The following is a 106383-nucleotide window of genomic DNA, read 5'->3' as shown; positions in this document are numbered from 1 at the left end:
GAGACAAGACCCCCCATTAGGGGGCTTGGAAAGATGACCACATGGTGGGCGTATATGGAGGAGAGCAAGGCACACGGGACCGAGGACCAACTGCTGATACGTAGGTTCAGTGGATCCTAGAGTGCGTGTGGGGGGAGATCAGGGCCAGGGCCAGGTCCCTAAGGCCTTGGAGGCTGTGTGAAGGAGGGAGACTTCAGGGAGCAGCGGGAAGGCATGGTGTAGTGTTAAGCCAGGGAGAGATGTGTGCAAATATCGGCTTTAGAAAGCTGCTTCCTCTAGAGGATCAGGAACCCCACAGACATGGCTGGTGGGAGGGTGGATGGCTGGAGCCCTCTGGACACGAATCTGTCACTGTTCAGTGGTACTAAGTTTATGCATGCTGTCACCTGGCAATTCCACTCGTGAGCACACACCTTGGAGCTCGTCCCACAGGTCCGTAAAAGAGACGTGTGAGGAAGTCTCCTGCAGCATTATTTGTAGTGCCCGGGAGAGGAGGCAGCCTGGGCATCCCTGGTCGGGGAGGGAATGGGCACCGTGGAGCCCGTGCAGCAGTTAGAGGCCGAGGGGGTACGTGGTGCAACACGTGGGACCTAAAACCTCCTGCTGAGGAGGAAAGTACCTAAAAAAATGCATGCACAAAAGAAGTCACATTTTGCAAGAACACTTACAAACTGAAAATACACATTAAAACACACAGTGGTGGGAGGGAGTAAGGAGGGCTCTGGGACATAAAGGGGAATAAATGATAAAAGGGAGGGGAAGAACACTCACTCTGTGGTGGAAGGAAAGCAGGGGGAGGGCAGTGAACAAGGACACAGGGAGGCTTGGCTGGAGGCTTGGGGGAAGGACAGCAGGGTAGGATGGAGAGGGAGACCGGACCTTCAGGAGATGGGAGAAGAGGAATTTTCAGAACCTGGTGGTTGACAGGATGGAGAAGGGGGGAGGGAGAGTGAGGTGCTGAGGTGGTGCCTGCATTTCTGGGCCGATGACTGGGTCCAGGGTGTCCCCCACTGGGTGGTCTCTCGGGACCAGAAGCAGGTTCAGGGGGAGAGGAATTCAGGCTGGATGTGGTGAGCTTGAGGGGCTTGGCATCACAGTGGTAGAGACATCTGCTGGGTGGCTGGCCGCACAGTGGGAGGCTCGGCAGAGGGACTTGGAATGGAAACAGGTTTGGGATTCCTCGCAGACAGGGCTGAGGTGAGATTCCCTGGGCGAGGGTGTAGAGTACATCTAAGCTCCTGCTTGGATGAGGAACCCATGAAGTTGACCACACAATCATCTGCCAATAAATGATAGGCAAAGACCATCAGGGCCTACGAGGGAGCAGGAAATGGGGGTGGTCCATGTGCATAACCTTTTCCGTTGCCAAGAATGTTCATGAGCATGGCCTGCTTGGAGGCTCACAGCAGCCATATGGAGTTATGGAGAAGGCAGGCTGGCTTTACTGCCTGTGTTCTACAGGTGAGGACAGGGCTTGACGATGAGCGGGCCTTGTCCAAGGTCATGCAAGAGGATCAATAGAAGTGTGGGTCCCAAAGGTCTCCCAACTCCCATGTCGAAGCCCTTTCCACCCAAAGACACTGCTGCTTTCATTGGCCAGAACCTAGGTCTGGGCTGGTCTTGACAATCGACAGCTGCCACATTCTGGGTCCGTGTGGCTTTGAAGCGTAACAGAGGCTGACAGTGTCAGTAATTGGCCAAGGCCCCCAAGTAGTCTTGAGTGGGAAGGGCCCAAGAGCACTCAGCAAGTCACTTCCCTCACTTCCTGAGCCTCCCCCATCATCGCCTGTAGAATGAATTCTTGCCTCACAGGGTTTTTTTTTTTTTTTTTTTAAGATTTTATTTATTTGACAGAGACACAGCGAAAGAGGGAACACAAGCAGGGGGAGTGGGAGAGGGAGAAGCAGGCTTCTTGCGGAGCAGGGAGCCCGATGCGGGGCTCGATCCCAGGACCTGGAATCATGACCTGAGCCAAAGGCAGACGCTTAATGACTGAGCCACCCAGGCACCCCGCCTCACAGAGTTTTATAGGAATCAAAACATGGAAGCCAAAGGATTTGTAGGCTCTGTACCCAAGAAGGGAAAAGACAATGAAGAGGAGAGTAAGAATGGGAACCATTAGGGAGCAGGCTGGAGGAGGAAGTGTGGAAAAGGAGGCTCAGATTTGGAGGAGAGGAGGCCCTTGGACCAGGTGTTCTGCTGGGCATGGGTGGGCTAGAAGGGGAAAGACACAGGTGTGGTCCTGGAAGGCTCACGGCCCTCTGTACGTCATCCTTAGCCCTGCTGTATCTCTCACCCTGGGATCAGATCATGACCAAGCCTGCCAGTTCCACTGCTTGGCCTCCCATCTCTTCTCTTCCCTGGTCTCTCATCAGCAGCCTTGTCAATCTCTTAATCCAGCCTCCCCCCCATCAATCCTTCACCTGGCAACCCAGGCCTTCCTAAGACAAATTTGCCCTTAGGTCTATCACTGGCTCACTATCCTCTGCAAGATAATGGGCTACAAGATAAAGGCCTGACTGCCCTCTGGCCCCCATTCACCTTGCTGGCCTTTCCTCCTGACTTTTATGGTACCCAGCATGCCAGGCTCTTGCACACCACCATGCCTCTCTGCACAGGGACTCTGACAGCTGCCTAAAATGCTCAACTCCCTTCCAGCCTCCAACCATCTGGGGAGACCTTCCTCATCTCTGCTCTCAGCTCTGCAGAGAACTTGGGTCTGTGAAATCTTGCTGACTCCCCGAGGTAACACCCACCCTTCTGTGCCTCCACTGTGCAGACTTGTGGAAGTGCTTTAGATTGGCCTGCTGCCTATCTGCCTATCTGCCTAGCCTTCTAGACCAGGCTGTGGGCTCCCTGAGCCTATAGCACCCATGGCTGCGGGAGGGCGCACCCGTCCTGGAGATCTTGTTTCCATTTCAGCTGGGGTGGATAGGGAGGTGGTTAACCTCAGAAATAGGCATGGCTGATCACATAGCCCCTTTTCTTGAAACTCTTCAGAAGGTACCACTGCACTCTTAGGAAGACCCAAGTCTTCAGAATCACTACCCATCATCCCTCCTACCTCACCTCCTCACCCTCCTTCTCATTTTGTTCCAGCCACCCCCACCCCCAGCTCCCCTCCCTGGGGCTGGGCACTGCCAGTCCCCTCCCTAAAGAATGCTCCTCCCCAGACAGGCCCTGGCCACTCTGGGATTCCTCCTTTGCTTGAATGCATGTATACCCAGTTTAAACTGCACCCCCACCCCCTCATTAGGGACGCCTGGGTGGCTCAGTCAGTTGGGTCTCAAACTCTTGATTTCGGTTCAGGTCATGACCTCAGGATCGTGAGTTGAGCCCGCATCTATCTCCCTGCTTAGCGCGGAGTCGGTTTGGGATTCTGCCTCTCCCTCTGCCCCTCCCCCTGCACACATGCGCACTCTCTCTCTCTCTCTCTCTCTCTCTCAAATAAAAAATCTTAAAAAAATAAAATAAAAACTTTTCCCCGATAGCTTTTTCTAGCACCTGACAACCTCTTACATCTTATTTGTTTACTGTCTGTCTTTCCCCACTATCTTATCAACTCCTGGAGAGCGGGGTTTACCCAGCGACCATAATAGACCTGAACACACAAAGAACTTAGGAAACATATATTGAATGGCTGAACAAATGAGCGAATGAGGGGCGCCTGGGTGGTTCAGTGGGTTAGACGTCTGCCTTCCGCTCAGGTCATGATCCCAGGGTCCTGGGATCGAGCCCCACATCGGGCTCCCCGCTCAGCGGGAAGCCTGCTTCTCCCTCTCCCACTCCTCCTGTTTGTGTTCCCTCTCTCGCTGTGTCTCTGTCAAATAAATAAAATCTTTAAAAACACACACACACAAATGAACTAAGTGATAGTGGGCACTGTGGGGCGCCGGGTTTATCCACCACCCCAAACACTCGGGGGCGGGGCGGGGCGGGGCGGGGCGGGGCGGTGGCCCGTTGAGGGGAGGGCGGGGCGGGGGCGGTGCTGGCCGGGGAGGGGCGGAGCCGGCGGCCGGGCCCCAGGAGGGCGGAACCCGAGGCTCGAGGGCGGGCGCGGCCCGGAGGACTGAGGGAAAGGCACCCGCGCTGCCGGAAGTGGGCGCGCGGTTCTCGCCACCCTGACCGTGGCGGGAGAGCTGAGGAGTCGCCATGGAGCTACTTGACCCGGACGCCGCCGGCGAAGATGCCATGGACTCGTTCCTAGAAAAGTTCCAGAGCCAGCCTTACCGTGGCGGCTTCCACGAGGACCAGTGGGAGGAGGTGGGCGGCCCGGGGCCCCGCACGTGTGTGGGGGCGTCGTCCCGACGCCTGGGGCGGGCGGGCGCCTCCCGCACCCCCGGTCCCCCCGGCCCTGCCAGCGGAAAGGTGGTTTCCACCTGGGACTGTTAGAAAATGGGACTCGGGGTTTTGAGGGCAGTCTTCAGCTGCCAGTACATTTAGGAGTCTAGGTTTTGGAGTCAGACAGACCTGAGACTCCACCATTTGCTGGCTCAGTTACTTAACTTCTCTGAGCCCGTGTCCTCATTTGTAAAATTTCCCTAACTAGAGCCACAGTCTCGTAGCATTGCGGCGAAAATGAAGGGATATGGTGGGTGAAGTGCCGGGAACATAAGAGCGTTCCATTAATGGTGATTCCCACCGCCCTTGGAAGAGTGTGAGCACCGAAAGAATCGTTAGAGACCCTTGCCCTGCGCTCTCATCTTACACTTGGGAAACTGAGGCCTGGATAGGGAGAGAGATAGCTAACCATGACTTGCAAATCATGATGAGAGAGAAAACTTTGATACAGAGATGTGGAATTGGATCTACCCTGTGGAAAATCTTATTCCTATAGTTCATTCTTCTCTTCATCTCCAGGAATTTGAAAAGGTCCCCCTATTTATGAAGAAAGCGCCATCTGAAATTGATCCCAATGAGAATCCTGACTTGGCTTGCCTTCAGTCAATTATTTTTGATGAAGAGCGATCTCCAGAAGGTATCTTACATGAGTCTAATATTTGTTTTGTGTCTCCATTGAATTGAGGTAAAGAGCGAGTCAGAAAGTTTCTGATAACAAGAAGTAGTTAGCCTGGGCTAACTCGTCACTATTTATTCCACATATACAACCCCCCCCCCCCCGCCCGCCCATACCTACTAAATGCTAGGCTTTGGGGATAAAGGGATGAGTAAGATTGCCCTCAAAGGTCTCATGCTCCATTTAAAAAAAAAATCTCATGCTCCAGTGGATAGCCAGATTGTCCCTTGTGTATGTGGTAAGTGCCAACATGTGGCTATGTACTAGGTGCGGCGGGAACACTGAAGTGGGGGAGGTAGGAATGGGCTCACAATGGATTGGAAATCTGAACTGATTCTTAACAATTTTGTAAGCTCTTACTAAGGTGAGGAGAGGGGAATTTGCATTCCAGGGAATAAAATATAAGCAAAAACAGAAGTATAATTTCCCTCTATTTCTTCAGTAATTAAAAAAAAAGTCCTTCAAGAGGTAGGATAAATATACTTTTTTTCTTTATGCATCTTTTTTTGGTAAGGATCCAATCTACCTTGTAAGATATTTGAAATTGATTGTAGCATTAAGTACACATGACTTTGCTTCTCCATGTTGATACCCAGTTTTACAGGATTAATTTTGGAGTTTCCTTTATTGGTTTCTTTTTATTTGGTTTATCATATGTAACATTATTGTATGATTTAGAATCTATTTTTAATGAGACTTTAAAAAAATAGGAAATAGTGATTATTTATTCTCTTCTTTGCAGAACAGGCCAAGACCTATAAGGATGAGGGCAATGATTACTTTAAAGAAAAAGACTATAAAAAAGCTGTGATTTCGTACACTGAAGGATTAAAGAAGAAATGCACAGACCCTGATTTGAATGCTGTCCTTTATACCAACCGGGCAGCAGCACAGTACTATCTAGGTAATTTATTCTATTATTTAGTGCTTTCTAAAGAATTAACTTATGATAAAAGCCATTATGATGGCTAGTGCAGAGTTTGAGAGTGTCAGAGGAAGAGCTGCTTATCCCAGAAAGCTAGGCTAGTTTACTCTAATTGAATACTGATCTTCCAGGTAGACTGGCTGAAAAGGGAAACCAGATAGATTGTATAATTCTTACTCTCTGAACCAAATGCCACATACCTTAATACATGAATTGGTATGATCTGAGATTTTTTTTTAGCCCAAATGCTTTTCTCTTAAAAAAAAAATGTGTTTTTGGTTTTGGTTTTTGGCCTTTTACCCTCTTCTGAAGGATGCTAGAAGGATTCAAGCAAAGAGATGTTTGTGTGAGAGAAACTATCTTAAAGGGAGAATTTTTCAAAGAGTATTCTGTGGGACCTGAAGTGAAAAATATTCTTTGGAAAGTGCTGCTGCTTTGTTGGAGATTGCAGTGCATAGTATGTTAAAGATGCTGAGATGACCTGCAGCAAAGAACTTTACCCTTTGATTCTTAAGTTTTGTAAGCCCCCTTTTCAAGTAACACTAACTAACATGCAGGACTCTTCTGCACACGTGACTTTGGGAAACACTCATTATTAAGGAGACCTGGGGCCTCTGAGGGGCTGGTAGAGAATAAGACTTGCAGTCTAGCTGGGATGAGTCTGCTGGGACTCATCACCATTTGAGCAGAGTTTCTCCCCAACCATAGTCTGCTCCAACGGTTGTCTCCTTTTGCATGTTTCATTATAAAATTCTAAATAGTAAGAGTGGTATAGAACTTTAGAGATTATTTGGGCCAACCAACCCCTTCATTTTACATAGGCCCAGAGAGGGTCCCTCTGATAAGTGCGAGAACTTGGACTAGAAACCCATTCTTCTAACTTCTGGAGGAATACATTTTCTTCAGCAGATGAACTCGAGTTCTTGTTCTGTGCTAGGCAGTGGTGTCGCAGAGATGAGTAAGATCTGGCCTTTTCCAGAAGGAGTTTCGTTCATTTCTTTATTCAATCAGTAAATATATATAATATATTAAAATATATATATATAATATATGTATATATTAAAAATATATATATAATATATGTATATATTAAAATATATATATATAATATATATATATATAAAGCATTTATTGTGTGCTAGGCATTGCACTGTGAGCAACAGCTACATAGTTCCTTTCTTTGGGGAACTTAAAGACTGTAGGGCTAATCAGACCAGAAGAAGCACCTTGCGAGAAGAAAACCGTGTGTGTGATGCCAGAGGAGCGGAGGCATAATCATCACAGCCATTCCTTAAATGAGATGGCACCGGTACAGCTCACAGAGCACTTTCACATTTGTTATCCCTCTTGACCTCACAGCACCTATGTAAGGTAGGTGAGGTTAACAGCTTTATCCCTAGTCAGCAGAGTACACAACTGAAGTAAAGTACAGTAAATTTAGTAAAATGAACTGTGTAATGGTGCACAGTGCTAGGATTAGTATGCAGAATCAGGTTTGATTCCAAGTGCACTAAATGGAAAAAACCTTTACCCACACTTCCAGAAGGTACCCGGTGCTGTCAGTTCCTTAGTCCTGGGTACTTTTAGGTTATGCAGTACAACTTGACAGCTTTGGGGCTTTCCCTCTGCTGGCTTAGAATTCAGTTTTCTTAGGCCTGATTAGTCATTTAACCATTGTCCCTTTGTTTTCGAGCTTTAAAATGTGTTCTGTGTTCTTACTCTTGTCTCTGTGGGTTTATGGCATTTTGCGGGGAAGGGGGAGAGTAGTGGAGGTTTAGTTAAATCCTTACGTTCAGTCTACCACCCTTAACCAGAAGTCTTTGGATCTCTTTTATATACATTTTTTTCCATAGTTAATATCATGCTGTTCTTCCAGTTTTGTATTCAGTTCTTTTCACTTAATTTTATAACATAAATAATTTCACCTGTCAAGATATTTTTGAATACTATTTTAATAGCTACATAAAGTTGCATCATTTGGACATACCAGTGTTTACACAGTTGGCTTTACTGTTCTGCTGTTATTGAGTATACAGCTGCTTTTAGGTTTTTTAAAATAATGCAGTAATGAACACAGTTAGTGATAAAGTTTTCCTACGAATTCTGATTATTCTTAAGGCTGAAGCCAGATTTGGCAAACTATGGCTCACAGGCCACATCTGGATTCCTGGCCTCCTGTGAGCTAAAAATGCCTTTTATATTTTTAAAGGATTGTAAAACAAAGAAGAATGTGTAACAGACCATATGTGGCCTGTAAAGCCTAAAATATTTACTATATGGCCCTTTACAGAAAAATTTAGCTGACCTCTGCACTAGATTTTTAGAAGTGAAAATAATAAGTAAATACCAAACTGTTAAGTAATATTTACAGTATAAACTAGAAAGTGAAAATCTACCTCATGCCCTTCTAGTTTGGATAACAGTGTGTTTGATTGCACACTTTTTTTTTTTTTTAAAGATTTTATTTATTTAAGAGAGTGAGTACAAGTTGGGGGGAGGGGCAGAGGGAGAGGGAGAAGCAGACTCCCCGCTCAGCAGGGAGCCGGACGTGGGCTCGATCCCAGGACCCTGAGCAGAAGGCAGACGCTTCACTGACTGAGCCACCCAGATGCCCCTACGCACCTTTTTTTTTTACAAATATATATGTGTGTGTACATATGTCTGTATATTTAGATTGGTTTGTTTTACAAAAAATATTGATATTTTACACATTGACATTATACACCTAGAACCACCAGTTAAAACACAGGCATCCTGTCACACCTTTTACGTGCACATGTATCTCACCCTTTTTAATGGTTGCATAGTATTTAGTCGTGTGGATTTACCATAGTTCATTTAATCATTACTACATTGAGGATATTTAGGGTATCACCAGTGTTTCACAACTCACAGTTAAAACTAATGCTGCAGTTGACATGCTTTCACATTTATCCTTACATATTTGTCCAGGTATTTTTAAGGATAAGTTGTTAGAAGAATATTGTTGGGTCAGAGTATACGCACAAGTGCATGCTAATTTGCTCTCTGATTTACCCTTAAGAGTGCCCTTTTCCCATGTCTTCACCCATCCTGGATATTACCTGTTTTTAATTTTTACCAGTTCCATGTTAATTTTAATTTCTTCAGTCAGTGGTGATGTTGAGCATCTTTTCATGGGCTTGCTAGCCATTTATAGTTGTTCTGTGGGCTTCTAGTGTTACAAATATTTCTAAGACTTGATGAGCACAACTATTATTTTTTTCTAAAAACTATTGCTCTGATTTATATTTCTCTAAGACTATACAAGAATGTCTATGTCTCTACACATGAAATTTTGCAAATATTCTGATCTCAGTCTTGTTTTCTCTTTTACTAAACGGTGCCTGTTAGGCAATTTTCGTTCTGCTCTCAATGATGTGACAGCTGCCAGAAAGCTAAAACCCTGCCACCTCAAAGCAATAGTAAGAGGTAAGTATTGTAGAACTACGGTATGGTTGTCCTTATGGAAAAGTTGGCACTCACTGCACCAAAAGTTGAGGCATTTTAAGTTTCGATATTAAGGTGCTAACATACTAATGAAGTCACCTTATTTTTGCAATCTTGATATTAAGTTCCTGGTCCTTATCAATAGCAACATGCCATTTTTAAAAGAATTTCCCAGAGAATAATATAACCCTTTATATTCTAAGAATTTGTAGAGAAATTGAAACTCCTCATTTTAAATTAGCAATAAAATTAATTAAAATAAAGCAGTTCCAAAAGCCACATTCTAATTTTTTTTTCCAAATTAGCTAATTGAAAGGCGAGATCTTCAAATGCCATGTTAATTAAAAGATAAGTTATGGGACCTTTGCTGATAACTCTGATGCTGAGATGTTCCCAGATTATATTTTCTTTTGTGGTCTGACCTTTCTATGTAATAATAGTGCTTATATTACTTTTATACTTTACCTTTTCTTTGAGAAGCTTAGAGGTGCTTTGTAAACTTTAATTTATTCATCACATATTAATCTTCCTTATAGCCCCACGATCGACTGCTTTATCATAAGCCAAATGCTTTACCAAAGTTATGCATCTTTAGGTATGCATAGTTAGGGGTTTGTATAGGTAGATCCACGTCCCTCAGCTGTAGGGAACGAAGGTACTGTTCAAAGATTGGCAAGTAAAGTCAGTGTAGTCCTGTGGAATTGGGACAAGCTGGCGTCTATAAATCTTGAATTGTCAGTTTTACCTCAGCATGTGACCTTGGCAAGATACCCACTCTGAGTGTCAGTTTGCTCATCTCTGGAAGATGAGGTTGGATTCTGTTGACATCTAAGCCCTTACAGTTCTGATATTTGGAAATTCTGTGGAAAGTCTAAAGAGGCTAACTGGAGAAGAATAAACATGGTGAGAGGAGAGGCAGCTTAACCTGGAAGCCATTAGGAACAATTTTAGGAGAGACCTAATGTCTTTGGTCTTGCCACTGCTTTGATGAATGGCTGAGGTCAGTTCTGTTTTCTGTCTCTATTAAATATCTGAGATGGACTTTATTCTGATTTGCAGATGAGGAACCTGAAGCTTGGAGATGATCAGTATTTTATCTAATGCCTAGTTGGTAAACAATAGCGCCAGATTTCCAGCCCAGATCTGTCTGACTCTAAACCCTGTGCTCTTTGCCATTAAGTTGTAGCCTTCCCTACTTTAAAAGCCCTTAATGTCAGGGAGGCTTACAGGGGTTTTAAGCTGAATGGGCCCTAGAGATCTTTCTGCTCTAAGATACAAAAAATATTCTTCCTTGTCTGGGGAATGCAGTAGAAGGGGCTTTAATCATCTGTTGTCTCTTTAGAATGCTGGCTGGTAGCTGGTGGAGGTTGGGGATAGGTGTGGGGGGGTGGTTCCTGCTCAAGGAGAGCTCTTCCCATGCATATTGTCCACGTATTCTAAGGGTTCTGGGTTCTACAGGTGCCTTATGCCATCTGGAACTGAAAAACTTTGCTGAGGCTGTGAACTGGTGTGATGAAGGGTTGCAGATCGATGCCAGAGAGAAGAAGCTTCTGGAAATGAGGGCTAAAGCAGACAAGCTGAAGGTTGGCAAAATCATTAGCCAGTTGGCATTTATTACTTAGCACTAATTAATTAGTATTTCCCAGATTGTGTCTTTTGGGTCATTGTCAACTTTTTCTTCTTTAAAAACAAAACCCAAAACTATTCCCTACCTTTGGAACTCTGGAGGACACAAACAAATAAAGACATAAATAAATAGTTATAATGTGACAGAGGCAAGCAAGAATATATAGTATATATAGTATCTGCCGATAGCAGAGAAGGTTTGTCGAAAGAGGTGATGTCTGATCTCTTGAAGACTGAGCAAGAGTTTACTCCACTGGAGGGTGGGGGTGAGGAGTGCAGAACATTCCAGAAAGGAGAAAGCATAACCATCGGCAAGTCCTTGATATTTCTGAAACTCAGTCCCCTTTTTGAAAATAGTGTACGTAATACATGCCTCAAAGGTTTTTATGAGGATTAAATGAGAAAGTGTGTGTGTATGTTAGCACATTTCTTGACTTACAGTAAGGAGTTGATAAATTTGTGGCTATTGTGATTTGAATAAATAAGAAATGGCACAAGACTGCCATAATGTAGTCTGCACACTATGTAAATCTCTTGAAAGAGAGCAGAGGAAATGACGGAAACATTTAAACAGGGGCGCCTGGGTGGCTCAGTCGGTTAAGTGTCCGACTCTTGATTTCGGCTTGGGTAGTAATCTCAGGGTCCTGGGATCGAGCCCTGCGTTGGGCTCCCCACTCAGCAGGGAGTCTGCTTGTCTCCTCCCTCTGCCCCTGTTCATGCGTGCACACGCCACGCTCTCTCTCAAATAAATCTTTAAAAAGAACATTTAAACAAATCCTTAAGTTTCTACAATATTGTGTAACTCCCAGCTTTAAGACATCTATAACTTGCTGATGAAATGCACATAATAACAACTGATGATAATAACAGAATACCATCACTACCAAAAATAATGTCCAGCATTTAGCATTTACTGTGTGTATCTTCCAGGTGCTATTTAAAATTTTTTACTTTTATGAATTCATTTAAACCACACAACAACCCTATAAGGTAGGAACTATTCTAATTCACCTCTCAGTAGTGAGGTAGACTAAAGCACAGAGAGATCAGGAAGCTGCCTGAGTCACATAGCTGTGGTGAAGATGGGTGTCAGAATCAGGCAGTCTGGCTCTAGAATCCTATGCAGTACTGCCTTACATGTCTGTTCAGTACAAAGCCAGAACTAGACTTCAGTCTGATTCCTGGTCTAGGTCTGTCTTCATTACTTACACTACGGAAGGGGAATTTTCAGTGCTATGGGAGCCTGTAGCTCCCATGCAAAGGGGTAGGTTTTAGAGGTCATTCTGGTTATATAAAATGGTAGAAAAAGTAGATAATCTGGTGACTCACAAGGCTCGGTAACAGAATTCTGAGCCTAGGTGACTGGGTATGGGCCAGAATTTCTAAAAGTGGTGTATATAGGAGAGAATGTCTAAAGGGCTACTGCGGAAGGACATAGCCAAGTTAATCCACGGAAAAACCCTTAGTGGACCTAAATGAAAGCTTTCAGATCCTATAGCACAGGCGCAGTTTTTTTTTGTTGTTGTTGTTTTGTTTGTTTGTTTTTGCAGATATCTTTTTTAAAATTTAAATTCAGTTAATTAACATATAATGTATTATTGGTTTCAGAGGTAGACGTCAGTGATTCATCAGTATTATAGGATACCCAGTGCTCATTACATCACATACCCTCCTTAATGTCCATCACCCAGTTACCCCATCCTACTACCCTTCTCCCCTCCAGCAACCCTCAGTTTGTTTACTATGATGAAGAGTCTCTTACGGTTTGTCTCCCTCTCTGATTTTGTCTTTATTTTTTCCTCTCTTCCCTTATGATCCTCTGTTTTGTTTCTTAAATTCCACATATGAGTGAAATCATATGATAATTGTCTTTCTCTGATTGACTTATTTCACTTAGCATAATACCCGCTAGTTCCATCCACGTTGTTGCAAGTGGCAAGAATTCGGTTTTTTTGATGGTTGAGTAGTATTCCATTGTGTATATGCCACATCTTTTTTTTTTTTTAAGATTTATTTATTTATTTGTCAGAGAGTGAGCAAATGAGCGAGTGTGCGCATGTGCGCAAGAGCACAAGCGGGGGAGCGGCAGGCAGAGGGAGAAACAGGCCCCCGCCCGATGCAGGACCCAATCCCAGGACCCTGGGATCATGACCTGAGCTGAAAGCAGACGCTTAACTGACTGAGCCACCCAGGCGTCCCCATATACCACATTGTCTTTGTCCATTCATCTGTCGTTGGGTGTCTGGGCTCTTTCCACAGTTTGGCTATTGTGGACATTGCTGCTATAAACACTGGGGTGCATGTGCCCCTTCAGATCATTACATTGGTATCTTTGTGGTAAACACCTAGGAGTGCAGTTGCTGGGTCGTAGAGTAGCTCTATTTTCAACTTTTTGAGGAACCTCCATACTGTTTTCCAGAGTGGCTGCACCAGCTTGCATTCCCACCAACAGTGTAGGAGGGTTCCCCTTTCTCTGCATCCTTGCCAACATCTGTCGTTTCCTGACTTGTTAATTTTAGCCATTCTGACTGGTGTGAGGTGGTATCTCATTGTGGTTTTGATTTATATTTCCCTGATACAGATGCACAGTTAAAGATTTCAGGGCCCCAAAGCCTGACACTGGGTATGGGTGACATTGCTTGCTGAGTGTCAGTTTATCCTATATCTGAGTATAAATTGACTCTGGATTCCTACGTGCTTGGCTTATGTAAACAATGTATCTTATATGCCTATATTAAAATCAGAACAGCCATCAAGGCAATGAATATTACCAGAAATAAAGCATGGCTGTGTTAAATGATATAAGGGTCAGCTAATCAAGAAGATTTAACAATTCTAAATATGCACGTATCTAATAACAGAACCTCAAAATATAAGAAGCAAAAAAATTGAGGGAGACAAATCTACAAATAGGTGTAGATGTCAACATCCCTGTCTCTCAGTAAGAGAGATAGAACAAGTAGATAAATCAGTAAAGAGAAGTGATGTCAGCAAAAATGGCCAAATAAAGACCTAAAATTCTTTACTTCATAAAGTCTATGGAAAACTGGCAAAAATGGTCAGAGTCACTAACTTTTTTCAGAGCTCTGAAATGAGCCAAAGGCTTGCAGCAATCTGGGGAGTGTTTATTCAAGAAAAATGGCTGCACCTGCATAAGCACAGCAAGCTTTGTGACATTTTAACTTTCCCTATTCCCATCTCCTCCCTCCCTGGTACCACAGTACCCTTGAAAGAATCATGGTGAAAATGAGCAGCCCAGCACCACCAGAGGAGGCAGATTGGATTAGAGCTCGTTCAAAGCCCCATTCCCAGGGAATTGCCATTATTGGACCATCTGGGTGGTCTCCTAGAAGACCCCACTCATAAGGCGGATTTTATTTGACTCATCTTGGAGCTATCCCAGTATGAAAAGCTTTTGGCGGGGGGCTGGGAAGGAGGGATGTGTAAAACAATTAGAAGCAGTTATTTAAGATTGCAGCTGCCTGAGATAGTGAACAACAGGGCAAACAGTAGGCTTAGAAGAATATTTAAAAGGAAAAGCTGGGGAATGAGATTCTTCAGGGGCTTTGAAAAGCTCCAACATATTCTAGGAGATCTGCAAGGTCACTTGTGTGTCCAGGGCTATGCATGTGCTCAGGAAGGATCTAAGAAGGCCTAAGCTCTGACCTCTGGCTGACTTGCAGTCTCTGTAAAAGTAGTAAGTGAAGGCTGAGGCTGAATTGTAAACTGTTTGGGTGAGTGTTGAAGGTGTGTCACAATATGCACGAGAGAGCCCCTCAGCTAAGAGTGGGACACTTTTTGGCTTCAGGCATTCAGGGAAATCTGTCCAATCATTAAGGACTTTAGTGGTCACATAAAACCAAATACAGGCTTTACAGAATTAGTTCAGGAAAGTACCTAAACAGTAACAACAGCAGTATCAAACACTGGAGAGGAAAGAGAGAGAATTCAATTTCCAGAGTTACCACATTGTATTATTTTAAATGTCTGGTTTTCAATACAAAATTACAAGACATGCAAAGAAATAAGAAAATATGGCCCATATACAGGAAAAAAAATCAATAGAAAATGTCCTGGAGGAAGCCCAGACATGAGACTTAAAAAGCAAAGACTTTAAACCACACTTTGAAATATGTTCTAGGAAGAAAGCAATGTCTTAACAACTAAAAAAAAATATGAGAACAATGTCTTACCAAATAGAGACTATCAATAAATTGTGAAAAAGAATCAAATAGAAATTCTGTAGTTGGAAAGTATAATAATTGAAAAGTTCATGTAAGGGCTCAAGAGCAGAACTGTGAAGATAGATCCATTGTGATTACCCAGTGTGAGGAACAGAAAGAATAATAAAGAAACATTAAGAGAGGGGTGTCTGGGTGGCTCAGTCAGTTGGGCATCTGACTCTTGATTTCAGCTCAGGTTAAGATCTCAGGGTCATGGGATTGAGCCCCATGTCAGGTTCTGCACTCAGAGGGGAGTCTGCTTGATATTCTCTTCCTCTCTCTCTCTCTCTACCCCTCCCCCCACACCCATGTTCTCTTCTTCTCTCTCTTTAAAATAAATAAATCTTTTTAAAAAAGAAAAGAAACACGAAGAGAGACTGAGGAACCTGTGGGATGCCATCAAGTATATCATCATAGACATGGGAGTCCCAGGAGAGGAGAAGGAAAAAGGGACAAAAGAATATATGAAGATTTAATAGCTGAAAACTTCCCAGATTTGATTTAAAAAAAAGTAATCTACCCTTCCAAGAAACTTAAACTCCACGTAGGATATACTTGAAGAAATCTACACCCAGACACATCATAATCAAACTCTTGAAAGTCAAACATGAGAATGTTAAAAGCATCAAGAGAGAAGAGACTCTTCACATACAAGACATCCTCAATGAAAGTAACAACTGAGGGATGCCTGGGTGGTTCAGTTGGTTGAGCATCCAAATTTTGACTTTGGCTCAGGACATGAACTTACGGTTGTGAGATCAAGCCCTGCGTAGGGCTCTGTGTTGGGCGTGGAGCCTGCTTAAGATTCTCTCTGGCCCTCTCCCTCTGCCCCCTCCCCCAAAAGTAACAGCTGATTTCTCATCAGAAGCCATGGGAGCCAAAGGGCCATGGGTTGACATTCAGAGTGCTGAAAGAAAGATTGTCAGCTAAGAATTCTATATACCGCAAACCTATCCTTCAAAAATGGAGAAGAAAAGGAAAACTCTTTAGGTGCAAATGATATGATCTTGTATATAGAAAATCCTAAGGAATTCACTAAAAAAAAACTATTAGAACTAATAGATTAGTAAGCTGGTATGATACATTAATGTACAAAACCCAGTTGTATTCTATAGACTTTTGGTAAATATTCCAAATATGAAAACAATTCCATTTACAATAGCATCAAAAAGAATAACATACTTAGGAATAAATTTAACAGAAGTAGCATAAAACTTATAATCTGAAATACAAACATTGTTGAAAGAAATTAAATCTAAAAAAATGGAAGACCTCCATGGATCAGATCTTAATATTGTTAAGATGAGAATGCTCCCCAAATTGGTGTATAGATTCAGCTCAGTCTGCATCCAATTTCCAATTGGCTGCTCTGCAGAATATTGACCAACTGATTCTAATATTCATACATAAATTTAAGGGACTCAGAATAGCCAAAACAATCCTAAAAAAAAAAAAAAAAATTAGAGGACTCACACTTCCCAATTTCAAATTTTACTACAAAGCTATAGTAATCAAGACATTGTGGTACTGGCAGAAGGGGATAGACTTACAGATCAGTGTAATAGAATTGAGAGCTCAGAAATAAACCCTCATATTTATAGACAGTTGATTTTCAACAAGGGTACCATTCAGTGGGGAAGGAATAGTCTTTTCCATATCTGCATGAAAAGCATGAATTTGGACCCCTACCTCATATTATATACAAAATGGATCGAAGAACAAAGTATAAAACTCTTCAAAGAAAATGTTGGCATTAATTTTCATGACCTTGGATTAGGCATGGTTTCTTAGATATGACACAAAAAGCACAAGAAACAAAAAAGATAAACTGGACTTCATCAAAAGTAAAAACTTGTGCATCAAAGGCTGCCATTGAGAAAGTGAAAAGACAACCCACAGGGTGGGAGAGTATTTATAAATCATATATCTGTTAAGGGACCTTTATCTAGAATATATAAAGAACTCTTAACATCTCAATAATTAAAAGCGCCATTTTTTAGATGGGCAAAGGAGGTGAACAGACGTTTCTCCAAAGAGGATACATAAATGGCCAAAAAGCACATGAAAGATGCTTAACATTCTTAGTCATTAGGGAAATGTAAATCAAAACCACAGTGAAATACTATTTCACGTTAGGATGGTTATAATTTTTTTTAAAGGAAAATAACAAATGTTGAGAAGGATGTGGAGAAACGGAAACCTTCACATGTTGCTGGTGAGAATGTAAAATGACAGCCACTATAGAGAACAGTTTGACAGGGATGCCTGGGTGGCTTGGTCAGTTATGCGTCTGCCTTCTGCTCAGGACATGATCCCAGGGGCCTGGAATTGCGCCCCACATCGGGCTCCTTGCTCCACAGGGAGTCTGCTTGTCCCTCTGCCCCTCCCCCTGCTCGTGCTCCCTCTCGCTCTCTCTCAATAAATAAATAAAATCCTTAAAAAAAACCCAACATTTTGACAGTTCCTCAAAAAATTAACTACAAAATTAACATAAGAACCAGCACTTCCACTCCTAAGTATATACCCAAAGAAATTGAAACAGTATTAAAATAAATACTTGTACAGGAGCGTTCATAGCAACACGGTTCATAATGGCCAAAAAGTAGAAACAATCTCAATGTCCATCAACTGATGATAAATAAAATGTGGTATGTTCATACAATGGAATATTATTCAGCCATAAAGGAGAATGAAGTATGATATACACTGCAATGTAGGTGAACCTCAAAAACACTATGTTAAGTGAAAGAAGCCAGATTTATAAAAGATCACATATTGTATGACTCTCTATATATCAAACATCCAAAATAGGCAAATCTATAGAGACAGAAAGCAGATTACTGGTTGCCAGGGGTTGGGGACAGCGGGAAGTGCAGAGGTGTTTACCTAAGAGAAATGAAAACATGCTCATAAAAAGACTTGTATAATAGTCACAGCCTGTTTTATTCATAGTAATCCAGAAACAGCTCTTGTGTCCAACAACAGGTAAGAGATAAGTAAAGTGTGATACTCATGCAATGGGATATTACTTGGTATAAAAAGAAACCTATCAGTGATGGGATAGGAGGGAGACTGACTACAAAGGGGCATGAGGGAACTTTCTAGGGGATAGAAATGCCCATCTTGATTGAAGTATTGGGTACTTAAGGTATACCCTTGTTTAAACTCATTGAACTATACACTTAAAATCTGTACATTATACCTCAACAAAGTTGATGTTTTTGTTTTTTTTTTAAAGGGCAGCAGACTCCACAGCTCAGGGCTCCTCTGACCTGGCGGTCATTCTACTTTATGTGGCTGCCAAGGCCCCAAACTTCATATGAGACTTCATAATCCACATCACTCACATGTATAGTGTGAATCAGAGTAAAAACAATAGGGGACAGAGTCTGTGTCGTCCTTAATCATTCTCTAATGTGGACCAGACACTGTGGTTTGATGTAGCTCAACTGTAAAGGCAGAATTGGACATAGATTTTAGTGGTGTCCATGGGGTGGAGTACTCTGGATAGTGTAATCAAACAGCAGAAGGGAGTTTTATAGCTCTTTTGGCAGACTGGATTGGAGAAGGAATGGACAAGAGTTATCAGCCATTGTCTTCCTGAATGGGTAGACTTTGTTCACGAGAAATAAAAGATCTGTGTTAGCCTTTGTGGGGAGGATAAGGGATGGTTGGTACTATATTTTAGATCAGAGGTCAGCAAACTGACCCCCAGGCCAAATCTAGCCTGTGGCCTGTTTTTATACATTCTGTGAATTAAAGATGTTTTTCACATTTTTAAAGAGTTATAAACAACAAAAGTAGATAATTTGTGACAGAGAGCATACATGGTCTGCAAAACCTAAAATATTAACCTCTGGCCCTTTACAGAAAAAGTTTGCTGACCTCTGTTAATCTACGATTCTGAGGGTAAGAGCAGAATCAACTGGTTTGGGGCAGATTTGCAAGAAAAGGAAATCTAAATTATATTTCTGCCAGATTAAGTAGACTGATGATGTTTTTCTGTCATGGATTATAATTGGGCAAAGGGCAGAGCCTCTGATAAGTTCTTGCCCTGGGTTTTTCCAGTATTTCCTATACTCCAGCCATCCCAGAGAAGTTGAAATACCCCATAGATCCTGATGTCAGTCCCTCTACCTAGAATGCCCTTTCTCCTTCCTCTGGTGGAATGTTCCATGTCCATCTAAACCCACCTCAGTGGGGCAGAATCCATCACTCCTGTATTTTATAGCACTGGCTTCACATTGGCAGGGTAACACATAACGGACATTTCATTGTTTGTCCCCCTTAGTAGACTGTGAGCTCCGTGGGTATGGGAACTATACATTTTTAAATTTCTGCTGCCACCAGTCCTGGCACCAGACGTGCACTCTTAAAATATTAATTGAACTGAATCAGGCCACTGGTATTGCTTGACACAGGAACCTGGGTTGGACAGATACTGGAGATAGTAAGCAGCAGGCTGGGGTGACAGAAGAGGAAACAAGCCCCCTAGAGCTGATGGGTCTGAATTTCATTTTTAGAGAACTGAGCAGAGGGATATCAGGAAAGCAAAGTTGAAAGAAAAGAAGGAGCAGAATCAGAACGAGGCTTTACTCCAGGCCATCAAGGTGAGTTCTCAGACCTCAGGCCCATATGGTCTTGCTAATCCTCAAGCTTGTTGGGAAACTGTCTTGGGATGCTTTACCTGAATGAATTTGTTCATTTTCTCTTTGCTTTGGTGAAGCAGTGTGCTAAAGGGGCTCTGGAGTCCAGACCCCCTGAGTTCAGTCAGCTTTCCTGCTTGTGTACATATGTTGATCTCAGGTAAGCTACACTGGATAGTTGCTGTGGGTTGAGCATTATTTAATCTTCACAGTGGCCTTCTGAGGTAGATCTTCTAGCTACTGATTTGCTAGATGGTGATGTGGTCTCAGGGAGGTGAAGAAACCTCACACAGCTAATGTGTATCAGAGCCAGGTCCTTGCTCTTAGCTACTGCATCCTGAAAAAATCTGAATTTTTAGGATGTTGCTCCTTTAACAACAACAAAAATTCGACCCTGTCCTTTCTTCCCTGCATTTTAAATGGATGTAGTCTGAGCCAATTCTTATTTTTTTACCTGGATACTGAATACCCAGCAAGTCACCTGTGGAGCTTTGGCTTGCTTGGTCTTCACAAGGGAAATGACACCTGCCATGAGATTGTGGAGTAGGTTCTTGGTTTCATTCTTTGTTGAGTTAAATTATGCACCATTTAAGTTACTTGTTGACTTTGAGAACTTCACACTACTAAGATGCACTCCACTAGTCCCTCCCCATAACAAGCAATCTGTTAACAGGAGTGGGACGGAATACTCCAGATTCTCTTGCTAATCCTCATTCACAGTGAGAGATTTAGTCACATTCTAAAATGTAGAGTATTGGAATGCCCATTCGCATACAGATCTGATTTTGGCTCTCTCCTTTAGTTTGACCCTGCATCTCAAGCTTCATTGTACATAAGAATTACTCTAATAGTCGTATACACAGAACCATATTTTACCGATGGTTTAAAGCAGGAGCCAGTGGATCTGTAGCCAGTGGATCACAGCCCTGCCTATTTGTTTATGTTACTTACGGCTATTTTCACACTATGGTGGCAGAGTCAAGTAGTTAATTTCAGCAGAGACCATTTGGCTCACAAAGCCTAAAATATTTCTGTCTGACTCTTTAAGGAAAAGTTTGCCAGCCCCTGATTTAGCATTGTCAAATCAAAAGTGATTTTGATTGCATGTAACTTTCCCCTCGTGTGCTAGCCTCCACACACATACATAAAGAGACAACTCTTCTGTTCAGACCTTTGATTTATCTTTATTTCCATGAGACAGACAAGATTAGGTCAATGTGCATTATTTTCAGTATTCCATGTCCTAGCTAAACCAGCACACTTGCCATTTTCGTATATGCTACACTCTTGATCTTTTCTGTGCCTTTGCATATTCTGTTCCTTGGTGGTGAATGCCTTTCCATCCTCCCCCCGACCCTTCCAACTTCTCTGCCTTTCATAGTCATTGCTCAGGGCCCAGTATTCCCCAGTCATCTCCAGTCCCCAGGCTGAATTAATTATCGATGGTCTGCACTTCTGCAACTCCACTTCTTACCTTATGTTGTACTTATTTCCATAGTTGTTTGCCCACTAGACCATGAGCGGGGTCTTGAGGGCAGGAACCATGTCTAGCTTTTTTCTGTGATACAGGGTCCAGCATGTGTTAGAATCCTGGTGAAGGTGAGTTATCCAGAATCCTGGTGAAGGTGAGTTATCCCTGCTGTGCTAGGCCTCAGGGGTAATGAAGATGAATTGTGTAGAGCTGGCCTCAGGGAGCTCACAGTATGGTGGTTTCCCTGCTGTTGAAATGGGCTTGCATCCTTCCACACAATAAGGTTTGTGTGTATTTCTGTTTTTAATCCAGGCTAGGAACATCAGGCTAGTCTCTGAAGCTGCTGGTTGGGATGAAGATTCAGACTCAGAAGGTCTAGGTGAGCTTTTCCTGGATGGGCTCAGCTCGGAGAACCCCTATGGAGCCAGGCTGAATGTAGACGAGCAGGGCAGGTTAAGCTGGCCCGTGCTCTTTCTGTACCCGGAGCACGCCCAGTCGGACTTCATCGCTACTTTTCACGAGGACTCCAGGTACTTACTTGCCCAAGAGCCCTCTGTTCTTGCTGGCATGCTCTTTCCTTGCTGTCTCAGCAGAGGGACAAGTGGATTTTTGGTTGAGGAGGGAAGAGAATAGAGGGTTAACAGTCTGGTTTGGCATAACCTTTCTATCCTGGAGCTGATTTCTCCTTTTACTAACTATAACTAGCTTTGCAATGACAGACACAAGTCTCACCATCATCCTGACTGGGCTAGTAAGTAGAGCACCACAGTATTGTTTGTCAAGCACTGACACATATCTCTGGTGAGATACGAAGTCATTCTAGGTAGTATATGCATAGTAACTGAAGTGTGTATTAGAAAAAATATAACTAGCAATTTTAACGTGATTTCATAGGGTTAATGCTTAGAATGTGGCTAAATGTAAGGAATGTTAAGCCTGAGTCAGTTTAAAGAAAATTACTATGTCATAACAGGACAAGTAATACACATCCATTTTGGCTTAAGTCAGATGGTTTTGGCTCAAAATGGCTTAGGCCTGCATTTCATGTTTTGTACATTTTTGATAGCTCTCTGAATGGGTGTCCAGGGACTGTGATGTAGGAAAATAGATCATGAGTTATTGATACCTAGAAAGTACATGTTATATCCTTAGGTTTATTGATCATCTAATGGTGATGTTTGGTGAAACGCCCTCTTGGGACTTAGAGCGGAAATACTGCCCTGATAATTTAGAGGTAAGAGATGTTTTACCTTGTTCCTGGATGAGATATTTTTTGCAGGGGGGTGAGGGGAGCAAGTTTTTACTGCCTTAAAAAAAAAAAAAATTGTGGGCACCTGGGTGGCTCAGATGGTTAAGCGTCTGTCTCCAGCTCAGGTCATGATCCCAGGGTCCTGGGATTGAGTCCTGCATCGGGCTCCCTGCTTCTTGGGAGCCTGCTTCTCCCTCTGCCTCTCTCTCTCATGAATAAATAAATAAAATCTTGAGGAAAAAAAAAAAATTGTGTCGGGGCATCTGGGTGGCTTAGTGGGTTAAGTGTCTGCCTTTGGCTCAGGTCATGATCCCAGGGTCCTGGGATAAGGCCCCATGTTGGGCTCCCTGCTCAGCGGGAAGTCTGCTTTTCCATCTCCCTCTCCCCCTGCTTGTGCTTGTGCTCTTGTTCTGTCAAATAAATAAAATCTTTAAAAAATTCAAAAAAAATTTTGTCAAATGATACAGAACATAAAATTTACTATTTGAACCATTTTTAAGTTCCTGCTTCCATAGCATTAAGTACATTCACATGCTTGTACAACCATTCCCACCATCCGTGTCCACTTCATCATCCCGAACTGAAACTCTGCACCCATGGAACAGTAACTTCATTCTCCCCTCCCTCCAGCCCCTGGCAACCACCATTCCACTTGCTCTATGAATGAGCCTACTCTAGGAACCTCATATAAGTGGAACCATATACTGCTTGTCCTTTTGTATCTGGCTTATTTTACTTAGCTTGATGTCTTCAAGTTTCATCCATATTGTAGCCTGTGTCAGAATTTCTTTCCTTTTTAAGGCTGAATAATATTCCATTGTTCCATTGTTGGGACCTTTTTTTTTCTTTTTTTAAATCACATCTTACAGTACAAAGACTTTCTCTTCTACTAACCATTTGAGAGTAAGATGCCAACTGATGCCCCATTGCCCCTGAATACTTCAGTGTCAGTTTCCTACAAACAAGGATATTTTCCTTCATAATCTCACCCATCAAAATTAGGAAATTAGCTTTGAGGAAAAAAAAAAAAAAGGAAATTAGCTTTGATATACTAGTACCATCTAATACTCAGACACCCTGTATCAGCTGTCCCCATGCAAGGACACCCTTCTCACCTGCATGGGCTCTGACACCTCATCTTGCACAGCCATCCTACCAGGTAACCCTTCTCACCTGGCTTAGGCTGGCCAGCTCCCAGCAAGACTGCCCGCCACTGACTGGGCTCTGCACCCCTCCCTGCCAGCCTCACCCTGCACGGGCTTGGACACCTGCACAGGGCCATCATCCTTCTCCTCCTCCTCGGGCCCTTCCCCTGCTTTGAGCCACCATAGCTTGCTTCCCCCACATCGAAGGGGTCTAGGACTGAATTGCTAGGGAAGGGAAGACTCGTGGGTCTGGGCTTGAATCTTGGCTCCTCTGTTTGCTACGTGGGTGTCATTGGTGAGTTATTTCCCTTCTCTGAGCCTTCGTTCTATCTTTGGAAAATGGAGCCCATAATACCTTTCTTAGTATCGCGCGAGGACTGAGTGCTTTATATTCCACAACTCTATAAAGGAGTCATTCAACTAATTACAGTTGCCATCTCTTTAGCTTTTCCCTAGACTCAGCCTCAACGTGCCTAGTGCTGCTGAGACCTTGTATTTGTGTCTGATTCCTGCTCCTCTATTATTCTTGCAGGTCTACTTTGAGGATGAAGACGGGACAGAACTCTACCGGGTGCCTCTCAAGAGCACCCTGCTGCAGGTGCTGCAGCACCCCCGGTGAGCCGCCTTCATGAGGCTGAGCAGACCAGGGAAGGTGCCCAGGCGCCATCCCGGGGATACAGCCAGGGTTTCATTGCACTGCTGATGGATTGCCTTGTACTGCCCTCCCTTCTGCCCTGACACAAAACTGACATGGTAACCATGGAGCCTGGCCCAGGTCATTGGCCAAACAGGCTTCAGTATGACCCAGCCTGTTGTGCTGCAGCCAGGACACCCTCAGACTGGGAGAAGTGAATGGGGCTGGTCTGAGAAGGGACAAGCTGCCTGACTGTGGGACCTGAAAACAGCAGGGTTGGCACTCCTGTTCCTCTTTGTGCCTGTGTCCCCTGATTTTGTTACATGGAAAGAACATCGGTATGTGAAGTCAGACGCCATCATTTACCGGCTGTGTGACTGTAAGCACATACGGCCTCCCTGGGGAGGTTTCCTCATCTTTCGGGTAGGAGTACTAATTCTTGCCTACATTGTTCTCCGGTGTTTGAGAGCCGGTGAGAGAGCAGGAGTCAAAGTGCTTTTGTAAACTGTAAAGGGCAGTCTTGTTGTAAGAGTGCATCTTTGTTAGTAGCTATGGCAGCCAGCTGGATGCGGCTTTTGTCTCTCTGTTCAGCTTTGGGGTGTTCCTGGACCATAAAGGAATCCCCTCAGTGGATTTGTAAGTTGACTCTTGGACTGTTTTCCTCTAAGCTTTGAGCAAAGCAAATGCTCTTGCGTTTAGGCTAAAGGAGCCCGATGTATTGGGCATGAGGGTGGTTGGGCATGGTAGGAAAGAGGCTGGAGAGCTGGGCTAGGGCCATTCAGGAAAGCCTTGAATGCCCTGCTCAGGAGCATACTTTATCCTGATAGTGGTATATGGAGCCACAGAGAATGTGTAGGTAAAATTTACAGAGTAGTATATAGATTTTATGTGTACTAGTTGATGGTGATGCATGAGGTGAGGGGTGGATTGGCAAAGAGATTTCAGAGGCAGACTGGATGGGAATTGGTGATGTGGTGACTGACCTGGTAGGAAGTCCAGCTGGTCTCTTGATGCTTCTACTTTGGCTTGTCAGGCAGGAGGTGAAGATTTCTTCAGATATGAATGATGACTTCTCTTAGCAGGGTTTTTTTCCTGGCACTAAATCTCCCTTCTAGTTTCTAGACAATTTTTTCCATTATTTAGCAAATTATTACCATAATTCTTTAAAGGCCTGAGGTCCACTCTCCCCATCTCCAAAAAATGGGGGAGAAATCTAAACAAAGTAGATCTGTGGAGGAAAGCCAATTTCATGCTTCTCAGAAAATGTAAATGCTATTAGAAATGTTTACTTCTTAAATGAATGGCATAGGTAAGAGGCTACTCAGGACAGGATTCTGGCAACTTCAGACCCTGAACTGAGTGGAGCTAAGATACAGCCCCCACCCCGCCTCGGTCCAGATCCAGGCACATTGGGTAATGCTAACACTCTTCAGTCTGGGAGGCCAAAGCCTTGCCCACCTCTCCGACCTGTCCCACTCCACTTGCTTTATGCCCCAACAACAGCAAATGCTCTGGTGCCCTGCACTTCCTCGCTTTTGCTCCCCCGTGCCTCATCACTACCCCTATTCTAAATTAAAGTCAAGATGGGCAAGGCATCTTCCAGGAAGCTTTTCTTGATTCCCCTTTCCTAGAGAGGGAATCATGCCCTTTGGACTAACGCTGTACCTCACAAATGCTTCTACAGTTGTTTTTGCTGTCATTAATTGATTACTTATCTCCCTCCCCTCAGGACTTGAAAGCAGGGATGATGGGTTTTGTTTTTAGCACAGGGCCCAAGTTACCCTGGGCATGCACTGTTGAATGAAGGAATGAATGCATGAAAGCAAGCAAGCATGTTCTTATAGTTTGATTTCATGTTTAGCCACAGGCATACATGATGCTAGAGGACTGGCCCAAGTGTTCTGGCTAGGTTGTAGCGGGGAGAGGATCATGCGAATTTGCCAGATATGTAAACCACCAAAAAAATAAATGTGCTAAACTTGCATTTTAATGTTGACTCACATCCAAAGGTTCACCTTGAATGTGGTTGGGGAGGTGCATGGATGATTAAGATTACAATTCAGTTAACCCCTTCTTCTGTTGTGTTCACTGCAGGTACTTTGTAAAAGCCCTGACACCAGCATTTTTGGTCTGTGTAGGATCCTCTGCTTTTTGTAGGAATTACCTCCAAGGGAGAAAAGTGCACCAGGTGAAGTAACCAAGCCAGGCGGAGCCAGGGCCCCTGGATCTCCTCCCTCATTCGCCTCTGCCTGGAATCCAGCACATTTGAATCAGCTGAGCCCTACACTTTATTTCTGCCACCCTGGGGACAGTGACGGGGGGAGAGCTGCTGACTTCCCTGAACTACATTCTCTCTGGTCAAAGTGCCAAGCTCCAGCTTGTCTCCACTCTATTCTGTTGATACACAACTCTGTACCTTGGTCATGACATCCTTGGACTCACTGTGAGCTGTGTTACCACCAGCCTCTATCCCTGAAGGGACCATCTTACAGTCACCATAGCAGCTGACCCGAGGAAGTCCTGGCCTGTGGACACAGACTCAGGATCCAGTTGGCTGGACCTTTATGATGTTAGAGGCCTCAGAGAAGCTACCCCTCAAACCACGTGTACACACAAACCACACAAATAATTTTAAGGCATTCAGGCTGAGGGACTCCAGCCTCCAGGTTCTCGTGAGCCGAGAGGCTTGCTCTTTGGGGATACTGTTGTTCTTGGAGTGAGATGAGGTCACGAAAGCTGGCTCCTGTTTTTGCACCTGTAAAGACCTATAAACCGGGATCCTGCAAAACCCCTAGAAAGTTTACCAGTTTTCCTGATCTGTGTAATAGGGCAAACTGACAGACTTGGATGGTGGACTCTTGAGTTCCTCTCCAGTTTTCACATTTTAGGATTTTGTGCCTTTTAAACATCTTTTGGCAGTTGAGTCATTGTCATAGGTTGTATTTTTGTGTACAGCTGTTCGCTCCCTCTTTCCTAGAGGGTGTAGCCACGGGATTGCTTGCAGTATCCGCCCCATCCCACGGGGGAGGCAAAGGGACGGGAGTGGGCTCGTCCAGACGGGAGGCCGGAGAGCATTGCGTGGTGCGTTCATGCTTCCCAGCTAGCGGCTGTTCCATCAGCCTGGGTGCCAGAATGGTAAGACATGGAGCAGAGCTGAAGGAGCTGACTGCAGCCGTTGATTGTAACGTGAATGAGAAATAAATGAGATTTGGGGGTTGTTACTGTAGCAAAGCTAAGTAATACATCATTAAACTGAAACCAGCTGCTGTCCTTAAGATGGACTAATTTGAGGTTTTGTGCCGTGTGCTTTACTGTCTTTGAAGGGCAGTTTGCTGTGGAATATTGACAACCACGCAGCTCTCCTTCCAGGTGTGGGTCCCTGCATGTGGCTTGTGGCCTGGAAGCTGAAGTCCCGCCTCCACCCTCGCCTGGCTTAGGCCAGACCGAGGCCATTGGCTCTCCCAGCTAGAGACTGGCTGTTTGGCTGTCTTTGTAAGAACCTGGCACTCTGTGTACGAGGCCGAGCAGTTGGCCAGCGCAGCAGCCTCACTGTCCTAGGGCAGAGTGGGTCCCGGTGTGCCACCTCACTCATCTGTGAAGCAGACGGCTTACTCAGCTCTTTCCTGGACACCCCTGAGAAACCAAGTTCTGAGACCTTCATCCCCACCACCCAGTCCTTCCTTTGGGCTCCTGGCTGGGCCCTGCCCCTCTATCTGGCTAGGGGGAGCAGAAGTAGAAAGGGGAGGAGTGACTTAGCATGGCAGACTGCAGACCACAGCTGGGACCCTGGTAGCTGCTGACTTGCCGTGCCTGTGAGGACGGACTGCTCGGGGCCTCCCTCTCAGTGAGTCACCACACCTACCTGATAGGCTTGTCCATCGCACCTCTGTGCAGATCAGCAGCATCAGACCAACAAGTCTCAACAGGGGTGACTTGCACCCCAGGGCACACCTGTCAATGTCTAGAGACATTTTTGGTTGTCACAACTTGGTGGGATGCTACTGGCATCTATGGGTAGAGGCCAGGGATGCTGTTAAATATCCTCGAGTGCACAGGACAGCCCCCACAACACGGCATCGTCTGACAAACTGTCAGTAATGCTGAGTTTGAGAAACACTGCACAAAAACTTCCAGAAGGAAAGCTCTCAATGGGCAGAGGCCAGATGGGGATTTGTCTTAGTGCCCAGGCCTGACACACAGTGACTGCGACACCTAGGGAGCTGTGTGTGTGCGCTGATGAGTGGATGGATGAATGAACGAATGAATGAAAAAATAAACCAGAGTTCTGTTCCAAGGACCCATCTGCACACACACAAGCATGAGCAATGGCATTCCCGGGCTCAAGCCCATGTGCCTGCCTTGCACCCTCTCCAAGAAGACTTCTGGCCTCCCTGGCCCATGGGCCCTGCCTTCTCTGACCTCCGCCATCCTCTGGTCTCTAGGGGAGTGGTAGAGCGCAAACTGAGGAGCCGGCCATGGAGGCTAGGACTAGAAATAAAGCCACAACAAGCAAGTCCTCACCCCTGCTGGGAGCCCTCAGCGGCTCCCCCTTCCCTCATCAACATGCTTGGTGTGGCACTCAAGGCCCTTTAGGGTCTAGTCCCTAACCACCCCTGCAGCTTCCTCTCTCCAACCTTAGCCCAGCCATCCCAAACATGGTTCAGCTATGGGGCAGCAGGGTGCAGTGGCCTGAGTCTCAGTCTGGAGCCAGGGTACCTGCCTTCCAATTCCAGCCCTGCAACTCATTAGCTGATGGCCTCAGGCCCTGTGCCTCAGTTTCCTCATGTGCAACACAAAGCATAATAGCACCTCCCTCACACAGGTGCTGTGAGGACTGTATGAATTAATCTATGTGACGCCCATGGAACAGCTTGCCTCAAACTAAGTGCTCACTCTAGGACAATTATTTTTTTATTCTCCAATCATGCCATGCTCTTAGCTTTGGACCTTTGCACATTCTGCTCCCTCTGCCCGGAGCATTCTTACTCTCACTTGCACCCTTGCCTCCACCCCCAACTCTTCCTCCCTTTCCTGTTTAACATCTAGTCCTTAACCAGGCATGGCTGCCTCCTCCAGGAAGCCTTCCTGGCCCCCTATCCCACATGTCCCATGGCACCTGTACCATTACCACACTTGCCACACTGCATTTTAATTGTCTGCTTACTGGATGGTTCCTCCCACTTCTTTGTAAACTGAATCAGGGACCCTGACCTGTGCACATTTGTACTGCCAGCACCTAGCCCAGCACCTGCTCAGCACATAGTAGATACACAAATAATTACTAACCGATGGCCCAGAGGAAGGGGTGGTGAATTCTAAACAGATTATGGGTGGAAGCCACCACCCATGATGGATATGGGCCATGAAGTTGGGAGAGGGACCTGGGAAGGGTGGTGAGTGTGGGTTGGAAGGACCCCAAAGCAAAGGCAAGGAGCATGTTCCAGGGGGCGTGCATAAGTGGCCTGGCTCGCTAGTAACAGGTGCCATCTACTGAGCCCTGAGGAGGCGCCAGACCGTGTTCTCGGTGCTTTATGCGGACTGGCTCGCTCACTCCGCCTGACACTTCGAGCAGGCTAGTAGTTTACAGTACCATTTTACTGACAAGGAAAGAGGTACAGAGAGGCTAAGTAACTTGCCCAAAGTTAGCTAGCTAGTGAAAAGCAGAGCCAGGATTTCAATTCATGACTCCCCTAAGCCCTTCAAGAGATACCTGCAACAACAAGACTGGGCCTCTGCCTTTGAAGAGTTGGCATGAGACCCAGCGGCCCTTGCCTGTTCACTCCAATGCTGTGGTCAAGTCTTGGCATTCAATGTCATGCAATGTCCCCAAACTGCCTGAGCAGAAGAGTCTAGCCTGCAGAGCCAGACTGCCAGAGCCCGCAGCGGACTCCCCACAGCACTCGACAACCTGCCAGTAGGGCTCCTGTCAGCCCACGAGCTTTCTGGGTGAGCCTGGGTGACAAGTTCTTCCCTTGCAAATGGCGTGTCCTCAGTCACCATTAACCAGTAAGTGCTTCCTCCTCACTCTCCTAGCCCTACAGTTTTATTTAGCCAAGAGCAATTAGGCTTTAACCATGGAAGCTCATTAGCAGCCTTCAGAGCGGTGGGCTTAACAGGAGTGATGTCGACATCATCCCTGCACCAAAGTGGTATCTGAATAGGGGGACCCTAAAGATGCCACCCCGTTCTGCTGGTCCACATGCAACCCCCGCCCACGACATGCAAAGGGCTAACTGGCCTAGTGTAAGGGCAGCTGCCACTTACCCTGCTGTGAGCCACTGTTGTCCCTGGTGCACTGAGGGAGCGCAGGAAGCGCGAGGAAGCATCTCGCACAAGGTCAGATAGCTATCAAGTGGCCTAGGCAGTCTGACTCCACAGTGTCTAGTGTGGGTCACTTTGATGTAAATCATTACTTTAAGTGCAGCATCTTGAGTTTTTTCAAGTTTTAAGTTTGCAATAACATCATAAAAAGTTTACCATTTTCCACATTATAAAACTTTTCCTAACTCTAAAACAAAACCTTACATGCCCTTGGATGCATAGTAATCCATTCTAAAAAGCATTCTGGCATCTTGGTGTAGAAATGGATGGTGGGAACTCTGTGAAGTTCCCTGGCACTCAAATAGTTATGCAAACGACAATTTCAACAGATTTCTGCAAGTCTTTACTGATAGCCCAGCAGGTGTTTCTTCCATTAAAACACAGAATATTAATGGAGCCCTTGATTTACATTCTAGGCTTGATTTACACAATGGTTTTGTTATGCACCAGCTTTTGTGCCCAAGTATTAATGCTGCTAAATATTTCCCGGCCAGTTCCTTCTAGATCTCCCCAAGGAATGAGCAATGATAATACATCCTATGTCTGTTATTTTGCCAGCATCCCCATTTCATCAATTTATGGCAAGAGGTAACATTGGCAAATTCGGACAGGAGAGAGTAAGGTACACGGTCTGAGTATCTGTCTTTCCTCTAAGGCGATGGAGCCATTCCATGGGTGTCACTTAATTCTTGCCCGTGGCACTCCCCAGGAAGGTTATAAAGCATCACATCAAGAAAACTAGATCCAGCTCTTGAGATACGTTACCAGCAGATCCTAAGTCATCTGGTGTGAAGGAAGTGTTTCCTGACAGCATGGGGTTAAGTATTTCACGTAAGCGAGCTTAGGCAACCCCCTGGGAGGTGCACTGCCATGAGCACATCTTACAGATGAAGAAGCGGAGACGCATGAAGGGCAAGTAATTTGTCTAAGGTCACATCCCTGGTAAGTGGTGAATCTAGGAGTATGTCTCTTCCAGGTTCTGGTCTTTCCACCAGAGCGTACTGCCCCTGGCTTCTTAGAAGACATGCTGGCTTAGTAATCAGGGCACCTGGGTTTCCGTTCAGCTTGCCCTTGAGCCAGTCATGGTACTCCCTGTATTTGTCTCCCTTGGAAAATAAAGGACAGTACCTGTTTCACACCTACAAGGCTTTTGTAGTTCAGAGGCTGATTTAGCCAGACTTCTCAAGATCGACTGGAGGTAGCCTGATTTAGGGGACACAGCTCTTGGCCTGCAATCAGGTGTTCTGCCAGTCAGATGGTGTGTGGCAGGTTAATTCCCACCCCAGGCTTGCGTCCCATCTGTGAAAGGAGGGATGGACAGGCGGGCCCCAAGGCCTCCTGTTCTAAACTTCCATGATTCTGTATCGTCCTCAAACTTTTCTGTAACTCGAACATTTATGAAGAGTTTAAAGTTAATTGGTTCTCTATTCCTGAAATCTGGTTTTAAAAAGTGCTTACATTAGGCTAGCCCTCCAACTTCCATAAATCAGCTTATGGAGCACAGATTTAAAATTAAAAAAAGGTGAGTGGGAGGTACAGGCTTCCAGTTATGGAACGAATAGGACACAGGGATAAAAGGTACAGCACGGGGAATATAGTCAATGGCACTGTAATAGTGTATGGTGACAGATGGCGGCTTCACTTGTGGTGAGCACAGCGTCAAGTACAGTCACTGAGTCACTGTATTGTACACCTGAAATGAATGTAACCCTGTGTGTCAACTACACTTCAGTTAAGAATTAAATTTTTTAAAATATTAAGACACAAATTTGCACAAATTCTAAGTGCTCATCTATTTGGGGCTAACTCGATTAGATAGACATAAATAATTCAGTTTTGTTTACCGAAATCACTTCTGTCTAGGCAGAGGGCATGCAGTTGTAATGGGAATGGCACAGGTGTTGGTCAATACTCGGATTCTAGTTCTGACACTGTGCATCCTCAAGTTGCTGAATGGAGCTTCAGGATCCTCATCCGTAAAAGAAGAACAGCACCCATCTTGCACAGTTTAAGGTATGAAAATGATATATAAAAGTGCCTCACAGCACAGTGGTATGTGGCAGGCCCTCAACAAATAAATGAGCAGACCATTAAAAGCAGAGAGCGCACATCATCTGATAATGTACAGAGCAAATTACTCAAAGAAACACTCAGCTACAAAGCCGCTCAGGGACGGCCACTGCCTGGAAGTACGCTGGGAACCATGAATCAACTCTGCACATTAGAATCATCTACGGAGCTTTAAAATGCACGATGCCCAGGCCACACCCCAGGCCCTAACCAGAACTGGGTGGGACCAAAGTGCAGCCAAGGGGAAGGTCCCCTGACTTACAATCCAGCCTTTCTAGGTTTGATGTCAGAATGTGCATCTCCTGGCCCAAATGCTGGGCCCAGAGCGCCAGCGGTAGGTCTGGGGGCCATCAGGGCTTGCCACATACATTAACTAGGAAACCTGATGGTGCGTGCTTGGGCAGTAACTGCGGGAGCAGTAACACCCTGCTGGGAAGCAACTGGCTAAGACAAGAAGTGCAGTATGCTGGGGTGGCTCAAGTCTGATCCTGGTTTCCCACAGAATTCAGGCAGACACCTTGGTATGTGCCCCCTGGCGTGGCTCTAGGACCCAGCTCTGCTCCCAGGACAAGCTCACTGTGACACCGGAAGCCTGCTATCCCTCACATCTGGGGGAGGAAATGGTTTCAAACATACTCCCAGCCACCAAAGGTAGGGTTTTTTTGTTCGAGTAGAGTGTAGAAATAGTAGAAAAAGGAAGGACAGAAGAGTCTCAGGTAGGAAGCCGCTCACAGTGAAAACGGCAGGCCTTACCACCGTTCATGAACAGGCAAGGCTCGTCCTGGTAGCCTGACTTTATTCAATGAGCAGAACAGGATCTCGGCGCTCAGCCGCCTCAATAGGGCCACATCTCTGGAGGTGGTGTTTTGGGCGATTAGCTAATTCTATCAACTTTCTATGTAGCTTAGACTATGGAGGATCAGAGGAACCAATTCTGCCTGTCATGAACCTCTTGTGGAACCCGCCGGCGACAGCTGTAAGGACTTTACAGATCTAGTTCCATTTTCTCATGTCACAGATGGGGAATTTGAGGCCCCAGCAGAAGGGACTTGTCCAAGTGGAGCAGGGCTGGTGGGCCTGCTCTTCAGACCAAAATGCAGCAAGAGGCCAGGGGTCAGACTGCTGGAGCTGGGAGGGCCTTGGCCACCGGCCACTCCCACCCTCTACATGGGAAACTCGAGAGAAGGGAAGTGACTCACCCGAGGGCCAAGAGGAGCAGCTCTTTCTTGCCCCCTGCCTCCTCACAGAAGCTCCACACTGGAATGGAAGAGGAATGGTATGTGGCAGCAAGGTCAGGCCAGAGAATGGAATCACCGACTTGAAATACAAATAGTCTAAACAAAGGACTGGATAAAAGTCAGTTTCCCTAACACGCTCCCACCTTCCATGAGCTGCCTTGTTTCTGGAGAGACCGGCCCTGGAAGGGAGTGTAGGAGAAGGCAGCATTAGAATGAACACCAAGGCTGCAGGATGGGGTGGGAGTGGCTCGGGGCTTTCAGACCACCCGCACTTGGCTCAGAAATTCCGTGACTCCCTCTCTGGTGAGGAAGAGCACCTCACCGGTGTTCTGGCTCCAAACTTCAAAATGTGCTGGGTCCTCCAGGGCCCTCTTGCCCGCGATGATCACAAAGGGGTAGCCAAGCTTGTTGGCGTCTTTTAGTCTGTTTCCAATGGTCCGATGGGTCCTGTCGTCGAGCAGGACCTCCCCGCGGAGCTGCGGCAGGGCCTCCGTGATGAGGTCGTACAGGTGGTCCATGAGCTCAGCGGCCGCCTCCTCCTTACTGCCCTTCTTCGGGGGGATGAGGCACAGCTGGTAAGGCGCCAGGAGGCCGGGCCAGCGAATGCAGTCCTCTGTGGACAGCACTTCAATGGCAGCGGCCAGTATCCGCGTCACGCCCAGGCCGTAGCAGCCCATCTCAGCCAGGCACGGCCTGCCCTGGGCATCAGTGAACTGGGCATTGAAAATGGAGGAGTACTTGGTGCCCAGGTAAAACGTGTGCCCCACCTCGATGCCTCTGGCCTCGGTCAGTGGGCCCCGGCAGGCCGGGCAGTCAGTCTGTGGCCAGCGCAGTGTCTCCATGTTGGCCGAGAAGCCGCAGCTGGGACAGACAGCAAACCGGTCCTCCCCGATGTCGGCCGGCAGCTGGAACTCGTGAGACGCGGTGCCCCCGATGCTGCCCACGTCCGCCTGGACCCTGACGCACCGCAGCCCCAGCCTGCGGAACAGGCTGCCGTAGGCCTCGCACACCAGGCCGTAGGTGTGCCGGGCGGCCTCCGGGGAGGAGTCGAAGCTGTACATGTCCTTCATGTAAAACTCCCGGCCGCGGAGAAGACCAAAGCGGGGCCTGGGCTCATCCCGAAACTTCCTTGTCACCTGGTACAGCAGGAATGGGAGCTGCTTGTAGGACACTGTCTTCTGGGAGGCGACCAGGGCTGTGACGGCTTCCTCGTGAGTGGGTCCCAAGCAGTATTCCTTGCCGTGTCTGTCTCTAAGTCTTAGCAGCTCCTTGCCCATGAGGTCCCACCGGTTGGTGGCTCGCCAGAGCTCCCCTGGGCTGAGGCTGGGCATGTTGACCTTCTGCCCCCCGATGGCCCGCATCTCCTGGTCTATCACCCGCTCGAGCTTCTCCATGGCTCGCACGGTGTAAGGCAGGAGGTGGTAACAGCCGGGGCTTGCTGGGTGGATCAGGCCCACCTGCAGCATCAACCGCTGGCTCTTACAGGTCAGGTCGCCAGATGTGCCCTCGAGAGAGAGCACCTGGTCTTCCCGAAGGTTCTGGGGCTGGAACATGCGAGACAGCACCAAGCGCTTCCCTCTCTCGGGGTCACAGTGGTAAAACCTGTGAGGACCGGACCCAGAGAGCTGGTGGCTGCAGGTGGCCAGGACGGGCAGTGCTCTGCATCTTGACAGCAGGCCTTCCATGACACCCGGCCCAGAGAAGCACTTGTGCCTGGAGAGAGACGAGCCGGGCAGAGATAAGCGTTAACGGTGTCCACGCAGCCAGCTCAGTCTGGTCTCCAACACACACTTCTAAGGCAGCCACCGACTTTGCAGATGCAAACCCTTTCATTTCTAATTTTCTAGCAGATTCAAGTCCTACCTTTCGTTTAAAAAAAAAAAATCAATATTTTCCCATTAATAAAATGTTAACAGCATACTGTGGAGACACCACTGCATGGGATCGCACAGGCTCTAGACTCAGGCAACTGGATTCCTGGAGCGCTTCTTGCTGACTGCACCCTGTGTAGCTCGGGACGCATGACTTAACCCCTCTGTGCTCAGTTTCTTCATCTGCTAAATGGTAATACAACAGGACCTACCTTGTAGGTTTATTGTGGGGATTTAGAAGAGTTATAAAAAGTTAATAGAACAGTACCTGACACATTCTATGAGTACAATCAATGTTTGCTATTGTTACTACAGAAAACTGGGAAAAACAAACAAATTGCTGCTGGCCTCATCAATAGCCCTTTCCCTGTTCCAACTGTGCCATGCTCACTCTAAAACACACTGTGCCCCTTGCATACCAGCACCTACTTATCCTCCCGGCCTCGGGATCACCATCCTGTCCTCTAGGATGCCTTCCTTGTCCCACGCCCCCGCCCAGAAGGCCAGCTTCTCCCACAGCAGCTCCTACTGATCACCGATCACTCTCAGAGTGACTGCTCAGGTAGCTGCCTGTCTTCCCCCCAGGCACGCAGCTCTGTGCGGCCAAGGACCATATCTAACTTGCTTGCCACTCAGCACAGAGCAGGGCTTTACTAGACAGTCTACTGAATGAGCACATGTGTTTCTCTATGATTTTACAAAACATTCACATTCCCGATGGCAGTACAACATTCCATTAAGCATATCAGAAATGATTCTCCTATTACGAAGAGTTGTCATTTTCTCCGTTATATACAATCTACAATGAACAGAAGGCTTTTGTTTGTTTGTGGTACATTTGGGAGAGATTCTCAGGAATGGAATTACTGAGTCAACACATACGAACTCTTTTAAGGTTCCTGATTTATATTGCCAAGTTCAGTGAGCGCCTCTACCCTTCAGCATCTCCCATGAAGCAGAGCTGCCCTGCAGTATGCTGAAAATGGGCTGCTGCCTCCTCTCAGTTCTGGAGCCTGGAACCCTTGGGCGGCCCCGTCCAGCTCCCAATGGCCTCAAGTCCTCCAGCTGGTCCCCTACCACCTCAGGAAGCCTCATCCATTTCCCCCGTGCACAGTACAAATATTACCATCTCCTACATGGCCTGTGGCCTGAGACAGGTTGGAGCGCACTACCACAGAGCCCTGATGGGACTGAGTGGAAAAGTGTGGGCCCCGGAGGTAAGTACACATGGTTCACATCTGGCTCACTCACTTACTTCAGGTCCCACCTCAGGCCAGGGGCTCATACCAGAAACTCCTTCCTCCTTGACTCCTCCTAAAGCAAACGAGTCTGTCTCTGACCTTCCTCTCAAGTCCACCCCCTCCTTCCTGGCTCTTACTGCCTCTATTCTGGGTTAGCGCCTCAAAAATGCTTGATCCATTACAGTAGCCCAGTGGTTGTGAAACTTAAGTGAGCATCAGAATCACGTGGATGGCTTGTTAAAACACTGATTGTGGGGACTCAGCCCCAGAGTTTGATTCAGTAGGCCTGGGGAGTGGGCAGAGAAACTGTAGTTCTAACAAGTTTCCAGGTGATGCTGATACTGTTGGTCTAGGGACCACACTGGGAGAAGCACTCCACGTGGGCAGTAACCGGGTCTGTCTTATTCCAAGTTGCATCTGTAGCATCCGCATGGGGCCTGCCCACAGTGGACACTCAATAAATGTCCATCAATGACTGAACTGAATGACTCTTGAACCCCGTCTGTCCTGTCTCCAGATTACAGCTAAAAAGACAGTTGATCCAATCACTCCCCTGCTTATAACCCATGACTGGCTCCCCATCCTAATTTTCTTGGGATGGTACTGCCATAGGAAGCCTCTTCATATTTTGATCCTAACACAGCTCTTCCAGCTTTTTATCCTACCACTCCCCTAACATGCCGCAAACTGCTCATCATTCCTGGAAGAGGCTGGCTGCACCCCATCAACTGCAACATTCAAGGCTCCTTATTGCAAGAAGCTTCTCCAACCCCTCCAAACAGAGATAATTACACTTCCTTCTCTGTGCCGCCACTGCACACACCTCTTTATAGTTTACGGCTCTGGAATAATTTTCAAAAATATTTCTGAGAAACTGCTGTGCCAGGCACTGGGAGTGAGCAATGCTTCATGTCCTATTCCTCCATTAAACGAGGAGTTCATGATGCTTTCTACATTGTCAGATTTCAGGGCCTAGCACAATGCCTAATATTTAGGCTATTAATAATGTTTGCTGATCAGGTATATTAGTGAATGAAAAGCAAAGTGAAGGGGTGCAATGCGACAATTATCTGGATAGTTTAAATAAAAGACGTGAGCCCTCTGCCCTCACCCCCAATGCGTCCCTGTTCTCAGACCCCTCAGCTTACACAGAAGGGAGAATAATTACTATTATCCCAAATTCTCAAGGTTATCTACAGACAATACCTCAAAAACAGTATAGGAAGTAACGAGTCCTGCACCTCAGACTCTGGCAAAAAGCTTGAGTCATTCAACAAATTTTTACAGAGCAGCTACTCAGGTCCTTGGGGCACAGGCCTCTTTTAAGGTTAACTCACAATGGCCCTGCAATCCAATCAGGAAAGCTGTGCGTAAAGCGCTGCCAACAGCGCCTGATACACAGTAAGCGCTAGTGTTTGCTATCATTATGCCCAACTCACAGACGAGGTAAACTCAGGGATGTGCGGTCACCGGACCAGCGACACTGCAGATGAGCACAGGGCACACGTGGAATGCTAGGTCCTCGCCTCCAGTTTCCACGGTTTCCGTCTCGGACCGTGCTGCACCAAACAGCAACGGAACTCCGGACCTAGTTCTACGAACCGGCTCGGCCTTCACTGGCTGCGTGACCCTGGTCAAGTGACTTCGGTCTCCAGGCCCGTCTCCCCACACGTAAAATGGGAAGGTTGGCCGGGCCACCAGACGCTCCCAGAGGGTCTCTCCAGGGCCGGCACTTCCGGGAACACCGTGACACTCACAAGACCCGAGGTCCACGGGGAGGAAGGTCTGCCCTCATGCTACAACAGACGAAACACATTAACCCAGAGTTCAGTGACTGCGACCCCGCCCCAAACCAAGGACGGCACGCACGTGGAAACACAGCCACCAAGGTCCTACGTCTCCGCGCCTAGAACCGACACAGAGCCCGAGCCCTCTCTTCCCCGCGCCGCCCCCGCCCAATCCTCGCTGTCACCCACGCTCACCAACTGAAGTGCCAGTCAACGGCGCCCGCGCGTCCGCCCCGCCGGCCCAACGCGCCTGCGCCAGGGCGTGCCCGCCCCAAGCCCCGCCTCCTGACTTTCTTGCCAATCACAAAGCCGCTCTCACGGAGACTGCCCCCCCCCCCCCACCACTCTAGACTCCTGTGAGAGGTTTTCCGGAAGTTTAGCTGAGGAGAAAGAGCCCGGCTCTACTCCACGACCATAGATTGGCTTGGACTGCGAAGAGTAAATTACCGTTCCGGAAGTGCCCTCTAGGATTTAGGGAGGTGTAACTCTATGATAAAAGCCTGGGGTTCCCTCCCTCTGCCAGGGGCCTCCGCACTCTCGAAATGGAAAGGCTGGCTGCGGTGTAACCAAGGCAACAGTGGGCCTTTCCGTTTGGAATCTACCCTAGGATTTTACAGGCTTTCAATTTAAATACATTAAAAATTTTTAAACAGAAAAAAATACCTTCATTACAAAGTCCAAGACAGTGTTTAAGACACTAAATCAAACTTTAATTCACAAAATATTTTTTTGAGCAGCTATCATGTATCAACCACTTGGAGAAACTGGGAATAGTGAACAAAACAAACAAAATTCCCTGCATTCAAGGTGGCTTACATTCTAGTGAAAAGAGTCAATAAATCAATACGGTGAAATTTGGAAGGGGAGCAGGAACTCAGTAACCAAAGGTAGTATTTTTATGCAATTAATTAAAATTATTGTAAAAAAATCCATGGTAAACAAAATACCAAACTTCTAAATAAAGACAGGATCCATCAGTATCCATCCATAGAGAAAAAAAATAACTATGAAAAATGAATGGGTTGGAGGCAGAGTGGTTGCAATTCAGGATGATCAGGGAAAGCCTCATCTCAAAAGTGACATTTTGGCAAAGACCTGCAGGTGAGAAAGCCTTGCAGCTATCTGGGGGAAGAATGTTCTAGACACAGGGAACAAGCACACATGTCCTGAAGAGGGAGCTGTATATCATGTAACTCAAGCTAACTAAGAACAGATATAGTCTATTGAGTGCCTAAAATGTGCCAGACCCAGTGCAAGACACTGGCCCCAAGAAGCTCTCAGACCCCAAGATCTGCCAGGAGCAACACCATATGATCAGTGTAATAGGGGCCGAGGAAAGTCCTGTGGGAGCGTAGGGAAGGAGGAATTCACTGAGGAGGTGATCCTTGAGCTGAGCCTGAAGGATGAGTCGAGTTTCCCAGGACAAGAATGGTGGTGGGAGCGGAGTGGAATGGCCAGGCTGAGGGACCAGGACGCTCGGGCAGGGAATCAGGAAATGAGCTGGTATGAGGGAATCGTGGGGTGTCAGAGGGTTTACTGCTCCTAACACAGTGCTTGCCACACAGGCCAAAACAGTGCTTCTCAACCTGAGCTGCACTGAACTCACCCTGTGCCCCGGTCCCCCTGCCCAGAGATGCTAGGTATTAGTCTGGGGTGGGACTTAGCATCAGTAGTCCCCCAGATGATCTAATGTGCAATCTGGGCTAGTTCTGCTGGTCTACAGGAAAGGCACTGGACAGCCTGGTGGGGCATTGGGTTGCAGGGGGCAGTGTCGATGGGTGTCATCACCTTGGCCCTACAGTGGAAGAAAATACCGCTTGGGTGAACCCCACGACTGGCATCTACCCTCCAGCTAGGAGGCCAGGCAGAGCTGGGCTGGACTTGAGCTCTTTTGCTCTAAGAATGTCACTGGGCCTCTGCAGCTCAGCACTGTGGTCCAGGCTTTCCCTAAGGAGTGCAATCCTAAAGGTTTTACTGAGGCAATATTCCCCACGCCTCCTCTCTGGGAGCAGGAGGTGAATAATCTTCAGTATCAGGATCCACAGTAACCTTATATTTCTCCCTGCTCCCATGCATGTTATTACATCCTTTCCAATCCTGGAAACACCAGGCATCCGTCCTCTGCACCCTGATGTGTTAATTATTTCTCAATTAGCAGTTCCCAGGCTGTAGAGCATAGTGGTGTGGAGAGGCCTAATGACTTGCCGTGTTTATACACCCCCACATCTTCAGAGCACTTTACCAATGGTAACTAATTAATGCTTACGACCCCCTTGGGAGGCAGGCCGAGCACTGCTGCATTTTACTGTGAGTTTGCAGGAGGTTTTGCAGCCTGGAGCCAGCCATGGTCAGAGTAGATTTGCTCCCCATTGAGAAAGTCCAGGGGTGGTGGAGACCCAGAATCTAGCCCTATTGCCACAGCAATTTCTGGTATGACATTTTAATCAATTACTTGATCAGTTATTTATTGGGTTTTTTATTTATAAAGTTCATTCATGATTAGAACCCCACAAGTTCCATAAAACAGAAAAAAAAACCCACAAAAAATTCAATCATTCAGTGTCATAGAAAAAAAACACAAAAAACCCTAAAGCAAAAGGACTCCACACCTACCCTGGTGCTGCCCAGTCTTGGGGACAGACTATGCACTTAGCAGTTTGCTTGCACTGGCCATTGGTCATCAGACTGGGAGCTCCTTGGGGGTAGGCACAGGTTTTGTTCTTTTCTGTATCCTTAACCTTGACCAGAGGGCCTGACCCGGTTGGCGATTAGCAAAGCGTTTTGCTTTTTGATTGTTGTTTTAATATATCAATGAGTAATGAATAGATAGATAAATAGATAGTTTGTCTCTTCCTCAGGTTGGACCCCTTCCAAGGACACACCGAGTCATTCCCTCATCCAGAGCCCATGGCCTGGCACAGAGGGACTCTGAGTATGTGTTGAATGAACAAGTGAAGTCAGAGTTCATGGCGAGCTTCCTGACCTCAAGCTGCTCATAATCTCCTGGAGTGTCTGCCTCTCAAAGTGATGGTCCCAGGATCCTGTGGTAAGAAGTTGTGAAGAGCCGAGAGCAAGAGCTGTACTGCACGGAGTGGGGAGTGGGATCACGGAGGGCTTCTTGGAGGAGGGGACCTGGAGATGGACCTTAAAGGATAACCAGGAGCTTCCCGGGATGACAGGGGAGATAGAAAGACAATGTAGTCAGAGGGAGAGCAGGTGACCACTAGCTGTAAGGAAGAAGGCTGAAAGTCTGGCTGGAGCACAGAGCACACTTGGGCATCGTGGAAGCACGACTGGGAAGGCTGTGGATGCCAGTGCGCCAGGGCCTGCTGGACCAGCCTGTGAGTTTCTGTTCATCTCTGAGCTACAGTGAAGTGTTTTTCCTCAAGATTGATACTCCTCTTCCCACCAACACACATCTATTTTGAAGCTTAGCCCAAAACAACTCCTCGGAGAAAATCCCTGGGCATTTTGCGTTCCACTCTACAGCATGAGTTCGTTATAATTTGAAAACAAGCATGATTGTCACTCCAAGAAGATGGCTGCTTCCTCTGCTGAAGACGCCGGCCAGTGCGAGAAGCCAGCCTGCAGGAAATGGAAGGGCTTTACACCAGGGAAGGACACGGGCAGCTGTGTTTCCTCGCCCGAGTGAGGTGTGAACTCAGATGGGAGGAAGAGGATGGCGAGAGAGGCGGGATGGGTGACGCCTACAATGGGCCAGACCCGGGCAGAGGTGGGAGAGGAGGGGACAGACTCCAGGGCCCTGGGACAGGCCACCGGATGGACTCCTGAGCCCACCCCCGCCCCATTAGCCCAGCCCGGCCCACACAGACTGGACTGGAGGGGAGAGGGCAGCCTTGACTTGGAATCCTGCCGGCCACTTCCAGTGATGTGACTTGGGGTCTCCTGCTTCCTCGGTTCTTCATTAGTAACACAGGAATCATGAGGCACACATAGGGCCATTGTGAAGGTTCAATGAGAGATGTAAAGGAAAGCATCTGGCTCATCCTTCAATCCATTCCACCTCGGGCAACACCATGGCTCCCCTCACCTACCATAAAGAGAGAACCATCATTCTGCTGCTGCCCATTTCCTTCAGACTCCCTACTCCTGCCACCACCACATGACACAGATCTCTTTTGTCTTCAGCAGCCTCTTCTCCTTGGACCCAGAATGTATCACTTGTTTACTTGTTTTGTGCCTAAGTCTAGGGGTCATTAGAGACCAGAAGGAGGCTGGGAAGGTAGCCCCCCCACTTTTAAAAAATATTTTATTTATTTTAAAAGAGAGAGAGTGTGCAAACAAGCGGGGTGGGGGGCAGAGGGAGAGGGAGAGAGGAAATTTCAAGCAGATTCCTCACTGAGTATGGAGCCTGACTCTGGGGCTCGATCTCATGACCCTGAGATCGTGACCTGAGCTGAAATCAAGAGTCGGATGCTTAACCGACTGAACCACCCAGTTGCCCCAGTGGGCCCCTTTTTTATCCAGAATCCTCCGAATTGAAGAGTGTGACTGCCAATCATCATCATCATCATCATCATTCACATTTATACAGTATTTGCTGTGAGCCAGGGGCAATATTAAACGCTTTATACCATATCTGATTAAATCCTTACACTAGTCCCGTGAGGTGTAAGTATCACTGTTATGTCCATTTTACAGATGAGGCAACCAAGGCTTGGAAAGTTTGGTTAGCTTGTCCACAGTCAACACAACTAGTAAAAGGGGGAGAAAGGATCATCTCCAGGTCTGTTTGGTGCAAAGTGATCTCCACACTCACAGCCTCCAATGTCAACTTATTTGTATCAGACGTGTCTTGACCCATAACCAAATTTGTAGGAGCGATCAGCCAAACAGGTCATTTCTGTTTGGCTGGGTCCCCTCTGGACGCCCGCTCTTCAGGGCCTGGCTCAAGGGCATCCTGTTAGGGATGCTTCCTTGAAGCCCACACTGGCAGGGACTCTCCCTCTCTTGAGACCCCTCAAAATTGTGTCTGTTCCCTCTCTGGGTTTACAGCTGAGCATGCACACGCAGTGGGGCAAACAGACCTGAGTGCCAATCCTCACTTTGCCACCCACTTACCATGTGCCTGTGTGGGATACTCAACTTCCCCGAGGCTCACATGCTGCAGCCTTAAAATAGCAGTGACAACTTTCCCTTGGAGTTTGATGAAGATATAAAGGGCTCAGCACAGCGCCTGGTGCAGAGTCAGGGTTCAGGAGTGTTTGCTATTATTATTCTTATTATTGATGATGAAGGTACCTGGCTGGCACAGTGCCGGGCACACACTGGGTCAGGAGCACATACATACAAAAAATTCATCTCTCTCCCCACATCTGACCAGCCTGCCAGCTCCCAGAGGGGAGGGCACATGTCATGTCCATTGCTAGCCCTGCCACAGTAAATCCGCTTACTCTGTTAAAAGGTTTTGCTCTTTTCTGCACATAGTAAATCTCTATACCTATTTGCCAAATTAATGTCTTTATAAATAATTCCCTCAATTCATAGGAATGCTGTGTTAAAAATGCAACAAAACAAAATCCTAGTGATAATTAATCTGTCATCCGGGAAGTCCTTTTCGAGCCCCTGCTTGGGGTGAGCTCCGCAGAGCACCGGGGACAGCCTCAAGACTGGGGCACAGCGTAGGTGCCCCAGGACAGAGCAAATGATCACACGTCTGTGAGTATGGCTGTGATTCCAGCAGGCTGTCTGGTCACTCTCATCTGGGAGGATGAGGGAATGGAGTTCCTTCCAACAGGCCCAGAAAGGCCCTCGCCCTTTCTCTTCGGTGCACTGTTCGAGTTAGATGTGAGTGCGGTGAGGTGGAGTTTGTGCCTTCTGAAGCTGCTGGCTCAGAGAGAGGGAGGCAGCGTCTGGATCCAAACACACCTGGGTTTGCTTTCTAGTTTCAGAACTTATAGGCTGTGTGACCTGGGTCAAAGGACTTGACCTTTCTGGTCTTTGGCTATAATACAATGGGGTCAGTAAACTCTTTGAAATGTTGTGAAGAGCAGGCAAATAACATTACAAAACAACTTTGTAAACTGAAAGTTCCATATGAACACTAGTAACAGAAATATATTCAGGGACACCTGGGTGGCTCAGTCCATTGAGTGTCGGCCTTCGGCTCAAGTCGTGGTCCCAGGGTCCTGGGATCGAGCCCCGGGCCCCACGTCGGGCTCCCTGCTCAGTGGGGAGCCTGCTTCTCCCTCTACCTTCCCCCCCACCCCCACTCCCTGCTCATGCTCTCCCTCTCTCTCAAATAAATAAAATCTTTTTTTTTAAAAGATTTTATTTATTTATTTGACAGAGAGAGACACAGCGAGAGAGGGAACACAAGCAGGGGGAGTGGGAGAGGGAGAAGCAGGCTTCCCGCTGAACAGGGATCCTGATGTGGGGCTCGATCCCAGGACCCTGGCTGGGATCATGACCTGAGCTGAAGGCAAACGCTTAACGACTGAGCCACCCAGGTGCCCCTCAAATAAATAAAATCTTAAAAAAAAAAGAAATTTATTCAGATCATTCTTTTGTAAGATTAAATGTGTAACGAGATGATGACTTTTAAGTAATTAAATGAGATTATGTATGTGAAGCGAGGGAAGGGCGTCTGGTACATAGCACTCAGTGTAGGATTAACTATTATTAATACTTCAGTATGGCCCTCACATCTGCCTCTCCACCAGCCAGCAGCTCTTTCCCTCCACGTCCACATGGCTCCCTCCTTCCCCTCTTCCAGGTCTATGCTCCATTGTCATCCTCACAGCCAGGACTTCCCGACACCCTAATTTTCACTGCAATCCCCACCGCTGCCCCCATTACTCCCAAACCTCTCTTTCTCCCTGCTTTTTCTCCTTCACAGCATTGGTTACCATTTAACATAGTAAATGTCTTAGTTTTTTTGTTTATTTGCCTAGACCAATGGGCACCAAACTTTTTTTGTAAAGGCCCAGAGAGTAAATATTTTATGCTTTGCAGGCCATATGGTCTCTGTCACAACTACTCAACTCTGTTGTTATAACATGAAAGCAGCGATAGAGACTTGGGAACAAATGAGCATGGCTGTGTTCCGATAAAACTTTATTTAAAAAAAACAGGTGGCAGACTGAATCTGGCCTGTGGGCCATAGTTTGCCAACCTCTGGCCTAGATAATTGCCTGGTGTATTGCAAATGCTTAATAAATATTTGTTGAATGAATTAATTAGTGAATAAATGAATAGAGGAGCACAAAACATCTGGTAGTGACTGGTACACATCTGGTACTCAATAAATGCACATTCCTTCCTATTTCATACTTAATAAATACAACAAGATGGGCCATGATGTACTGCATTAGAGGTGTGAAGAAAGTGCCCTGGGAACATTGCAGTGGTAGAGTCTTCCTCTTGGGATGAGGGAGGGTTTTGACGGTGTCTAAAGCTGGACTCCTCCAGAAGCCGACCTCGAGTCAAGGATGCCGGGGCAAGTAGATTATTTGGGAGGTGATCCCAGGAAGCACTGGAAGGGGGGTGGGGAAGTGAGAGCAGAAAACGCTGGAAGTGAATACAGGGTGTGGTAACAGACTAGCAGTTTCCTGCTGTGGGCAATGGGGCATTAAAGCCAACAGGACCACAGGGAGACTGTGGAACATGCTTCAGATTTATCCTGTTCCCCCACCCCACCCCTGCTTATGAGGCTGGGGGATTTATCTTCCAGTTTCCACTTCCCATTGGTTGAAGGTTGCTCCCAGAGGCATCAAGTACCCAGTGCTTCCGGTCAGGTGGAGAGTGGCAGGTGCATGCAGCAGGATGATCTTAGCGGGTGCCTGGTGGGTGAGGGGGGAAGGGAACATGGGCGGGCACCGAGGTGATATTTGAGCTGGCCTTGCAAGATAAATACACGCCATCTTGTTTAGGATACTGTTTTCAGGACTTTGGTGCCCATGGCTAAACCTAATCCTAACGGGAACACTTGCTAATAGCTTCCAGCAGACAGTGTCTTCTGTCCCTTGCACCCAGATGGAAAACTCTGAGGGAAGGACTCTGATTGGCCCAACTTGGGTCCTGTCAGCGTTAGGAGGGCGGGATATTATGACTGGCAGCCCTCTGCCACCACTCAGAGTGGGGAAGGACATATTAGAAGCCCAGGAAGAAGAGGCGTGGTGTCCCCAGAGGGCAGGGTGCTGGGCAGATGAAACAATAGATCTCCACCACAGTAGGGCTGTTTTTGTTTTTTCTTTTACTTTGTGGATGACACATAAAGCTCACAGAGGAGCTGCAGTTTAATGAAACAATTTACACACCAAAATAGAACAAGCTCCATCACAGAGCTATTGACTGTTCTTGGAAACATAAACATGAAAAATGCGTTCAGATTTTCCGAAGCGTTCAGTTTATAGAGCAACTTATGTGATAGAGGAAAGAGTAATCTAGACCCTAAATAGTTAAAGAGCCATTTGTTAGTACTCTTTAGCCTGCCTACATCCCAGGTAAGTGTGGAGGGACCTCAGGAAAGTCATTTAACCTCCTGGAGCCTCAGTTTCCTCATCTGTAAAATGGAGACAGTGCTGATAACACAGCTAATGGGCTTGTGGGATTAAATGGGGCAAGGTGTGTGAGATGTGTGCTAGAATGACTGACCCATGGCAAGTTCTCAGTAAGTAGTTTCGATGGTTAGGATGATGATGATGACTTTCTTTGACTTCCCATCAGGAACTTCCCCTGCTCAAATTGTTTTTCTGTGGCCACCTAGAGGCCAGGTGGGGCATTTCCACATCTCCACAGGAGTTTCTGCTCACCTGTCTCACCAAGAACATCCTCTGCCTCTCCTCCTCATCGCAACACGGGAGAGGTAGGAAAGTTGCCCCGGGTAGGTGGGACACGGTGCGCCTCGGCAGGCTCACCCGTGTGCAGCCCGGAGTGAGGAGGAGCCGGGGCAGGAAGGAGCTGGCTGTTAGGGTGCTCGCTAACTCCACCGGCAAGCCTTGCCAGTGATTAGGCCCCCGGAGCCCACAGCCGGAGCAGGAGCAGGGAGGGTTTCTCCCTGGAAGCACGCCCGCAATGCTGGGGATCTGTTTCCGTCTGCTCATTTTACTGCTGAGTTGTAAAGTGCTAAATGTCATTATCCTCCCCTTCCTTAAACAAGAAAAAAAGTTAACAGCCTGAGAAAAGGAGATATTTCACTTCATTTGGCATCCAGCCACCATCATCCACACAGGGTGTTCCCTTGGGGCCTGATTAGGGATGAGGAGGAGTCCTGTTCTTCTCAGCTTTCAGCTCCCAGCACCCACTCAGTGCTCTCGGCTGGGTGCCGGCAGCTGCGGGCTGGGTCAGAGCTCGGCCTGCCCATTGGCAGAGTAGCCAGAGCAAAGTGACTTGTTCAAGCTCACCTTGCTTATTAGGGTCTGTTCTTTGTGGCCCCGAAGGTGAACTTGATAGTGATAGTAGTAATGAAGAAAAGATCTTTTTCTTTCTTTCTTTCTTTCTTTCTCTCTTTTTTTCTTTCTTTCTTTGCTTTCTTCTTTCTTTTTCTTCTCTCTCTTTTTTTCTCTCTCTCTCTTCTTTCCTTTCTTTTCTTCTTTCTTTCAAGATTTTATTTATTTGAGAGAGAAAGAGAGAGAGATAGGGAAAGAGAGCACAAGCCGGAGGGGGGGGGGGTGGTGGGGAAAGGGAGAAGCAGGCTCCCTGCTGAGCAGGGAGCCGGATGTGGGGCTCAATCCCAGGACCCCGGGATCATGACCCGTGCCGAAGGCAGACACTTAACTGACTGTGCCACCCAGGCGCCCCTCTTTCTTTTTTTAAGATTTTATTTATTTATTTGAGAGAGAGAGAGAGATAGCGACAGAGATAGGGAGAGAGAGCACAAGCAAGGGAGAGGCAGAAAGAAACAGACTCCCCACTGAGCAGGGAGCCCAATGCGGGGCTTAGGGCTCCATCCCAGGACCCTGGGATCATGACCTGAGCCGAAGGCAGACAGACGCTTAACCGACTAAGCCACCCAGGCGCCCCAGAAAAGAAGATTTCAACTCAATAGTGGGCCACACTCCGCAGACTTAAGATCTGCTGAAAAACGGAATGATTCCCTCAATAGGTAGTGAGTTGCCTGTCTTCCAGGGGCATGCACATGGTTCAGACACTCCGTTCAGAACACTCATTGATGAGAGGAGTTTTGATCTAGATGGAGAAGCTGGAAAAGGTGACGGCTAATGTTCTTTCCAACACTGAGATTCTAGAAACCTGTAACTGAAAAATCTTACCTGTTTTCACGATCATTTTTTCCCTTTTTAAATATTATGTTATATTAGTCACTATACAATACATCATTAGTTTTTGATGTGGTGATCCACGATCCATTGTTTTCGTATAACACCCAGCGCTCCATGCAGTACGTGCCCTCCTTAATATCCATCACCGGGCTAACCAATCCCCCCTCCCCCTCCCCTCTAAAACCATTTGTTTCTCAGGTCCATATTCTCTCATGGTTCATCTCTCCCTCCAATTCCCCCCCCCCATTTTTCCCTTCCTTCTCCTAATGTCCTCCATGTTATTCCTTATGTTCCACAAATAAGTGAAACCATATGATAATTGACTTTCTCTGCTTGACTTATTTCACTTAGCATAATCTCCTCCAGTCCCATCCATGTTGATGTAAAAGTTGGGTGTTCATCCTTTCTGATGGCTGAGTAATATTCCATTGTATGTATGGACCACATCTTCTTTATCCATTCATCTGTTGAAGGGCATCTCAGCTCTTTGCACAGTTTGGCTATTGCGGACATTGCTGCTATGAACATTGGGGTGCATATGGCCCTTCTTTTCACTACATCTGTGTCTTTCGGGTAAATACCCAGGAGTACAATTGCTGGGTCATAGGGTAGCTCTATTTTTAAATTTTTGAGGAACCTCCATACGGTTTTCCAAAGTGGCTGTACCAACTCGTATTCCCACCAACAGTGTAAGAGGGTTCCCCTTTCTCCACAACCTCTCCAACATTTGTTGTTTCTTTCCCTGTCCATTTTTGCCATTCTAACTGGTGTAAGGTGGTATCTCAATGTGGTTTTGATTTGAATTTCCCTGATGGCTAATGATGATGAACATTTCTTCAGAGAAGTGTCTTTTCATATCTTCTGCCCACTTTTTGACTTGTTTTTTGGGTGTTGAGTTTGAGAAGTTCTTTATAGATCTTGGATACGAGCCCTTTATCTGTAGTGTCATTTGCAAATATCTTCTCCCATTCCGTGGGTTGCCTCTTTGTTTTGTTGACTGTTTCCTTTGCTGTGCAGAAGCTTTTCATCTTGATGAAGTCCCAAAAGTTCATTTTTGCTTTTGTTTCACTAGCTTTTGGAGATGTATCTTGAAAGAAGTTGCTGTGGCCGATGTCAAAGAGGTTACTGCCTGTGTTCTCCTCTAGGATTTTGATGGATTCCTGTCTCACATTGAGGTCTTTCATCCACTTTGAGTTTATCTTTGTGAATGGTGTTAGAGAATGGTCGAGTTTCATTCTTCTGCATGTGGCTGTCCAATTTTCCCAGCACCATTTATCGAAGAGACTGTCTTTTTTCCATTGCATGTTTTTTCCTGCTTTGTCAAAGATTACTTGACCATAGAGTTGAGGGTCCATATCTGGGCTCTCTATTCTGTTCCGTTGGTCTATATGTCTGTTTTTGTGCCAGTACCATGCTGTCTTGGTGATCACTGCTTTGTAATATAGCTTGAAATCGGGGAACGTGATGTCCCCAGCTTTGTTTTTCTTTTTCAACATTTCCTTGGCGATTCGGGGTCTTTTCTGATTCCATACAAATTTTAGGATTGTTTGTTCCAGCACTTTGAAAAATGTCATTGGAATTTTGATCGGGATGGCATTGAAGGTGTAGATTGCTCTGGGTAGCATAGACATTTTAACAATGTTTATTCTTCTGATCCATGAGCATGGAATATTTTTCCATCTTTTTGTGTCTTCTTCAATGTCTTTCATGAGTGTTCTGTAGTTCCTAGAGTATAGATCCTTTACCTCTTTGGTTAGGTTTATTCTGAGGTATCTTATGGTTTTTGGTGCTATTGTAAATGGAATCGTTTCTCTAATTTCTCTTTCTACAGTTGCGTTGTTAGTGTATAAGAAAGCAACTGATTTCTGTGCATTGATTTTGTATCCTGCCGCATTACTGAATTGCTGTATGAGTTCGAGTAATTTTCACAATCTTTAATGTGCTTTGCTCACGCTGGCTAAGTGGGAGTTTCTAGCTGCCTGATGTTGGCTGCTAGACCCAGAGGAAGGAGTGGGCAGGCAGCACGAGGTGGGATTTGTCTTCATTACTCTGATGATGGGGTCATTAAGGCTTTTACTCTGCAATGCTCCCCTAAGGAGCTCCTGCTGCTTCGGCGATATGACAGACAGTTGTCCTCCCAGCCACCTAGCAGACAGAGGCATTCTGCAGGGCTCAAAGCTGTAAATAAATCAAGATCACCCACCCACTAGCCTCCTCCTGGGGGGCTTCCACACCTGGCCTTAGCAGTGACTTGCTGAACAGGGGGAGCCAGGGAACAGGGAAGTCAAGGGCCGGGGAGAGTGTGGGGAAAGGCCACTAACGCAGGATAGTGTGGCTGGTGTAGAGGGGGAGGGGTAGCCAGCCCTGCCGGCTAAAACCTTTGATAGCTTTCCATTGGTCTTCCAAAGTCCCCAATGTGGCCCACAAAGCCCTGCATCACCTGCTCTGCCTGATCTACACTGTGAACTCCCTGAAGGCAAGGGCCTATTTTGGTCTCCACTGTAGCCCCAGAGCTTGGCACTATGCTTGGCATTTGGCCAGTGCCTGATAAGTATTTGCTGAGTGAATGAATGGAAAGCCTGTAGTCCTCCTGGACTTACCGGAAGTAACCTTGGCAGAGGAGGCAGCGCTGAAAGGGCAGAGAGCACTGGCCTACGAGTCTGGAGGTGGGGTACGAGTGTGTATCTGTCATCAGTTTGCTGCTCGACCGTGCCCAAGTCCTGCTCTCTTGCCTTGGTTTCCCAATCGCAGAATTGGGGAACTGGCAGAAGGTGGCGAGGAGGTGGAGAGAAAGCCGATGCCTTCTGGTTGAGCTCTAGGCCTCCAAGGTCTTTGGGCTACAGACCTGACCCTGACCTCAGCCCTGTGGACCTGGTGGTGACGGAGTCACCTGTTTGGGACTGAGGTAGCATGTCACTGCTGTGAGTTTCCTCAGTTCAACAACAAACCTGAGCCTATCCTGTGTGCCAAGCTCAGTGCAGGGCCAGGGGCTGAATCAGATGTGGTTCCTGCTATAAAGATTCCAGAGTTGAGTGGGGGCAACACTCATGTTGGGATACTTATGACCCAGGGAGAGGGGAATAAATGTAATGCAGTGGGGCGCAACGCCCTGAGAGCAATCCACGCATAAAAGAGTGCTTAATGACAGTTGGAAGGACTTGACAAGATTCCCTGGAGGAGGCACCTTTGAGCCAAGCACTTAGGACAGAAATTACAGGAAAAAGAGCCAGCAGAGGAATAGGATATACAAAGGCACAGAGGTAAGGCCATTTGGGCAGGGAGACTAGTACCTGGTGGGGAGGGAGCAGGGGTAAAGTGATGGGATGAGTTGGTGATCACAGGCCTAACTCTAGACCACAGATGACACATCTTCGAGGCAGGGCTTTGTCCCAGGAGGCAGCACACAACAGGGCAGGTCTGGTCCAAATCCTGGCCCTTCCCGTATTTATCTGTGACCTTGTTCAGTGGCTCCATGTCCTCACCTATAAAGTGAGGATTATAGTGCCTACCCCTCAGGGCTGGTGAGGAATTTAGTGAGCTTACATGTATGAATTGCCTTACACATAGGAGGCAGTCCTGGAAATGGGGTTTCCTTTCTCTTTTCGTCTTTTGGCCAGTGTGCAGATACTCCAAGCTCTAGTGTGTGTATGTTGGTTATTTATACAGTTAGTTATGGATGAGATTATCAGAAAGAAAGTTTATTGGAAAGGTTCAACAGGAGTAGGAGGCAATGAAGGGAGAAATACACAACCTGGCAGACAGGAAAAGTAAGGAAAAGCCGCAAACTGGGAAGCCTGGGGATGCAGACAAACTTCACCGGCTTCCCAATTTTGCCAGCAAACTGCCTTGAATTCAGTTTGTTCGGGGAAGCAGGAGAAGAAAGAAGAAAGAGCTGGTTTTCTGGCCTAGGGAAGGGCACAGGTCACAGTTGTGGGGGGAGAAGGATGTGGGGGAGGAGTGGAAAGGGCTGGGTGTGCTGCTTGCTCTGGAGTCAGCTGCTGGACTCTGCTGCCGTGGGGATAAGAGGAAGGAAGGAGGGAGAGGTCACCACCCACAGCAGTGAGCCATGGTGAACCATGAGGTGGAATTTGGGGCCTTTCGCGTGGTCTCACTGCCCAGACTTCACAGATTCCACTGTTGGTGTTAGAACATTATCCTAATGGATCTCAGAGTGCCCCATGTGACAGGTGACACTTAAACCCTTAACATGTAAACACTTAATGCTTTAGTGTTAATCACTTTATTAGTATTTTTCCAAACCTGCAAAATGCTGACAGTAAGTTTGAAGTACAGGGGTGGGAGGCTAGGCGGTGAGACTTTGGGCAAGCCACCTCCCTTCTAGGAGTCTCAGGATTCTCATCTACACAGGGGATTGGAGTGCATGATCTCTAAGGACTGCACTTTTCAGTCTGTTCTCCATCTGTCACTGGAGACATGAGAAGAAATGCAGGGGTGCTGGCCCTTCCCTGGTAAAGTTTGAGGATCAGGGATAGGAGCAAAGCAGTCGGTATAACTCTCCAAAGAAAGGGAAAAAATGCAAAATAAATCACAAACCATTATGGGGGTCCTGCCATTGCAGTTATGAACAACCAGCATTCCCGGAGGCTGGCAAGACCTTTTCTGGAATTTTAGGTTAAAGTGGTTCTTGTAGGTAGGGCCACAAGAATCCAGCTTGGCCATTTTAAGATTTACTGGCAATCAGAGCCTAAGTCTTTGACAGTAAAGTTCCACATCCAAGACTCTATGAGTCCAAGCGTGTAAAATTCCAAGACTTTCTTCACGCTTTTGTGGAAGGTTCACAACGGGGTGCAGGTAGCACTCCCTGATGGGTGGGGGACCCTAGGTTCTCCTAAGAACAGAGAAATCAAGCAAAGATTCTACTGGATGGGCTTTATGTCAGGGCGTTTGGGAGCCTTTCAGACCAAGCTGGCCAAAGATGAGGCCTGCTGGAGACTGCTAGGCAGGTAGGCAAAAGGCCCGAGCAGCCAGGTGTAGACTACTGCCTTGCCCTTACCTGCTCACTGCGCAGCTTTGCCCTCTGCTCTGGCGTGGCTTTTCTGGCTGCCGGACCTGAGACCCACTCCAGTCAATTTATGGAGAGGCGGCTTTATTACAAGGGTAGAGTGTGGCTCACGGCAATCCAAAGACAGGAACTCAGGCCTCGAGGATTGCGCACGGGGACTAAACAGCCGCCAATGGAGATAACTATCTTCTGTATCTTGCATCCATCTTACTTTTTCTGCATATTTGCACAATTCAGTGCTTTAAATGGCAGTCTCCCGGTGGTCTCTCGCGTCCGCCCCAACCTCAGCGGCTCTCCTGAGCCGGGCCTTTGTGACTCCGCGGGCAGGCCAAACTGCCCTCGTCTCTCAACCGCCCCGTCCCAATTCCCGGAAGAGAATCTAATTGGCTCCGCTCAACCGCCAGCCTATGGCAGGGCAGGCCCGTTTTGAGCGCCCAATCAGCTGTAGGTAGGGCGGGGCCTCGACGGGGCGGGGCTTCGACGCCGCTCAGAGGGAGAGGGCGCGGCGGCCCCGCGGCACGCCTGCGACGTCGCCGTCCTGCTCCATGGTCTCGAAGAGCAGCCGCACTAGCGCCGGCCGTCCCTGAGCCACCAGGGCCCGGGCCAGCCCCAGCACCTCGCCCGTGTGGCCGCGCCACACGCGCTGCAGCTCCTGGCGCAGGCGCGCCGCGGGGTACTTGCCCTGGGCGCGGCGCAGCCACGCGTCCACCTCGCGGCCCAGCTCGGCGTCGCTCAGCTGCGCCTGGCTCCACTGCGCCAGCAGCGCCTCGAGCAGGCAGCCGAAGCCCTCGGTGTGGCTGGAGCCCGCGTCGTCCAGCTCCACGGCGCGCTTGAAGCAGGCCGCCGCGTTGGCCTCCTCGCCCTTGATGCGCAGGCACTTGCCGCGGAGCAGCTGCAGCTCGGGCAGGGTGGCGCCCAGCTCCGACTCGCCGGCCTTGGCCAGGAAGACCAGCGCCTGGTTCAGCGCCGCCTCGTCCACCGCCAGCAGCTCCTGCACGGCGTCCACACCCATGTAGTAGTAGACCTGGCCGGGGAGGGCGGGGTGAGCCTTTCTCCCTGGGCGTTCCGCGCCCATACTTGCTTTTAAAAAAATTCCACCCTCCCTCCGACAATGCTTCACAAATTCCCGCCCCCGGGAAAGGAGAAGAAATAGCGATTCCAGTTCCAGCCCCACCACTCTTGGCCGTATCAGCTTGAGCGAGGCACTTTCTGGGCCTCCGTGTTCACGTATGGAAAATGATGATATTGTCACCTCTTGGTAATCATTCCTTGTGTCCAGAAGGCACTTCTGGATAAAGAGTAATGGCCCTCACTTCCTGAGTGCTTTAGAAAGAGCACGGCCCTGTTCTAAGTGCTGTATGTGCGTTTCCTCATATAATCCTCACCATGGCTGTAGGAGGTGGGTACGGTATCAGACAGGGATGGGGGCTAGCTGTATTTCTCCCTGTGTCCTCAGTGCCCAGGCCTGCCTTGGTAGAGAGTGAACAGGTTTTTAGTAAGCCATTGGCTACTCAAGCCAAGAGGCTGCCTTACCTGGCCAATGTCCAGGTAGGTGTTGAGGCTTGGGCACACCTTGACCACTTCCTCCAGATCGGCCTTGGCGCAGGACAGGTGGTTCCTGTCAGGCATGCCCCCGAGCCCCATCTTGGCTCGCTCCAGGTCGTGCAGGTAGGCTCTGAGGTGGATCTGCCGTAGAGAGTCAGCTCAGGGATGATGCTCCAAGCAAGGACCTCTGCCCTCCTTTCTACCCTAAATGATGCCAGTCTTTTTCTCAGCAGCAACTCAGGGCAGTTCTGTGGTGCAGTAGAGGGCCACTGACACTGGGACCCAGAGTCCTAGGTCCTAGTTCTGTGCCAGCTGTGCTAATGACACCCTTTCTGGGCCTTAGTTTCTTTCCTTGTCTGTACAATGAGGGGGAAAGAGCCCCTCATTCATTCAACAAACATGTACTGGATACCCACCATATGCCAGGCTCAGTGCTAGGTACTGGGCATGCAGTGGTGACAAGTGGCTATGAAAAAATAAACAGGGTGATGAGCTAGAGGGGACTGGGGGAGAGGGCTATTTTAGATAGGGTGGCAGCACAGATTTTGTGAGAGTCCACATAAGCAATTTGGAAAGAATGGAAGGTGGCCCCAACTTACAAGCATCAAATTACAAATGATTCCAGACTCTTGCCTTCAACCTCACCCCTCCTTTTCCCCCATACTTGGAACATTAAAAAAATCTACAGGTTCCGAAGGGGAGGCATGAGAAGGAGGAAGTAGGTAAAGGGGTCATTGTTGCTGAAGGTATTAATGCTTTATACCCAACCTGGTGGGCTCTAGTTCTAAGAGAGCATCATAAGGTGGGGGAGGTGGGAACTCTGGCTTTGGAGCCAGTTGGACTTGGCGGAATTCCAGCCCCTCCCCTCTCCCCTTGTTAGCATGTGAGCTGGGGAGGATGTTTTTCAACCTCTGGGAGCCTTATTTTCCACATCTGAAAAATTAGTACACTGGTATCTTCCTTGGAGAGTTCCCATGACGATTGAGAGAACATATTCTAGCCAAGGTCTAGCATATGGTATGTGCTCAGTTCATTCATTCATTCATTCATTCATACATTCAACAGATATTCACCAAGAGCCTGTTATGTGCTAATACTGTTCCAGGCACCCGGTAGAGAGCAAAACAAAATTCCCTGTCCCCATGGAGCATATATTTTAGTGTGGGACAGAAAGACAATATGCATGATAAATAAATAGTATGTTGGGGAGTAATAAGCACTAAGAAGAAAAAGTAAACCAAGAAAGAGGACAAAAAATGTTGGTGAGAGGTTGACATTTTCAGTAAGATGGTGCTAGAAGCTTCCTTTTCATCAAGACCTCCAGGAAGTGAGGAAGGAAGCCAATCAGGGAGAAGAGCATTCTAGGCAGAGGTCATTATCCATACCTTACAGTCTGGGGAATGGGGTTTTAGATAGAGTAATCGGTTGAGAGGCCAGATTTCAACCCAGGTCAGTCAGCCTGTATTGAGTGCTCACCAAGTAGAGGCTGGAGGTCATCGACCAGGTCATTGTAGAGGGGTGCCTGCGGTGGGTGGGGGTCTCCTTCATTCTTTCACTCAACAACCTTATAGAACACAAACCTTGTGTCTTGATGGCTCCTAAGCTCCTTTCCACCAGGGAGGCCCTACGACCTTTGGGCTCTGGCAACACAGTCTTCGCATCTGGCCCTTGTTCTCTGAGTCCTGATGGCAGGAGGAGGCGGAGCCTGCAGGCTGACTCACCTTGGCCCTTGTGCAGTATGCCTGCCAGTTGAGCTCTGGATCTCGTAGGATATCTAGAGCCATGTTGCAGGTTCCAATGGCCATATCCTGCTTTCCTAGGAAGTGGAAGATTTTGGCCAGGCGATTCAGGATGGGGGGTTGGTCCTTGGCTATCTCAATAGCCTAGGGAAGGGAGAAGGGTAAGAGCAAACTATTTGGTTATTTGCCTGACCAGCAGGTCTCCCATCTCTGGATAGAGCCATGTCACTGCCATGCTCTTATTCCCGAAATCCACCTGCCAGTAAGTTTGGCCATATCATGGAACCTAACACGTTAGGGTAAAACTCACTGGCACTCAACTCCCAAGAGCCCGACTCCCATGCTCCCCACCATGTTCATGTGTCCTGTCCAGTGAATCCCTCCATACACAGGCAAATCTCTCTTCCTTAGACACATCCAGGGTATGCTCCCCCAGTTTCCCAGCCTTTGGAAGGAGGGTCAGAATCAGCCTTTACCTCCCCCATATGTACACAGTGCAGTGTTTCTGTTGGGACCACAGTACTTCCTCTCTATACTGTTACTGACCACTGCCTGTCCTGTGTGGGTTGCTGCCTCTGGAATAGCGAACTCCTGCAGGGACTCATCTCTGTGCCGGGCACAGGTTAGGTTCTCAAGGAAGGGTGAAGGCAGTGTGTTTGTTAAATTGGACACAACTCTCAGAATCCTTATGAGCCATCGTTTCTATTCTATTCTAAGATCTCTCATCAAGGACTTGATCATTAATCTATCTACCAGCAAGCATTAGGGATGTGCCCCATGCAGGGCACTGTGCTGAGTGCACAGGTCAATGAATATTACAGGGTCCCTGGCCTCCAGGAAAGACTTCAAAACTGAGCTAAGTGTGGAAACTACCACATAAACGAGGTGCCCAAGAACAAGGCTTGAACAGCACTTTACAGTTTACAGTGAACAGTTTCAACCACTACCTCCTTTGAGTCTCTCAATGACCTAGAAGGTAGACAGACAACATAATTAACACATAATGAGGCTCAGGGATGGAAGTGACTTGCTTAGGGTCACATGGCCCATGGGTAGAGCTGGCACGAGACCCCAGCTAAGCCCATCTTCTTTCTACTATGTCACTGGGGGTGGGGAAGGACAGTGAGAACCACGCCTGAAAGGGAGAAGTCTGAGGGTATATCTGAGACAAGGTGAATAGCTTAGAAGACAAGGCTGGAGAGACGGGCTTGGGGACTGGGCGTGGGGAGGGTCTGATTCTTAAGCAAAAAGGAACAATGACAAACATCACCGTTGTTTTGAATGAAGAGAGGAGGGAAAGCCAGGGTTCTTCCTGAGGGGGGCACATGATGGGGGATGGAGGTGGGACGCCACCCAGAGAAGCAGCGGGTTCCAGGAGAGGAGGCTGGGGTGTCATGCTCCATCCCAGTTTGGAGAGTGGGTGTGGCCAGGGGACGTACCTTGCCAAAGCAGTCCAGGGGGTCGGTTCCCGAGTACCCACAGTCGTGGACACCCATGGGGGTGGTGGAGAAGGTGTCCTTCCTCTCTAGCAGCATCCCGAGGTAGCACCAGGCCAGAGCTGGAGGTGAAGTGTGGGAGAGGGGTGTCTAGGAAGCAGCGGGGTGGAGAGAGGGAGGGGGCCAGCTCCATGCACGGTGTTAGCCCCCAGGAAGATGAAGGGAGGGTCCGTGGCATGAAATCACTGAGCAAGGTGCAAGGTGCATGAGTTCTGTGAGATGAACGAATGAGTATATGGGACAGAGGGTGAGAGAGAGAGCAACAGGATCTCCCAAAAAGGAAGACGATGCTAGAGGTGGGGACAATGACAGTGACAGGCAGGGCTAGTGACAGGTAAAGGGGGAGCCAGGTGGCCCTACCTTGGTGGTGGGGGTCTGAGGACTTGAGCACTTGCCGGAGCAGGGCCAGCGTGCGGTTGAAGGCGGGCAGCCTCTTCTGCTCCTCGCTGCCCATCTCCAGGAAGATGCCATCTAGCCTGTGGCCAAGAAGGGGATGTGGGTGGCTGGCACCCCCTCCCAGCTGTCCCTAGGGTGCTGTGAGTACTCCCCAGGCCAGTGGCATGGAGGGGAACTTGGGGAGCCCTCACCACGGAAATGGACTCAGCCACCTCTTCCCCGGGTCCCAGGCCACACCTCACCCTCCCCACTGTCCAGTCCCGGGCTCCCCAGGCTGACCTGATGAAGAGCGTTGCCATGGTGAAGTACCAGCCCCTTTTCTCCTCCACTGGGATCTAGGAAAGCAGAGAATGGCACTTGCCCTGAACCCCGAGAAGCAGCAAGTACACCTCTAATCATGGTCCTGGATCTGCCACTGGTGGCTGAGTAACCTTGGGCGAAGCACCTCATTTCTCTGACTGCACAAGGTTTGATGAGACAACCTGTGTGAATGTCCTAAGTAAGGTGCCCATCACGGAGCAGGAGTGGAATACATTTCTTCCCTCCATCTTGCTTTCCAAACTAAGCTCCCCTCCCCCTGGCTCCCTGACCTGTGCTCTGGATCCCCCCCATTCCAGGGCCCACCAGCCACTGGTCACCTTCTCTCTCCCCCACTGTCCACTCGCTTCTCTCCTTTGGCGCCACCCTTCAGCTTCCTCCTTCCTGAGAAAGCCCTTTCGGGCTTGTTAATGGAGTTCAGCTGCAGCCCAGGACCCCCCTGAACGGTTTTCCCACTGTTATTCTTGCCAACCTCACCAGGCATTTAGACCGACTTGGGCACCAGATAAAATATTTATGCTGTTATTTATGGGAGTAGCTGCTGCTGCCTCAGGAAGGAATTTTAATGAAAACCAATAAAACCCCTAGTGCATATCAGCAGCTCTGCTTCGGGCTCTGCTCCCTCCCTCCACATTCGTTTCCTGGCGTGGATCTTCAGGCTGGATTCTGCACTCACCACCCCCCACCCACCATGGCCTCCTCAGCTCAGGACCCCCATCAACCCCCCGACTCCCAGCAGCCGAGTGAATGCACTCAGTCCAGCCAGCATTTCTGGGCATCTGTGGTGTGAGGCCCTGTGCTGAGTGCTTAGGGACGTGGCACCGAATTGGACCGGCACCCTGGCCCAAATGGGTTCACAACCTAGCTAGGAAAACAGGTCCAGGCATAAATAATAGAGCTTGACTGGGTGACCGCCATGTGCCAGGATCCTGACACCCACCCTCTCAATCTCTCCACAACTTATTGGGTAGGTTTCATCTGCTTTTTACAGATGAACATATTGAGGCTCAGTGAGGTAAAATGACTTGCCCAAGGTCACACAGCATATAAGTGTCAGAGCTGGAACTCGAGCTCCCTTTGTTAGGCTCCAAAGCTCATGCTCCCCTTACCACACCAGCTTGCCTATAACATTCGTATGAGGCAAAGTCCAAACAAGGCCATGAGAGTGATGTGGACAGATGCACTAGGATGTGGAGGCCACTCCCAGCCAAAAGACTCTGAGAAGGTCTTGCAGAGGATGGGCTGTCAGGTGAGTCTTGAATAGCAGTGGTATTTCAGAGGGTGGGCTGGGGGTCAAGAGCATTCCAGATGGAGGGCTCAGTGTGGAGACGTGTGGCGTGACTGGTGAGCTTGGAGCACGGTGTGTGTGAGTGGGGTGTGTGTGGGGGAAATGTCAGCAAGTTATGATGTGGCTGTTCGGAGGAGACTGCGGATGAGCGTGGAGGGAGAAGAGAGAAAGGGGGTCCTGTGAGTCTGATCCCACGGAGAGGTGTGACTGCCCATCGAGGCAGGGTCTTGACCCAGGGTGCAAGCCAGATCCCCCAGAGGAGGCCCCGCTAATCACATTTCTTAGCCACTATTCACCAAGTATCTTCTCTGTTTGGCCCAGGCTGGGCACAATGGGGATAGGAGAGGAAAGGCAGGTCCCACCTTTAGGAGCTCCCAGTCTGGTGCGAAAGCCAGATCATATCACAGTGCGAGTGGAAGGAACGCTACGGGTTATGGGAGGAAGTATCCTGCCTGTTACAGGAGTGCCCACAGAGCTTCTAGAGGAGGACTTGCTGGCACAGGCCTCTCCAGGACAAGTAGGGACCACCCAGGTGGACACCATAAGAGAAGGCATCAGATGGAGAGACATCGTGTGCCAAAGCTCAGTCGGAGGTGAGGGAGCGTGGTGTGTTGTAAGGGGCGGGAGGATGAGCCAGCAAGGGCACATCAGGAGGGGCCCCCGAGGGCCTGGCTCAGGTCCTGGGGTTCATGTGCAGGGCAGTGGGGAGCCATGGAAAGGGCGGTGCCCAGATCCAGTGTGTTTTTACATTCACACCACCTTGGAGAGTCCTCCTGTCACTTAGGTGGGAATACATGTATGGGGCTTTAGCTGGGGACAGGGCTGTCCGGAGGGGAGGGCGGCAGTTGCCAAGGGTTGAAGGACATCCTCGAGGGCTCAGTGGGGAACATTTGTCAAAGCAAAAGGCTAGGATGGGCTGCTGGATAACCTTACCTGTTCTACCAACATGGCACCTGGGACATAGGAAGGGGGACTCAGAGTCATGGGGCCATTCCTGGGGGCCATGCTGGCCAAAAACCGGGACGTAATGTCAGTGTGTGATCATGTGACGGAGTGAAGCTTAAGTACTTCAGGCTTTCTGGCTGTCTAGAGGTATGATCTCATGACCTCTGGCCCCATGCCCACTTTGAGGTTGGCCAAACTGAGTCCTGGTAGGGAGAAACGGAACCTGCTGCCTCATTCAGGCTTCTGACAAGGAGGTATGACCACGAGCAAGAGCAGAGGCTCAGGTGGCCGACAGGCCTGGCCCTATGATGCGGGCGACCCGGGATGCGTGAGTTACCTCTGGGAGGCTGTGTCCTTATCTGCAAAGGTGGATAATAATATAGAGCTTGCAGGCATTGTGGGGCAGTGCCCAGCCCAGAGTATGCGCTCCATAAATGTTGGACCCCTTTCTCCTGGCTTGGGTTAGAGCTGAGCAGGTCAGGCTGCTCTGTCCAGGGGACTTATTCCAGTTCCCTCTGGGGCAACGACCTCTCCGGAGTCCAGAGGGGTCCTGGCTCACCCTGCTCTCCACCGCACCCCCCCACCCGCCCACTGTGCTATTAGGGCCTCAGATCCCCTGTAGGGTCCCAAGCACCTTTCTCCCCTCCATAGACCCCCAGTGTTGGAGAGTTACATGGTATCCTCAGGGCTCTCCCTGTTCCTCTTGTTTGGCATTCAAGCCACAAGAAAGTAAGTTATGTGCCCAGATCACAGCTGGTACCAGACAGAGGTGACACTTAAATTTATGCCTTCATAATCCTAGCTCCAAGCATTGTCCTCAGCACTGTTTCCTTGATCACTCGCATTCTTTCTCTGAGGATACTGAGACCACAGAAGTGAAGCAACTTACCCAGTAACACGCTAGTTAGTATCGGGGCTTAAAACCCGTTGGTATCCTTGAGTAATTCAAGAGCCTGGCTGTGGTTTGCACTATGCAGGCAATACCACCACCTGGTGGCGGTATGCTGAATTGCAGGAGTAACTCCTCTCTCCTGGTTCCCTTCAACTTGAAGGCTAAAACAGATTTTCAGAAAAGTAGCTAGCTGAGTGACATCGCTATGACAAATCCCAAAAATAGTCCCTCCTCAGATTCTGCTGAAGAGTGACGTTTTCAGGAGGGCGTACGGGGTTGCAGATTTGGAGTGGAGTTAATGGCCCAAACAGATCTAGTCTGAGGTCTCATCTGGCTTGAGCTTTAATCCTCTATCCCCGTGATGAAATCTGGTGGACGCCATGCACTCTGCTGGGCTATCCTGGCCCGAAAATGGGCTGTCTCTTTAAAAATCCTTCTGGTTGTAACTAAAGCAGCAGCTGAGGCTGTTACCAGGGGCAACCTGGCAAGCCACGGTGCGTTAAATTAAATTAAACAGGCCTCTGGTTCCCCCCTCCCCTCCCGGAGAAGGAGGGGCTGTTCACCCTCTCTCCTGGAGAATAAAATTGCCCTGAAACCTCTTAGGGCTGCAAGGCTCTCACTTCCAGAGTTGATAGCTCCCAGAGGCAAGATGTTGGAGGCAGCCCGGGAGGCCCGGAGAGGGCTTCTGCCAGAGGAGGAGTGTTCCCCAAGGGCCTGCCCAGCATGGGCTCTGGGCAGCACACCGCCCTTTCTCTTGCTGGGTCTTCCTCACAACCCTGTGAACTGGGGGTTCCGGGGTCTGGAGAGGGGGCCAGCCAAGGCTGCAGGCTGGAGGGGGTCTCACATTAGGCCGCCACTCCATGGCAGATCGGTGGGAGGGAGCTGGGCAAGGCCAAGGCACCAGTGCTGACCCTCAAGTGAAATCCTCAGACCCTGGGACTCACTGAGTAAGGTGCAGCCCTCAGGCAAGGGGTCCTCAGGACATTTCCCTGCTCCCCGGAGGCCCACGCTCTTACCTCCCTCATTTTAGAGAGGGGGAACCCAAGGCTCAAAAGACGCAGAGGCTTGCCCACTTAACCTGACCTTTCAGGCCAGGTTTCTCTGACTTCAAGGTCATGTTCTTCCCACCACATCTAGCTGCAAGTGTTTGCACAGTGCTTACCATTTACAGAGTGGACGCACACAGATTCCATTTGGTCCTCAGACCATCCTGTGTGGAATGTAAAGTGAGTTACCATTACTCTCTTAGCACTGATGGGAAAACTGAGGTGGGACCATGTCCTCAAAGTCACACAGCCAGTGTAAGCCCAGACTGAAACCTGGAAATGGTGCTTCTGTCGCTACACTGATAATAGCAAATTTTATTGAGCACTTGCTATGCGCCAGGCTCATAGTGTACATGTGTGAACCCATTCAACCCCCAGGGTTACCTATGAGGTCGTGACTATGATTACCCCGGTTTTACAGAAGAAGCGACTGTGGCCCAGAGCGGCACAGCTAGAAGGCAGCAGAGCGGGGACCCCAGCAGCCCAGCCCCAGAGCCCCTGCCCCTAAAGACTAGACTAGTGGTTCTCAATGTGTGGTCCCCGCCCAGCAGCGGCAGCACCTGCAGTTTGATAGACATGCAAGTTCTTGACTCACTGAATCAGGAACTCTGCAGCAGGGGGCGGGGGGGGGGGGGTAGGGCTGCCACCTGGGTTTTAATAGGCCCTCTGATGCACTAGATCCTCGCTGTAGCGCACGGTGGGGACCTGAGGGACGGTGGGCTGGTCGGTGGATCTCTTTTTTAAATGAGCCAAAGGATCAGAATTGTGATCCTCAGAAAAGCCTGAAGACCCAGGTTCCTACAGCTGCGTGGGTAAGCGACAAAGGTAGGTGATCTGGCAGAACCGGCAGAGAAGAGGATCAGGATATGCCATTACAGGGCAGGCTTGTGTTAACTTGGTGGGTACAAGGGAGGATCCTGACTGGTCCACTTACTTCAAAAGGGGGCCCCCTGAAGAAGGAAATGTTGTGGGCCTTGGCTATTTTCAAGGATTTCAGTAGAAAATCTTTTAATATACCAATGAGCGAGGAATCTTTATGCATCTGGATAGGCTATAGAGAGACCTTGCTGGTTCTGCAGGAAAATAATTGCCTTGCAATTTGAACTTTGCCCCTGATGACGTTGTACTCTCCATTTCTGATTCCCTTCCCGAGAGCTGACTAGTTCTCCTCCAGGAGAGGGGGATGTGAAGGAGCAAAGGGCATGAACATTTCCGAGCATCGACTCTCCACTGGGCGCTTCAGTGCCTCCGTGGACTGGACCCTCGCAGCAGCCTGAGAAGGTGCAATGCATCCGCCTCCTTTTATGGGTGAGGAAACAGAGCCTAATAAAAAAAAAGCCACCGCCCAGCCCCACAGCCCAGGGTGGAAGTGCCAGGATTCAAGTTCACATCTGCTTCCCTCCAATGCCCCTGTCTTTCCACCTCATCACGCCGACCCTGTGAAGGCTGATGCTGCAGAAATAAAAGTCACAAGGTGGCAGGCCTCAGGAATACGTTCTTCCTGCACAACTGGAATGTCCTCTGTGATGACACAGAGCAGCCTCCCTGCTCTGCACACCGAGCGCCGCCCCCACCCCACCTGCGGGACACGCACCAGAAAGGCAAGGGCTGGGGTTCCCCCCTGCCCAGCTCCTGCCACAGGTGTTGCGGAGATAAATGGAGGGCTGGGATTGGAGTTCCATTCCTGCCTCTGCCTCCCCCAGGGATCCTGGAAAGGCCCCCAGCCCAGCCTGGGCCTCCGCTTCTGCATCCACAAATGGGATGATCCCACTTGGCCCGCCTGTGTCACATGTGGTCAATGTGATTGGTGGAGAGGATCTGAAGGGGCGGTGCTATGCCATGGAAGTAAGTCACCTATGCCTCCCTGTCCTGGCTTCGCTGGATGGTCTTCACGGAATTTAAGATTTGAGCAGATTGACCGCAGCTTCCCATTCTCACCCCCCTTCTGGTCCTAGGTCTGTCATGTCACCGCGGTGGGTCATCTTTGCATTGCACTCGTTCCCTAGACTTGCAGGACTGTGTTGAGCCACTTTTCTATCCCACTGTCCTTAGAGAAAAAGGACCCTGTCTAGTCCTGGGTCCAAACCCAGCCCTGGAGCCAGTAGAGACTGGGTGGGTCTGAAGAAGTGTCTCGCCTCCTGTAGTAATAACGGTGATGCCCGAACGTTCTCAGCTCCTCCCATGGGTCTGTGCTGTATGTGCCCTTAACATTCTTTTCTCCCGTAAAAGAGGTGGCTGGGCCAGATGATGCTAAAGGCAAGTTGGACTCTGGGATCCTCTATCAATGAGGAGGGGAAACCCACTTCCCAAACATGCTAGGTACGGAGGGAGAGAAGCCAGCAGCAAACTCAGAAATGTGAGTGGCTCCAAGGCCCTCAGAAGGCTGGAGCCAGAGCCCAGGAAAGCTGCCCCAGCCTGTGTTTTAAGTCCAAGAGACCTGAGTTCAGTTCCCGGCAGCCACTCCTGGCTGTGTGCCCTTAGGCAAGTCACTACACCTCTGTAGTCTCAGTTTGGTCATCTGTAGAAGGGGCTAATTTCCAGCATTTCTGTGAGGACCAGACGAGATCATCTATGAGAAGTACACGAGTGCACAGTACCTAGCTCACTTTCCAGTGTTAACCATCTCTTTTCCTCACTGAACCCAATCAAACCACTCAGATTTGTGGAGTCGTGTGTGTGTGTGTGTGTGTGTATCTGTGTGTGCATGCGTGTGCATGCAGGGGACCCTGGGGCTACCGACCAGCTCTGCCCTCTTGGCCCTTCCTACCGCGTCCCCACCCCGCTGGGTGTGGTGGCTGGTTGGAATGTCCACACCTTGGCTTGTGAGGCTGTCTGCCAGGCCTGTAAGCACTGCCTCCCTCCCTGCCCGCCCGGCTGGGGGTGCGATCTGCACGGCCGCGGCGCGCTGGGTCACCTTGGGCAAGCCGCTGCCCTCGCGGAGCCTGTTACGTCCTTGGTGTGATGGGGAATCACACTACTCAACTGGCAGTGTGTCTGTGAAGTCTGAATAACAATCAAATGCACTAATGAATGTAAAATTCTGAACTCCGGGCCTGGCACCCATCATCGTACTATCACCCTGGGCCGTGAGCAGGGGTGAAGGCCTGCGTGAGTGCACCTGTGTGTCAAGCCACCAGTATTTGGGTAAAGGGGAAGACAATCAAGAACCTGAGTTAGCTTGGGACGGGGGTACTTTTTAGAGAAACAGAGGTTCAAGTTACCTTATTTAAAAAAAATAGGGATTTGAAGACTTAAAGGCCAGTGACTCAGTGAAATGAAATTTAACAACAGTTACAAACCGCTCTCGGGTGTCCCACCCTATGCTGCACACCGAGTGGTGGGGGGCTGGAGAGAGGCCCAGGCGCAGGGAGAAGGCTGGGCTCTGACAGCACGTGCACCCTGCCGCAGCCTTCTGACTTCTCTCAGTCCTCACGGCCACCCAGGGCGATGGGCCTTAGAATCCCATTTGGCAGATGAGGAAACAGAGGCTCAGGGAGGTAAAGTGACTTATCTGTACCACCTGTGATGGAGACAGAATTTTAACCCAGTCTGTCTACCTCCAAAGCTCCTAACACCCCCTCGCCCCCGCTTTGAGGTTTGTCACCAAGAATCCACCCATGACTGTGTGCGCGCCCGTGCCCGCACCACGGGGCTGCTGGCCGGAGGGTAGTAATGACAGGTGAGAGCAACCTGCCTCCTCACATTGTTGTGACTTAAAGAAAAACAGGAGGGAGTGAAGAGCTGAGAACAGAAGTCACAAACATGCCCCCCAACACACACACACACACACACACACACGCACGCACACACACTGGACTTATTTTTGGATTCTGGGCTGAATTATTAACAAGGTTTTCTCTTGTCATTTTAGTTGGCAGATGAGCACTGGTTCTTCAGCTGCCCTTTATCCTTTGAGCCCCAGAGGCTCCTCCGTGCCTGAGACAGTGCCAGCCCTGTGAGGCTGGAAACATCTCTTGCAGCTACAGTATAGGGTGGGCCAGACCACCAGCCGCCCACTGCCCGCTGGGCCCCCGTGGGCCAGACCCTCTCAGCAGGGGTCCCACCTCCTCCTGCCCTGGCCCTGACTCTGACCTCGTCTCTGCTCCCCTCTTTCCCACCCTCCCCCCTCCACACACGCATGGCAACCCACCTCCTCTCTCCTGACACTTCCTCTGCCCTAGTTTCCAGGACGTGGTCCGTGCAGCCATCTGCACTTAGCGCGCCCCCACTTCTCTGACCTCCCCAGAACGAGCAGAGGCTTTGAGGTCAGACAGAATGGGGTGGATTCGACTGCCACTTACTAGCTCTGTGACCCTGGGCAAGTTACTGAGCCCGGCTATGCCTCAGTTCCTGCTGGGATCTGGGATCAGAAGGTTCTCGTGGTGACTAAGATCGTGTCTGGAAGACATTCGTAAGTATTATTGTGTGAAGTTGCGTGTTGTGTGAAGGAAGGCTTCAAGGCGGAGGTGACATCTGAGTGGGGTTTTGATGGATGGAGTCTACCTGCTAGGCAGGGGGGTATGAAACAGCACAGCATGCTGGGAGGAGCAGAGGTGGTTTCCAGTTGCTGGGAAGTCAGAAGCAGCTAAAGAGGAGGGCGGGAAGCAGATTTCAGAGATCGAGTCAGCAGTTCCCCAGCCAGCCTGGGCTCTTCCGTGGGCAGCTTCGGACTGCCCTCGTTCTAAGCCACTCAGCTGTCACTAACACCCGCAGGCTCTGCAGGCCCTCACCGCAGGACCTTCGCACACACCACGCCCCTGCTGGGAGTGCCCTCACCGCATTCCCGCCAGTACACTCCTGCTCCTTCCGGAAGCCTATGTCACTCACTTGTGCTGAAAGGAAGCGTCTCCCTTCTCTGAAACTCCGTCACTGCCATTCTACCCCCGGGACCTGGACTGCAGACTCCAATATCTGGAGAGCTGACACACAGTAGGTGTTCAATAAATGTTAAGATGCTGAGCACCTGCCTCTCACACATGCCCAGAATTTGCCAGTTTATGGGCACTTTCACCGCATGATTTGATCGGAGGCAGAGATCACTATTGTTAACGTTCATGAAGCAGATGCCAAGACCAGAGACGAAAAGTGACTTGTCCAAAGCCACACAGCAAAATGATAAAAGAGCTAGGTGCTTGAACCCAGGCCTTCTGCTCTAACTACAGTGAAATCATCATTGTTACCCCCGATATGGCCATTTCTTGAGCATCTACTCCGGTCAGGTGCTTTAGAGGCATGATCTCTTCCAATTCTCAGATGACAAAATGGGGGCTCCAAATCCCCAACCTTCTCCTGTGATGGGGGGGATGACTATAGCCGTGCTGTCCAGACCCAAGGATAGCATGGAGCCTGGTGCCGGGCCACCGCCCTCCTGAAGCAGTCAGTTCTTTCCCTGAAGCCCTGGGCAGCACCCTGCTTGACACTGTCCTCTGGGAGGTCACTCACGGTGGGGGTGGGGGTGGGGGGGTTGCCCCCACCATGGCTAGGCTGACCAGCGGCGACGGCAGGGAGAGAGATGCTGGACTCTGTTTGATCCCTATGCCTAAACCTCTGCCTCCACGCTCACCTCCTCCAGGTAGCCTTCCCCCCTGAGAGCAGGAAGGGACCTTGTGGACCATCCCCCTCTCTGCCCCCATTTCACAGAGGGGGAAACCACGGCCCAGAAGGGAAGGCCCAGGAGGCCTCCTGGCTCCTAGCTCAGGACCCCTTAGGCCCTGCTCTGCTGCTGGGACCACACTCAATACACACTATGCTGTCCATGCCTCCTGCTGAGGGTGGCAGGCATTCAGGGCCTCGGGCTCAGGCTTTAAAACAGAACACCTGGGTCCCTGTGGGCCCTACGGGATGGCCACAGCTAGCCCCGCCCCCCCACCGAGGCACTGGGGGCTCCGCCAGCCCGGGTGAGGTGGGCGTTGTGTCCGATTTGCTGGCTCTTTGCACACTCTTTTCCAAGTGCTTTCCAAATATCAGCTCTTCATTATGACATCAACCAACTGAGAATGCCCTCCTCTTACAGTGGAGGGAGCCCAGGACATATGTACCATTATAATCCCCATTTTACAGGGAGGGAAATGGAAGCTCCGAGATGCTGAGGACGGACTGGAGGTGAGACAGCGTGGGGGTGGGGGTGGGGTGGGGGGGTTGGGATTTGGACCTGGACTGTCTGACCCAGAGTCTCCCGTCTTAACCTCTACCCTGCGCTGCTCTCTTGAACTCAAGTCTGTGCCCTCCACCCTGCATTCCCTGAGGTCTGGACTCCACATTTCCTCTCTGAAGGTGGAAAAGGCTTTGGGTGGGAAAAGGCTCCAAGGGAGTGTACAGAGGTTTTATGAATGGAGCCCTGTGTGAAGGCTTGTTGTTATTTAAATATCACGAATCTACGCCATTATAAAACATCATGGTTACCTCTCTGAACTGTGGTTTCCTTTTCTGTAACAGGAGAATAATGCCCTCTGTCATCTAATGCAGGTAACCTTTGAGATGGCTCCCAGTGATCCCCATCTCCTGGTATTCGTGTCCTTGTGTAGTCCCATCCCTTTGAGTGTGAGCTAGACCTAGTGACTCACGTCTAGTGAACAAAATATAGCAAAAGTGATGGGATACCCATGTGGCAAAGGACCTGAGGGGGGCTTCTGGCCAACAGCCAGTGAGGAACTGAATCCTGTCTGGAGCCACGCGAGTGAGCTTGGAAGCAGGTCCTTCCCCAGCTGAGCAAGCCTTCAGATGAGAACATAGCCCAGAGGCACCCAGCTAAGCCATGCCTGGATTCTTGATCCACAAAAACTACGAGATAATAAATGCTGCTAAGTTTTGGAGGATGTCTGTTAATGCAGCTATAGGTAACTAATATACTTGGTGTTTTTCTACTCAGTGCCAGGCCCTATTCTGCCCATACAAGTATTCAAGATACATTTATTGAGCGCCATTGTGTGCCAGGCACTGTCCCCAGTATAAGGTTTGCAGTGATAAACCAGACAGATGTTATCCCCACTCTCAAAGACCTCAAGGCTGAATTAAGGAGACAGATTTGTGAACGGACAGTATGAGCAGTGCTGTGGGAGCCCAGGGCAGGCACCTGACCCAGCCTGCAGAAGTCAGGGGAGGCTTCCCGGAGGAGGGGATGCCTGAGACAAACCCAAGACTGGGGAGAACCTCCCAGTCAAAGGTGGAGCAGAAGGGCATCATAGAAAGAGGCCAAGAGAGTGGCAAGGTGAGCTATAAGGAGACTTGCCCACTGGGGGGACACAGGGAAGCAGGCTGTAGCAAAAGCATGTCTGGAAGGGGGTACTTGACAGAGAGAGAGCAGAGAGGAAGAGCATGGAGGGTCTCAGGTGCCCACCAGAGAGCCTTGGACTTAACTGCCAGGCAGTGGGGAGTTACCAGGGGTGTAAGCAGCTCAGGGTCGTGGCTGATAAGACTGAGCAACATGATGCTGGCAGCAGGGTGGAGGACCAAGCAGAAGGGTCAGGAGGAGGGCAGGGACCCAGGCGGGATGATGGCAACTAACCAGTCAGGCAGGAAATGACGGAGGCTGGGCTGACAGAGGGAGGCTGGGGAGGAGTGGCTAGTTCTCAGAGATATGGGCAGGCCGAATGGACAGGGATTTGGGGTCTAAGTGGATGGGGAAGGTGGTGTGACGGGGAGGAGGGAGGAGGTAAGAATGCTGCCCACGTTGGATTGTGGGGTTGGTTGTGCCATTTACTTGGGCGATGTGCACAGGCGCTTGGACAGGTACTTGCTGGGAGAAGCAAGACGAGAGGATGAGTTTGCCAACGCGGATTTTGCAGCGTCGCCAGAAAAGAAACCTAGGCAGACTGTCCCGCTAGGAAGCAGGTCCACGCCCTAGCAGAGAAAAGCTACAGGTCTGGTCTGGGAGAGGCGCCCTGGAAGGGTGTCCCGGAAGCCAAAGGGCCGGGGTTTGGGGAGAGTCTGCGGGGACGTCCCTGCAGACGTTGGGGGCCACGACCCCAGCCCTCCCGACCTGGGGACGGGTCACCCACCTGCTGCCCGTAGCCCAGCGCCTTGTCGTAGAGCGCGATGCCGGCGGCCAGCACCTGCGCGCGCTCCTCCGGGCTGGCGCAGCCCACGTCGAAGCCGTGCGCATAGCCTTGCTCGGCCAGGCAGCGCGCCGCCCGGCGCTGGGGGTCCCCCGGAGCCTCGCGCTCCGCCGCCAGGCCCATGAGGCCGGCCAGCCGCCCGGCGCTCGCCTCCTCCTCTTCCTCCTGGCCCAGCCGCCCGTACACGTGCGCCAGGTTGGCCCAGGCGTTGAGGTTGCCCGGGTCCTCGCGGGCCACCTCGAGGAAGAGCTCGCGGGCCTCGTCTAGTTCGTCCAGGTAGAAGGCGAAGGTGCCTAGGAGGTGGCGCACGGCGGGGCGCTGCGGGGCGGCCGCCAGCTCGAGCTCTTGCTGCAAGCCGTCCCGCTGCAGCTTCAGGTCCCGGGCGCGGAGCGAGGCCGGCGAGCGCGGCTCGAAGTTCAGCTGCATCTCCAGGTGGAAGTGGCCCGGCAGGTAGTCCAGGTCGTCGATGAGGGCGTCCAGGTCCTCGGTCGTGGCCTCCGGCTCCGCCATGGCAGCCCCGCTGCTCCCCGGGCCTCGCCCCTGCCCCGGCGGCTGCGGGGGTGGGGGATGGGGGGACGTGGCTGGGGCGCCCCGGATCGAGCTCCGCGCGGACGGCGAGGTGCAGCGCGCGCGCGGAGGCCCAGGGTCCTGCCGCCTCCGGGTCCCGGGGCGCCTCCCTCTGGTGGGAGGGTCTGAGCGTCGGCTCCGGGAGCGCCCTGTGGGTGTGTCGGCTTTCGCTGCTCAGCGGCTCTTAGACGCCCGCATTGCACAACCAGGTGCGCCAGAAAAACAGGTGCATTGCCAAGTGCAGGGCGCGCAAACCACGGTGCATGGCAAAAGGCCTGTTTTTACTCTCTCTGCCCAGCAGACGCGGAAACAGGCTCAGGAGGAAAGGACTTGCCCAGGTCACAGAACGGGAGCTGTGCCCAAGCAGCCCAGAACCCAGTTGGCTGAACCCCAGCCAGGCCCTTTCTCCGTGGGCACTTCTCCACGCTCTCTGTGTGAGCTCGCTAGTGACTAGGAGGGTGAGGGCTGGCCCTTCCAGCTGCCTGCGGAAGCCCCCTCATTCTTGCTGCTTCTCCCATCCTCTCCGCAGTTCCTGTGTTCTCCTTCCCCTGAAGGGAGTCTAACCCTTCTCTCTGCGCCTCCTTAGGCCATGATTTATCAGGCTCCCCCACTTAGGATTCCCCTGACTTCTCTCTGTCCTGCAGTTGGCCACTGTGGAAAGACTCTGGGGCTCCATGTGCTGGTTCTAATCCTGGTTCTCCATCCCTAATAACCTCTGACCTTCATAATTATGAACCACTTCATAATTTCGCACTTGCATACTTTCCTCATCTGTGACATGAGGGTCACATTCTCTCCCCCAAGGTAGATATCCAGGGTAAAGCTGGTGAATGTCACCCTGGGTAACTATCAGCTCCACTGCTCCCCCTTGGTTCCCACTCCATCCTGTACACCACCTGTGGTCCAGTTTTCTTTCTCTAACCAGTCTTCCCCCAGGACTAGCACTGGTTCCCTGCCCTCGGGAAGGCTAGGCTATGCTCCCTGCGGCAAGGCTGCTGGTCCCCCAGTGCCCGGGCTGGGCAGCAAGTCTGAGCTTCTGAGACCCTCCCAGCCCTCAGTCTGCCTGGGCAGGGCTCCTGAGACCCTGTTCTTCATCTTCTTGACAAATAGGCCAGTGTTTTCAAAAGTGGAAATAGAGCCAATTAGTAAACCTGGAAAAAAAATGGACTTGAGCAATAAAAAGGTAAGTTAAAAATATCATTCTGGTGTTAGGTTTCACCTGTAATTTTACACTATAAAATTTAATAATTTTTAATAAAAAATTATTGCTATAAATTCCTGGTGATGATGAGATGACACTTGGGCTCTGACCTTCTTGGGGGCATCAGGGATAGATTCCCAGAGTGCTTGGCTTTTTTCCCCTCTTTTTTTTGCGGCAACACATACTTAACATAAAACTGACCACTTGAACCATATTTAAGTGTATAGTCAGTAGCATTAAGAATATTCCCATTGTTGGGGCGCCTGGGTGGCTCAGTCGGTTAAGTGTCTGCCTTCGGTTCGGGTCATGATCCTGGGGTCCTTGGATCAAGTCCCACATGGGGCTCCCTGCTCAGCGGGGAGCCTGCTTCTCTCTCTCCCTCTGCTCCTCCCTGCTTGTCCTCTCTCTCTGTCTCAAATATATAAATAAAATCTTAAAAAAAAAATTCCCATTGTCATGCAGCTATCACCACCATCCATCTCCAGAACTGTTTCATCTCCCCCAAAGTGAAACTCTGTACCCATTAAACAGTAACCCCCCCCCGTTCCTTCCTTCCTCAAGCCACTGGTAACCACCGTTCCACTTTCTGAATTTGAATTTCTCTCTGAATTTGAATACTTTAATGACCTCATATAAGTGGAATAATATAATATTTGTCCATTTGTGTCTGGCTTATTTCACTTAGCCTCAAGGTTCATCCATGTTGTAGCCTGTGTCAGGACTTCCTTCCTTTTTAAAGGGAATAATATTTCATCATATGTATGTATATACCACATTGTGTTTATCCATTCATCCATCAGTGGACATTCGGGTTGTTTGCACCTTGGCTATAGGAAACAATGCTGCCATGGCCAAGGGTATACAAATACCTGTTTCAGTCCCTGCTTTCAGTTCTTTTTGGCGATACACCAAGAAGTGGAATTGCTTGCTCAGATCAATTCTATGTTTAATTTTTTTAACAAACTGTTATACTGTTTTCCATAAGAGCTATATCATTTTACACGCCCACCAACAATGCACAAAGGTTCCAAGGTCTCTACATCTTTGTCAATACTTGTTATTTTCTGTTTCGTTTCGTGTTTTATAATGGCCATCCTAATGGGTGGGTTTGGCTTTTGATCTGCCTCTGAGAAGGTGAGTAGGAATTGGATGGAAAGGGTAGGTTGTGGGTGCATTTCAGTGGCAGGAAGGGCACAGAGAAAGGCCAGAGGTCTGCAGCGCAGGGGGCGCCTAGGGGCAGGGCAGCGCCATATGGCTGAAACGCACAGAGCATAGGCCAGAGATGGAGGGGTGAGCACGGAAGCCAGCGGGGGCAGCACCATCGTGGAGGCCTGAATCCCGAGAATCTTGACTTCACTCCGCTGACCTAACAGCTGGCTCCGCAGTCCGGATGGTTAGAACCTCTTGCAGCCAGGGAGCTCCCACACCTAATGATGAGTCCCATATCCGCTGTGTCACCCTACATCTCACTAGATGTGACCAGGGCAACTTACTCTTCCTCTCTGAGCCTTGGTTTTTTCTTCTGTGTAATGGGATGGGAGGGGGTTTCAAGAGAGAATGAGCTGGTTGCTAGGATTAGTGTGTTGCTATGATGGGGAGGCTTTGGACTGCCGTGGGTGGGCGGGCTGCCTGGCTGCCGAGCTGACTCACCCCGGCCTGTACTTGCTCTGGCCTGCCTGGCAACCCGGATTCCCAGCCCAACAGACCTCGGCCTAGATTCTGTGGTCAGTCCTCCATGAGTCCTGGAGCCAAGGGGCTCAGTCGGGAGCAAAGCTGCAATGCATCCTCAAGCAGGTTCTAGCCACGCTGACAGACACGGGGCTGGTCACAGGGCCTCTCCCGTGCACAGGACTTGCTAGTGGACACAGCCCCACTTCAAGGACACCTCCAAATAGCTCCTCCACGAGGCAGCAGTCAATGTCCATGTCACAGATGAGGAAATTGAACGCTGACCAGTGTCACGTGCCCAAGGCCGCCAGCTAGAAAGTAGCAGAACCAGAATTCAGACATGACTCTCTTTGAGAATTTCTGCGTCACTGGGAAGTTACTCTAGATTAATTCCTTTATTTGTTCACTCGTCCTTCAACAAATATTTACTAAGCATTGACTGTGTGCCAGGTACAGTACCAGGAGCAGGTGAGACACAGTTTCTGCCTCCGGACCTTTGCTAGGGCCCTTTCCAACGGCTGGGAATGGCCTCTTATTGAGATTCTGCTATGTGCCAGGAGCATACTTAAATTAGCTCATTTAATCCTGCTAGCAGTCTGGAGAGACAGATTATTAGTTTCCTTTTACAGGTAAGAAAGTGGAGAATCAGAAAAGGAAACGAATTGCCCGCATCTGCACAGCAGGGAAGGGGCAGGGCCTGTGCTTAGATGACCAGGGGTGTGTGTCCCCAGGCCTGACACGTTTGCTCCTCAGCTCAGTGGTGTGGGGTGGGCACTGTGCCAGACATGGCCATGTGCCTACGTGGCCTGGGGCCTGAGAGGCCAGCCCACAGCTATGCTAGGCATCTGGACTTCCTATTTTAGTGCTAAATCGGGATGTCAGAAGGGTACTGGGTGGACCCTCAAAGGAGACACACTGTTCTGGGAGCCTGGCTCCACCACGGACAGCATGTAGGACCCCAGGCAAGTCCTGTTTCTCTCTGGCTTCTGTCCTGTCATCATCAAATGGAGTGTGACTCTCTGCTGTGCCTCAGCCTAAGAACTGGGAGGATCAAAGGTAATCATGAGAGATGATATTAGAAATAGCATGACCAAGGGGCACTGATCAAGGGATAAAGGAAGAGGAGGGAAGAGAGCTGACAATACCCTGTTGGGGACTCAAGTCCGTTCTTTACTTAGCACTTCATACACACACTCAAAGATGAGTTTGGAATTCTCCTCCTCCAGGAAGCCTTCTATGACCTACCCACCTACAGGCTGGATCAGAGGCCTCCTTCTCTCACAGGCCTGGCCACACTGTGCGGTCACTCTTTCCCCCACTAGACTCTCAGGGCCAAGACCAGGCATCCTATACAGCGTCTGCGCAGAGTGGGTGTCTGGGGTCTGTGGGGGACAGATGAGCCCAGCCTTCACCCCTGCAAGCCTTCCCTCCCTCTCTGCAGCCCTCCACACCCTGGCTCTCCTTGCTGGTTCCCACGTTCTCCTCCTTGCCTCCCTGAAGTGGAGAAGGAACGGGGATGCCCTCTTTGCCCGAGCTGAGCCCTCTCTGTGGGCCCCGGGGTCCCCACGAGCGTCCGTTAACTGTACTAGGCATTTCGGCGCCGCGCTCTACCAGGCTCCGCGCCGCACGCTGGGATACAGCAAGCAATCAGAAAGGGCTCCTCCACAAATGACTCTGAATCCTGACCACATGGTATCCATACTAACCACCGTGAGGGGCCATTAAACCTGCAGGGCTCAGCAGAGGATCTCCCGCAACGTGGCGGGAGAAATGCGCAGAGCGGAAGCAGAAAGGCAGGGGGCGCCCGGTGGGCACGGCCGCGCACAGATCTCGGGCGAATCACAGGTCACAAGGCGGGGTTGCCGCGGCAGCGGTGGCCCCCACCTCAGCCGGAGGAGTCCCGCGGCGCGAGTCCCGACCAAGACCTCGCCTGGGGCGGCGGGGCCATGGGCACCAAGTGGTTCAGCGGGGCGCCCTTCGGGGTGCAGAGCCACAGGTGGGCCCCCCCCCGCCCCGAGGCGCGGCTGGAGCCTGGGGGAGGAGGGAGCGACGGGAGGGGGCCTGGCAGGGAGGGGTGGGGGCCCGCCTTTCTCTTCGGGCCACACCTGCTGCACTTCTCGGCCCCGGGTTCGTTCGTTCACCATCTTTAAGTGATTGGAAAGCATTTCGAGAGCACCTCCTATGGGCCAGGCGCAGAGAGGCGCGGGGCGGTGGGAGGTCAGTCCGCGGAAGAGTGGTGGGCAGGATTTCAGCCCCGGGTCCTTCATGCGGACATTTACACCATCTACGCGTACCACCTACTCTGTGCCGGGCACAGTTCTAGCATCTGCGGACACAACAGTGAACAAAAACAGCAAAAGCCTGTACTCCAGAGTTTGCAGTTCTCGGGGGGAGATGTGGTTGGAGTAGATAATAAACCAAAAAGAAAAACAGGTAAAATGTTGGGTAGTGATAGGGCTATGGAGAGCAAGGAAGCTGGTACGAGGAGCTTGGGCGGGGGGGTGGGGGGGTGAGGAGAAGGTGACTTTTGAGTAAAGGCCCCAGCAGAGGGGAGGGGACCAGGCAAGGGTGGTGTCCAGCGAGAGAGAAGCAGGAAGGACAGAGACCCTGCGGTCCAGCAGCCCTGCTCCTGTTCCAGCGGTCAGCTCCTCTGGGAAGCCAACACCGCCCCCCCCCCCGGAACTGCCCACACCAGGACCGGCTGCGGGGCTTCGGGCTCTCACTGGGCCTCTGTCCCTCCCTAGGTTTGATGTCTCCGCTGTTTACCCCAACCAGAAGAAATTCAGCACCTTCACGGAGGCCCCATACTCCAGGCTTCATTCTGTGGACCTGGTGAGTTTGTGCAACTTCCCTGCCCCCCCCCCCCCCAGTGCCTGGCTGCGGGGAGGAGCTGAGTTGTGCCACAGTTGTGCCTTAACACGTCCCCAAGCCCCCCGTTGGGAGCACAGAGCTTGGCTCAGAGCTGGGGCCTTAGCTGTGTTGATAAATGCAGGACTGTGGTGAGGACAGCATGGGTTGGGGCCGCAGAGCCCTGGGGGCCATTTCCTCTCGGAAAGAACTGGCTGTGGGCTACCAACGAGGCGCTACCCCTCCCTGTTGCAGGGGAGTGTAAGGGGATCAATGACAGAGGATGTTGTGATGGTACCTTGAGTGCCATGCCCCCCGGTGCCGGGTTCGGGACTAGGGGGAGGGGCTGCAGTAGGGTCCAGCCTGTCCGCCCCGAGCTCACGGTGGTGGCCTGAGGAGGAAGTCGCTCTGTGGGCAGACTGGGTGGGTGTGACTGTGCTCTGACTCAGTCCCACATAGGACCTGGGACCTACAGCTCCAAGGAGACCTGCTTTAGCAAGAAAAAGCTCAAAAAGGAGGTGGGCACAGGCTGGGCCAGGGCCGAGGAAGCCGTCCGGCTGACCCAGCTGCCCCACTTCCAGTACCAGGCCATCATGAAAGAGAAGCAGCTGCAGGTGAGTCCTCCCAGGCCCAGCAGAGCTCCTCCCTTAGGGAATGCCACCACTCTCCAGACTCCTTCCTGGGTGGACATTCCCAAGTTGCAGGTTGTCACCCTCTGCTTTCTTCTCTTGGGGCAGAAGGAGAAGCTGGGACCTGGCTCCTACAACCTCAAAGACTTCTTAGAACTGCTGAAGGAGAAGCCCTGCAGCACCCGGGGGCTGCTCAGCTCGGGGGAGATTCGTTTCCGAGGACTCATTGGGGTAGGTGTCCTCATGTACTGGGGAGGGGCCCTCCCACCCTCCCCTCCATCTGCAGAGCATGCAGCCTGGCTGGTGCTGGACGCGCCCCTCCTCGTGCCATCTCCTCCTCAGGCTAGCCAAGCTCTCCTCTGGGTCCCCCAAACCCATCTGCCTTCTGCCTTCCAGTACCACAGCCTCGAGCCCAGGGGCCATCATATATCCCTGTGCCTGTCTCCCCCACCAGCCCAGGACCTCCCTGCTGGCAGGGATGGGTCTCGTTCATTTCCGAGTCCCCAGAAAAGAGTCCAGCATACATTAGGTGCTCAACAAATGCATCCATCTATATGTCCATCTGTCTAGCCAGCAAATAATGGCTGAGCACCCACTAAGTGCCATGCACTGTTCTCGGGCTTAGGGAACTGGAACTGGGGCCCTTGCGGAAGAAACAACGGTACAGAGAAGCAAATCCGATATGATCAGGACTGTGAGGAAAAATGAGATGGGAAAGGGATACAGAGTGATGGAGGTGTAATTTATAGGGTGGTCAGGGAAGACCTCTGGGAGGAGGTGACATTTGAGCAAAACCTGCAGGAGGTGAGCCCTGGAGATTCATGGTAGCTGTGGGAGAGCGTTCTAGGCAGCGGGAACAGCAGGTGCAGGCCCGGAGTTGAACCAGCGGGCAGGAGGCCAGTGTGGCTGGAGGGAGGGACAAGGGCGGAAGGAGGAGAGATGACAGAGGAGTGAGGGCCAGAGGGCAGGACGCTGCGGCAAGGTGGGGGCTTCGGGATTGATTGCAAGCGCTGTGGGAGGACAGTGGAGGGTTTGGCCAGGGGCAAGGCCGGCTCCTGGGGGGTGAGGCTTGGAGGCATCCAGATGGGAGGTGATGGTGTGAGGGGTGGGGTGGCATCCATGTGTGGGGGGGTGGTCATCCCATGTGGGGAGAACAGAGGGGGGTTCAAGCTCACTAAGGGCATGAGGGAGAAGGCAGAAGTCACAGCCTCCTGGAGCAGCGCGCACGCTGTGGTTTACTGAGTGTCCCTCGCCCCTGGCCCTGCTGCTCTCTGCACTGGATGCTCTTGGTCTCCTTCCAGCTCCTCAAATGGGCCAAGCTCTTTTAACTGGGGCTTTCTTCCTGCCATTCCCTCTGCCAGAAATGCCCTTCCTCTCCCTTCCCCGAGCTGCCCCTTGGTCAACCCTCAGCTGTCAGCTCCAAGGTCACTTCCTCCACGAAGCCTGCCTGACCCCACTAGGTGACAGACATCTCCCTTTGCTAGGAGTCCCGATAGTGGCTGTGTGCCTAGTGTCTCTGCCCCACCAGACATCAGCCCCTGAGGGTGGACGACATCTGCCGCGTCGGCTTACTGCAGGACTGCCAGGTCTTAGCCGTGCCTGGCACCCAGCGGGCACACAGTATTTGTGGACTGAATAAGTGCACACATGCCTACTAAGTACTGGGCGTCCCCACACATTCTAAGTGTTTGCAAGCCCTCCAGGTGAGGCCCTGGAGGCTCAGGGAGGAGAAGCCTTTTGCCTCAGGCAAGCAGGGAATGTCCATCCCCAAAGCCAGGCCCTTGCTCTCCGCCTTACCACTGTGAAGCCTGGGAACTACTCTGCATCTTCAGGCACAGAAGCCGTCCCTGCAGCGTAGGGAGAGGGGTTTCCCCGAGGCATTCCAAACCGCGTCATTATCTTCAAATCTAAATAATAACAATGGACGCTTAAGGCAGCGCTTGCCACCTGCCAGGTGCTGTCCTAAGCACTTGAGTGCACCACTCAACCTGATCCTCACAACAACCCTGTGAAGTAGGCACTGTCACTGTCCCTGCTTTACAGATGAGAAAGCGAGCACAGAGAGCTAAGCCACCGCCCAGGGTCACAGGGCTATGAGTGGCACAAGCGGGAGGATTCGGATCCAAGGGCGCCCACACATAAGCACTGCATTTTACACATAGGTGGGCTCACTGGGATTTTGTTCCTTGATGGCCCCTGGAGGACAGTCTGGGTCGAAACCCAGCCCAGGTGGTGGCAGAGGAACAAGCCTTGATGCTTCCTTCCCGTGTCCCCAGCCCCCAGCCCCGGGGCATCTGTGAGTGTTCGCTGAGTAGGGAGAAAGGTCCCACGACCTGCCCTCCCTTCCAGCGGGCTCTTCTCCCACTCTGTCCCCCTGTCTGCTCCTGCAGTAACCTCCCCCGGGCCCTGCGGGATTTCTCCAAGCCGCTCTCCTGGGCTCAGGCTTGGACAGCGAGCTCAAGGAGGTGGCCCTGCCCTGGTGGGTGGAGAAGGCAATCCCCGGGGAGCTCATGTCCAAGGCCTATTTTCTGTCTTCTTGCTGTGAGACCTGGGCTGGGAGCCTGATGGCCTCGTCTGGGCTGCAGATGCCCCCTGTGCAGAGTGCGGACCCCTCCACTGGTCCAGCTAAAAAAAAATCTGTGCCAATTCCTACATTCCCACACACCTCTCCCAGAATTAATCACTCCTGCCTGGGTCCCCGAAACGCTGACAGCCGAACATTCCAGTTAAAATCACGGACTTTCAGGGCCCCTGGGTGGCTCAGTCATTAAGCGTCTGCCTTCAGCTCGGATCATGATCCCAGGGTCCTGGGATTGAGCCCCACATCGCATCATCGGGAAGCCTGCTTCTCCCTCTCCCCCTGCCTCTTCCCCTCCCCCTGCTTGTGCGCTCTCTCTCTCTCTCCCCACTCTCTGTCAAATAAATAAATAAAATCTTAAAAAAAAAGAAAAGAAAAGAAAAGAAAAGAATGGACTTTCACATGAGCCCAGGTGTGGGCTACACCTTTAAACCTGAACGGTTGAAGGAAGAGCTGAGCCCAGAGCTCTGGGCTCGGCACAGTCCATGGACTCCAGACACAGCAGTCACTCTCTGTTGTAACCGCACTTCTTTTTTTTTTTTTTTTTAAAAAGGTCTTATTTATTTATTTGAGAGAGAGAGACAGCGCAGGGACCCAGCCTCCTCCCTGGGGCTCTTCTCCTGAGCACACCTGGAAACCCCGGGCCCTGGAAGGAGGCAACGTGGCGTCCTGTCCTCTGAGGGCAAACAGATCTGATGCCATAGTGGCCTGACTCCCCCAGCAGGGCTCCCTGCGCCCTCCATCCTGCCCTGTGGGGCTGCCTCCCCAGGGCTGGTTCCTGCCGGAGAGGGGCAGGGCTGAGCCATCTGTGGGGCGGCAGCGGCCTCATGTGGCTGAGAGAGGCAGCAGCTACCTTGCTCCAGGTCTCTATCCGAGGACTACCTCCCCACACCAACCCACCCACCCCCCTCACTCCACCTACAGAGACCATACTTCCAACCCTGGCAGTGGAACCCCCAAATACTCCATCTCTCCTACCCCCTCAATCTCTCCTCCTGACCCCCAAGACAGGCATCCCACCCTGACTTAAGTGTTGGTGCCCAGTATGGGCTGAGCACTACGAAGGAGGTTTTATGGACATTATTTACTTTTCTCCTCATTACCTTGGAAGAAAAGTATTACTATCTCCACGTTACACTTGTGGACCATGAGGCTTCGAAGGGCTAAGTGGTATGCCCAAGGTCACTCAGCTATGCAGCAGCAGAGCCAGGATTCAAACCCAGGACTCCAGATCCTTCCAGGTCACAGCACGCTCGTAGCACAGTGAGAACCCTATTCGTGCAAATGCAGGGCTATAAAATGGGTGTAACAGATGGCATTTCTAAGACCACCAAAGCCAGTGACTGTCTGGGGTGATAGGGAAGGAAGGCTTCATTCCCAGGAGAGATGACATTTGCGCTGGCTTTGCAGAATTAGACTTTTCTTTTCTTTTCTTTTTTTAAAGATTTATTTATTGGGGGGGGGCCTGTGCACACACCTGTGGGCGGGGAGGGGCAGAGGGAGTGGGAGAGGGGAAGCAGACTCCCTGCTGAGCGAGGAGCCCTGCCCGGGGCTCCATCTCCCAACCAGGAGATCACGACCTGAGCCAAAATCAAGAGTTGGACGCTCAACCGACTGAGTCACCCAGGTGCCCCAGAATTAGCATTTTCCAAGGCAAAGAAGGCAGGTAGGGCATTTTGGGTGGTGTTAACAGCACAAGCAAACACAGGCAAGGAGGTTGGCAGAATAGTATGTATTTGGCAACCGGCAAGGAACCCAGTTCGGCTGGAGGGTGGGATGTAGGAAGGGAGCAGTATGAAATAAGTTGGACAGGCCAGTGGGGCCCCAGGAAAGAGTCTGAATTGGGACTGAAGGTTTGAGCAATGGTGGAGCTGTGTTGAGACCAACCATGTTGTGTGTTGAGGGTCAGTTAACAGGGGCCCTGAACATCCCATTCCCCTCCCAGGGGCTTCTCTTCCTCAGACACACTCCGTATAAGGAGAGGGACTGATGACCTTTATGTCCCTCCCCCCCCACACACAGAACTACTATCCAGGCCCTGGAAATTATGGGGTGAAGGGCAACCCATACACAAAGCTGGAGGAGAAAGCCTGCAGCCGCTTTCATTCTGAGGGCCTCATGTGTCGGGTGACCAACAAGGCGCCCCCCACGGCTCATCAGGTACTCCCTCACCTGGCCGAGCCTTGCCTGCCTTCCTGCACAGTCCTGGGGCAGCCGGGGTGGGGGACTCCTGGGGCAGATGGGGAAACTGAGCCCCCCCGGGGAGGGGGGCGATGGGCCTGCTTCAGCGGTTCTCCTGGGGGACTGTCATCTGTGTTCTGTTCTAGGGGAGTGGTCTGGCACCAGGCACCTACTCTTTCAAAAGTGGCATTGAGGCGTACCTGGCAAAATCCGTGGGCACCCGCGGCTTTTACGACACGTTCTCTGGTGACCGCAGCAAGCCCCAGCCTTACGGACATTACTCGGTGCAGGTGTGTACCCAGGTGAGGCGTGGGGCATGCGTTCCCCAGCGGGCCGGCCGGCCTCACTCCCCGACACCGGGCCACCACCAGCCCGTGTGCTCACCGCCCTCGCGGCCGTGCCGCTGGGAAGGAGCAGAGCTGGGATCTGAACGCCAGCACGTCTGTCTGACTTCACCTGCCTGAACCGCAGAAGAGGCACAGGGCGTCACGATGCCAGGGCTGCATGTGACACCAGCCACGGGGCCACGGGGCCCTTGACGGCGCAGGTGTGGGTGCCCGGCTATTTTGGAAGCACGGGCCAGGGGTCAGAGGCCCAGCTCACTGGCCACGTTAGCGGCAGTGCTGTTAATGAGCCAGAGACCTGGAGGGCTGGGAGGAGGGGGAAACGGAGGTAGAATTTTAACTCGCTGCCCCCCTTCCCTGCCCCCGTCATGCTCCTGTCGTGTGGTCCGCGGCACGCTGGAGTTAGGTCTCTGCCCCACGGCCTGCTCGTTTTGTCTCCACTGTGCATTCCCTCGCTCTGTAGCTTGGGGCCAGGTCAGAGTGGCAGGTATGACCGCCCCTGTGGCACTTCTGCTCCCCTGGCAAAGGACACACAGTCATGAGCGAACACCCCACGGAGTGTCGGCAGGTGGTGAGGACAGGCTGCTGGTGGTGAAATGTTGACATACTTCCCCCGTTCGGCGACTCGCCGCGGAATAAGCCCTCGCACCTGACTCCTCGCCAGGGCCTCCCAGACGCCCCCACGACCAGCTACTGACGTGATCCTGTCCAGCATAGCAGGGGCCGTGGGAGAGAATATTTTTTATTATCTAAAGAATAATAGACTTTACTTTTTAGAGCATTTTTAGGTGCACAGCACACTTGAGCAGAAAGCCCAGCATTCCTAAGCCTCCTCAGTGCCCCCTCCACGCCCGGCCTCCCCCACTGGCCACATCCCACCCCGGAGTGACAGACGAGGTACAATATACTGACATCGTTGTCACCCGAAGTCCACAGTCCGCCTGAGGATTCACTCTTGGGATTGTGTCTTCTACAGGTTTGGACAAATGTGTCCGTCATTATAGTATCCTACAGAGTAGATCACAGCCCTAAAAATCCTCTGTGTTACCCCGTCACGCCGGTTTTTAGATATTTGGACCACTGCTCCTGCTGAGAACAGGGCGCGTGCCGTAAATGCCGTTGAAATGAGCACAAAAATGAGGGACGTGCAAACAGACGCCAGTTACGTTGTCCGGGGTGCACGGATGTGGAGGCTTCGAGAGATGCTGTGAGACTCACTCGGCCCCTGGCCGGGGCTGCGTCTCTGGCCACCCAGCCTGGGGTCCTGGGGAGGCAGGCTGGAGAGTGATGCCTCCTTGTATGGCCACCTGCTTTTCTCTGCTGCTGAGGATCCAGAGAGAGGGCTCGGATTTTCCTGGCCTAACAGACACCTTTTTCTTTTTCTTTCTGTTTCTCAGAAAAAAAAGCCCAGGGAACTGATGAACTTTACGAGCTTCGTGGAAGAACTTAACTCACGTCACAATAAGAAGCGTGGGGTTTTTTCGAAAATTTCTCGCAACCCGGAAACCCCCACAGAAAGGATTTACTGGGCCACCCTTAGCCAGTGCCCCCGAAAACTAGTCAGTGCCCGCCCATGACCTTCCTTCCTTCTTCTCTTGGGAGGGGGCTCTCCTTTGGGGCCGGCATGGGATGGGGCTGGCTATTTCAGGGGAAAGCTCAGCCTTGGGTATCAGACCCATGGTTTCCAGCCCTGGTCTTGCCCGTCTTGTCACTCTGAGTAAGTCCCTCCCACTCTCTGAGGCTCAGTTACTCGTTTGTCCTCTGAACATAACCAGGTGGCTTGAGAGAGGTGAAGGACTGGAGCTGGAGCGTGGGGCCTGGAACTCACCAAGTGCCCATCTCTCTCCTGGAGAGAGGCTGAGGGAACATGGGGCAGGGCAGAATGTGAATATGGGGTCTACCCCGACAGGGGACTGCCCACCTGCTCCCTCCAAGGGAACGGAGCTCTCCTCTCTGGGTGTGGGGCAGCCGGTGACCTGGATAGACCCCCTGGGCAGGACCCGCCCCCCAGGGAGAACTCCTCAGGGCTTGGGAAAGAGTGAGGTCCAGAGGAATGAAAAAGGGTGCCACCATTTCCTGAATGCCTGCTCTGGGCCAGGCACCTTCCAGCACCCCAAAGTAGGAGTTATCATTTGCATTTCATAAAAGGTGAGGCCCAGAGATGGGAAGGGATTTGCCCAGGCTCCCCCAGCAAGTATGAGAAGGAAGCCAGGTCATCTAGCTCCAAAGTCTGTGTGACTTTCATTTTCCATTGTAAACGCCTCTATGGCCCTGCCAGGCCGTGTGGGCTCTTGGGAAGCCTGAAAGAGGTGTCAGGCTGATGGGTGGGGCTAGAGTGGGTGGCATGGGTTATGAGGGCAACACAGGGCCCCTTTACCACCAGAGGATGGGCTCCTGGTGAGTTGGAAGGTGGCTGGGTACCCCCCCACCCCGTTTTTGGCTCAAGGCCTAAGGCTGCCAGGTGGATGAGGTCAGCCGCCAGGAGCCCTCACCTGCCCCAGTCCCAGGCTGACCACTGCCAGACCTCTCTCGCTTTCAGCCTTCATTTCTTACCCCTAGGCCACGTCTGGTCCCGGTTCGTGGCTTCCTCCAAAGAAGGAATGCAGACACGTCAACCAGCCACCGTTCCTGCTGTCTTCCAAGCGGATGGGCATAAAGGCCTACCAGATGATTCTGGGAAGCTGGGTGAGTGGGTCTGGGGTGGGAGTTACGTGGTGATGGGCAGGGAACCCTCTCGTGCCTCCTCAGGCAGCCCTAAGCCCTCCTTGGCCCTGGGAATTGAGGCTCTGTGACAGCCTGAACCCACTTCTTTCTCCCCAAGGGACAAACACCCATTCCCACTATATTATTTCTCTAAGGCAATGGTTTCCAGACTTGAGTGGGCATTAGCATCCCCTTGGAGGGCTTGTTAGAACAGAGTCCTGGGCGCCGTGCCAGAGCGTCTGATTTGGTAGCCTGTAGTGGAGCCTGGGCATCTGCATTTCTAACACGTCCCCAGGTGATGCTGCCGCCGCCACCGCCACCACTGCTCTGGGGAACACACTTTGAGAACCACTGCCCTAAGGGACATCACCCCAGAACCATCCCATTCTCTTACTTTCCCAGGGGAATGCTCCCTCCATTCTCTTTGTATTTGTCTTGGGGCCTCTGGGGCAGCTAGTGGAGTTGGCCCCCTTCTCATCCTTGGTTGAGCGAGGATCCCTTCTGTCGCCCTCCCCCGCCCCTCCCCAGAGGCAGCCATCCCCACGTGTGCGATATAACCTTTCGTTAGTGTTCTCGTAAAACAGCTAAGCTCCTGGGTTACGTGTGCGTGCCTTCTTAATTTACACCAATGGCACTGGGCATCGACCTCATTCTGTTTCCTGCTCCTGCCCTTTAGTCTTTAAGTGCAACTTTTATTGGGTTCTAATAGTCACACAGAGAGGTGCATGAATCCTAAGGGAACAGCTCCATGAATGGCCACAGATCGGACTCATCAGTGCAACCAGCCCCCGGAGCGCTGAAGAGCCCATTTCCGGCACCCCAGCAGCCCCCACGACACACACCGCCCTCCCCGTCAGGTAGCCTCATCTTGACTTCCAGTAGTGCGCCTTAGTTTTGCCTGGCTTTGAACAACTGTTTATTTTTTAGGTCCCTCTTGGTTTCCCGGGGGACCGTCCTGCTTGTAACTCACCTGCCTTCCCACGATGCTCCCGCTGCCTCCTCTCGCACCCCTCCTCCAGCCCACCTGCTCACCCTCCGGAGTGATGGCTCAGCCCCCACTGTGCCCACACCCTGTCGCCCTGCCTGATTCTCAGCAGGACCAGCTGGTCAGCTCTCTGCAAGCTTCTTTTTCTCACCCCACACTGGCACCTCGTGCAGGGTAGAGGGTCTTCACGTGGGGACCCCAAATAAGAGCCAGATGCTGCTACCGCAGGGCTGGCCGCTCCAGAGCGGGAGGGGCTGAGGTGAGGTCCAGGTTCCAGGCAGGAGGCGCACCACCGGGAGCTTGCTCCCCAGAGAGACAGGCCTTTCCCTTGTGGGCAGCACTTCGGACCCTGTGAGGCTCCTGACATCTCCCAGGCTGCCACTGGCACGGCGGCTCCGCAGGGGCTGGGGTTCCTGGCCTGCCATTCTCCCGCCCTCACTGGTCATTCTGGGCAGGTGGCTTCTCCTCTCTGAACGTCTCTGTTGGCGCCTCTTGTGTCTACGACCCGGGTCTCTGGGTGGGCTGGTGTATAACTCCCTACGACCGCCCTGCCACAGTTCCTCAAACTAGGTGGCTTCAGTCTATCCCGTCCCACTGTTCTGGAGGCTGGGCTGCTCCCTCTGAAACCGGCAAGGGGAATCCTTCCTGGCCTCTTTCCAGCTTGGGGTGGTGGCCGGCAAGGTTTGAATTCCTTGGCGTGTAGATACGTCACTCCAGTCTGCCTCTGTCATTGTCATCCTTGTCTCAGGGCTGTCTTTCCCCCTGTGTGTCTCTTCTATGAGGACACGGGTCTCATTGGATTAAGGGCCCAGCCTACTTAAGTAGGACCTCATCTTAACCAATTATCTCAGCCACTGTTCCCAAATGAGGTCACACGCTGAGGTACTAGGGGTTAGGACTTCTGCACATGTCTTTGGAAGACACAGTTCAACCCATAACAGGTGGAATAGGGAGCAGTGGCGGGGGGGCATGGGGCTGAGTTCATGTCTCCAAGCCAGGCCTCTGGCTTGCTAATGTCCTGCCCGTCCTCTTCCTGGTGCAGAACCCTGTAGGGGTGGGCCGCTACCTCAACACCTGGCTGGCAGAGACCAAGGACCATCGACAGCGATATCGGTCCCTGTTCCTGGGTGGATCCAAGCGCTACCCCTCAGACCCGGCCAGGGACAGGCTCATGCAGTGAGTGCTCCTGGAGCCCTGGCAGAGGGCAAGGGCTTACTCTGGGGCGGGTTGGGGTTCCCTCCCCCACCACCACCTTGTGCTCGCTTCCCATGAGAACACAGCTATACGGTCCCTAGGGCCAGCCCAACAGCAAGGCAGCGGAGAGAGTTTAGATCCTGGCCGTGCTGCTTGCTGGCTGTGTGAGGTGGGGTGCGTACCTTAACCTCTCTGAGCCTCCTTTCCCTCAACTGTCAGATGAGCAGAGGACTGTGGAGCCCCAAATGAGAGGCTCTGTCTAAAGCTCCTGGTAAGGAAAAGGGACTCAACATCTAGGTGCTATCTTGGGTGGCTTCCCCATGCAGAATCTCAGTTTCTTGGTGTTCATGATGGGGTTGGTAAAACAGGTTTCAGGAAGCCGTTGTGAAGCCTAAGGAGAAAAGGTGCATGAAATGCCATGGCTAACTACAGAGCAGCTTGCAAATGCTAGCTGCTACCATGTTTTATTGACCTAAGAGGCCATCAGTTGCAATGTAATCTCAATTTCAGAAATGTTAAAATGTGAATATACATGCATTCCAGATCATTTTGTTGTTGGAAACTCTGGTGAGGGCATGAGGACTGGATTGCTCAGGGAAAGCCAACTTTTAAATGCTTATTTTTAGCAACATAATCCTGTTTTGTTTTCTTCCTTGGCTTTTGCCCTTGTTTTGGGGGCTTTTTAAAAAAAGGTAATGGGAAGTAACATTTTTGATAGACTGCACGCCTGAAAAAAAATTTGTTTTCCCTACCTGCACAACTGATCAACAGTTAGATTGGAAATAAGATTTTAGGTTGGAACTATTTTTCCCTCGGAATTTTGAGGACTTTGCTCCATTGCCTTTGAGCTTCAAGCAGGGCTGAGAATTCCCATGCCATTCTGGTTTTCTGTCCTTTGTACGCAATCTGCATCTTCCTCTCTAGAAGCTTTCAGGATCTTCTCTTTGTTCTTTGTGTGCTGAAATTTCATGATGAAATTTAGTTGTAAATAGTCCTAGTGTGAGTCTGTTTTCACCCATAGTTTTGGGTACTTAGTGGGTTCCTTCCATCTGGGACAATTTTCTGGGAAAATCACTTGCATTGTGTCTTTGGTGATTTCCTCCCCTCTGCTTTCTCTCCCTCTCTTAGATGAAAGTTAGATATCCTGGTCTGATGCTCTAGCTTTCTTATCTTGTTTTTTTCTTATTTCCCATCTCTGCCTTTTCCATCCTACTCTTTGGTAAATTTTCCTTGTCCTTATCTTTGAACCTTACTATTGCCTTTTGAAACTTTGGCTCCATCTTTTATAGTTTGCAAGAGCTCTTGAGTGTTGTGGATTGCTTTCTTTTCTTTTCTTTTCTTTTCTTTTCTTTTCTTTTCTTTTCCTAGCCCCCAGTTCAGTGTCTTGTATGCCATATATTCTTTTATCTGAAGATAACAATGACAATTTCCCTCAGTTTCCTTTTGCTCCCTGCATGGCCTGCGCTTCTTCCAAGTTCCTTATTTCTTTGACTTGTATTGTTCGTGTTTAAGAGGAAAGCATTAAACAATGCTGTGAGTCTGGGTGGGGCTTGTCAGTCAGTGGCTTCACCGGGAGTGATTAGATGATGGGGGTCTGGTTCTTCTTTTGGAGGACCCTCAATGTCAGTGTTTGTAGGTGCTTTCTCCGGGACCATTCAGCTTCTCTAGAAAAGGATCCTACGTCCTGGGGTGGGTAAATGTGGTTGCTGGTATTTAGGGGATCTCAAGCAGTGTATGGATTTCCACCTACTTCCTCTATTCTGATGAGGGTGCCTGTCTGCCTGCCTTCCACTGTGCCCAGTCTCCCTGCTCTGGAGCCACTCTGCATACTAAACCTCCAGTCTTCTGCCAGGTGCACGAGGAGTGGGTGTGTGTGTGTGTGTGTGTGTGTGTGTGTGTGTGTGTGTGTATCTCACTTTCCCTTTGTTTTCAGCCATTGGTCTTGCACCTGCTTTTTGGTGCCCCCAATTCCTGGGTCTCTCTGGGGTTGTGGTAAGAACTGGCAGGTTTCTCACTGGCTCCCACTATTGCAAGCAGCTTGCTCCATTTCCCCAAATAACATGTTACACCCCTTGTCCCCTGATATTGGCCTCTCCCTTTCTCCTTTGTCTATCTTCAAAATATTCCTTTCTAGTCCCTTTAGGAGATTGCAGGAGTAGAGAGAGTAGAGATAAATGCATGTATTCATCTGCCTTGTTTAACTGAAAATCAGATGGAACACTCTGAGTGTGCCAAAGCATTTTCTTCCTCTTTTTAGCCAAGGTGGTTGGGTTTATTTTATGGGTGTTCAACCAAGACTAGAGAGGGAAACAACTCAACCAAGGTCACACAGCTACTGAATTATAGAGCTGGGACTTGTATCTGGTCTTTCTTTCCAGGGCAGGGCCCTTCCCATCACACATGCCCACGTGAGGATTTGGGCATTCCTGCAGGGCCATTCCTCCCCAGCCACCCTGTCAGCAAAGCTCCATTCTATATACTGTTTGCTCAGCAAAGGCCTGCAGGGAAGGGAAGGATGCCCCATCTCCAGTAGACCCTCAGCTTTCTCCCCTGAACATCTGCCTTCCCCTTGGGTCCCCACTTCCCCTTCATCACTGTAATCACATTCAAGACTCAGGCTTATGAAGTTACAGGACTTTCTTTGTAGCCCGGTTTAGAATTCTGTCTGCTACTTAGCTGTGTGACCTAGGACACATTACTTGGAGACAGACTTTGCTCTGAAAAATGAGAGTGAACAAAACAACCCACCTTTTGTTGAGTCTGCTTTGAGGACTGAAGGAGATGATGCTTGTAAATGTGCTCTGCCTGTGGATGCTGTTAGGCAGGTATGTTGCAAGTGCTAGCATCCTTGTCCCTTAGCAGCTGTTATGCCCTGGAGGAATTCTATGTTTTAGTTATATAAGGGGTAAGTTCTTCACAGAGGCTTCGAGTGCACATCATCCAGGAAAAGGAATGACAGCAGTTTAACTCACCCTCTGCTGTCAAAAACCTGAGAAAAAATATCTATTAAGAAGGAAATTTGACAAGGATGGGGGAGAGATAGGAGGGCGTTTGAGTCCTGAGGGAGGGTAGGGGCTTTTAAAGAGGAGGCCAAACTATTAAATACGATAGTAAAATGCTAAAGGATTCTCATGAAGTCAAGAACACGATAGGGATGCTTGTGTCATCGGCATTATCCAACACTATTGTGGAGGTTCCAGCAAATGCAGCAAGACAAGAAAAACAGATAGGAAATAAAACTCTTGAGGAACAGCAAATCATCACTATCTATAATGTGTTTACCTAAAATAGTCCAAGAGGGAAGAGTTTCCTCTGATACTGCAGCCATAACTAATAGAAAACATAATTGAGGAAAAGGAAAGGATCTCATTCTTAGTAGCAACACCAATGATAAAATGCATTGGGATAAACTTAATAAGGTATAGTTAAGGCATACATGAAGAAAAATATAAATCTTTACCAAAAGATGTCAGAAAAGGCTTGACTAACCGGAGGGAATACCATGTTCATGGATGGAAGGATTTGATATTGGAAAAACAGTAATTCTCCCCATTGATGTACATATTTAATGCCATTTTAGCAAATTTCAAGGGGCTGGTTACGTTTATTATAAACTTCATCTGAAAGAGTAAATACATATGAATATTAGAAATAGAAGAATAATGATCATATTAAAATATATTTCCATATGCATAGACAACACACGCTGGAGAACTAAGCCCCAAACTGTTGCTCATGGTTACCTCTGGAGGGTTACTAGGGTCTTTTGCATTCTACTTTGTTTTGTTTCTGAGATGTTTAGATTTTTCAAAATAAACATGTAACATTTTTATAATCAGAAAAAAATAAGGCAAATAGAGGACAAGTGCTCTTGAGACAGACTATACAAATTGTATGTTCTCCATTTAGACCAATCTCTAGCTGAGAGTCACCCTTTGTTCTTCAGACCTTAGTTTTCGCACCTATAAAATGGGGATGATTTATACCCTACAGGGACATGGTCAGGCTTAATTAAGCCCTATGAATGCTACTGAATGGAAGTCGACCAGCAGATCCCTGTGGGTGTCTAATTGTCGGGCTGGTGCATGATTCTCCCTGGGGCTCTGTTTTGGCCTTGTCCATGTAACCCTGACCCACTTGGGCTCTTTCTTGGGTCAGGAGGACTGTGTCACAAGGCACAGCAGGTAAAAAGGATTCCCTGATAAGCTCTGCCTTTCTTTTTTATTTCTTTATTATTTTTTAAAATTTTATTATGTTATGTTAGTCACCATACAATACATCATTAGTTTTTGATGTGGTGATCCATGATCCATTGTTTTCGTATAACACCCAGTATTTCACTGATTCATTTGAAAAGCCTGCTCTGTGCTTGGTTCCATCCTGGGTACGTCTGAGCTGCTGATTGTTATCAGGTGACCAGAAATGTTCTCTCTTTCACTCACTGAGTTTTTCATTTTCTGACTTCATATTTGACTTTCTACTTTCTCTTTTTTGTTTTCTAAATGTTTTAGTAACACCATTCTCTTATTTCATGGATGCAATGTTTGCTCATACTTTGAAGATATTATTAAGACAAGTTTGCCTGACATTGTCTCCTTTTACCAAATCCTTTTTTCCTCCCTGTATATTTGTTTTGGCCTCAATATTCCGTATCAGAGGTTTTTCTCAAATGTCTGGTATTTCTTGGCTGTGCATTCATGTCTAACTAAAAATCCTACTGAAAGCTCTGGGGCACTGGTTGACTATGGACTTCACCATAGGATGTCCAAGCTGGGTGTTTTCACTGTTTTCAATGTCAGTGTTGTGAGATGTTTTGTTTTTTACTCTGATGTGAGAAAACTCTTCTGCAGGTTCTAAGCTTGGCTGCCAGAGCTCTAAGTGGAGGAGAAGAGCCTAGAGGTCTCGATATTTAGGGATGAACTTCCATTTGATTCCATTTTAAATATGGTACTCATGAGATCACTTGTGCCTGGTGTCATACTGTACAGAGAACTCTCTGTCCCCAGAGAATAAATTCTCCAGTCTTCACTCAAGAAAGGCACTCATCTAGCTGCAGAGAGTGGGGAGGGAAACTGATACTACATAGACTCTCAATCAGTAGGCTTGTTTTTGGTTCCACTTTCTCTCTCTCTTCCGGAGGTACCTGGTGCTGCTGATTCTTCAGCATCTGGAGTGAGGGAATTCCTAAATTTATCTTCTCCTGGCTTAGGGTTTAGTGTTCTTGGGTCTGCTAAGTTAGTTACTGTTCTTCCATCTGCTTTTTAACTTCCAAAATATTTTTTTTACTGCTGTTTCTTCTATTCTTTTTGTCTCTGTGAGTATATGCTTTAAAAATTTTTATTCCTTTACTCTTGTTTTAGTGGGATTTTGCGAAGGAGATAAGTTAATGTATGCATTCAGTTCACTTAAAGTGTGGTGGAATTTCTAAGTTTCAAAGGTAAATTAAAAATCTTGTAAGTATCACATCTAAAAATAACCTACAACTTAAATAAAAGACAATCAGACATGTTTTGGGCTTCTCTTCTGACACACAGATAGAAAACACTGTGTATAGAATTCTCTGTCTAACCAAACTGTCATTCATGTGCAAGGCAAATAGAGATGCACAAGGATTTAGGATATATACCAAATTTGTTTTTTCTGAAAATAGTACTGGGGGATATACTCCAATCAAACGGAAAATGAATTAGCATGGAGAGCTCAAGAAAGGGGAAGACAAAGTATGTAAGAATACATCTGGCTATGAGATACCAGATAAATGTAACCTACAACAAAAAGAAAAAGTGGTAATACAAATACCAAGCTAAGTAGAATTCAAGGCAAAAATATTAAATGGGACAAAGCTGAGTATTTCATCATGATAAACAATAAAATCCATAAAGAATTTATAATAACTTTGAACCTTTACACACCCAAAATAACAGTGACGAACTCCCACAATCATAGAATTCTGAATAGACTTGTTTGAGGATTTGACAGATAAGGCTACATAAATAATTATTTGGAGGATTTTAATAGGTGTACTTTACTCCATATTATTTTCAGATACTCATGGAACATTTATAAAAGTCGACCCTCTAAGAAAATCTTGTTAAAAAATGTCTAAGTTTAAAACATCCTACATAGAAAATTTGAGGTCACTTTTTCTAAACATGGTTACAAAAAAACAAGACATTAACAATAAAAGGATAGTCCCCCAAACCAAGTATTTGGAAATTAAGAAGCATACTTCTCAAGAGCTCTTGGGTCTAAGAGAAAGTCAAGTTTGAAATTACACACTCTTTAGAAATCAATTATGATTAAAAAAACTCTATATCAAAATCTATGTAATACTGTCAAAGCACTGGTTGGGGCAAAATTTATTACTTTAATTGCTTGTGATATTAAACGAGAAAGATTACAAGCAAAAGAAGCAATCTAGAAGTTAAAAAAAATCAAAACACGTAAAAATAGAGCAGGAGTCAAGAATGAGTGAAAAGGGAGGGCACCTGGGAGGATGGAGGTGTTCTCACTGGATCCTGACGACTGAGTGCTGACTTTCTCTTGTTAATCCCTGCCCGTGGCCCCTGCGTGGTGGAAAGGCATACAAAGTCCACAAGCTGTGTGCCATAGAAGGCAAAGGGTGAATGTCAGTGCCCTCTTCCCTGCCTTATGCATGAGTAAGTGAGGCTTGGAGAGGAAGTGACCGCCAAGTAGAGGCAGGGGACAAACGGCGCCCCTGACTCTGACCCTGGGCTTCAGCCTCTCCTCCTGGGCCAGGTTTCTGGAGGAGGCCACCGATGGCAGAACACAACATATCCTCAAACACTTGGCTGTCTCCAGTCCAGGCCTGGAAGGGCATGTGTGGGAGAGTTGTGAAGTCTCTTTCTGGGATGTGTAGTGACAGGTAATCTGTGTCACCCCCCACTCTCCGAGGCCCACCTGCTTCTTCCTGCCTGACCACAGGGCTCTGGGCTTCCAGCTCGGCAGCCTGGGATTTAATTCCTGCGTGGGAAAGGTAACCTTTGGTTTTCAGTCTTTAGAGCTGTGTATGCAGTAGGTGTTTCATAAATGTGCTTGACTGGCCGATGGACCACGATTTCCATCTGGCCACTTTCTGGCTCTTACAGCTAGGTCTTTTTTTTTTTTTTTTAACAGATTTCTGATTTTAATGTTTCTTTCTTTTTTGAAAGATTTTATTTATTAGAGAGAGAGATAGCATGCGAGTTGGGGGAGGGGCAGAGGGAGAGAGAATCTCCAGCAAACTCCCCACCGACCACAGAGCCCAATGCCGGGCTTGATCTCACGACCCTGAGATCATGACCTGATCCAAAACCAAGAGTCACACGCTCAACTGACTGAGCTACCCAGGTGCCCCTCCTTTTTTTTAAGTAAGCTCTGAACCCAACATGGGGCTTGAACTAACGACCCTGAGATCAAGAGTCGAGTGCTCTATCGGCTAAGCCAGCCAGGAGCCCTGCAGCCAGGTCTTTTTACCCCATCTGGCCCATCCTCTTGCTGGATGGACAGGAGCACTTTGCTCTAGCCAGGCCACGCTTTGCACCACTCTCCACGCTTTGGCCACACAGTGACCTGTTCTTGGAACATCCTTTTGCTAGTTCCTGTCTGGAAAACTTCTATTCATCCTCCACAACTCTGCTTAAGTTGGAAGCCTTTTCTGATTTGTCCAGATAGAGTCTATTCTTAATCTCTTGTGATCCCCAGGTTGAGGCACTTTTCCCCCTTATGTTGTCATTACTTATTCCCATGCTGTCTGTGGTCCCTACTAGATACAGCTTCTTGATTCCGGAGCTCTAGTGTCTCACTGGTTTGCAGAGAAGGTGCTCAAGGAATATTTGTTAAAGGGTGAGTCAGGGCATTAACTGACAAGATGGTCCAGAGTCTGGATGACTCCATGAAAATTTCGAACACATGGGAAATTTCCAGTTTGATTTGGCAGAAGGTTATTTTTCCTTTTAAGCTTTTTCACCTGACATTTTTATCATGAAAAATTTCAAGCATACAGAAAAATGGAAAGGATTTTTACCATGTACACCTATATACCTACCACTTAGATTATATCATTAATGTTTTACTCTTCTTGCTTTATGACATCTCTTTCTACCTATCCGACCTTCTGTCCATCTATTAATCATCTTATAATTTGGTAAGTGTTAAGTAGATGGCAGACATCAATACATTTCCTCCTGAATACTTCAGTACGCATACTACCTTTTTGGCATTTTAAACTAAAGCCATATTCCTTGTCCAGAAATCTGAAGTTGAAATCCTAAATATCCATTCTTTGTAATAATAATGATAATTATTCTTGGAGCACATTTATAACGTACAAAGTGATTTTGTAGGCATTTACTATACACGATAACTTTAAAAGGGAGATCTTACTCTCGATGTTTTCCAGTTGAGACAACTGAAATTTGGAGAGAGAGTGATTTCCTAAAAAGTCGCTGCCCGTCCATGGCGTTCATGCACGCGGGCTTCAGAGGTTCACCGAGCAGTTGCTGCATGCCAGGCCCATCCTGGCTGCTGGGACATGGCAGAAGAGAGCCAGACAGCAGCTCTGCCCCCCAGTGGTCCCCAGCTTCGTGTGGAAGACACTCACCCCTTCTTATAGTGATAGGGCAGCTGAGAAGGAGGATCAGGGCAAGTGGACCCAGGACTTCTGTCTCCACACCCAGACACTTCCCTCACTCTTTCCCCGTGGTCTTCTGGAGGATGAGACAAGGAAGGAAGCCTCTTCCAACCCTGGAAGGCTAAGGCAGAGACAAGCCTTCACTTGTCTCCCTGTCCTCACTCCACCTGCCCCTGACGGGTCAGTTTCCTTTGACTTCCTGGGCCCTTGTATATGCTGCTTTGGTGGGAGATTTAGGAGTTTGGACTGGAAGAGGGAACCCTTAGGAAGCTCGGCACGGAGTCTGCTCCCTCCACAATTCCACTACACACTTACTGTGGAAGTCTGGTGACTACCATAGAGGCAACATGGCACCAAGGAAATATGGGGCCTTAAGCTCCAAGGGAAGGCAGAGAGGAGAGGAGGTCATATTTTTACTTTCCCTTCCTTCCTTCCTTCCTTCCTATCTTCTATCCTCCTTTATTTTTGGTAGGAGTGGGTGGCGATAGAGGCTTGAGCATATTTCCAGCCTGATGGGCAAGGAAGAAGCAGGTGATTCGATTGCAAGGTGGTGGAACCCACTCCTTATTCAGGCTGGAGGGGCAGTTTCCCGAGTGCAGAAAAAGGTTGACCTAGGATGAGAGCAGGAGGCAGGGAAGACATAGAGGTTGATGAGCCAGTTAAATGTAAGCCAACGATTGCTAGGGGCCAGGGGGTTTTGTTCAGAAAGTCCTAGGCAAATGGGGTGAAGGGGAGGGATTGGTTTAGAATTAGGTCCACGACAGAGGGCTCTGCAAGATGCTGTGGGAGCGTGGTGTGCAGAGAGAGGTAGCCACAGTCTGCCTGGGAAGGTGGTGCAGAAATGGAGGGTGTCCCAGGCTGCTGGCTTGGGCATGGAGGGATGAACAAGCCTGGCCTGTTGGAGGGGCTGAGTAGTGGGAGGGTGGGGCACAGGGGAGGATGTGGCAAGGGATGGAGCCAGATAGATAGGCACAGCAGGATTGCAGTGTCCTAATGTAGGAGTTTGCAGACAGATACCCGTGATTCAAGTAGCCCAGAAGCTGGGTCGCTGCGAAGATGTAATATTAGGGTGGGACTTGGCTTTGCCTCTTCGTGTCTGAAATACTAGTTGCTCAGACAGGGACCTTAAGGGGTAAGGAGACTTTATAGTAGACCCTAAAAAATGGGCTCTGGGTCAGGAGAGGAGATGGGTCTGTTGGCTGGCTGGGGCTGGCTGGTCTGGGATGGTCTTGGATGGGACAACTAGACGCTCTTCCACAGGGACTCATCCATCAGCAGTCCAGCCCAGGCTTGTTCTCATGGAGGAGGCAGGGGTTTGAGAGAGAACATGTTCAAGGCCTTTTGCAGCCTAAGCTCAGAGTGGCACAACATGACTTCTTCCACATTCTGTTGGCCAAAGCAAGCTGCAAGTCCAGCCCAGATTCAAAGGGGAGGGGAAGCAGACTCTACCTCTTGATGGGGGAAGCTGCTGAGTCACGGTGCACTGGAGAAGTGGAGACTGGGACCATTTCCGCCCTCTGTCTGCCATAGTGGCGGAGCAGGATTGCATCTCTAGCTCAGCTGGTCCAAGCTGTGCTCTTTCCAGGAGGGTTCACTTCTTCCAGGGAGGAGAAAACATTTAGGACAGAGAGAAGAGCAAACGACAGGGAGTGAAAAAGCTCAGGACATGTCTGGAAAAGATGAGATGGTTCATTTTGGATGATGTGTGGAGTGTGTACAGGGAGAATAGCAGAGAAGAGGGCAGATGGGACTGGCTAGGTCAGTCCTCAGGGACTTTGCATGCAAAGCTAAGCTGCTTGGACTTTATCCTGCCTGCAAAAAGACACAGGAGGTTTTCTTTAAAAGTCAGATTTACAATAGTACAACTGCATACAGTAAAATTCACCCTTTAGAGGAATATAGTTCCATGAGTTTTGACAAATCCCTATGGCCATGTAATCACCAAGGCAGGCAAGATGTAGAATATTACCATTGTCCCAAAGGGCTTCCTTATGCCCTTTGTCGTCAATCCCCTCCCCCAGCCTCTGGCAACTATTGCCAGGATTTCATCCCTATAGTTTTGCCTTTTTCAGAATGTTGTGTAAGTAGAATCGTGCCATATGTAGACTTCTGTATCTTTTCTTTTGTTTTATGTGTTGCTCCTGAGATTCACCCACATAGTTGCATGTAGCAGTAATTCTTTTTGAATGCTGACTTGTATTCCACTGTATGGATGTACCACAGGGTTTTTTTTTAATCCATTTCCAAGGTGAGGGATATCTGGATTGTTTCCAGTTTGGGCCATTTTGAATAAAGCTGCTCTAAACAGTCACATACAGGTCTTTGTGTAGACACAAGCTTTTGTTTCTCTTTGGCAAATATCTTCCGTAGGGTTTCAAGGTCATGTGGTATGTGTAACTTTATAAAAAACTGCCAAGCTATTTCCCAAAATGGCTATACTATTTTGTGTTCCCACCAGCCATGTATGTGGGCTCGCCTTGCTTCATATCCTTGTCAGTATTTGGTATTGTCAGTTTACATGGAAGACACAATAAACAAACACATAAATGTGTGTCGGGTAACGACTGCTAGATGCGGTTTGATACACAAAGCAAAGGGTTCTTCTTGAAATGCCGTCTTCCAAAGGAAGGAGGATGGAGCCAGAGTCTTCAGGGGTTCCCTTCAGAGGAAAGAATCAGAACAATGCAAGGGACACTAGACTGAGGTCAGGGGCTCTGGGCTAGAATTCTGGCCCTGACTCTGACCACCAGGGTAACCTCAGGCCACTTCTCTCCTCACCCTGGTCCTCAGTCTCCCTCTCAAGGTGGGCTAGATGATCTTTTTTTTTTCTTTAAAGATTTTATTTATTTATTTGACGGAGAGAGAGAGCACAAGCAAGGGAACAATACAGGGAGAGGGAGAAGCAAAGCTCCCCGCAAGCAGGGTGCCTGATGCGGGGCTCGATCCCAGGACCCTGGCATCATGACCTGAGCCACCCAGGCACCCCTAGATGATCTTTCAAGTGATAGGATTTTTGTACTTGAAGTTCTTACAAACCAACTTGGGGGGCTCTGATGAACCAAACTAGGTGCAAAGGAAAGGAATCTCCTCTCTAGAACCAGGCTGTTTTATTGCTGGAGGTCATCCTCTTACCCAATATAGGATCCCTTGGGAAGCACAGCCAACGGGTACCTGTTCATCACCCCCCACCCTCGGTGCCCCTCCAAGGATGGTGGCTCAGTCCTTCCCAGGGACCAGTTTCATGTTCTCTTTCTGTCTTTTTAAAGGGAAAGAATCACACCTTTTACCAAGGGGAAGTGCCCTCCAATGGTGGATTACAATTCAGATCCTACTCCTTAAAGCTGCGTAGGAAGGACAGCCTGTGATGACCAGAGGGCCCAAAGGCCTGAAGACAAATTTGGGGATGGGAGGGTAGGAATGGGAATTGGGAGGGTGGGGAGGGTCTTAGAGAAAGGACACATGGGAATGCCTGGGAGAGGGGAGGGATACGGTGAGATCACTTTTGCTGGAGACATCCACCTGGAGGTCACGATGTCTGCTAGGACAGACGGGGCCAGATATCTTTTGATATGGAAGATCAACTATCTTGAGAATTCAAATTAGCCAGTGGCATGAATGTGGGAGCTGATGGACTAATGGAACCTCCTCTATTCTAAAGCCAAATCGCTTGACTCCCTGATTATTAAAATCCAGAAAGGCTGAAAAGTGTAGCATATGTCGGAAGACAGCTGTAGGCCCCCTTTGGGAACTCTTTATCTCCATCCAGGATGCTTCTGGAAGCTCAGCAGGGCCTAACACTACTATGAGGAGGCTGCTGGCCCCCAGGCCATGTGCAGTCATTGGAAACAATCAGTTTCAACCGTGGAGTTCGGCCTTGTGCGCACACCAGTCTAGCCCAAAGATGGGTCTGTGGGGTTGGTCACAATGTCCTGAGCTACTTCCTTCACTGTTTTTTGTTGGTAAGAGATTGTGTAGGGTGGCAGGATTGTGTTGTCCCTAGAAAAAAAGGAGGCTGGGACACCACAGCCTCAGCCACAAAACTCCAGTAATGATGAGAAATACTCTTACTCTTCAGAGTGTGAGTGCCTTACAAAAAGCAGTTACCTTCTCACTCATGTCAAAATGACTTTTTTAGAAGAAGTAAAACTGTCTTTATTCACAGACATGTTGCCTATGTGAAAAAAAATCCTGTGAATCCTCAAAAAAGTTGATGAGTCATAATGGGTGCAAACTAGATCTAATAAATCAGCTTAGCAAATTTTCAGGAAATAAGATCAATATATCAAAATCAAGTATTTCTATATATTAGTGATAATAAAAAATTGAAAATCTAAAATGCCACTTATGATAGCCTCAAAACTATGAAATATTTAGGTATAAATTTGACAAAAGGAGTATAAGATGTTTACACTGAAAACTACAAAATACTGCTGAGAGAAATTAAAGAAGACTTAAATAAAGGAGAGATATGCCATGTTCGGGATCAAAAGACTCAATGTTCCTAAGATATCTGTTCCCCCCAAATTGATCTGTAGACTCAATGCAATATCAATCAAAATCCCAGTAATTGTTTTTAAGTCGACAAACTGATCCTAAAAACAAGGAAATATAAAAGACATAAAATAGCCAAAACAACTTTGAAAAAGAGGAACAAAGCTGGAGGAGTAGCATTACTTTATTCCATAGCATGAAATTGGTGTCAAGATTGACAGATTAAAGGAACAGAATAGAAAATGTAGAAACAGACCCACACCAGTGGACAACTGATTTTCAACAAAGATGAAAAGACAGTTCAGTGGAAAAAGAATAATCCTCTCAACAGATGGTGCTGGAATTATTGAATATCAATATGCAAAAAAAATGAACTGTGAGCAATGACTCAAGTCATATACAAAAATTAACTCAAAATGAATCATAACCCGAAATGTAAAACCTAAATTAAGAAAGCATAGGAGGAAAACCTTTGGACTGTAGATCAGGCTGAAATTTCTTAGATACAAATGTAACTATTTGCTATTCTGTAGATCATACTTCGGTATGATATGAACAAATTGTTAAATTTTTAAATTGAACTTAATTAAAATTAAAAAATTCTGTTTTTTCCAAAGACACTATTAAGAGAATGGAAAGACAGGCCATAGGCTGGGAGAAAATATTTGCAAATCATAGATCTGATAAAGGATTTATCTCCAGAATATATACATTAGTCATTAAGGAAATGCAGATTAAAACTACAATGAGATGTCACTACCCACCTATTAAAAAAGCTGAAATTAAAAAGACTGACCATGTCCAGTGTTGGTGAGGATGTGGAGAAACTGGAACTCTCATACACTGCTGGTAGAAAATGTAAAGTGATTCAACTACTTTGGAAAACAGTTTGGCCAAAAACTAACTGCACACCTACCATCTAATCCAGTCTTTCCTCTCCTGGGTATTTACCCAAAAGAATGAGAGCATATGTCCACACAAAGACTGTAATGTTCCCAGCCACTTTATTTGTGTTGGCTGCAAACTAGAAAGAGTCCAAATGTCCATCAACAGGTGAATGAATAAACAACTGTGGTGTGTCCATACAAATATTGAGTCTGGCCAAATTGTACAGTTGAACCATGTGCAGTTTATTAGATATAAATGATTACAGTTTGGAAGAAAATAATTAACAACTAAGAGCAATGTAGAATCCTAGATGGGATTCTGGAAAGGAAAGGAACATTCCTGTAAAAACCGGTGAGATAAAAATAAGGTCTGTGGTTTAGTTAATAACAGGATGCTGATGTTAATTTCTTGGTTTTGATAATTCTACTGTGGTTATGTAGAAGATGCTAATGTTGGAGGGAGCTGGGTGAGGGGGGCATGGGAACTCTATATAGTCATTGCAACTTTTCCACAAGTCTAAAATTAATTCAAAATAAAAAGTTAAAAATATACACAATAAAACTTTTTTAAAAGATTGCTTTACCTTTGGGGCGTCTGGGTGGCTCAGTGGGTTAAGCATCTGACTCTTGATTTTGGCTCAGGTCTTGATCACAGGCTCGTGGAACTGAGCCGCATGTCAGGCGTGGAGGCTGCTTAAGATTCTCTCTCTTTCCCTCTCCCTCTGCCCCTCCCCATCCCCCGCCTGCAGGCATGTATGCCTGTGCTCTCTCTCGCTCTCTCTCAAAAAAAAAGAAAAAGAAAAGAAAAAAAAAAAAGATTGCTTTACCTTATAGAATAAGTACATTTTTTTCAAATACACTTGTTAGCGGTCACATTGCTGACGATCACTGTCAGCATAGAGCAGGTTAACAATTTTGGAATGCTTGCCTTTTTGTAAGAGAAACCTGTGTGACAACTTTAAATGAGGCAATTCCTTTAAGTACTTTGTCTCGAAATACCAGTGCACTTCTATACGTGTCGTGTAAATGCTAAGAAGGGACATCCAGCCATAACGGAGTGAAAGATTCTCTGGCTGCCATGGAAGGCTTCCTTTCCACGGAAGGTCGAAGTGCCACAGGAATTAACATCCCTCAGGAGCTGTCCTCAAATGTGACTGACGGCGTTGGCATGTAAACACCCGGCAAACTCACTCCTTGTGGGATAGAACTCTGAGGTGTATGTTTTACTCTGGCTTTCAGAGTTTTCCCCACACAACTCAACCCCCCTTGCCCACAGTGCTAACCTGTTGACAATGCACACTTTCTTGGCTCTCACCTCTTCCTCCATCTCCTGCTGTTTTCTTCACCGCCCAAATGAATGGCTTGCGCCCAAATCCTTGTCTCGGGGTCTGCTTCTGACCCAGACCAACACAAGCACTGATATTTTTTTCTAGCTTCCCACTGTGTCACCTTGCCAGACCGCTGGCTTGGGCATCTCACTTCGGAGACCACTGCTTTCCTCCACAACAGTAACTGTCTGTCCAGCTCCTGACGCACCGACCAGACAGTCCCATCCGGCAGAGGGCAGCCGTGCCTGCAAAAGCGTCCTATGGACGCTGAGCTGAAATCCGGCTTCCTTGTGACCTTTGCCCTTTTGCCCAGGCAGGGCTATAAGGAGAGCTGAGGTCTGCTAACTGGGCTCTACTGAGGCGTCCCTTGACCTCTGGGGAAGGAAGGCAGGAGGGCTGGCCATGAGGGCTGGGCTCTTAGCTTTGCCCTGCTTGAACCTAAGTACAAACCCTGTTTGTGATATGTTAGACTAAAAGCTTTGGAGGAAAAGAGTTCCACAGCAGGGTAAATGTTTGCCCACTGTCAATTCTAGTTCAATCTCTTGCAGTAGTCCACAGAAGACTGGGGTGAGCACTCTGGCACATGACATCCTCCACATCAGGATCTAGCAACTCCCTGGTTGCTTAGGAGGGTAGCAGTTTCTTCCAGTTGAATATAAAGTCCTGCCAGGTTGTGGGAAGCCCTGAGCAGGGCAAAAACTGCCTTTCATAAGCCATGTCACCAGACTGGTGACTCCAGCACCATCCTGCAATCTGGACCACAGGTAACATAACAATGAGTGGGCATCTCACATAGGCAGTCCTGTTGCAGCTAAGTAGCTGGTCATCTAATACCTCAGCACGATCAAGCACAGCTGGCTTTTGCAAGAGGAAACAGGCTCAGAGAAGGCACAAGTTTCCCTAGGTTGCACAGCACTTAGGCTTTAGCTAACATAGTTAATAGGATGAGACTTTTATTGGCTGTGTTAGGTTCTCAGTAAACGAGGGTGATGGTTTTGACCGCCAGGAACCCTCTCCAGTGCCTTGTACCTAAAGTCCACAGTGACCCAGGCACAACAGCCAGGCCAGGTGACAGGGAAAGCCCCTCCTGTTCCAAGCTCATGTCCTGAATCCTTGTAATATGGGCTCCTCGATGCCTGCCCTGGGCCTCAGCAAGCCTGGCCCCTGCTGCTGGCCCTGCCATGGTCCTTTGGCCCTAAAGGGAGTTTCACCTTCTCTAATTTGACCCTTGGTGCTCCATCCCTGAGCCCACCAGGAGCCCACCCAGAGTTGCTTCATTAGGACAAAAGATACTCCTATCACCGAGGAAATTTCAAGGGATTTAGGATTTAGATTCAGAGTCAGGAATCAGGGTCAAAGGCCAAATATTAGAATAAAAGATGTTTCTAGTGCTTTCATCACTTAGGAAATTACAAAGGTTTTTTTAGAAGCCCTATACCAAGAACTGGGGACAGAGACCACTATATATTTTTTCTATTACCTTGCAGTGCCCCATTAAAAAACTCATTCCCTTGGGACTGCTCCCTAGGGAACCCCGTGGGGAGAAGAGGTGATGGACAGAGCAGGATTCAACTATTTCTGGGTCCGCTGGGTCAACAATCTTCACACCATCTGTTGTCAGCTGTTTAAGCTGCTATAACAACTTACCAGAGACTGGGTGAATTAAACAACATTTATGTCTCACGGTTCTGGAGGCTGACAAGTCCAAGATCAAGGTGCCAGCAGATCCCGTGTCTGGTAAGAGCCCTCCTCCTGGTTTGCAGATGGACATCTTGTATCCTCACATGGCAGCGATCAGAGAGAGGGCTAGATCTCTGGAGTTTCTTCTTCTAAGGACACTAACCCCATCACGGGGATTCCACCCTCCTGACACGCTTACTTCCAGAAGGCCCCACCTCCCAGTACCAGGACACTAGGGCTTCAACATACACATCCCTAGCACCATTGAAATACCCCTTCCTAGACCTCAACAAAGCCTCACTCTCTTTCTCAACACAGCCTGCCTGGGCAGTCACCTGAATAATTTGACTAGTCATGCAGGATGAAACCTGTTAGACCATTTAATCACCAAGACAGGACTAGGAAGCCTAGTTTAAAAATACATCCACATTTAACTTGCGTAGTGTGATTTTTCACACTACTAAGCCAAGTTTGGAAAACCAACTGTTGCTACTCTGGCATGAATGCCAGTGTGTGGACACTGTGTGTGTGGACTGAGGGTCTGTTTAGACAA

At 49.2% G+C, this 106383-nt stretch overlaps 4 protein-coding genes and 1 long non-coding RNA gene across 7 annotated transcripts; 3 read left to right on the top strand and 2 right to left on the bottom strand.

Moving 5' to 3' along the window:
* Window positions 1-4051: 4051 nt before the first annotated feature.
* On the top strand, window positions 4052-27679 carry TTC4 (tetratricopeptide repeat domain 4). Its single transcript, XM_036113993.2, has 10 exons — window positions 4052-4263; window positions 4861-4978; window positions 5760-5921; window positions 9315-9392; window positions 10869-10993; window positions 19783-19869; window positions 21689-21906; window positions 22529-22610; window positions 24303-24385; window positions 26499-27679. The coding sequence occupies exons 1-10, from the start codon at window positions 4153-4155 to the stop codon at window positions 26599-26601; spliced, it is 1167 nt and encodes a 388-aa protein (XP_035969886.2). The 5' UTR covers window positions 4052-4152; the 3' UTR covers window positions 26602-27679.
* Window positions 21065-39183, bottom strand: PARS2 (prolyl-tRNA synthetase 2, mitochondrial). 2 transcript variants are annotated; one of them, XR_004924141.2, is made up of 3 exons: window positions 39128-39183; window positions 33995-35746; window positions 21065-21957 (listed from the first exon to the last, which is right to left on the bottom strand). XR_004924141.2 is itself a non-coding variant. In XM_036113990.2 (2 exons), the coding sequence occupies exon 2, from the start codon at window positions 35716-35718 to the stop codon at window positions 34291-34293; it is 1428 nt and encodes a 475-aa protein (XP_035969883.1). In that variant the 5' UTR covers window positions 35719-35746; window positions 39128-39183; the 3' UTR covers window positions 31052-34290. The 2 variants fall into 2 exon arrangements, 1 of the variants encoding a protein (XP_035969883.1); XM_036113990.2 differs by lacking the exon at window positions 21065-21957 and having other exon boundaries at window positions 31052-35746.
* A 1987-nt stretch (window positions 39184-41170) lies between these two features.
* On the bottom strand, window positions 41171-72561 carry TTC22 (tetratricopeptide repeat domain 22). 2 transcript variants are annotated; one of them, XM_078073096.1, is made up of 7 exons: window positions 71859-72561; window positions 59652-59707; window positions 59337-59452; window positions 58920-59038; window positions 57463-57624; window positions 55730-55882; window positions 41171-42983 (listed from the first exon to the last, which is right to left on the bottom strand). In XM_078073096.1, exons 1-7 carry the CDS (start codon window positions 72423-72425, stop codon window positions 42936-42938), a joined length of 1221 nt encoding a protein of 406 aa, XP_077929222.1. In that variant the 5' UTR covers window positions 72426-72561; the 3' UTR covers window positions 41171-42935. The 2 variants fall into 2 exon arrangements, with proteins under 2 accessions (XP_077929222.1, XP_035969882.2); XM_036113989.2 differs by lacking the exon at window positions 41171-42983 and adding an exon at window positions 53398-55220.
* Window positions 72562-76279: 3718 nt separating this feature from the next.
* On the top strand, window positions 76280-78683 carry LOC144381926 (uncharacterized). Its single transcript, XR_013448173.1, has 3 exons — window positions 76280-76407; window positions 78096-78183; window positions 78648-78683. It is a non-coding gene; the product is annotated as an uncharacterized LOC144381926 (long non-coding RNA).
* Window positions 78684-78791: 108 nt separating this feature from the next.
* Window positions 78792-100835, top strand: CIMAP2 (ciliary microtubule associated protein 2). Its single transcript, XM_036113988.2, has 8 exons — window positions 78792-78812; window positions 78936-79058; window positions 83428-83565; window positions 83733-83876; window positions 85328-85489; window positions 86490-86615; window positions 88661-88794; window positions 100711-100835. The coding sequence occupies exons 1-8, from the start codon at window positions 78792-78794 to the stop codon at window positions 100781-100783; spliced, it is 921 nt and encodes a 306-aa protein (XP_035969881.2). The 3' UTR covers window positions 100784-100835.
* The last annotated feature ends 5548 nt before the right edge of the window (window positions 100836-106383 follow it).

The sequence above is a fragment of the Halichoerus grypus genome, chromosome 5 (assembly GCF_964656455.1).
Source record: "Halichoerus grypus chromosome 5, mHalGry1.hap1.1, whole genome shotgun sequence".
In the NCBI taxonomy this organism is placed as follows: Eukaryota; Metazoa; Chordata; class Mammalia; order Carnivora; family Phocidae; genus Halichoerus; species Halichoerus grypus.
Note: the sequence above shows the minus strand (reverse complement) of the source record. Positions and strands in the feature narration are given on the sequence as shown.

Coding starts and splice junctions, on each gene's coding strand:
- TTC4 (XM_036113993.2), top strand. CDS start 4,153: ATGGAGCTACTTGACCCGGACGCCGCCGGCGAAGATGCCATGGACTCG. Junction 9,393..10,868: donor CCTCAAAGCAATAGTAAGAG/GTAAGTATTGTA, acceptor TGGGTTCTACAG/GTGCCTTATGCCATCTGGAA. Junction 22,611..24,302: donor ACTGCCCTGATAATTTAGAG/GTAAGAGATGTT, acceptor TTATTCTTGCAG/GTCTACTTTGAGGATGAAGA.
- PARS2 (XM_036113990.2), bottom strand. CDS start 35,718: ATGGAAGGCCTGCTGTCAAGATGCAGAGCACTGCCCGTCCTGGCCACC.
- TTC22 (XM_036113989.2), bottom strand. CDS start 72,425: ATGGCGGAGCCGGAGGCCACGACCGAGGACCTGGACGCCCTCATCGAC. Junction 59,708..71,858: donor CGCTGGGCTACGGGCAGCAG/GTGGGTGACCCG, acceptor CTGCTTTCCTAG/ATCCCAGTGGAGGAGAAAAG. Junction 59,039..59,336: donor CTCAGACCCCCACCACCAAG/GTAGGGCCACCT, acceptor CTTCACCTCCAG/CTCTGGCCTGGTGCTACCTC.
- CIMAP2 (XM_036113988.2), top strand. CDS start 78,792: ATGAAAGAGAAGCAGCTGCAG. Junction 86,616..88,660: donor AGATGATTCTGGGAAGCTGG/GTGAGTGGGTCT, acceptor TTCCTGGTGCAG/AACCCTGTAGGGGTGGGCCG. Junction 88,795..100,710: donor GCCAGGGACAGGCTCATGCA/GTGAGTGCTCCT, acceptor GTCTTTTTAAAG/GGAAAGAATCACACCTTTTA.